This window comes from Chelmon rostratus, chromosome 10 (assembly GCF_017976325.1).
Source record: "Chelmon rostratus isolate fCheRos1 chromosome 10, fCheRos1.pri, whole genome shotgun sequence".
NCBI classification, from domain to species: domain Eukaryota; kingdom Metazoa; phylum Chordata; class Actinopteri; order Chaetodontiformes; family Chaetodontidae; genus Chelmon; species Chelmon rostratus.
In genome coordinates this window covers 10,804,534-10,914,164 of record NC_055667.1, presented here as the reverse complement: position 1 = coordinate 10,914,164, position 109,631 = coordinate 10,804,534, and the positions used below count along the sequence as shown (strand labels likewise).

General features: G+C 42.7%; 1 protein-coding gene across 5 annotated transcripts; it reads right to left on the bottom strand.

Annotated features, from left to right (window-relative positions):
- Window positions 1-12,995: 12,995 nt before the first annotated feature.
- On the bottom strand, window positions 12,996-87,226 carry casz1 (castor zinc finger 1). Of its 5 annotated transcripts, none has more exons than XM_041945545.1 (19): window positions 86,870-87,226; window positions 43,944-44,495; window positions 37,314-38,214; window positions 35,346-35,411; window positions 32,587-32,683; window positions 29,967-30,131; window positions 28,205-28,377; window positions 26,602-27,470; window positions 22,946-23,078; window positions 22,522-22,585; window positions 21,338-21,501; window positions 20,884-21,006; window positions 20,479-20,799; window positions 20,171-20,369; window positions 19,192-19,363; window positions 17,473-17,621; window positions 16,363-16,600; window positions 15,121-15,471; window positions 12,996-14,352 (listed from the first exon to the last, which is right to left on the bottom strand). In XM_041945545.1, exons 1-19 carry the CDS (start codon window positions 86,916-86,918, stop codon window positions 13,076-13,078), a joined length of 6,063 nt encoding a protein of 2,020 aa, XP_041801479.1. In that variant the 5' UTR covers window positions 86,919-87,226; the 3' UTR covers window positions 12,996-13,075. The 5 variants fall into 5 exon arrangements, with proteins under 5 accessions (XP_041801479.1, XP_041801480.1, XP_041801478.1 ...); XM_041945546.1 differs by having other exon boundaries at window positions 32,593-32,683; window positions 86,870-87,225; XM_041945544.1 differs by lacking the exon at window positions 86,870-87,226 and adding an exon at window positions 58,849-58,927.
- Between the last annotated feature and the right edge of the window lie 22,405 nt (window positions 87,227-109,631).

Below are 109,631 nucleotides of genomic sequence, written 5' to 3'. Positions count from 1 at the left end.
GCCGTAGACTCTTAGTCTTATGGGTAAAAATGGTTTTATTTCTACATAGGCTTTAAATTCACTGGGTCAGCAGGCCTGCACCTTTCTCTGACTGACGCTTTTCCACAGCAGTGTTTTCAGCTGTGAAAGTAAGAAGGCATGGGTCACCTCCACAAGCTCTCGGCGGCTGTCTCTCTAAAAGCAGCTTACCAGCTCTGAGCAGCCGCTGAACACTGGCTCCTTCCTGGTGAAAATGAGAACATTTGACAAGCCAAGGTCACCAGGGGGCTTTGCCTGTATAAGGCTTCAATCGCAGGGCCCAGCGAACACTGCAAAGTCATAAAGCACTTTGTCATCACTCGCTATATAAACTCTCAACAATCAAGTGGGATCACATTCCCTCCCTCCCACCCGCCCACTATGTGTGGCCTGTGTCACTTGATTTTTCTCCTGGCGCTGTTTCAAATCCAAATGGAGTCTGTGGATACTGGAAGGCTGTCATGTGGAAGGCTGTCGGGCCTCTTGAACCTGAAGGAAATCTTTACTCATCTTATTGGCAGGTAACGTAAGGCGCTGGTGAGGAGCGGTGAGGGAAAGCAGCGGCAGGCTGTAAAAAACAGGGAGGTCGGTACTGGCTGGCAGCATTTATGAATGGTCCAATAATGAGCCATCAGGAGCGTGGTGGCCATGAGAACACTAAGGGAGACAAGAGGTAGAAAAAACAAATGTCCTTGTCCTGCGCTGGTGGAAAGCAGCAACGCTGTTGTGAGGAGATTGGATTATCCAAGGGAAGGCCTGTCAGCCTGCTGAGGGACCGCGGCTGCAGGCGGCGCAGGGGCAACAGGTGCGCCGCTTGCCAGCGTTTGTGCAAATTAGACTAATCACAGGGCCCGACTGTGGAACACCTGAAGCATGCTAGTGGGCAGGCGGGCACGAGGAGGGGGTAATGGGGAAATGAGAAGAAAATAAAGGGGGATAGAGAGTGCAAGCACCGTCTTCTTCATGGCTTTTTGTATTCACAAAGGACCTCATGTTCCGTTCAAACAGCCTTTCAAGCCGGGAGAATATTTCTCACACAGCTTGTACATAAAGGTCGTGCTGAGACGCAGTTAAATGCTAACATGCTGATGTTTAGCAGGTATAATATTTATCATGTTCTTAGTTTAGCATGTTAGCATGCTAACACTTGCTAATTAGCGCTAAACACGAAGTGCATCTGAGGCCAGAGGGAATGTCAGCGGTTCTTCAGGGATTCTGTCACAGATGGCAGATATAAATTTTGACCTGATGGTGGCGCTACGTCAAGTCAGAGGATCAAAGTTATTACAGCTGATCCTGAGGGGGTGGTGAGCTAATGGACAAGATCAAATCCCACACAGCTACAACGCGAAGAAAACCAATGTATAAACATCTCAAGTACATACATTTCCATGAGAAAATGCAGCAAAAAGCAAAAGGTTTTCTATTCTAAAGAGTCCAGTTCAGACAGCTCAGTTTCTGATTGAAGATGCCACTCCAGAAACAAATAGGAGATTGTTTCAGCCAGGTCAGACACATACCAGACCAATGACACAACGTTGAGATAATAATCAGTCTTCACTTCTCCAAAGCTGCTAACAATGAATGAATTTCTCCTGGCAGAAGTTTCAGTTTCCAGTCAAACTTACTTTGTCTCTGATTGTATGCAGAATAAATTCATTTCTAATTGATTGTGTAGGTGACCATTCTCAGGTTTAAAAACGCAGAGCATTGACATAATAAATGAGCTGAAGACTCACCGGGCCGGGCCCTATAGCTCTGTAAATGTAGTTGCTGAATCACTGCCTCTTGTAGCTGCCCAGAGGCCGAACTTTCAGCCACCATGAGCCACATGTGAGAGTAAACGGGTGAAGCAGGATGGTCTATGAAAAACAGGAAGGCATCGACCTTGTCCTCCAAAATTGGCATGGATTGTCACTGCGAAATACAATCCACGTTTTCGTGCCCTCAGTGAGGAGGAGAGCGAGTAAAAAAAATAATCCCAAAATCCCTCAGTGGACACCCAATGTCTTGTTTTGGAGGGTCTGCGGTACTCAAAGAATTCTTTTGGTAACAGAAACCCGCAGTGAATGATGGACGTTTTCTATTATTAGCATCAGCAGAATCTTCCCAACCTTTGCTTCTTCCATGCTACAAATATCACATTGCTGATGTATTCCATATTAAATTACTGAGTTTTAACTGAGCGGGGCTGTGCAGTGTCTGTTATCAACAACCATAATGTGGAAGATTAGCACACACATGATGCCCACCTGTTGCCCAGCTCTGTTTTATGAAGGTCACAGCTGTGATACTGAAACCGGTCTTTTTAAAGGCGCCCGGGATGTTCATGGGGGTGGAGGGGGGCTGCTGGTGATAATGTAGAGTCATTCAGCATAAATAAAGCAGACTGTGACACTTTCATTTTAAGTGTATTGCAACAAATAGCCAGCCAGAGACGACACTAAACTCCTAAAACTTTAACCTATTCGTGTTTTCTGAAGACGCCACCACATGCTGTCAAATGTGTCACATTTCTGTGCAGCCCAAACTGTTTCAGGCCTGCCCTCATTCCCACCCAGCCGCTGTCGACCACATGAGAGCTGTGACATTAATCCTTCTGGTGATTTTCATCCCCCAAAGAAGGTCACGAGAACTCTTTCATTTTTACTGAAGCGATCTCTTGCATCATCACAACAAGGTAAGCTAATCAGTACGAAGCGTTTAAGCTTATGTCCAAGCCTGTGTCAGAGCAGGATATTATTAATTAACCACTGCTAATGTCTTTTGGCAATCATTCACCATCTGGCCAGTTAGTTGCTAAAGCTAAATGAGTTCCTGTAAACTGTGAGTTCAGCAGTGTTGATGTTTCTGCTCTGCACATTCAGGCTGAAATAGTGAAAGTTCAATTAGAAACTGCAACAAATGGAAAGTGCACTTGTATAATGGACCAAAGTGTATAAAAAAGATCATATTGCATCAAAAGTCTGCACATTTATTTAGTCATTTTATAGCTAATGACTAAGAAGCTTCAGACCTTAAGTTTATTTATATATTATCCAATGAGACAATGAATGTGATTCCTACAGAGCAGCAAATCGTTCATTTTCTTTTCAAATCAAGCAGTTTCTTCTCTTTGATGAGGCAGCGTCACAGCGTCGGCCTGTTCCCACGCATTTCAAAAATGTTCTGTTTTGCTTCCACATTTGTGACCGCTCCAAGTCAAAAGACAGAAATGAACTGAGTGACACTTCCCGCATCCTGTGACCATAAATTCTGCAGGTTTTTCGTGTAAATGAGACTCGATGTGCACGTGCACGGCGGCCTGGAGTACGAGGAATTTATTGGTGTGCGTGAGTCAAGCAGTAAGTACCGGCTTCCTCGTATGTGCAAACAGACAAACCACTTTAACCCGCTTCAGGAGAAAATCATCATTTTCTTCCACAGAAATTGCAGTTGAAAGGCTTTCACGGCATTAACATAAGAGTGAGTCATACGGCGCCGGTGCCAGAGTCAAATGGTTTTACAGCTCTGTCAAACGCTGTCCGTTGTGTGTTCCAGCCATCATCGCTGAGCAGAAACACCATGTTGGACCATTCCAGCTTATTGTCAGCCAATATGCCAGGCTTTTTCCCTGAAAGAAAACGATCCCATTCCCCTCGGACTCACGTCAAATTAAGCAAATTTACAGCTTAGCACTTAAGAATTCTGCGTTTGCCAAGAAAGCAGCGGCGGGCCTCACTTGCCAGTTAGCGGTGCCGCGCTGTGGCAATTGAAGTGGAATGAGAATCACTCTGGCTTCTGAGAGAGCGCCGGGCCATTAGATTTTTTTGCCCCAAGCGTTCTCCTTTTGGATAAGACTTATAAAGTGATGAAACACTCCCACTCCACTCCGCAGACCTCTGGTCCAATTCTGAAGCAAACTACTTGAAGGCTAATGGCCGTGTGGCGGCGAGCCAGCCCGGATCAACTGTTTTCTTCACTTGTTTCTGGTTGCTGTCTGCTACTAGTTGTTTGCTCTGCTGGCAAAGTCGTGTTTAACTCTGGGGATGACTAATCTACGGCAATGGGCAAACTTGAGGCAAAGTAAAACAAATAGAACACAATGTTTGGTATTTCTCAGTAAACATTTATGTAACAGGGTTGACAGGAGGCTCATTTTTCACAAGCTGTTTAAAGGGCCTCAACGCTAATCTTTCCACTGGATTCTGTTTGTGTTTGTAAGATGACAACTGTGTGTTTACCAAATAACATCTCCCGCGTAATGTTACACCCCCCCCCCCCCCCCCCCCCCCCCTTTGTGAAAGTGTGTTCACCTCAAGCAGAGCTCACAGGAATGCAGGAGCTGTATTCCTCCCAAACTCTGGCCGGTGACCGTGTTTCATTTTCAGCTCGACGGCCACATCTTAACTCAAGCTTTCACTCAGGATCAAACATCCATCAGCATTTAAAGCGAGCAGCCGTTCAATACCTGACGTATTGTCTCATCCGTGGGACTTCTCGTCAAGTGTGTTGAAATAATGAATTTTAATCTTCATCCAAAGGTCAAACTCCTAATCTGCAGCGTGTCTGCAGAACAGCTGTAGCCTCGACTCATTTTCACTGATTTTAAAGCTTCTTCCAAGATGCTGAACAACGCTTTATCAAGAAACATCACGTGGGTCACTGCCACGACGATTGAGCTCAGCAGTTTCCGGACAGTTCGCTCAGCGTCTCTTCTGTGTGAACTCAGTGGAGCTGAATCCAGTTTTTCTGGTTTTTGAAGTTAATAACCACACCGCTGTTGTTTGTTTTCACTAACTGACTGTTCCAGCAAAACTGTGAGAAGAATGCTTTGTTATCTTTGTGTCGTAAGAGGAAAAAAAAAAAAAAAAATGTGTTGAAAGACGAAGATTTCCAGATATGCCGCCGTCTAAAGAATGTGAGGTGTGTTTATGGAAAAAGGAAAAAAAAAGTTACCTTGCGAGAAAGAAAACACACAGGTGTTGCACAACAGAGGAATATATGATTCGCAGCCTGCTGAGCGTATACAGAAGGAGGCCTGCGCTTCCTGCAGCATAGGTTCTTAAAAGATAATTATACATTTGTACGTTAGGAGGAGGATGAAGTCAATACTCGTCTGACCAGCGGTTGCTATGTTGAAAAGCTTAACAACAACCTAGCTCTCTTGGTGTGGTTGGATTTAAATGTGGAAAATATAAAACGGATGGAAATCTCTCGTTTTTGCAGATCTTTGTAGACCAGCTTCGGTGTTTGATGTTCGAAACTATCTCATGTTACAACTCAGACTTTCCTACGAATGGTTTTAATAGCAATTCTTCCACAGGCATGGAAACTCTTATTTTGGTTACTGTTATGTTCTCAAAGTATTCTTCCCCCCCCAAGTTTGACTCTTAATATTTTCTGCGTTGTTGCTGAGTATTAATCCTTCCTGTAATAGCTGCTTCGCTCTTTGGGATCGTGACCACATGTGACAATGAAGCTGAAAGTCTGCTAACAGACTTGAGATCACCACACTTTGATCCCCGAACAAAGATGCCAGCGCCATCACAGAGCGCAGCCACACACGGTCAAGAGGAACGGCAGCATATCTAAACAGAGCCACATAAGGCAAAGCCGCATGTTCCTATGGCCCTGCATCCAATAAGGTCTTGTTAATGGTAAATTGGATGAGTGTGTGTCCAATTCTCCATTTCCTCTGAGGTGTCTCAGCAGCAACAGCTGCTACCAATGGCAAAGCCGCTTTTTTCACACAGCCCCCTTTTCTGCCGTGTGACTGAGTCCTTTCCAAAATAAGCCCATACGCATGCAAAAATAGATAAATGAACATCTATTGCAAAGGGCACCGGATTTAAAGAGAGGGGCAACTGTGGCAGAGTGCTGAAAGAGAGGAGGCAAACATCTCATCCAAAAACGGGAACTATAAATGGGCCAATGAAGCAGTAAAATGAGCAATGCAGCCATGTCAAATACGCGTGATACATGATACGCTGTATACCTGCGGGGCCCATAAACAACAGGCTGGACTGCGTCTGATGATAAAGGTGGCAGATCATTGGTTTTGTGTAAAAGGCTTTTCGACTTGTGGCCAGAGCCTCAGTTTCTGCGGTGCTGAGCTGGGCAGCCCCGGCGGCTCAGTTATAAAAACTTTTCCTGCCACATTTGGGGCAGAAATAATCTCACTGGATGAGTTAAACATCAGCTGGTGGAGCTAATAAGATCCCTGATTTACTGTCTAAATACGCTCCACAGTTCTCATGGCCGACGAGCAGAGAGTTGTTGTTGTATTCTTTCACTATTTCACGATCTTGCATATTTTGTGAGCTGGAGCAGAACTGATACTGATAGGCTAACTATATATCTATAACTATATTTATCTATAACTATATCATCTGATATATCCAATATGTCCGAAATTCATTCATTTATTCACATTTTTAAAGAAAGCTGACCAGTATGTACTAATCTGAACATTTACAGATAAAAATATTTACTTATTACCTCAGACACATTTTTAGGCTTTCTGTGCGGCAATTTCTTGTTACTTAGTTTGCGCCATTGCTTAAGTAAAGACAGCTGTATGGTTGCAGATTTGGTTGCATGAGGATTTAAATAATGTGAATTTACAATGTAAATTAGGGTTTGATCTCCTTGAGTAGCCTAATGGACCAGCTGACAAGAGGTGATGCATCAAAGTTAAAAGGCTGTGTGTGACTCTTAGAAAACCCTTGTTGTTAGTGACACCGGTGGCCGGTATGTGAACTGCGGGCATCATTCCGCTGCTCGTGCTCACACTCCATTTCTAACGTTCAGCGTTAGCGCTGCACACTGTTGGTGCTGTGGACGTCCCGAGTTGTTCACACAGGAATCAGTCCACAGGCTGTTAGAGGCCACCAAGAAAGTCACGGAAGGTCTCAGTTATTTTACAGCTAACCGTTCACAAATTGGCCATACAAAGCAATTAATACATGTGAATTGCTTGACATGTTGCATGTCAAAGACATGAACTGTCTTTACAAGCAAGAAACTGTGAATTGCCTTGACTCTGATTTGACATCAGACTTTTGTTCTGCTAGCTCTGGTTTTCATCAGACTTTTCTAAAAAGCTGAAGCAGGTTACTGAGGTTTCCTTTTCGTATTGTAGAAAAAAAGTAAAAGTAACTAGAGAAAAATGGGCTGCCTGTTCCACTTCACAGAGATGATACAACAATGATGTTGTTACCATTTAACAGTTCTAACGAGGCCTTAGCAGCAAGCAAGTGGCTGAGACTCGAGACATATGTTGATGAATGCTAATAAATCATTTGTGTTGTCTTGGTTAAAATAACACATTTTTCTATCAACACTTACAGCTGCAAATACACGTTTAGCATAAAAGGCATGCACAGAAAACCTCAGAAACATGTTTCAGACAGATGAAACATCGCGTTACAATAACTGCAAATTCTGTTGTCAAAACTGATAAACATTTTTTTTTTTTGGCCACTTGGGGGCAGCAGAAAGAGGCTGTAAACACAACACTAACATACTGTAATTTCACCTTTTAAGTTCCCCATTTACACAGAAAACACAGAGCAGCATTAGCCTTCATTATGCTAACATGGACAATATTCACTCTGCTGAGGGAAATGGCCGGCTTTTTAGCTGCTAAAAACTGATCAATGCTAAAATGCCGTGTAACGGCTGAGGGGAACTGCAGTCAGGAGGTAACTCACTTCACCCCTGCAAGTGACCCCTTTCACACACAGTACAGGTGTGATCTAGTCCAAGTTCTGCATTTCTTTTCATTTATATTCCCATTTTCTAGTCGGGTCTGAAAATCTGTGGCTCGACTCAGTCGATGGAGTGGTTTCTGCTTCAGGAACAATTTATCATCTAAACAAATAGTAAAAATCACGTGTGTCAGGAGGCATCAACAGGTGTGAGGGGGAGACGGGCGGATCAACAAACCAGTGAACAGTCTGTTTGTTTGAGAGGTGTGTACCTGGAGGCAGTATTTTCCCAGAGATGTGGACTAAAGTGAACTGTATTGTTGACATCACATATGACTGAAGCGCCTCTGTCTCAGGCCGTGACAAAGAGCGCTGTAGGTGCTCTGTCATGTTGGCAGCCGTCACACTAAGAAGTTCATACAGTCCAAGACTCAGCCAATCAGAGCCCACGTGCCCTGTCTGATTCCACTCATCTGGAGCAGCTTCGTTCATTTTTCATCACACCTGCATCCTCAAATATACGTTCACAGTGTAGTGATAATGACAACTAACATCATTTCCCGGTGGCTTCGTGTAGTGCCTATAGCTCCTGCAAAAGCCATATGTAACATTGTGTAGACCCGAACTTGCACATTGTTAGTTGTCCTCATAGGTCTGTAGCTAATGATATGATGATATTAAGGTACAGTATGTACTTTATTATTACAGTGTACATCTTCATGTCAACTCTCAACCCAGTATTGAGTATATATATCAATGTTTTTGCACATTACATATATAAATATAGGCTCTGTCATTTTTTTCACACGTGTATCACAAGTATCCTGATATGTTAAAATTGCATTTTTTCATGATTGTGATATATATCACATTCAGCTCTCTTGCTACTGACAACCTGTTTATTATCTTAAAATGTAATGTAAAATCTGTGTATTTTCATACGTTAATCTGTGCTTAAAATGTTGCAGAGTTTCTTGATTTTTGTGTATGAATGATGTTTAATTTGTCTTTATTTCGCCACATCCCTTTTACTCTTCATTGTAGCAGTGACAGACCATACACACAGGCATTATTATACTTTCATCTCATCTTATATGATCACACACTGTGGCACATTTTTCTCCCTGAGCTTTTCCAGCTCTCCCTCTCTGGCTATTACTGCAGGATTCGGGAAGAGGCAGGCGGTGAGTCCAGGGCGGGCAAATCTTCATAAATCCTTCCACAGTGGCTACCCTCTTCAGACTCCACTGTACAATATCTGTCTTCATCTAAGAGTGCACAGGCCCAGCCACCTGCTTTTCCTCTGTTCACCCCCTCCCCTCGCTTTGTGAACTTAATAAAAGCTGCCATTAAGCAGCGCTTCATCTGTTTGGGCCCTAATCTGCCTTATAGGCATCATGTGACCACATATGCAGTGCACACCTGTCGTGTGTGTTCCCAGACCCGACTGTTGCCTCTCCACACTGCTCACACTCAACCTGTTCCTGGCACATCAAGCGACCTCATGTCAGCCATGCATGCGTACCCACCACACTCACAATACGCAGAGGACTTGGAGGTGTTTTGTACAACAGTAGAAAGATGCGTCTGACTCTTCTTCGACATTCAAAAACACATCGACACTGAAAACAGGCCTAAAGTCATTCAGTAGGTTTTTATTTCACTGAGTGAAAAGCTCAATCTTTGCATAAGACATGCAGAAACAGAAGAAAAACATAAATATAGCACAATGAAGATGAACAGCACTGTTTCCAAGTGTAAATAAGCAATACGACAAGAACGAATAGTAGTGCTGAGGGCAACAAATTCAAGTCGACTTTTTTTTAAAAATTGCTTCATTGTCTACGTTTCATATAAAATTTCTCATGAATCTGAAGCCAAATTGAACGCTAACGGGAGATGGCTTTTAGTCCAAAAGTGCAATATATTTTACAAAGTCTAAAATGTTGCTCTGCGTATCCACTACGCTGCAGTAAGCAGGAGGCTTTCATATTACATTTCTCCAGCAGTGGAAATACATCTCAGTTTATTTCCCCACCACTTTTTTATACCATCCTTTTTACTCTGTTAATTAAAACAGTAAAATGATCTGTCGTTTCGGCAGCAGCCTATGCAAGATTTGGAGGTCGTTTCCGTCTGGTTTCTGTGTAATATAATTTTCATGTTTATTCTTTTTTTTCTGGTAGATTATATACAGGATGCCAGCTGGCTGACAGATGGTGATGCCTTTACCCGTGTTTTTTTCTTCTTTTTTTATTAAAAAAAAAACATCACAAGGAAGAGAAGGAGGAAGGACAGGAACAGCTGTAGACGAAGGGACAGACAGAACCAGCACACTGGCCACTGGGTGACATGAGGGAGTGGGAGGAGAACCCAGCACATGGCTCAAGGCAAAAAAAAAAGAAAGAAGAAAAGTGAACTAAAAAATAAATGTGCCCTGTTAACACTGAACAAGACACAGAGAGCCATCTTGTTAGCAGTCGCAAGCCTTTAAATCTCCCTAATGGTCCTCGGCCCTGATCTCGCTCTCACACCAGAATGTCAAGCGTGAACAGCGGGCGACCCCGGCAACAAATATTGTTGATTAATCCACCTGCGCGAATGCAGATGGTTTTTTTTTGTTTGTTTGTTTGTTTGTTTTCTTCAAATTCTGACAAAAAAAAGTGTCCTGGTTGGATTTATAGCGGAACAAAGCGGGGAAGAGACGCGCAAGGTCATGAAATATGAATCGAAGCTCTGAGCAGCTGGGACGGAGTCACAGGTCTGTGTTCTTACAGCCGTGGCCTATCTGTCTCTCTCAGGGGGAGACACACACACACACACACACACACACTTCAGTGGTGTCACTGACAGATACAAAAAGAGACAGAGAGGTCGCTGCTGTGACCTTTTGCCCTGCTGTCGTCCAGCAGCACCTTTCCCCTCCACATGTGACGCAACGCTGAAGCACTATCAAGCACTACATGTGTATTGTTAATAATTATAGTTTCTTTATTTTCAACTTTTTACAAACCTGCTATTTTACACCCTCTTTCTCTCTCTCACACACACACAGACACACACAAACTGAATTCGAGTGCACGATGCCTCCCAGCCCCTACAGTTATCTCAGCAAGTGATGAGAAAACAAAACAAATGTCGCCTCTGCGTCTCAGCAGAGTCCCAGGAGATGGTTCAGTCTGTGACCGAGGCGTGCCCACAGCAAAGTAGATAGAAACCAAGAAGTTCGATTAATGAGGACAAAAAAACCAAAAGCACACATATAGAAAAGTGACAATGAATAAAACGAGTAGTTAAATAAAACAGAAACATCGATGAATGAATTCAAATCAGTGTATTTTAGTTTGAGCTTCTGACATAGTTTGGAAAAAGAAAAATATATGTACTGCAAATGTCATAACGGAATCTGCCAATGCTACAGCATGAACCACTTTTTCCACAAATCTGGGGTAATTAAAAAAGGTCACGCACACAAGCAAACTATGATGAGGCTATTTGAATTTTTAACTTTTTATTATTCATTTCTCCTTTTAACGGTTTTCTTTTTAAAGGAAACTGTTCATCAAAGAGCATTTTGTTCATATATAGTTATTTTTTTACAGAGGAAAATACTGTACAACCTTTTTTTCTTCTCAAAACAATATCTGGAGGAATATCATCTACACACATTATTATTCCCTATATTATGATCATTTATTTCCAATGCCAAGCTCAGGAGATAACTCATGATCAGTGTGTCAACTTCTCGGTCGTATATATTCGCTCAGTATAAACCAGAGGGTGGCTTCGACAGATTTATAATTTAGTACTACAGTAAGTGAGCATTGCCATGAACTTCTTAAGAATTAATTTAAAATCACAGTCCGTATTAGTGTTTCTTATCAGGGCGCCGTTTTATCCTGGCGCACCAGTTTCCTTTTTTTTTTTTTTTTTTCAAACTGTCCAATCACAGAAGCAAAATAAAACCCAGTCTTTAAATAAATCACAGAACGACAGTTCTTTGTCACACTAACATCTATTTGTGCATTAAAGCAAAAGTGAACTAAAACAACATCTTTAAAGCAAATTCCCTGTTAAAAGATATATATCATATTTTTTTCAGACGGTAAAAATGAACCTAAAAAGTGCAATAACACCCTAAAAATTTCTCATTGGAAGGTCACATAAATATTAAATAAAAACCGTTACAAGAGGAGCTCAACCACAGCCATAGTGAATGGAAAACAAAATGCCGTTGAGACATTTTCGGTCTGTATATTTTCAACATAAAACACACCCTGACGCTTCCTCTGCCGTCCTCCTCGCTGCGTCGGAGTGACTCATCGTTTCCTCTGGTCAGTCCGACCGCCCCCCCTCAACCCGACTCGCCGGCCGTTAATCACCACCTCGCCTTGCTTACAGATCGATATGCTTCTGACTAACAACACAACAAAACGACATTGTAATGCAAAGATGCAAATGGTAACAAAAATATTTTTAAATATGCTTATGAGTTATCTATCATCATCGTAATCATCATGGTCAGCTAATATAAAAGTGCACTATCCACACACAAACTTGATTCCTCCGCAGGGGGGTTAAATTACAAGGGCTGAGCTTGGTTTTGGTGCTAGTCGAACATTTCTAGCAGAATGTCAGAGAACTGTTGAGACCGGCGGCCTGCTGGACGCCCGACTGCAGCTGAGACTGACCAAACATTTACTGGTCAATTCCACATGTCATTGAGAACAAAGAAAACATCTGAGAGAGGTGGGAACGAGCAAAGTGTAACTCCCCTTTCTCTCAGTGTCTCGTAATAATAATTAATAATAATAATAATAATAATATTAACACAGAAAAAAGATCAAATGTTTAGTGATTCACATCCCTTTTTTTCTGCGTATCCACGGCCCTGCAGTTCATGTCGCCTGAGCCAGCAATTTCCTTTTGTATATCATCGTTCACACACACACTTACATATATAGTTATATAGAGAGATTTGTTTTTGTTTTTCTAACGTTTTTGTTTATCCACACACAAAAAAGTGAAAAAAGAATTAAAAATAAATTAAAGTCAAACATGCACGCACACAAAAAGACTGATGTGTAGTAAAATGCTTTACATTGCTGCCCCGTGTGTAAACCAGGGCCTAATTCTGTGTGTCTCCGTTCATATTTTTTAATGCATAATTGAATTAATAATGTTGGTCATCTTGTAAACATCATAATAAATCATTTTGGGCCGTCATCTTCTCCACGCTGTTGTTTTTTGTTGTCATCTGAAGTCTCTAAACATGATAAATGAGGCCACTTTCATTTTGTTTGTTCAAAGTACACAGGGTTTTTCTTCACTTCCTACAGTCACTGTTAGTTCTTGTTTTTTTTTTTTCATGGACCAACGTCTTGCTTTTCCAGTTGGGAAGTATCAGTGTGGTTAACGGAAGCATCGAAACTCTCGCCATTGTCCTTTTCGCCATCAGGCTCTGCCGTGGAGTCGTCATTTGAGTCAGTGTTGAGATCCTCCTCTGCCTCCTCCTCTTCCTCCTCCTCCTCTTCCTCCTCCTCCTCCTCCGCGTGCGCCTCTTCCTCTGGCGACAGGTCATCTTCAGCCTCTCCGGATGTTCCCGTGGTGTCGTCCTGAGCTGCCGGCAGACCCAGCGGGGGTGCGGGGTTGTGGCCGGATCGTGCTACATCGTGCTGCATCTTCTTGCTGAGGTCCAGTGAGTCGCTGAGACCCAGGCCGACCGCGTTCTTCAGGAAGAACAGGGAGCTGCTGGTGTCGGTGCTCAGGTTGAGGGAGCTGTCCAGGCTGACGGAGGATGGAGGGTATGGGTGGTTGTACTCAGACACGATGCCGCCTGTTTGGTAGAGCATGGAGTGAGCGCTGCTGTTAATGGTGCGGGACAACCCGTGCAGGCCGCCAGGTGAGGAAGTAGACAGACCCATGGAGACCGGAGGGACCGCAGACACGCCTCCTCCCAGGTGGTGCACCCCTTCCTGTTTGGGCGACACAGACGGCAGCTCGCCCCGCTCCTGCTTCTCATGCTTTCTCTTGTGGGAGTCCATCTGGGACATGCCCACCACCGTGTGCTTGCACTCGGGGAAGGTGCAGTGGAAGTGTGAGCACTTGAGCTTATACTTGCAGTCGGGAATCTCACAATCAACACTGGAGCTGAACTGGCAGAAGCCGGCAGCGCTGATCACATCTTGCTTGCCGTGGTGCTTGCGATGGGCCGTCACCTTGGTGCTGTCGGTGCAGCGGAAGCCGCAGCGCAGACAGTGGAAGTGGGTGCTGTTGCCTGAAAACTGGCAGTCAGGGAAGTTGCAGCTGAGTGAGGATTTGAAGCGCTTGAAGTCGTCCAGGACCAGGTTGTCCACGCGGTCGTGGTGCTGCGCGTGCTTGTACATGTGGGTGCGGCCGCAGAACTTGTAGCCGCAGTTCTCACGTGTGCAGTGGTAGTGGGTCACCTTCAGAGAAAACTGGCAGCCCGAGTCCTTGCAGTTCTCGTAGAGGTCATAGCGCCGGAAGCCCTCCAGCATCATCCCCTCATCCAGCATCTTACGTGACGATGCGGTCTTGCGGCGCTTGCCGAACGGCGACATGTCCTCGATGATCCAGAAGCGCTTCTTTGAACCAGTGGCTGTGGGAATGGAGATGGTGTTGCCTGAAAGAAAGGAAGGAAGCACATTAAAGAATAATCAGTTGATTCACAAAGTAAAATCCACAAACTACAAGCAAATTACATTGCGAGGCCGCCCTAGTTGAAACTCTAATGTGCAACCTTACTCAGCGAGAAGTGGTTCACAGCTGAGTAAGCACAGAGAGCCACAAATTTTTTTATTCCTAATTCCCAGAATGATTAAAGGAGGGGGAAAATGATAGATTGACTTTGGAACATGACACTTTTACAGGGTGTCTCCAGCCTCCAAACAGAGGCAGAGCTGTGGGTCTTAACCAACCCTCTTATCTCCATGTTGTTTTATGAGGGGCACCCACCTTTTGCAACACCCTAGGGTCACTGCTAATGATGTGATCCCTGTTCTGCAAGACAGGAAGCAGTGGGCCTCGATAAAACTTGAGGCGTGATTAAAATAAGAGGCTGCTGATGCAGTCTTGTTAATGGAAGCTAAACAAGGCCCAGGCTTTATACTACAGGTGCCAAATTTACTGCTGTATCTCTAAATCCTAGCAAAACTAAAAGTGAAAACACACGGTGTGCGAGAAGTTATTATACACATTTGGTCTGTTACGGTACCCACTCAGTAAGCATGCACGTTTCATCAGTTCTACACAAATGTTGCATGCTGGAAAGCCCCTTTTCTTTTCTCGTCTTTCCACAACAATTGTGCAGAGAAAGGCTGGATCACACAGTTAAATGCTGCACAGGACTCAACTGACAGCTGCAGTGTTGGTTTGCGCCGGGGATAAGTACCTGCAGCATCCTGAACTATAGGGACGTCATTTTTAACCGGAGACGGAGTGGCAATGATGGGGCTGAAAGCTGGTGTGTTGGTTGGCATGACAACACTCCGAGTGGCTCCCAGAGAGGCGCTGAGCAGAGAGTATGACAGACAGGATGGAGAGAGGATGTATGGGAGTGAGGGGAGAGGAGGTCGGAGGAGAGCGGGAGAGAGGGATGGGGCCTGGGATTGGAGGCCAGGCTGAGGAGCTGAGGGAGGAGGTGGTGGTGGTGGGGGAGGAGGGGAAGAAGGAGGTGCATTGTGGGTAGCGCTAGTGTCAGCAGGGGTGGTAGGAGCAGAGGTGGTGGCGGGGTAGCCTTGTCCTGGAGAGACAGGTTGACCAGAGAGGGTGAAGGACAGACAAGAGGGGAAGAAACACACATACAAGGACACACACATGCACACACACACACACGCAAATACAAGGGCCAGATCACACACACACACACGCGCACACACACACACACACACACACACACACACACACACACAGAGAGGGATGGGAGGTAAAAAGGGAAAGATAAAAGATAAGAGAATGATACAAAATGAGGGCCATTCAAGACAAGTAACCCAAACACCAGCCAAAACAACAATGATGAGAGTAGTGGATCATATTGGCAACACATGGAGAAATGTGAAAATTACAGGCAGGCTCAGATTTAGAAAAAAGCAGAGGAGATCACATTTATTCAGTAAGTTTGAGGGAAAGGAGGTCGCTGCTCCTTTCCTGTCCTTTCTCCCACAATCCAACCCGCTAAAAGTGCTAAAGTAGACATAAAGCCACAGGGATGATCTCTGGCCAAAGGAAAATGTAATAAGCTACATACAGTGCAATAACTCAGACTACTGATGTACAAAATGGATGTTTTATGAGGATGACCAGGCAAACTGCAGAGGATCTTGACCACGACTCAGAACATAAGAATACAGCATTGTCATCAACCCCATAAAATATGACTGATGTGTCGTTATGCCATTGATTATAAGCCAAACTACTAAATCATGAAATACGTGATTGAAGAACGTACGAAATGACAAGTTGCTGGTTTTCTGGGTTAGGCAGCTGAGTGTGGACTGGGTGAAGCATGATGTGTGATGCTGAATGTAAGAAGAGAAAACCTTTCACCTAAACTTAATCAAAGTTCTCTAAGCTGACACTTAGAAAACGCTCAGTTTTTTTTTCCCTTTTTATTTTATTTTTTACATATTCTTACCTGATGGAGAGCCATCGTTGCCTACAGGTGTGCTGGTGCAGCTCCTGTCCTGGTTGGAGGACTCGGAGGAGAGGCCCAAGGGGCTGGCCCCGCCTCCCATGTAGTCCATGTAATCATCAGTCTCATCCATGATGGCGGAGGAGAAGCTGGAGTTGACACCAGACTGGTTGGCTACAGCCCCGGACATCATACCGGACGCATGCTGCATCTCATCTGCCCTCTGACCAACTGGCATCACCTGCGAAACAATAAATCTTCACTGAAGAGGAACGTTTGGCACAAACGTCTGAGAAAATAACGTGTCATTAATGCAGGTGTTGGCTCTTGGCGGACGACCAAGAATTTCTTCTGTATTCAAAAGCATTCTGAAGGAATGAAACCGACACTTCTGTCATATGAAGGCTTCAAAATGAAAAAAGAACAAACAAAACTAGAAAATCCACATGTCTAAATTCAGTACAGTACAGAGCCGAGGCTGGGAAACAGAGTACGCAAGTGTGAAAAATTGATCAAAAGAATGCCATGAGTGATTTGTCACTAACTGGTATGACAGCATATGAGTGGGGCACATATCTGGTGTAACAGAGCACAGAATGAACTCTTTTACCTGAATCTGACTCACAGAGCAGGAAGCACAATAGTGAGGTAAACCTCACTGTATTTGAGCTAAAATCATAATTAAAAAAAAATCTGAAAATGAAAATCTGTTCTCAAAAAAGACATTTTGCAGTGAAATGCTCAGCTCATTTGAATTTTTTTTCTCATTTTTCTTTTCAGTTTCTATAACCATACGGTTTCTCATCTTCTTGCAGCAGAAACCGCAACTAAAACATGATGTGTTTGTGGGACCACACAATTTTGGTGAAAATACACTTTAATTTTTTTTTCGGAGCAAAACCAAAATCGCTGAGCCTTAACAATGGGAAACTAAATCTATGCTGTGTAAATTCAGCCTCTCAGTGAAAGGGTGTGTGAGGCACTTGGCTTTGCTGGAATGTGTTTCAATAAACTTTTCAGCACCTGTTTTAGCTCACTGACGTGTTCCACACGTATTCTCAGATAATTACATTTTACAGCATGCGTCAGATGTCACCGTTTGTGTGTTCGTACCTGGGATGGGACTCTGTCAAAGTTCTTCCCCAGCATCCGCCTCATGTGTTTGCGTGCGTGTGAGGTCATCTGGTGCTTGAGCAGGAAGGAGAACTGGCAACCCTCGCGGATGCAGTGGAAGTGACTGTTGACTTGGTTATACTTGCAACCTGCAAAAAGAAAGCGGTGACAACTGTAAATTCTGCATTCGCAGATTAATCTATCTTTGGCTCGTTGAGAGGCGTCGGAGAACAACTCCTGCACTAAACGCAATATCATCAGTGAGACGGTGTTATGATTAGATCAAACGCAAAGTGAAATATTTTTAGGTTTTTTTAATTTCATGATATAGCTCTGACAAAAGAGGGATCGGGTTTCAAAGTGTTTCAGAGTGTACATGTAGGAGGAATATTAGATCACTCCAGTGTCACACTGAGCAAGTCAAGGCTTCTGTGCACTAAACCTGTGGAGCTCTTTTATTACACTGACATGCTTTATTCAATTAGGAATTTACATAAATAAATTCTCATTTTCTGTGGGCCAATAATGCACACACCCCTGCAAACCAAAGTAAATATACAATTATTACCATATTAAATTCATTTTTCAAAGTATCTCTATTGTCATTTTTCCTTTTGTTCTCCACTGTACTGCTGTCTGCTTCATATTCTTCTGTTCTTTTCTCGTGTTTTAACCGGTCTACCTCTAATTGCTTTATGATTTCAAATTAAATGAATGTTTCGTTTTGTGTCTGTTAATCAAATACCATTATATAAAAGCAGGCAGAAATAATTGAAAGAGTAACATGCTGGGCAGGTGCTAGCATGTCAGTAACCATGGCACCCAGTTTAAGAGCACAACACGTCTGTGTCATCAAATAGCTTTTGCACACACAGTGTTTTAAACACGCAAAGTTGAGCAAATAACAGTAACCCCCGTGACACGGAGGGCCTTTTGTGAGACAGAAACCAGGTAACATCATCAGCGGTGTTCAGTTTAATGTTGCTGCCATGGATACTGGCAACCCATCAATTCTTTATGACTGGAGTGCTACCGATGGTAATCCTTTCTGTTTTTTTCCCCAGCCCAAACAATACAGTTGGCAGATCAGGCTGGGGACAAAAAACAGCTGTTTAGGGCCTGTTTTTGTTTGCTTTTGTTTCTGCGCTCTGAAAAGCTTGTGTAACCGCCTGAAAAAAACAGATCACTTTTAATTCATTTCTGTGTGATGGCAGCGGTGGCTGTGAGGCGCAGCTTCAGAACACAAACAGGCTAAACCAGACAAGCCGGATAATTAACAAACACAAACCTAATTGCTCATTTCTGACAGGGGCAAAAGGAAGAAGAAAACAACCTGGATGTGATTGCCCCCTTTGACGTTATTGCTCATATAGTACAGGCAAGACTACCTTTGGGACTTGAGGTGCCATTGTGAATATGCAAAACACAGCAACAAAACCTATGAGGCAGACTTGTTTCATGCCTCTTAAACAACTCACAACGTACGACACTGTGTTTGCCAACACTGGTCTCTCTCCCTTTGTAAACACAGAGAATATCCTCTTGCAACATCCACTGAAAATCAATCTACATCTTTCTCAATTTAATACCTTTAATCCACACACCTCTCCCGGTGAAATATTATCAAAAGGTGCGGTGTTTAGACACGGAGGGCTTGAGATGTAGAGGCAAAGACAAAAAGGCAAAAACTTTAACAGGATCAGAAGTAATTTTTCTTACCCAGCCTGCCACACTCCTCCCTCTTGGTGAAATACTTGAAGCCATTGGCGGCACGGCGCTCTGCCTTCTCGTGCTTCTTGACGTGCCACGGCAGCTTGGTGGTGATGTTAGTGACAAAGTAGCAGCCGGGCCGCAGACAGTGATAGTGGCCCCTCATTCTGAACTCGCAGTGCTGCAGAAGAGGCACATCATTTCCAATTTCATGAGTCAAATGTGGTGAATGTTTGAAAGCCAAAGGAGTTGATTAATGTTATTTGATGTTTCTTTGTGTGCAAAGTTAAAGGAAGCACTACACGCAGTTTCTCTAAAAGCATAATCAACACCTCCCAGTCCCTCATTTTCTGGTCATTTCTGAGTATGATGACTTTTTTTGCCAGGCTGCCCACAAACACCCCTCCTTTCTAACATGTCTGTACACCACCATCTGTTTGTGAGGCTCAGATCCCTCAGGACTGGGCCAAATAAGATCTGCTCCGTTCAGGAGATGGAGACTACGGGGAGGAGGGGAGGGGAAGGAGGAGGAGGGGGGGGGGGGGGACTTTTTGTGAGAGGGGTGATTTTCGACACATTAATGAATTCATTTAAACGGTTTTCCAAATACGGGCTCATGAGAGCAGGCAGGGGCTGCCATTTAGGTTTCATTTGCGAAGCATTCCCCTGATTTTTGCCCTATTCCAGACAGCCTTGTTTACTGTGCAAGTGACAATGATTTATTGGGTAATATCAGCTAAATTGGCCTTTTCTGAGAGGAGAATGCGGCAGTCAAAATGACATCATTGACATATAAACAGGCATTACTGGGGTGAGTCGACTGTCTTTTTCAGCAGAGATGGAAGACGGGGAGCAGCGGTTGTGAAAGCCTTGAGTCAAATAACCTCAAACACTGGTCTAATAGATAGCATACTTCATGCTTAGAAAACTCTGGGAGATGACAGAAGGTGATTCAGCTCCTGGCTGAGTTATCAAGCCGCACACTCACCTGGTTGGGACAGAGACACTGGAGAGAGTAGTAGGAAAACTGGTCACGGATGTTGACCAGGTTGTTGTTGGGGTTGATGTGGTCCAAACAGTGGGACTCAGCCTTGCCAGACGTCTTGCACACGTACTTGCAATTCCCAAACAAGCAGTGGAAGTGGAACTTGTTTGAGTACTTACAGTCAGTAGCCAAACAAGGATCACTGGATGAATAAAAATGGAAAACACAGTTTAATCAACACTTGGCCTAAAGAGGAAAACAAACACATTGTAGTGTGATTTAAATAAGACACAAATAAATGTTTCTCCTACTTTTCCTGGAACTGCAAGAAACCAGGTTTGACTTGTGGCTTAGCATTCTCCAGGGAGGTGGTGGCCAGAGGAGAGTTGGCCGGCAGGTTGGGCATCGAGGCCGGCATCTGAGGGATGCTGCCGGTCAGCTGCTTCCAGGCCAGCAGGGAGGGAGGAGGGGAGCTGTAGCCACCAGAGGAAGTGAGGTGCGCCACATCCATGGAGGGATTGTTGGCCATAGAGACGGGAGCAGCAGGCTGCAGAGGGGCTCCCTCCCCGGAGTCCTTGCCCTCACCGAACTGAGGCTCTGACTTTACTTTCAAGGTGGCTCGGAGGTGGAAGCTGAAAAACAAGGTGGATGCTTATTTTTATGTTGATCAATAAAGCCAAAACCTAAAATGTGGATCATACCAGCGTGACACTCACTTAGCATGTTTTATGGCCCCATCCACAGTGCTGAAGAGTGCACCACAGTCCTCTACCAGGCAGTGAAAGTGCACTTTCTGAAGGAAGTCACACTGAGCCTCACAGAAGTCATCTACGTCAAACCTTAACATAGATAACGAAGACAGTCAATTTACTGGTTTCTCAACTGACAAACACTCAGAGGACGGCTGGATCAAGTCCTCATTTTACAGTAAGTGTCGTAGGTCTGTCGTACTGTAAGTCATTACAAATTCCTGCAAGACCGGATTCTTTAGGTTTTAGGGGATTTCCAATAATACAAGTATGTGAGGAATTGCATTTACAGAAAAAGGCCTTCTACTGTATGAACAGTACTTTTAAACACCCTGACTGTTTTCTCACTATCAAAATGAATGAGTCAAGTCTAAGTGAATCAAACTACAGTGACTCTCTGCACTTCCTGCCTGTTTTATACCTGCGGAGGTATGTCCTCCAGATCTCAGTGGGTTTTTCTGCCATGGGCCTCTTCAGGACCCTGTTCAGATACTGTGCTGCCTCTGAGGCTGTGCTGCTCTGGCCTGCCTCCAGCTCTGTCTTCAGGTTCATGGTGTTGAACAGGCCAGGGTTCACCTGTGACATCTACAAAACACACAGCACATAAACAACCAGCTGCTTGGTTAGCAGAGCATACGTAAGCTGGGCACCTGCATATGTTAGTGAGGTTCTGAGAGTTAGCACACACACACACACACAGACACACACCCACACACACACACACACAAATGTTTTGGCGAGGCAAAAAAGCACAGCCAGATTTATAAACATCCAGGCTTTTGCTTGAGTGCAGGCCAAGCGCGTTTGCCAAGCGTCCTCTGGGAGTAACTGTTAACCCTTTTATGTGATGTGGTGGCTTGAATCAAGCCCCTAAAAGCTGACATGACATGAGGAGCTGTTGGACAACAGGTCTTCAAGCTCCTCCACTGTCTGGGTTTAATGACTGCTTTGAGGAGAGCAACTCTGAAGTTAAGCTCTCCCGGGGAGAGGTGAAAAAAGATGACACGTGCGTCGCTGTGTGGAGGGGAAGCGCGGGGGGAGGGGGGTTTGATCAGTTGGTGAGGGTAGAAAAAATGGAGGCTGATCTGTCATTACACCATCAATGTAATGGAAACCACCCAACGCATTTGTACCAATCAAATAAGATGTATGATTAAGACAATGTCCATTTCAAACTACACAAAACCCCCCCACACATTTCCATTTCCATACGCTAACATTTAGCGTGGTAATAAATGAGGGCAGTGCCTTCCTGCTTTTTTTCCTCCTCTGACTTTTTAATCAAATAATTTACAAACTCTATAAATAAATGTAGAGCGAGGCGGGGGAAGAAAAAGTATAAAGGAGGAGAAAAAATGGACGGTGAGTTCAAAACAGCTCATCAAAAAACAAACATCTCTATATATCTGGCACGACACCCAGCTACTGCTTCATTATATTAATTTGTGAGAGGTGCAGTGAAAATTACACTGTATGAAAAATGGCTGGAAAATTTAAATGATACAAACTCATCTTATTAGCGGTGAAACATTAAAAAACAAACAGGCCCCTCCGTGTCCCGCTAATTTGTCTTTGGATGAAAGGCGTTTGATGGATGGATCTTACCTTATTCATAAGCGAGGATAAAAGAGATGTATTCCCTGGTACAGGGTGTCCATTTGATTCATTACTGGAACAAGGAAAATGAACAATGTTTAGTCAAGATTTGCATGAGAACAGTAAATATTACTATTTATCACACAAGGTGTGCCTGTATAATGAAGAAGAAAAATGCTGTCTTCTTAAGAAATAAGATCTACTGTGAGTTGCAGGGAAAATTGGAGTTGAAGGTTCATATAAACATCCTTCTCTCACAAAAACTAAGAAATATGTGTTGGGTTTTCTAATTGTATGCACAAGTATATCAATTTTTGATAAGAATGCCAAGAATATAGAAATCATCTATCAATCAGAGAAATCTTATTTCCTTGTTGATTTATTTCTGAATATATGAGATGAATTTACAACAACAATCAGGTACAATGTGTACCTGTGGTCTTTTTTGCTCAGGTCCAGGCTGTGCTCCTGCGTGGAGTCTTGGGAGGCCCCGGAGTTGGCGTCCACTGGCTCCTGCTTCACTTGAACCAGATTGAACTGGCTGGCTGAAGGCAGCTGCCCATTCCCTGAGGATCAGGCCAGAGACGCAGAGGAGAGAAGAGACAACAAAGTTATTGTTGGTCAGCATTATTACCCCATGATGAGATCCAATCTGACTTCTGTCCTGGCCCGAAAAGAATACTCCGAGTGATAATTATTGCGAAATTATGTCAGGCCGTCAAGCCTTTTAAATGGTGATTGAGAGGCGGGAGATATGAGGGAAAAAGACTCCTTTTTCTGCAGCACTTGTCACAACTCATTTGCCAGGCTGCCTCTTAACTGGTCATTAAGTGAGATGCTAATGCTGAGGGAAAGTGGCAGTCTCAGATTGGCCACCCCCCTCCCTTTCCACCTTCCCTGGCTCCTCGTTGGCCTGACAACGGACGGCAGCCAATGCCACTGAGCGTACCCACAAGGAACAGGGGTGCTATGTCGGTCAGATTGGAGATGACAGCCAATCGGATTGGTTCAAATAGCGTGACCTCTCGATCACATTCTCCTCCAAATAGGTATTCAGTGGATGCTGTGAGCGAGGACAGGAGTGCTGAAATGAAATAAATAAAGACCAGAAGATGACGTGGGGTAAAAATGCTGACAGGAAGGTGAATTCTGCCCCACCCCCGATCCCCAAGGGATTGAAATATTAATTTGTCCTGAGGCTACACAGAGAAAGCAGGGCTTTCGGTAGACAATAAGTGGTGTTTTATTTTTTAAGAGTAAATATGAGTGGGAGGGGTGACCCTGGTGCAGCCTCTCAGACACTGTAAGACTGGGGAGTACCAGCGGCCTGATTGGTTTGGTGAGGAATCTGTTGTTTAGGAAGTGGAGCTGGTGCTGAGGGATAGTGACAGGCAAGGTCATGGGCAACCAAGTGTGTGCCCTTGGCCCTCAGCCTGGTGAGGCCCCTCTTCTTTTTCTTGCTGGGGAGAAAACAAGCCCAGCCTACGTAAGGGGGAAACCGACCAGAGTTTCCCCCCTGCTACAAGATGACCCAGAGACATATCAGGCAGAATAGGAGTGGAAAAGCCAGTCTTGGGCCTTGTCAGCTGAAAGCTAGATGGAGATGGGGAAGTGTCAGTGTCAGTTCAGTCTGACAATGGCTGAGGTTGGAGGGGCTGGAGGTGGGGTCAGGGTGGGGCTAAAGGAAAACAGCAGTCAAACAATTTTGCGTTTGGTTTGAGGTCACTGAACGCTAACCAAGTCTCCGTCCAGTGCGCCACCCCTCCCCCCGACTGGATACGAGTACACCCAAAATTAACTAGCCAGACAGACCCTGCCTTGTCATTGACAATTAAATCAACACTCAGACCAAATGAGAACACATTATATGAAGAGCAGCCACTCACTATAGGATCATCAGCCAGATTAAAGCATTCCTTCACCATATCAGAGGAGAAGTTGACTGTTTAAGGTGGATTATAAACCATAAGTCTCTTATTCTGCTACACATCATGAAGTTATTTTTTTCTATTTACTTCCCAAAGAAGGAGAACAAATGAGTTTGACTCAAAGCAGCTTCTTTCTGGAAATTATCCAGGAATAATGTATCACCATGTAATTACTCTGGATAAGATACAGAGCTTGTGAGAGATCATTTGTACTGTGTGTCTAATTAGTAAACCCTTCAGATGCTTGAATCTCAGGGAAAAACACTTAGGGGTAAATTAGAGCAGAACATTAATAAAAAAAAAATACTGAGCGAATACTGAAAGCAGAAACAGGAAAAATGCACAATACCAGTACAGAGGTGAAGTTTCACAACCCCATGAAAAAATAAACACTGTGAAAAATAGCCATGAACACTGTGACTTTTCTCACACCTTTCTGACAGAGAAGCACAAACCACTTCCTCCCCATTTTAGCCCCAAATGTCCTGTTCACACATTTTATGAAGCAAATATGAGAAACAAAACTGCAGCTACCCCCTCCATCCTGCATGTGCACTGAGCTTTTATGATAAAGAGTCTGATTGAGCCAGAAGAGCTTATTTCAAGCCAGCTTTGTTATCCAGCAGAGAGATCTGAGATGCAGTCTCTCAGTGAGACAACGAGAGGGGTGGTGAAGGCACCATCTGTGGAGGCCCCACCCTCAGCGGGGGCCTTCCCAGTGTTCAGACTACCTGCTGGAAGCCCAGAGGTGGAGCTCAGCCTGACAGCCTGGGCTCAGCTCGGCTCCCCGGAGCAGCTGCCCCAGCTCTCTCACAGGGCCTGTCCTGCTCCAGGAACACCACCAGGAATTGTAATCCTTCCCAGTCCCAACATCCGGAGATGCTCCCCCTTGCAGCCCCATTTACAATCCGCACCCCACCTGCTCAGGCTCAGCACAGGAGGCCCCACTGCTACCGAATGCAAGACTGTGCTCTGCAGTACATTATAAATTTAATGCTTTAACTTCATTTTCATTTTCAGAAGCTTTGTTTAGAGCAATATGATAAACATAGACAAGGCAATTACCTCCAAAATTTATGTGAATTGTGTTTATGCTAAATAGATACTGACATGTTTTTGAGCGAACAGAAGGTTTCTAGAAATTCAAAAAGTGTGTCTTTGCTGATGCATGCAAGTGTGTCTGAGTTCTTGTATCAGTGAAAAAAAGCCTCTTTCTCAGCTCTGGTGCATTGAGTCATTTCTGCCTGAGTGATTTCTGTTTTTTTATCAGTTTGCATAGAGGATACGGAAAAAGAAAAAAAAAACAACAACATTTTTTTGTTCTCGCAATTTCTGAACTTAATTTCATTCCACCTCCATTTGCTTGGAACGGGCGCAGACACAGATAAGAGACCAATGATGAGGAAACATGTTCGACACAAGCCCCAGGAGCCCCCACTCCGAACATCATAAGAGACTTTTACAGGCTCTACTCTCCCCTGTCAGCGCATTTATCTCCAAATGGATTGTGGGTATCTAACAAACGATCAACACAATAACAAGCCCAGAGCAGAGGACCATGCCTCCGGTATGTCCCTTTAAGCCTGAAAGCAGCAGTTTTTCTGCCTTTCTCTCCACCGTGGGATAGTGATAGAAATGACCTCTGAGTGCACTTTCTCTTCTCTGGCTGTAGTGGAGTGAAGTCCACACACAGAAAAAAAAGGATGTGGCTTTTAGTATACAAGCAGCATATTCTCTTTGGACTTTGACATAGCTCAAAAGGTTATTGTTTGTCATATATTTTAATTATTCTGTCTCTAAATAGACTAACAAGCAAAGCTAACCTTTACAGTTGACTATCAATTTTTTCATTTTATTTTATAGAAGAGGAATTATTAACAAGGCTGTGTCATAAATTAATCTGTCCATTATTTTTAGATTAATCAATTCAAATTGCTTGTGTTGTCTGACCACCATTCCAGAACACAAAGATATTAAATTTCCCATAATATCAAACAAAGGAGAAAATTTGCACTTGAGTAGCTGATATATTTATTTGGTATATTACCTAAAAATTATTTGATTATTCAAATTGTTGATGATTTTCTTTGACACATTGTTTTCCAATATGCACGTATCCACACAAATGATGTAGATTGATGACAACTGTGAAGTGACTGACCTATGTCAGGGTTGTTGGAGGGCTTCAGGGCAGCAGCTGCCAGTCTGGCCATCATGGGTGATATCAGACCTTTGCTTGCTGAGATCTTCTCCATGATGGACGAAGTGGCAAAGGAGGTTGGGGTAGAGGCCATGGCTCCGTCTGCCCCCGCTGTGGAGCAACCTTGGGTCAGTGAGTCGGTGGGCATGGAGTGGGCCCCAGAAGATACGGCTGATATCAGGCTAGCGGCTGGCGGAGGTGGTTGGAGAGGCAGCCTGGGCATGAGGGGGAAGAATGGGTTGGAGGCGGCCAGAGCGCTGTTGGAAAGAGCAAGGGCCACCGGCATGTTGCTGGGCAGGGCCTGGGAGAGCAGGCTGGGCATACGCTGGCCCGCGCTGGACAGCGAGGGAGCAGGTTTGAGGGTGTGGCCCGCTGTTGAGGAGGAGGAGACAGCGGTGGTAGGCGTGGCCAACAGGTGCGATACAGTAGTGGACTGCTGGGTCGTAGGCGAGGCACTCAGGCTGGAGTTCTTGCTGCTGATGGCCGAGAAGTCCATCAGGTCATCGTTGCTCGATTCCTCTGGCTCATCCTTCGGCGCCAGGAATGTGGAAGAGAGGCCCATGACACCAGAGGAGCGGATGTGCCGGCGCTCGTGTTTGCGCTTGTGGGAGGTCATCTGGCTGGTGGAGGTAAAGGTGAAGCCGCAGCCTGAGCGGATGCAATGGAAGTGGTTGGTTGCTTTGCTGTACACGCAGCCCTCATACTTGCACTCCTCATACTTATAGAACTTCTTGAAGCCATCTTTGGCATAGGCATCATCCTTGATGTGGTAGCTCTTGTGCTTCTCTATGTCACACTTGTTCTTGAAAGTGAATGTGCAGCCTGGACGCCTGAAAAAAAAAGGAAAATAAAGGGGAAAACATAATTGGCTATGATGCTCTGTTACAAAGCCATCTCAGTACCTCTGTGCTGTTGGGTGCCATGGAGAGGGTCCACATGATTCAAATACTTCACAATGGAGGAATGATAACTGAGGCGGTTCAGTAACACAGCAGCAGCTCATTGACACGTTGCCACCTGCAACCTTTGCCAGAGGGATACAATCCAGGGAGGGAGTTTGAATCAACCATGTGATTCTGTATCTCTGTATCCATTGATAACAGTTGTGGTGCATGCCCTTCAAAATAAGAGCTTGATGCAAACTAATGCAATTTAATGCATTTCAATACAAGTGTATTTTAATTATCTACTATGTTCCAATATATATTGCTTTTTCTTTTTTCATCTATTTGTGACTCTTTGATGTCAAAAATAATAGAGGTGCAGGCAAAGAAACAGGCATTACTTGAGCCATTATTCGTGATTTCACTTGTCGTGTTATCATTTATCTATCTTTCAATAAGGAACGAAAAAAAGAATATAGTTCTTTTTTTCTGCTACTCATTTGTTTTTATGCAAGTTGCCATTATAGGACTCTGCAGCTACAGTAAGTGTTGTTTGAAATTAATCTTTAATATCATAAAAAAAAAGAAATGAAAATATAAGAATAATTTCATTTTATGCAGTATAATTAATGTAAAAATTTTCAAAGTAAAAAAAAAAATATCCCATTAGGCCTGTTTACCTGCAGTGGAAGTGTGTTGTCTTCTGGCCGTAGAATTGACACCCCACCGTGCCACAGTCCTCAGTGGCACGAAATCTCTGGAAGCCATCATTGATCAGCTGGGCATTCTTTTTATGGAAGTTTTCATGGGTCATGACATCTGAGGTGCTGGTGTACACCTTGCTGCAGCCCACCTGCAAAGCAGAGACAAAGCATGGTAATCGAAAAACAAATTCTGAGCCCACAGCAGTCATGAGAGTTTCAGTTCGCAAGAAAGTCTAACTCATAACGCAGGGCTTTAAAGAGATGTCATATACTGTACAAGCTATACTGACAGGAGCTCAGTGTGGTTAAAGAAAATGCTGGTGGCCTAGAAATGGGTGGAAGAAGGTTGTTTTCACACGTTCACAATTTGATTTGTGGTAATGTGCACCAGAGCAGTACAAGTTTCAAGTGAAACCTGTGAATTGGAAACAATCTTGTCAGTGACAATTGGAAAAAAGAAAAAAAGTGACTGAAACAAGCAGTGGTCACAGCAGGTAGCTGAAACTACAGTACCTTCCTGGCAAAGCTGCCTTTTAGAAAATGAAATTCATATTTGGAGGGTGATGATGCAGTCACCACAAACTTACTGTAACTCTGAGAACAAATTTCAAAGGTGGAGGGGGCAGAGGAAAGCAGACGGGAGAAAGATGACTGTCTTGGTCTTTAGTTTAAAATGTTATGGTACTCAGGAGACCTCAGAGCCAACAGAGGGGAAAAAAACAGGTAATGTTTGAATTAAAACCAGCAATTGTATATCATCCCTGGCACTTTTCACCGGTACAAACCGGGCAACTTCTCCATATTGAGTCAAACAATGAAAAAAATGCCACTCTGTTTTTTTTCCCCCTAAATCAAGGGAGCCGATGCCAACATCTGCAGGTTCTCAGGGACTGTTAAAACAAGGGCTGAAATGTCCTAATAACAATTACGCCGTTAGAGGGGTTTAAAAAAGAATATATCTCAAGCCATCCTCCGCTGTGCTGCTGCCCTGCCGGCATGAAAGCTCTCGGCACAATGACACATTGAAAATAAGCAGATGTAAAAAATTAAACAAATCCAGAAGGGGGAATAATCTTCAACTGGCTGCTTGGTACTAAAAGATGAAAAATGTGTAGTTTATATAAACATCTTACTGAATTTTATCCATGCCAATTAAGGAGTGAGAGAGCGAGGAGGTGGGGAAAGCACCAGCAGCCTCACATGTATTCACCCTTCTTTTAATTTTCTTTCACTCACTGTAGGACACGTTGCGTCAAACCGCTTTTTAAAGACGCTTTGGTGTAAATGAAAAAAGTTTGCAACTCTTTATGAGTGGCCTGATACCCCAGATCGGGGCATCATCGACTTCACACAATGCAACTCCTTTTTCACCTGTGCTATGTTATAAACTGACCTGAAATGATGTTATAGCTGCAAAAATGTTGCTTCAAGGCTCTTAATTGGAACAGAACCAGGGTCTAGGCTCTATATGGACTGGGTGTGATCTGGTTTACTGAAAACTACATTTGTTGGGTGGCTCTGGACTGTAAAGGGATTGACGAATTTATCCCCAAAATTATATTTCACATTTTTTTGCTGCATAAGTGGGTTTTTTGCAAGGGTAATGCTTAAATGTGTGGCTATATTTGCAGATATTTTACTTTTCCTTTGTGTGCACGCATGCCTGCTGTACGTGTTTGTGGGTTTATTGTGGGTATGTGTGTAGGTGGAGGAGGAGGTCTGGTTCTGTGTAGTGTACCTGCATGCAGTGGTAATGGGTGCTTTTTCCATTGAGGTGGCAGCCATGGTAGTAGACACTGCAGTCGTCCAGGGGGCTGAAGCGCATGAAGCCGTGCTGCAGGGAGTTGTCCCTCTTCTTGTGCATGTTGTAGTGCCTGATTACATCCTGCTTACTGGTAAACCTCTGCAAAAGGGGAGGGGGGGGGGGGGGGGGGGGGTGTACGGCAACAGGTTGGTGTTTATTTAAACCAGTCACAGAATCAGCAACAAGTCACTTTATCTCTGTGGAAGCAGCAGCTGCAACCTGCAGGAGCCAATTGGCAGTTAGGGAGGGCTGTTCACACTGCAATGGAGAGGGCCAGGATGCCTTTAAACATGACAGGTTCTGTGGTTATTGATTTACTTTCCATATCTCAAAGTTGTGTCCTATCCAAATGCAGCACCAAAGGCTCTGGGACTTTCTGAGCACAGCAGAAGCTTCCACATGGAACATGAAGTATGCTCCCCATACACCCACTGTCTCTGCATTTTGTTTTCCCTTCCACCAAAATGTATTTTTTTAATTAAGATGAATCAATTGACATGCAAGATCACAGTTCTGATGTTTCTAGCTCTGGAAAAATTATGTTCCATGCAGATGGTTTCTCAGACGTGCACAGGGGAAAACAGAAGACAAAAGAAACAAACAAACAAGCAAGCCAACCAAAAAACGTTTTCCCTTTCAATTCGCCGAGATATGATTCCATTTTTAATTAAAGCATTAACACTCGCTTTTAGTGAAGGCTTCGTCTGTAATGATGAGGAAATATGCAAAGAGACCTGCCTTCTAAAATTACAAAATAAATAAATAAATAAATAAAATCCCTCCCACACCCAGGAACAGGAAGGGAAAACAGAAAAGTCACTCCACAGAGACCTGCAGCAACCAAATCTGCTGTAATTGGGCTTAAGCTGATGTTACAGAAACTGTAACAGGAGAGGCGCAAATCAATGAGACAGTTCTGTCTTCAATCCATATTTATCTCCAGTTGAGGGAAAAACATCAGAAAGAACTATTCTAAAAAGCAACTAATTGCTGTACAAAGTAGGGTAATTGCTTTGTGTCATGTGTTCCACTCACGCACAAGTAAAAAGCTAAGATCTCACACAGCTGTTCATTCCCTTGCTCTTGGCCTGTTTCCCACTGCATATTTCTGAGATGTTTGACTCCTGTAGGAGCAAACACTTCATTAGGATTTTTAATCTGACTGATGAATGTTTTGGATTCATCACATTATAAATTATTTTCCTGAAAAAAAAGAGCTTATTTCTGGGCTTTGGGCTTTCTGGTACCTAATGGTTAATGATGACCGGAAGATAAGTTGAACTGCGGTCATGGTACATTCGATCCATCAAGCCGTCCAAAATAGGCCATGGAGAGAGCTGACTGGGAAAAAGATCTCATTTTCAGTTGAGTGGTGATGAAGGTTGGGAGCCACTTGCTACATTTATTTTAGGATTCCCACTAGTGTGGCAAGATGCACACTCTCCCTCATGTACAAGCCCATGAAAGGAGAATGTTAAGACTCAGCCAATCGCCCAGTGCCTGGCAGTGGGATAATATTCCAGGAGAGTGTGTCATGTAACATTTCATGAGTTATCGCTTTGAAAGGGGCTGCTCATCATTGCCTGCTTGTTTTTTTCAGGGTATTGACATCCCCGAGAGCTGGCTTCCTAAGCATATCTGTGTTTCCACGCAACGCAAAAGCAACAGAGAAATGTGGACCTGACCGTGGAAATTGCCATGATAACCTGAACTAACACTCTAAATAATGACATGAAATGATTTTCCTTTGTATTCCTCCAAGAATGTGTCCCATCAGACTATGAAGTGGGATTCATGCAGAAAATGAAAGCTTGGATCTGTAATGCTTTTCACCACATAAACAATATTTATCGAGCGGTAATCTCTCTTGATCAGGAGCAGACAAAGGAGATTACAGCTGAAGATGGCTTAATTCAGAAAATTGTTAGGAAAGGAAGGAAAACACACACAGCCCTAGCTGTGCATGGATTTTTGACATCTTTGACAAATCTTCCTGTGTTTGTCTAACTCTCTGAGGCCATATGCTTCAGCAAACACAAGGCCTGTATTATGATCTGCTCTGTGTTTTTTCTCTTTCCTGTGCCATACATGACAACTCCTGGGACCAGGACAAGACTAATAACGTGAAAGGGGATTAGAGGCAGGCCCCCAGTCAGTGGCAGATGTCTTTAGAAAAAAGTACACATAGATTATAAAAAGAGCCATATTTCAAGCATATTTACAATTAACCCTTGTGACGAAAGGCCAACTGTCAAAGACCAACTGTGCCTGGAAAGAAGCCTGCAAGCTGAACGGATGTAAACAGCCATTGTCTGTTGAGCAAACCAAAGGCCAAAAAAATTTTCATGAAAGTAGACTTTGGCTGGGTGTGACCGCTAAGAGATGACGCATTATACTGTTTGTCTATCCAAGGATCACCACGTCCCCTTTGCCCTGTCCTCAAGAAAAAGATGATTAGCTTTAAGTCACCTAACCTAACCTAAGTTTTCAGCATACAGGACAAAATGTAAAATGTGTATTTGGATGATGTTCAAAAAAGTGATAAAGTACTCACGCTCACCTGGTAGTTACACTCGGGGTCCATGCAGTGGTAATGCTCTCTGTACTGGTAGGCACAGTGCACATGTCCACAGTGCTGACTTCCAGAGAACCTGAAAACCAAGTTGCACGACACATTTCAACATTTTAACAGTCACACAGAGCAGTGAGTTAAACCGGCATCAAGACTGGGAACACATCTGCGCTTATCGCACAGAGAACAGTCACAGGGATGAAAAAGCTGAATGATAAAGCAGCTCGGGAAGATGTTGGCCTGATTCAAAAATAATCAAAAGCAATTCAAGAATGATTAGTGCAGAAATTATTTGAAATACCAGGAACGGCGCAAAATGAAACAGGTGAAGGAGTTTTCAAAGGCATTATGCTCGTTTCACCTTCAAAGTAACACAGCTCACACCTTCAAACTGACTTCTGCTTTCCACACTGCTGCAACAATTTACCCGTCTGTCACACCAATTTCAGCCAAATTAGCTCCATTTATTTCCAAAGCAGCCGTAAGAGACACTTATTACACAGAAACCCTTTCCGCCGACACGCATACACACGCTCACTCAAGGATCGGGAACCCCATGACTACTTTATTTCTCAACGCTGTGAAAACCCTTGTCAAATCAATGCACAGTTCTTTCAGGTTAACCACAGTTTTACTCTGTGAGGAAAAGGGTCAGGTATCCTGAGATGTAAGCGCAGCTCTGTCTTCTTGTCACCCCAAACCCTTTCAATCTCTCATCTGGAGTCCAAAAAACAGATTTTACTCTGGTGCTAGTTAAAAAAAGGCTTCTGCTTGCTACAGTACAGCCACTTTTACGGTGGTGATTATAAGCCTGACGATGATGACTGTTAAAATCCTCCAATTACCAGTGAAAACACACAAATAAACATTTGCACTGCTGCTGCCAAGAGCTCCATCTGCTAGTGCAGAGAAGAGGGGGAAAAGGGGGCTAAGTAATATTTTTTCCATCTCTCTTTCGGTTTTTTCCTTGTTAGGATTATCCCAGAGCTGCATTTACAGATCACTTTGCTGAGTTCATTAAGCTAATTGAACGGCATATCCACTACTCTTTTTAAGTTGGCTGTGTGAGTTTGTGTGTTTGTGTGTGTGTGTTTGGAAAATGGTGATGGGGTAGAGGGGGCTTTGGGAAGGTTTGATGGCTCTTTTAGAGAAGACAAAACCAGAAGCCGAACTATGCGTGTGCACACAATAAAGCCAACATATGTCCCAAGCATTAGTGTGTTGAATACTCTTCTTTCACATACGTACATACATACACACACACACGCACATTTACACTTACGAACACACAAAGCCCCCCCGTTCCCCTGAGACCATGGCCCACCCCTCTGCTCATTGCCCAGCTGTATCACTTTGCCTCTGGACAATTCCCACTTGCCGCGTCAGGGGGCCTAATGGGCCGCTGCTATTCAGCAGCAGATTAAATATTAATATCGCCACGATACAGAGATTGCAGCGCATCTCCAGTTACAATAGAGATACACAGATCAAAGTGCCGAGGCAATAGCGGGTGCATGAAAACATTTAAAGAGAGAAAACTGCAACTAAACAGCATGAGGGAAGCTCTTTAAAACAACAGACTATAGTGTGGTGAGGAGATGAGGAACTTTTTTCCTGTTTTCACAAGGGTTGAGTATGAACACGTTTACAAAGCTGGTTTTTACTTATATATGTAGTTATTAGTGTGCACTCATTAGCCGCAGCTCCAAAGAGGACCCTCCCCCACTTCTACCTCCCCTCTCGGTGCTACATTTGCCCTTTTTATGAGCCCTCCTTTTCCATTTTTTTCCTCCCTCCTCTTCTATCCTTTCTCTTTTTTTCCCTACCCCAACACGGAAATTGAAACTGTATCTGGGCTTATCTGCAGCCTCCCCGTGCATCAACTGCCGAGATGTTTAGACAAATTTTATGCATTATGCAGCGCAAATATCAAAACAGTTCTTGGCAGTGCCAGCAGAAGCCTCATTAAAAATTCCTTAATTAAATCTTCTTGCAAAATGTAATCAGTCCAAGGAAGGGGTTTTGTGTGTGTGTGTGTGTGTGTAGGAGAGGACGCGCGCATGTGTGTGTGTGTGTCTGTCAGTGCCAAGGCTTTGATTTGTGCCCTTCATGTTATGGCTTGGAGAAGTAATCATTAACGCCAAAGCCACTTTGGCTTTTCAAATGTTGTTTTTCTCTCTTTTTAAATGGAATAAACAAACAAGTGATAATCACCTTTCTAGTATCGGCTCAAAATGAATCCAGAATGGGGGACATTGTTCTGTGTCCATTGAAACGCAAGATACCTCCCCTCCCCTGATGTTTTTGTCTTTGTTTGATGTGAACCACTGACTTTTTAGATCAGTCGGCTCCTCGTGTGTTCAACAATAAACCGTTGAACTCAAGAAGAACCTAAGCTCATATCCTCTCTGTGTCAGTTAACAGCTTATACTACAGAGTTGCACAGAATTATGTTCTCCTCAATGTTTTAGTGTTATGCACACCATGAGTATTTATTCAAGCAGTTACAGTAAGCTACCATCAAACCATTTCCCTTTCATTACCCCTCATCCTTCTACTTCTCCTCAGCACATAAATTGCAGTCTTTTCTTAATCAATTTACTGCACACAGAACCTTCTCATGCCAGTCTACGGTGCAGTTACATCACTGAATAAAACACACCATCAGAGGATAAAAAAGGGTTCATCTCTGCTTTGGGTGTATTTTTTCATTGGTGTAACACATTGAGGGATTTGCATACCTGGCAATATATTTCTGGTAGAGGTTGATGTCATCGCTGGCGGGTTTATCTGGTGGCAGGCCATTCCTAATGCAACAGCAAACACAAAAGAGACAGGATTAATGGTGAGGTTGCCCTGCCTGTTGTTAATAAAAACAAACTGACACAATATTTACTTACAAGCCGCTCCCAAACTTTGGACTATCAATATACATTTTCTTGTGGCATAACAGCGTTTTCATGTGCCGTATGAATCAGGCATTGAAGGCGCACACTTTGATGCATGGTCTCCCAACCAATGAAAGGCAAAATGCAGGAGCAAAGGGACATTAATCTTTTATGGGGGTATTTTGGTGAGTGCTCATATGCAAAACTGGATAATGGGGATGTAGAAGAAAAGCTCTGAAAAGGTCTTTTCTGATAATCTCTAAGGGCCTTGGCTCTAATAGTGATGTCAAGTTGTCTCCAATCAGTCTGGACTCAAACAAAGATGGAAGACAACAGTGCAGCTTCAAATGCATATGGATCAAGCTAATCGACTTAGTGCTAGTTTCGACTCAATTAGTTTCAGTTCAAAATAGGAAATCAAGAGGAATTTATCATATTAGAAAGGCGTGCTGAGAAAGGCGGTGTGCTTTTTGTCACCTGTGATGTGAGTCCCTTCATGAAGCAGGTAGCAGTACTGCCTGTAGAATGACATAATGTCATAATACAGTCCTGGTTCTGCTTGCTCCCTTTCAGAAATGCCATTTAGCTCCATGTGAGCAGCTCCACACGGGGGATGACCTGAGGTTAATCTGGCCCAGAGGGGAGGATGCGCTGCCAGACATTCTCGCTAGCACCCCCTCTCCTCCCTGTATACAAGCACCAGACTGGGTCAGTTAGCCAAGCTTGCAGCTCCACTGAGCCCCAACCTGACAAAGGCCAAAGCCTGAGGGAGAGGTGCCTGAGGGCTCTTGAACAGTGTCTTTGATAGGTCTTGACTAACTAGAGACAAGGTCAAAACCAATCAAACAGACTCTGGGAGCTGTTTCCTACTGGTAGAGCACACGACTGTAGGCTAGCTCCCCAAACCCCTCGTTTGCTTCCTTTAAAGTGCACTCGTCAGGCAGTGTAGAGTCGGCCCCTGTGACTCGCCGGGAGGTTAGTCATGGCTCCAAAGTAATTAAAGGGAGAGTTGTTACACCCTAGCCAAACGAAAAAAGTCAGTCACTTTGCGATGACTGTGCTAAATCAGTCTCCACGGAGTGCTACAGCGAGTAAACACTTCATGTGCCTTCGCAACTCATCATGCCGTGGATCTATTGGGCGCTATGCGCTATTTCACACTACATTCCTGTTGGCTGCAGTGGAGGTAGCAATTACCTTTGCGTTAGGCTAACTGATTCACAGTAGCAGTTAAGTGTATGTGAGCTTCACATCAGCTCCAAGGTGTTCCACTGGAACTTTGGAGTATTTTCAATCCACCCGTAAACTTTAAAGTGGAATTTTAACGTCAAGTTATGGAATTTAATAGCTGTTTTTTATGTGCATGCATTGTCCTGGTGCAAATAACTAATTCAGTATCTCACATGACATTTTTGTCAATAAGCACAAATCTCAGTTATCAATATGAGACAGGATGAGAAGCAATGGGATGCATGCTGTCATTTCTTCCCTGGTCCTAGTCAAACATGTATCTATTCATACAGGCCACGTCCATTTCCAGCTTCTCCATTTTGAATTTTTGCGCAACATTTAGTCCACCACTCCACCTACAAACTGAGTCTGCAGCAAATGTAACAGACATTGAACTGCTAAACTTTTATGTAAAGTGACTTATTTATAACTTTGCACGATTCTTTATTGTACAAAACTCTAATATTCCTACAAAAGATTTAGATATTCTCAAAAAGAATCTCTCTATTTGTATTTTGATACAGATTAATAACTTGGCAGAGCCCTCTGAGTGCTTTCTAGTTTCATATTATGACATTTGAGAAGACTTACTTAACGGAGGACACAGTGCCTGTGGTGATGGAGTCAGTCTTGGAAAAGCTTGACTTTAGGTAGTCAGAGGCATTGAAGCTTATGTGCCCCGTCTGGTCCATTGTGAGCCCCGGGGCAATGCTGGCCCCAGCTGTGCCTACAGTGGGGACACCAGGAGCTCCCGGGTTTCCTGGTGCTGTAGCGAGGACATTGGGCATCAGCGAGGCCTCGGGATTTCCTGGCATTAGCTTCTGAATTGTTCTGATGTCATACTTCGAAGGGCGGCCCACTTTGCCAGTCTTAAAGGCGATGGCACCGCCCATGTCAGGGTTGCCTTCACCAGGCTTGAAGAGGTGCAGAAACTTGACGTTCTCCAAGTCGTACTTAGAGGGTCGCTTGTAAGCATTACCGTTCTGCTGCTGTAGACTCTCACCCATCTTCAGCTTCTGAATGAAGAAGTCATACTTGGAGGCTCGGGATGCCATGTTCTGGATGTGAGAGGGATTTGGTGGCTGAGACGTGCCCAGCTGAGGTCCTCCTTGTGGTTTGTGGTCCAGGCTGGAGGGGTAGATCTGTGCCTCGGCCCCTGGGAGGCATCCGGAGGTCTGGAGCATGGTAGTGCTCTTGTCTTGGGCCAGTTTTGAGTTGAGGTCGTCTGGTTTGGGTGGGGAAGCATGCATGGGCCAAGGTAAGGTCTCGCCGGCTTTTAGCTTGCGAATGTACTCTTCGTACTTGGAGAAGCGGGCACGCCGTGAGGCCTCCTCACTGCTGAGGGATGAGGGGTCTGAGGTAGCGGCTTTGAGCTTCTCAAAGCTGATCTTCTTGGTCAGCTCATCCCTTACCTGCTGGTCATCATAACCGAACATTCCCAAAAATTCATTCATGGTGTTGGCTGCATAGTCACGCAGGGCAGATGCTTCTCCTGTGCAGAGAAAAAGAATGGTGAGCTTGATTGTTTGTTTGCTGTTTTTCTTTTTAAAGCTGCTAACTGTGAAGTTGAAAACTTATTGAGTTTAGTAAACCTAGAGTCCCTCACTGATTACTGTGATTACGTTTTTTGACTTGCTAAAACAGTATATATTAGTATTTTCATTTGAAAATGAACCCAACTTGACTCATTGCTCTGAACAACTTAATCAGTGGCCAAATTCATGTCACTCAATCAATCCACCAACTACTCTCTTGCTTCACATTGACTGATGCTCGGTTGACGAATGTCACACTGTCCCAATGATTTGTAGCAAAAGTGCACAACACAGACTATATTTGACAATTTATTCATTTGTTTGGCATCAGACACACCTACAAATGTAGTAATCTGGCAAAGCAGCTTTGTGTTACACGTGGAGAATGTATTTTGTCAGGCCAAATAATGATGCACCTCAGCATTTTAGGCAAACACGCTGCTAGGTTGTGATAATGGAGGACTGCTAATCCACAAGAACTGCATCTATTACATTATGTTGTATCTATTTTTCTGAGCCATACATTTTTATAAAGATGTGATGCTGTTATTCTTGTTATTTCAAAACTGTAGTAAACATAACAACAGGAAAAGTGATTTTGCACTGCAAGCTACAACAGCATCTGTACGTGTGTCTGTGTACAGTATTCGTGTCTCTACAAATAAGCAGTCTGAAGCAATGCTCTTCCTGTTTGGTTGCACTCTAAGTCAGTCCTGCAGAATTTGCGGGTGACTGTAGCAAAGGATACACTGAACAAACAAACCTTTTCTGATTCTCTATGCATTATGTTATGCTATGATAATAAAAGTAATTCTCTAATTATAAATTAATTAAAGAATAACTTTTGAGTAAATAAATATTTTACATGTAAACGTGTGAAATCTCAGCATAGTAACCACATTAACACATTATATTTAAAGCTTTAGAAAACAATGCATTTATACAGCTTCTTGAAAATGAGTGACACTATTGGTGTTTTTTCCTGCACATGTTAACTTCACATGATGCTGAACGATCTGAAAATTACAGAATTACGACCACTATCTGCCGAGAAATTATGGCATGTTAAATGCAATTCATAAAATCCCCAATGAATCTTTGTGTAAGGTATCTGAAAATAAGATGATTATTGTGTCACCTTCAAGAGTGAAAAGAACGAATCCTTTCCTCCTTTCCTCTTTTTACACATTTGTGAACTGAAACATCACTTTCATTTTAAGAGTCCATTAAATTGGACAACTTCTCCAAGGACATGGGCGAAATATAGCCAATGTATAGTTTAATTGCATTATGTGGAGATTAATTCTGGCCCATTAACTTTCATCCAGGTTAGTGCAAGGGGTCAGAGAGTGGGGAAAAGGGAAAAATGATTTGGCCTGAAAGCAGTGGAGGGACAAAGTTCTGCATAATGAAGAGGAGCGTGGACAAAAAGGAAAAGGTACAGAGAAAGAGTGTGTGAGAGAGACACAAAGTTAAAAAGGGGAGAGGGAGGATTCATGAGGCAAATTTCCTTGAACAGTCGTGTTTGCTGATTGAACTCGATTCCAAAAATCTCCTGTTGTCTCAGTTTGCATGTTAGGCAGAATACTAGAGCACAGCCATGTTAGTAATGCAGCAGAGGAAAATTTCACCTGGGTCAAGTAGAAGCTTGGCCCTCTAAACTCTTCCTTGGCACAGTGACAGGACCAGGGTCCAAAACCTTTTTTTAAAAATTTGTTTTATTGCTTTTTATGATCACCAGAGCACAGATGGGCTGGCGAGAGGTAATACCACCTACTACCCGGGTAATTAATACACAAATATTTCTGCTCTTGTCTCAGATTTCTCAGTTATTGCTAAATCAGTCGCTGTGCCCTGCTTTTCACATCTCCTGTGCAGCATGTAAAATAATCCCTAAATTTCCATTCACTGTGTTTGGATTGCTCCTCTGCGCAGTGGATCAGTATGAAAGAGTATCTGGTGGATCGAAAGGGCATGAAAAATTTAAGAGAAATGGATCAGGTATTTGAGAGGAAATACCTGCATGTTTGCCACAGATCATTTGATCAAATCTTGCACGTTTTCACATGTACTGAAACCACAGAGTGACAGACTGCACATACAGACGGATCTGCTGCGGGCTACAGTGCGACTGACCTTATTCCATACTTAGGGTTTTATTTTTCCTTAAGTTGTTCAACTGATAATATGACAACAAAAGATGATTGGAAAGGCATCTGAACATGTCAATTTAAAATGTAATATGGCTGAACATCCTTCTGGCTTGATTTAGGTGTTGATAGCCTTAGTAGTTGGTTGGATCCTCCTGCTAATGTATTTATGAGAGCACCTCAGGTCGCAGTATATCATATAGCTCTAAAGTTAGGGCAGACCCACCCACACTAGAGTCAGAAAATGGAACTAAACTTTACTGAGTGAGGAATGATATTTAAAAAGAGTGAGGTAGAATAAACATCACTGGATAAGAATATTTAAAAATTTCCATGATCATTCTGATCACTAATATAAAAACTGTCACAGCTGATTCTGTCTTAGCTGTGAATAATTTCATGCTTATTGACTGTTGTTTTGCAGTAGTTATCTAACTGAAGAAAACATCTTTATTTTTTGTGGGTCACTTGGGTCAATAGCTAATTATTGCAGAGGGACTGGCGGTTTCTGTCATGGGAGCACCGGCGTGCCTTTTTTCATATTCTATTTGCCGAGGGTATTATCATCACCTTTTTCAAGTCTCTTTATTCATCAGCGGAGCCATGTGACAAGCTATCAATGAAAGGCAAATGATTGGACTTGAAAGGCTTATGACTGGGACTGACAGGAGATAACCTTTCTAAAACACCCTGTAAATGAGTTTTCTACTCGATCTGGCTGCCTCTTAATGATGCCATGTGACACCAAGTGGGAAACTATGTATGGGTGTATAGGTAAAGTGAGATTGGTCTGCAACTACCCACCCCCATCAAAACATAAATAAATAAACCTCTCTTTTTCATTTACTCCCATCGTTTTCTCTTGTGTTTGCTGATGCATCTGACATTTCCCTCTGCACTCTCTTCGGTGTCACTGGAAAATCTACAGAGAAGTGGTTCCTAATCTTGACACTTAGGCGAGCAAAATCCAACACACAACACGGACCCACCTTGTCTATATTTGAGGCAATTAGGCCACATTTTCCCTCCCAGATATGATAACAGATGGGCAATATATCTCCTTTTGGCTGACCAAACATGGCCATCAATGTGGCATAGCTTCTCTGCTCACAGGCCTGAGAGGCAGAGGTGTCGCTGATGATAAAAGTGCATGCTAGTGGCTATATATGGACTAATCTAGAGTTTGATTACCCTCTAAAGGGTGTCAGTTTTGAACCACGCATGCACAATGTAAATTATTCGGTTAACATGCAGTGTTCAGTCTTAGAAAGTTTAGAATAGTGGGATTATTTTATAATGTACAATCATTTAAATAGAGTTTCAAAAAGCACTTGGTGTTCATGTTAGTGAATTAGTATAAGTGTGTTTTGTTTAAATGAACAGTGGTATCCTAATAAAGAATTGCTTTGAATAAATGACATTATGTGCATTTGTTTGGACTAATTTGACACTCACAAAAGTGTACAGAGCTTCAAACTTCCTCGCTGTTTGGCTAGTTAATTAACAGGCAGTAAATAGAGAGGGCTTTGAAACAGCTTGAAATGAACAATAACCTTTTACAGTGAACCCAGAATTGCAAATGGAAGTCATGGTCAAGCCTGTTTGATCCATCGCTATGAGCATCTCTGTCATTGCTTTCATAGTTTTTATTCATTGGTTTTTCCATTGACTGGCTTATGAGGGCTCTAATGCGACATCTAAATTATCTAGGAAAAGTATTCTGGGGTTTTGCACTGATAGGAAATCCGCACGATGCCTCAATGTGAGGAGTTAAATGTTTTGAAGGTCGCAGTTTCTCTCATTGATCTTGCAATGTTTGTTAATTACATTGTCACTGATGTTGTGAGAGATAATTAAGCCACTATGTTTATATGCATAATTACGTGCACTCCGCATCAGCCTTTGAAAGACAGCGGCGAGAGAGAGAGGGGAAAAAAATGTTTTAATTGTGAGCTGAGCAGAAACATGGCAATATAGATGCCCTAGTTACAATCAACAAAGAGCAACTCTGAAAAAAAAAAAAACACTCTAAAGACAAGATTTGCAACTGATGCAGTATGCTCTCCCCGCAGTCTTCAAACACTCTGGCTTTGTTGTGAGATGTAAAGTAGTAAGAGAACCAGTGGAGGGAAAGGTGTAGGCCTGCTGCACAACAGTAATACATATTTACAGACAGTTTTTTTTTACGGCCACGAAATAAACACAAAATGACTAATTAAAACCACAAAGCCTTTTTCATTTGCCTCTGAAATGAAACCTGCTTCATTTTCTGAGAAGACCCTGCCCCCAATTCTGTATGTGGCCAGAGCTACTGCCGTGCAGTTACTGAAAACAAAACGAAAAAAGACAAAAAGAGCATGTGTACATGACTCTGAGGTAGATACCTAAACCTAGATGAAAGACCAAAAAACTGTTAAACTGAGGCGAGCATGCACAAAACAAAACTTGTTTTTGTACCGCAACAACCGGTCTCGCCTCCAAATTGCTGTTTTTTTTTCTTCTGGGTGTCTGTGAAAAGGGCTTTATCTATTCATATAACCGCGCTATGTTTTCTTTCCTTTTACTGGCTCTGTATTTTAACTTGTGTTATACAAAGGCCAGTCACTCCTATTGTGCATATGCGTCTAGTTTCAAGGGTCACAAAGCACATAACTGTAAAAGGTACTTTCTTAGAAGATTGTTCGTGCTGTTAACACATACTATTGCTACTTCAGAATGACTGTTGGAAGTCTCTGCCAGCTTTATCTATTGGATAATCAGTGAATTATACCAAGGGAACATCATGTCACAATTAAATAGGGGTTATTATGAGTCATTTACAAGAGCACATAGTATCAAGGAATATATTAAAGTATGTTCATGTCTGCTAACAATAAATACATGGTGTCACTGTTGTTTGTGAGAAGATAATAACATACTTAAGTGTGATATGGCATTGCAATATAACTTCCCTATTTCTGACTTTATCTGACATTTGATCTCTTGGATTTGACAACTGTGGAAAAAAACAAAAAACAAACTCCTCCACGGCAGACTACAACTCCATGTAATAGAGGAGCTTGAAGCAGTGGCTAAGTTTAGTGAGCTTAGGGAAAATCAAAGACTCAATATGTAATCCTGGGTGTAATATGAAGCTTAGCCTGGTCCTGCCATGCGCTCTTCGCCCGCAGCTGCTGGGAGAGTGCACAAACGGCCTTACGTTGTAAGCCTACTCCATTTACGAATTTCTTCGTACAGTTAACCACACACTGACAAGTTCCTGCTTTCCCCCCTAGCATGCCAGTTGAATCTGTCTTTAGGGTAATAATGTCACTGGCTATTCATAATGTAACTCTAGAGCATCTCTTTCCAATAATGGGCACACTTAAGCTTATGTGGATGTGGCAATGTCACCCACCCTCTATCTAGGCCTTTGCCCCGTAACACTATAGAGTGGAATGTTTTGAAGGGCAAAGGTAGTGTTGCTTTAAGACGTATGAAAAGGGTCAAATATAAATCACAGAATGGGGGGGGGGGGGCAGAGAGTAAAAATGTACCTGGAGAGGAGAAAGGTGGTTGGCGACTCTGGGGCTCGCTCGTTGGCATGTAGGTGTCATCTTTTGAAGGCTTGTCTTCAGCTTCTTTGTTGTCATGGAAACTGCCATCGTGAGACCCCGCCATGGGCTCAGCCTCCTCTTCGTCATCGCTGCAGCCTTTGGGCTGTACCATGTACACGCCTTCAGGAGGGCCGTCTTCGTCAGTGCTGACTTTGAGTTCATGCTCCTGTTCATCCTCAGGAGCTGGCGGCTCATCGCCATACTCACCGTTGACCCACCTCTCGATGGCCTCGCGTCTCTTCTGGTCCTCCTCTAGGCTCTGATTTAGGCTCAGGCTCTCGGGGAAGTTGGTCTCGTTGTCATCGTAGTGGGAACTGCCACGCTCACTGTTGTCTGCTACACTCTGGTCTCCCTCTGCATTTTGGGAGCTGCTGTCAAACACCACCTGGCGGCTCAGCTTGGCACAGATAGCATTGAGTTTTAGGCCACCTTTCCTTTTGGCGGCCATCTTGGATTTTCCTGAGGTCGTTTCAGTGCATAAGCTCCTTTCAGCTGATGGAAACAAGAACAAAAGCAAAAAAAAAAAATAAGATAAGTTAAAGTTGTTCAGTATGACGATCATCTGCATTACAGTTTAAGAAATATAACTGCACTTTTCATTCCATAAGCAGGTTTTTTTAAATGAGGGCAGGCATGCTTTCAGTATGACCAGAAACAAAGTTTGAACCAGCTTTTCCACGTCAGCAACTTGTAGTGATTTGAAACATCACAATGGAAAAACAACATCAAACAACAGTGACTACAGCTATTAATAACATCCAAAAGCACTTAACAATAACAGCACAAGACTGGAAGGACACGCAGAGATACTGTACATATCTTTCTAAGTCACACCTCTTCGGTCAGCTCAGAGTTTAACACAGTGGTGGAAAAAAAAAAGAGTAAAAAAAAAAAACACAGACGGCTGAAAATCGCTGGCAGATAGGTATCAGACCCCCTACCGTACTACAAGCAGCAAATACACGGCTACATAATCCTTCACATGACAGCGCCATAGAGACACTGTGAAATGTTATCTTCACTCTCACCTCAAGAGGCTGTGGTCCTGCCACTGAGAGGGGGGCTGCACAGCATTAAAGCTGTCAGTATGTGGAGTGAATACGCTGAGCACTTCTGGGCTTTTTGGAGCCATGTTCTCATGTTGGCTATTCAGTGGGATTAGACTCAATAACTGTTTCTGTAGAGGCTGCTGGTTTCACTTTATTAAAAGGAAAATTATAAGCCATGTTTATAAGCTCTTTCTACCCACTGCTGTCTTTTACCATGGATCCAGCCGAGACAGTAACATGGATACGTCAAACAAGAAATGTTGTAGTTGCTGTCTTTTACATATCTTTGTTTACCAAGACATACTGCACAGTCTCAACATTTTTTTTCCCCAGTGCGGCCTCTCTGAACAATAGAGCATGATAGAGTGTGCTTTGGGGCAGGAATGGGTGGCATTATTTCAACCCAAGTGGGGCTATCTTTATAACATGTCCTCTGATGAGGCAGGAACAGCTGCCTGTGGCATTCCATATCCAGAGCTGCCTTTTTAGGGCAGAAAATGCACTCTAGTACCTTTCACTTTATTTCCAGAGCCACCAAAGTTCACCTTCCAACAGCACTTTCCAGACTCAAAACCAAGGCCAGATCTTTATCAAGTTGTAAATAACTTATAAAAAGCAAGGAGGAGGTGACCGTGAGTAACACAGTATTTATGATATTAAAAAAAAAGCAGTAAAATCAACAGGGATCAGACAAGGAAGTTAACTTGTACTCTGTTTTTATTCGGCAGTGTGTAAAGCTTTGTCAGTTGAAGCTCTGTGAAAACAGTTAAACGGCACGCCACAGCAGAGATATTGCTTCTGGTGTGACGTTGTATTGAATCTTAACTCAGCCACAGTGTGGTTAAGATAATACACTTCACTGAGCTACGGACACACCATTTCAGCAGACAAAAATATGTGATATCAGAGGTAACAAAGTTCTATCTTAAAGACTCAATTCACTCTCTATAACAATGAGTACGAGCCTCTTCATTTTCCCTCAGCCATAAAGCCAAGCACAATCATGTGTGAGCCATTGCCAGCATTATGTAAATCACATCGGTGCAACATAAAATCCTGTTTTCATTTTCTTTTGCAAAGCTGTGGAATCATTAGAGGATATACAATTTGAAGGAGTTTACAGATCACCCCGTCGCCAGACAATGCACCCCGTGCTCCCCACACATGCTTTCCCAGTTACTGTATTTACATTGCGGGCTTCCTCTCTGAAACAATGACTTCAGGAATTATGTAGTTCTGAGTGGGCCGTATATCAGTGGCACATTACTGTACAATTTAGTGTTAGACAATTGCAGGCGGGGGTGAAAGGGTCACCTTTTAGACGACAGCAATTTTGAAAAAAAAAAAAAAAGGAATCAGCTGGAAAAACTATTAGGAAGTGGAAGACATAAATTTTCAAGATTTTTTTTTCAGAAATACTCTACAAAGGAAGATTGAGGTCATTTGGGTGTTGCAGTGGAGGTCATTTTTTCTGTTTACTGCATTCAGTATTTCATGCTTTAACTACCGATTTCCTTTGCATCGCAATCTCAAGCTCCTTGTAGGAAATGACCCCTACGCAGTTGTTTCTTTCCATTAGTGAGTATTTATGTATGATTTTCTGTTAACAATAAGGAGTGTGAGTGGAGGACTGCTACTGGTTGAGTATCTAAACAGGCCTGTAACTGAATTATCAGACGGCGTAAGCACATATTCAGTGTTTTCTTTTTAAAGGTAGGGCATGCTTTAAAACAAATCTAATATTGTGAGCTTCCCATGAGGAGGAACATGCTACGGTTCGATGGTTTATGGAAGCTGTCTAAACTATTATTTATGCTGAGGGTTTCTGTCCACAGCAGCTTTTTGCCATTGCTTACAATAGGGATTGCTATGGTAACACTAAGCTGTTTACCTCAAGTCGTTTGTGTGCATGATAGCGTACAATGAGATAAAATCTGTGGGGACCTACATGAAAGAACAACTTTTCCCTCTGGGACCAACTCCCCCACCTCCCTGAGAGTCCAGTAAGCATTCTGCCTTATTAATGAATATCAGAAAGAAAAACAACACTGTCACATGCATCGGACATTATTTACAGTCTGTTTTAGCCTGGTGTGCTAATTGTCAAGGAGGAGACACCTCAGTAAGCACTGGGAGTTGGAAAAAATAGACAGGTCTGAATGTGAACACAACAGCTGAAACTAATTTTTCCAACTGCTTATGTTAACTGTGACACTATTTTTACTGGAAACAGAGCAGGGCCACAAAGGAGCGCCATATACTGTCTGTATAAGGCCAAAACCTGAGGAAAAAGTCAAGAAACTATTTTGAATACATTTGGAAGAGGTCGGGCTCTTTTTCATCCTCAGTCAAAAATAAGTGCATCAAAGTTCTTTCGGGTCCTGTTTCTTGTCAGCACTGGATGACACAGCTTGTGTTCGAGTGTAGCCCTCCGCACTGACAAACTTACTCTTCCACAGCTCTAAACCCCACAGGTCTTGTTGGTTTTTGATGCAGAGTCTCTGTTTGTGTGCCAGAATGATATCATGCCCAATCAAGTGGTGTTTCAAATCCTAATAACGCTGTTGGAAGTGCATTATTTGTGTGAACGTGCACAGACTGCAATCAAGGCAGCAACGGGTAAAAGATGTGGGAGTTAACAATGGTTGTGAGTGGCAGGGTCACGGCTTTACCGCTTTCTGACATACAAGACGAGGCAGTTTATGTCCAAAACGCTTGTGTAATCATCTTATGGAAGATGTAAAATCACACATACAACATATAGAAAACTGAATAACTTGACTTTATTGTTCATTCAAAGCGCAGTGCTGCCCCATAAACACACAGACTCCCTGCAGCGTTGTCAGTTTGAATGGAGCGAGCACACAGGAGGGTCTGTATATAAGAGGGGTAGATATTACCTGTTTAAACTGAAGCTTATGTCTTCACCTAATCAAACACAGGTACAGGGCTTGTTGTAGATTCCTGCTGAGTTCCAACATGACTGACACAGGGACAAACCCCCTGCAATATCAGGAGTTAATTAATACAAACAGGGTCTAGGAGATGTCTGCTTAGCTCTGGATTATTTTACAATATGCAACCGAGAGTTGCAGTAGCTCTTTAAAAAAGCCCAGTTATAACTTTATGAACCTTTGGCAGATTAATCGACAAGGCTGCAGCTCCCTGTGTGTAGCTCAGTGAACCTTTTGTGTCTCTGGCTCTCAAGGGAGATGTACGTGTGAGAGACTGTGTGTGCATGTGTGTTTCAGGGAAATCACTGAGCCACACAGGCAAACATACACAGACACACTTGAAAATTACCATGTTTTTATTTTTGTAAATTTACAGCTTGCAGGAAGAGAATGTTTTCTTCTTCTCCCTCTCCCCCTGCATGGTAGAGAGGCTGCGGCAGCCGCAAGGAAGTCAAGCGGAAAGCCACTGATGGACAACTTCGCCACGACACCCAGACCCCAGCATCTGGCCCCTCTCTCATTTTTATTACACAAGAATAACAATAAGCAGGTCGCCGACCCCGCCGTGAGATTTTGCCACAGTTTTCCAACAGTCGGTGCAGCCGATGCTGAGAAATTTCCATTTTTCCGCATGCATATTTAATTGAGTTTTGTCCCAGTGGTGCGGAAATGATTTGTTTTTTGCTCTCTGTTCACTTGACTCCTCTTCGGAGTCGCTAACCCTGATTAAGACGTTCCCGTTAATTTCCCAGCGCACACCTTTTTTTTGTGCATTAATGGTTCTGATCGTCTAATTAAAACTTCTCAGCTCGGCTGCTGATCACCGCTCGTTGTGCCTCTGACCTGAAGTTTTAATTGCCGCATCAGAAGCGATAATAATAATTTTGAGGTTCTGATGATTAAAAACAATGCCACTGCCAACTAGTTGATAGATGGGGGTTTCGGGGTGGGTACATCTGAGGAGAAGTTTATGTAGAGAAGGGATTTAGAAAGCAGGCTGTAAAGGCGGGTATACACTTCCGAGGAGCAAGAAGGGTGGAGGGAGACTATTGTAGCTGATCACTGAGGGGAAGGGGGTAGCAGAGCATATGGAAATCTCCCAGCACTTCTGTCCCTCAGAGTCTTTTGGAGAAAACAGGTTTGGCTGGGACTGGGACTTAGCTTTCCCCACCTCAAATCTAAATCTGCCACTAACTGATCCACTTTGGAGCTCTACTCACTTGGCAGGTTTACCAGGTTGGGGAAGAGAGAGAACAAGAGATAGAGAGAGCATGTGAGAAAGAACGATAAAGGCACATAAAAGATGACGACAGTTCAATACCCTCTGCTTATTTTCATAAAAAGATAATAGCACAGTAGGTGCAGTACAAAAGGCACATTGTTCATAAAGTGACTGCATGGAAAAAAGGAACCTCAGGTGACTGTTGTCTCTGTCATAAAACATGATACTGATGAGATACATACGATACGTAGATTACTGTTAAAAGAGGAGAAGTGAGTTGTTTGCGATCTTCTTTTCCACTGTTCTTTCACACTGTACTTTACAAATCACACAAGCTATAGTAATGACAGGAAATGATTCAGGCATGAAGAGAGAGAGACCAGCACCAATCTGTCACATTTTGTTCTTTTTTTAACCACTGTATTTCACATAGATTTTTTAGGTTCCACTACTGGATCAATGTGTTGCTGTAACACACTGTACACGCAGGCATGCAAGCATGCACATACAGTACATGCACGCATGCACGCACGCACACGCACACGCACATAGAATCAGAAGGTGCCTGTCTTCTCTTCCCTGCCCCCTACCCTCCCCCTGTCCCTCTCTCTCACAAATGTATTTTATTATTAATCAGTTGGTTGCACATCTGCCTGCTTGTTGTTTTTTTTTCTCTATCAATAAAGCACTTATTGCTTTTAGTCTAGAATGTGACCTTGCAGACTGTGTGCTGTCTTTCTGGGGGTGCTGACCTTGAAGGACCCGTTTGGACTATTACACTGCAGCTCAGTCCACAGGCTGTTATCAAACACAAGCCCTCAGCCAAGTGCCACGCTCCCGTCACACCGCCACAAAACACAAAGAAGACGCTGCAGGACAAAGGCAGACACAAGCGGCCCCAGTAACACACACACTGACTACACAGGACAATGGCTGAAGAAAACAATGTATATTTCAAGTGCGGACGGAAGAGGAAAGACGTTGAACTTGAGGGCAATCAGGCAGGGAAGTTGAAATCTAAGGACAAACACGCCCTTCAGCCTCATCACAAACAGGGTAATTATTGTGTTTTCCAGAACAGAGGACAAGCAGCCTAAAATGGTCTTAGGGAGAAAAAAAAAAACAATCTGACATGAGTGACAAGAGCCATTCTGACAGCTACGTACCAAAACAGCCAACTTTTATTGAGTTTGCTGCTTAGGGTAATTCATGGGACACACGGCTAACTTGTTAAATTTGTACATCAAATCTGGACTCACAGCTGGCACCAGATGACAACTTAATTTGTGAGTGTTTGTAGTTCGGGGAGCAGAAGCTTTGCTTTAAAAAATACACAATCGCATACAGTCCCATGCTTTCATAGACTGAAACAAGGAGAATTCATTCCTGCAGCTTTGTTTTGAAGCTCAGCTCAAATGTTCAGTTTCAAGACACGAGGAGTGCAATTTGATAAGCCAACCGCCACGGTAAATGAGCAGACGACCCTGTGTCCCTCCCTCATGGTTGCTGCGCTTGGTGCGGCAGCAAGGCAGTGTGGGTAGTACAGTGGAGAAGGGGCTCAGTGGTGTACCTCTCAAGGGCCCTTGAGCTAATATCTGTACAGATTAACTGCTTCAGTTGTATTTTGGTCACGGGGATCTCTCTTCGCCTTTGTGGCTTGTTGGGAGGGAGAGGGGGAGATGTGTGCGAGTGTGTGCATTGTTCTCATACAGTATGTGTGTGTCAGTTACACGCTTTCTTCTATGTGAACGGCCTGTTCGCCTAAGAGGTCAGGAGCCGCCAGACTGGTGTGTATCACTCCATGTCATTTTCTTTGGGGCCATATTTAATTTACCAGAATCTGGAGCCATGCTGCTGTGTAAGTCATCCCCATCCTCTTACCATCACCTAACCCTTCTATGTCTCCACAGGACACACTCACACTCACACTGACACACACGCACACACACACACACACACACACACACACAGTGTCAATCCTCCGGGGTAAACTCAGCACACGCCGCTCCATTAGTTATCAATTAAGTCTGGAAATCTCCACCTGGCTTACACACACAGACGAAGCCGACACACATGCGTAGCACCCCTCTCAACAGGAAGTTAAGGAGAGCGTGCCTTATTTGACTATGAGTGTGGATGAGAGAGTGTGTTTGTGTGTCCGTGCGGGTGGCACTTTTGTCCATGAGGTTAACCTTGATATGAGGCCCTGTCAGGCCAGATAATGTCAATCAATGACAAGCCCTCACAGATAACCCCTAATGTGAAGCCTAAAAAGCAAAGCTGTTTAGATCTTTAGACATGCCCCCTTTCACCAGCATATGAATTGCATTACAAGGAAATGAGCTGTGGCATTTCTTTAATAAGACTCTTAAGACATTTTGACAGCATATAAGGCACTCTGCCGCTAAAAAAAAAAATTAAATAAAGCCCCCGCTGACAAAGCCTCCTCACACAAGGTAGCGTTCTGATGGGCAGATCCAAGTCCCTGTTAAGTGGAGGAGAGGAAAAGACATATAGGGAGGGGGGAAAGAGGAAAAAGAAGGGTGGACCTTTCCCTTCTTTTTTCTCAAGCTCCTGGGGACTTCTTAATTGATTTCCAAGGTTACGTTTCAAATTTGTTTTTCAGACACGGGGGCCTTATGAATGAGAGAGCAACTCAATGTTTTTCAAGCAATTTCCCTAAATTCAGCCCGGTTTGGAATGTTCGCATCAGATCTCGCTGACCTCCTTTCCCCTCCCGCTCCTCCTTCTCCTCCCTTTGCTCTTTTTCTCCTTTCGCTCCCCTTGAAAAGAGAGAAGGAGGTGACATTTACCAAAAAAAAAACACGTATTTCCAGACAGGATGCCTGCGCTGACAACATCGATCCCTGGCTACCATTAAAAAATTTGCTCTGCCTGACAGACTTTTCCTCTTTTGGACTTCATAAGCAGCAGAATGAATCACAGGTGCCCGTTAAAATGTCATCCTGGGCAGGTTCTCTACCTGTCCAAAATGGCCCGTGGCTCAGTAAAAACTGGAGGCTTTTTCAAACGCTTAGTTTTTATGACACTTTCAATGTTCAATGTATTCTTCTTATGAAGCACTATTAAATTTTGATCAAAACACATCTCTTTGTAGGGCTAGGAGAGGAAGTGATGAGAATGCGTCTTCCTGCTCCTGGGATTTGCATTTTTTAGACCCTGTGGCTGTAACTCTGCTGCCAGAACTTTAGTTTTACTTTTCTGATAAGCAGGATGACAGTGACAATAGGGTTGCAATGATAATATGATATTGTAGTGTATGTGTGATCTTGTGTGGGTGTACAATATACTGTAAACACATCCGTTAAGTGGCTATAACCAGTATTGTGTGTGTGTGTGTGTGTGTTGCAGGCCTGTTTGCAGGGCATTGTGCTCTGTGCTCTCCTTCTGCTCCTTTCTTTCTTGTGGCTGTAGGTCACGTCATTTGCTCTGAGAAGCACACTGCCAAATACGTACACTGGCATTTCTACACACTCAGGAAAAGCAGATCCACAGTGAGGATAAACACATGACTGCGTCAGTGACAGCACTAAAACAGTGTGCTTTACCAAAAAGTTCAATGTGAAGTGGAGGCGGAACTAAACGTGGCAGATTTCACCTAAAACAGGAACATTCTTGTTTCTGGGAGTTCAGTAGACGGAGGAATGTGCCGTGACTGAATTTGAAGGTGTGATAAAACAACACTCGCAATGAGGGAGGAAAAAAAAAAGAAAGAAAAAATGACTGTGAAACGATGAAACAAGCAAAGCCGCTTTACAGGAAAAAAGAATGGTGTCTATTTTGGGTCTCAGTATACAAAAGGAAGTGCTGCTAGTTGACTCAAACAAATAAATTTGCTTTTGATAAAACCACAGCAACTACTTTTGCATTCTACACCAAACCCACTTTGTTTCCTGCATCTTTATCTTCATGACTTGCCACATTTGTGAGAAGCCACTCACTAAATTGTCGAGCACAAACAACTGAAGGTTTTCAAACGCTGCAGCGTTCGCTGCTTAAAATGTAATTTTATTTGAAAAGTGACAGGTTAAAGGAAAGCCTCAGAAGTGAACATGGAGTGCTTGCCAATTTGTGCTGTATCCAGCTGCCCGTTTTACATTTCTCCAACATTAATATTCCTCTTATTATTATTTTAAAGTGAAAACGGATACTCTGTTGAAGTGCAAATCTGATGAATTACGGGAGCAGATTGCTGCTATTAATTATTAAAACCTATTTTATAAATATTCAGGTCTGTCATGCATCTAATAATGAACGCTTTAGAGGAGGTTACTTCCCGTGCGCATCCTAATGTGTCAGAAATATCACTTTTAATCACGCTCGTGTCAGCGAGTGCTGGGTTTGAACCTGCCGAAAAAATCTTCCAAATCAAGGAAACTCAGCTGGCCCACTACTGTGCTCATCACAGCTCTTCCGTTCCTGCTGTTTCGCATGATCCAGGTTCTTCTCGTGCCCCGTCTAAAGAGGTGGTGAACACCTCTCAGCTCCCCGCTGCATTCTTACTGTGGTAATTTGAATGGAGAATAATGCATCGGCAGCACTCTACCCTTCTGGACACACCTAGTCCCCGCGCTACTGCTGCCATATGCTGTGTTGATACATATTCATAACACTTTCTCGTGTGTTGAGTGTTGGTGTGCAATGAGGCTTAAATGAGTGTCTCACAACTTCAAATGGGAAGAGGAAAAAAGAAAAGAAAAAGCCGGGCACAAAGGAAGTTGGACTGCTCTTCCCCTTTTTCCGCTTTCCTCTTTTCTTCCTCCCTCTTCTAAAGCAAGACGACAAGTTCGGGTGCTGATAGGTGATGCCAGCGCTTCTGTAAGGATGAGCGAGAGGCTGTGGAGTTTCACGATCGTCTTCAAGAAGCGGCAACTGTCAGCATGCTTGGATAAACAGTGCTGTCAGGTGGGCCGGATGGTCCCACCGGTCGGGCGAGAGTCAGTGTCTCTGTACCACGACCCCCGTTCACCCTGGGCATACACACAACCAGATAGAGACACACACACCCACACACACCCACACACACATTGTGAAGCACTCTAAGATTAACGCTGTCAGAGCTACAATGATACCCCTTCATTATCTGCACACGGGGCCTCCTTCGTGCGCTTGCTTGCCTCACTGTCCTCTCCACTGCTTCTCTATGGAGGTAGTAATTACTAAAGCTAAGATTTCTTATTGCTCTCTATGCCTCCAACTACCCTCCACTTCCCTTATTTTTTTCTCTTCTTGCAGCGCAGTTTCAAGTGCCTTGCCAGCCTTTTGCCAACTGGTGACACAGCTGAAGGTATGCCAATGTTGATGGCAGCGCCAGCGTGACTCACAGTGTATGTGTGAGTGCTGTATTATGAGATTATTTGGTGCCCAGCTGATGTGCAATAAAGGCACAGTGTGGTACCCCAGATTTAGATCAGTCCTCCGAGTCAAACACTCATTGTGGTACAACAGAGAAATGCATGATGCACCACTGCAGTATCTGTTGTACTATACATTGTTGGTTTCGCATGCTGGGATCAGAGAGATGCTCCCTCTTGCATGGCATTTTTCATTACCAACAATGCTCCTAGTCTTTGGCTTTCTTCTCCCTCTCCCACTGGAACTATGGCTTTATCAAAGGTGATAGCTTGCTCAGGCGCATTTACTCAAACGTCTTCTTCAGCCGGCCATTTCCCAAGCCGCTCTCGGGTAAACGTCACTCATAAAAACAGGGGAAGATTTGATGGTGAGATCAAAAAGAAAGGAAGGACAGCAAGGAGAGCGGGGAGATGAGGGGAAAAAGAGAAACGATACCCTCCTCCCCCATCTGACACCAGCGAGTGCTGAGGGTAATTCCTCCGAGCAGGGCCTGTGTTTTCAGACGCAAATACAACAAAACGCCGGGTGCTGCCATGAGACATCAAAATGGGCGATTTTGACTTCAGAGGGTCTTCAGATGCTTGAGGAGTTGAGAGAACAGAAGGTACCAGCAGGCTGTTAACAACCAATACGGGAACCACGCCAGAAAGACTGTCTCCTCCCAAAATGCCAATCGGCACCAGATCAGCAAAGGCTTCCACCATACTGTAATGCCCCACCTGAGCACTTTCATCTGCGCAAAGTGAAATGGCTTTAAAGTTTATTAGCTGCTGCATCTGGTAATATCTGTTCTATTGGAAATACAAGCTGAAAGTAAAAATTCCACAGGTAGGTGCCGTAAAGGCAGAAAGACAAAAAACAAACCACACGCAAAGACTTTTCTAAGGAGTCTGAAGACTTCAACAGGTGCGTTGAAAGCAGGAGTTTTATGTAATTTGCCTTACAGAGAGATTTTCATCAGCAAATCAAAGACTTGCTTCGTTCTTTAGAGACCTGAGTTGTGTTGTGACATGCCGAGTTGGATGTCCGCATTTTCTCCGGTGTTGTTCTCGCTCATTCTTGGAGCATTAGGCTCACTCTAAATAGCCTCAAGGAGATTAGGCTGGCTCATATTCAAATGCACATTTCTTCTAAAACCCACTCCACGAGTGGGCCAAGGAGATCAGTGCAGGAGCCTGGTGAGACGGTAGTCAGAGAAGATTCTGTCATGTATAAATCAGGTGAGAGGAGGAAAAGAGACAGAGAGGAAGAGTGGGAGAGAAAGGCAGAGGTAAAAGACAAACAAGTGTTGGCTCTGCTATATGAGTTTAGTTAGCTAGAGAGTTAGTGCGTGAGTTATGGCTAGCGAAGGGCTGAGGGACGCTGTATTTATGAGGGGACTGAGTGAGTGTTAAATCCCTGGTAAGAAATAAAGTCGTCCCTGAGCGAACAGGGGAAACATTTCACTCAGTCTAAGAGGTGCCTTGAAAAAAAATGAAAGCCATCCCTCTTCCAGGGGAAGCACTATTCCGTATTCCCCAAAATTGCTTTATTCCTTAAAAATGCTATAGATCACCTCCAAGTGGATTGAATCTCATATTTGAATAGAGAGGAGGATTCTCCATGTGCATAATATCAAGGGAGTTCATGAGCCAAGGAAAGGGAAAGAATCTGATTCTTCTAAAATTGCATGCGGATTTTCTGAGGGATCTTTGGCTAAGGAGGGCTGCCAAAACACACAGTGCACTTGTTGCAGTGCAAGGGTTCATCCAAGAGAAGTTTTCCACTGTGGTTTACCCAGGAAAAAGTCACTTTTTTCAATTCAAATACTTGAATCTAAATGATTCTAAATATCAGTCCACCCATCAATCTATCTAAATGCACATATATTTCCTTTAAATTCATTTTTCCTAGCAAACAACTTGCAATGTTGAATGAAGTCAAGAAACAAGTCAGAGACAAAGGAAGGCGCATGGCCAACAGTAAAGGAAAATCTTCACACTGCACTTCAACTCTAACTCAGACCGCTCTCCAAACCCTGCAGTGGTAATAACAATTATTACTTAAAAAGGCTATATTTTTGCATTAACTTAAAAGGCTATATCTTTTTCTTCCCTTCCAGCCTGTGCGGCCTCACTTACCCTAAGTATCTTCATAAATCACCAGTTACTGTTAACATGTACTCCACAATTCAGTCATCAATCTCCTACCAGGTCAGAGTGAAAACAGAGGGGGAAATGTCTGCTTAGTAAAATGTCTCTCTCGTGAATGCTGCTACCACCACCCACTACTCACTCTCTCTCTCTTTGCCACACACACACACACACACACACACACACACACACACACACACACACACACACACACACACACAGAGTCACACACACACAATGCATGTAGAGCAGTAGCGCAGACACACACCAGTTAAATAACAAACACACGCGCCCGGCACACAGCAACCAGAGCAGTCCTATGGGACACGGGAGCGGTTGCCAGATCGCCACGGTAACGCAAGCCAAATTCAATTCTGACTTCACCTTTCACTCAGGAAGCTGGTTCCATTTGTTATAAAAACAAATAAACAGCAAGCGTGAAGTTCGAGCTGGCCAACTTCTGCCTCATCTTTCTTTCTTTCTCTTTTTTTTCCTGTGGGCCTCAACAAGAAATATCAGGCCCAGGCTGTAGCTGTAGGCTGTTTGAGAGACTGACACCCACAGGGCCGCATGTAAATCTGTGTTTATGTTCACAGACACAGTATTTATTTAACCAAAAGGAGAAAATCTAATTGTACACGAGGAGGATTATTCCTCTCAGAACCGTGTCTCCACGCAGGAGAAAAGGACTCTTTAGCCTTTGTTCAACAGACACTGTTTACATCAGCAGAGTGGAAAATCCCTCCGATGACAAACCTCTCCATCACAACATCTGTATCTAAACAGCCAAATCAATCTCAACCAACACCGCAAATTACCTCATGTCGCATCCGAAAACATCTGCTCTTTACATTAGAGCAGAGGGATTTTAGGTGCTTTTTAATAATTCTATTTTTAGAATGCAGACCGGTGTTATACACATCACATTTTCTTTCCCTTTAAGGTCAAATAAAGTGCATTTGTGTCGCCTGTGATCGTTCTGACAGGCTGAAATGGCTTCAAAATAAATACAAGTATTTACTATAGAGTTAAGTAATGTGTAGTTAGTGGCTGGATAAAGTATTTAGATCCCTTACTTACGTAAAAGTAGCAACACCCAATTTAAAAATACTCAATCACAAGTAAAAGCTCAACTTTTAAAATAAAAAAACAAACAAAAAGAAAACTTTAAATGTACAGAATTATCAGATAAAGTATCGAAAGTCATGCTGCTCATAACAAACTGCCCATTCAGAGTGTTACATTATTATGGTATTATTGTGCTTGATTTATACGCGAGCGACATTTTAGTGTTGTAGCTGGTTGAGTTGTAGCTCATTTAAAACTCCTTTTCATACTGCTGGGTAGTTTAATCTGAACCAGTGCATTACATTTTATAAGATGAGCTTATCTTTTCTTTGAAAAATATAAATCTGTTAAATCACTGGAGTAAAAACTACATTTTCTTCCCCCATTTCCCTGAAATGTAGTGGAGTTTAAATATAAAGTAATAAACTGTATAGCAAAAGTAACTCAAAATTGTACAGCGCAGTATTCCAATAAATGTACTTAGTTACTTTCCACCACTGAGTGTCATAAACATAACTGTAAAATATATAAGTGGAACTGAGGAGTGCTATAAAGCACAGCACAAAAAGTCAACAACAGAACTTTTGAGGAAGCAGCACACCATTAAAACTAATTAAACACACCACTGACATCCAGTGCACTATAAGTACAAATATGCATCTGTAATTAAAAACTACAATTTTTTTCTAGAAAGCAAATATTACACCTGCTCTGTTTCCTCACTCTCACTCTCTCTCTCTCTCTCTCTCTCTCACACACACACACACACACACACACACTCTTTGACACCACCCACCACATTACTACACATGCGTGCCTGACTCATGCCAACTGCAACTAGTAGCAGACCCGTTCACCTCGAGGTAGCACTCAACTCCTCTGTGTGTGTGTGTGTGTGTGCGTGCGTGTGTGTGTGTGTGTGTGTGTGTGTGTGTGTGTGTGTGTGCAAGGGGGGAGGGACAAGGAGGGATAGAGAGAGAGAGAGAGAGAGAGAGAGAGAGAGAGAGAGAGAGAGGGCGAGAGGAAGGTGTGTGTGAGTCTTACCTGGCAGCAGACCGCCCTCTGCGCTCTGTCTCACCTCTCCCTCCTGCCCTGGAAGAATTCTCTCCACAAAGCAAGGCATTTTCTCCTCAACTGCTCTCTGCCAAGGCTCTGCTCTCTCTCTCTCTCTCACTCTCCCTCCCTCTCTCCTTCTCACTCTTTTCCTCTTTCCCACTCTGTCCTCCTCTCTCGCTGTCTATCTCTCCTCCCTCCTTACCCTCCCCCTTTCTCCTTCTCTCTCCACTCCCTCTCCCCCCTCCTTCCTTCTCTGAGCACAGATGTCGAGGCTGTGCGAGTTTACCCACTTTACCAGTAGGGGTCCTTCATCGCCCTTCTCCACCCCACAGCCACATGGGGGAACAAACACACACACACACACACACCCACACACACACACACACGGGCCCCAGGAAGAGGGAGCCACTTAACGGGCGCCCTCCTGTCACTGCTACAATGAGAGCCCTGTGCTGAGCAGCACGGCTGTATGAGCAGCGTGTGTGTGTGTGTGTGTGTGTGTGTGTGTGCAAGAGAGACAGGTGTGAAGTGGGTGGTGTGCACAGGGAGCTGGCCCTCGGCCCTTTCCAGCCCTGTTCGGCTAGGCTCGGTCCTGGCTCCTGGCCCCTGAAGTGTAGTACAGTAGTGTCACACACACACACACACACACACACAAACAAGTATATGAGCACACAGATTGACTTACAGTGGGTCCCTCAGAGCCAGCGAGGGAGAGGGAGCGAGAGAAAGACTGTGGGTATGCACAAGCATACACACAGAACAACTGCCGCTGTTTGCCACTGCTGCTGGTGACAGTGATAACATGTGCTTCGTGCCCTATGTGTGTGTGTGTCAGTGTGCGTGTGCATGCACACACAAACACACGCATCCATACACAAACACAGGGCGGATGACTATCGGCTCTCGTATTTCAGGTCTGCTCGATCCGTTTCATTTATAAAAAAAACAAACAGTTTTCATTGACACTGGCATGTTAGATTTGAAGGCTCTTAGCTAGTGTACAGTGGGGAATTTCTAGTTTCTCTCCTACTTGTGGGGCACTTTTCACATTGCAATAACAGTACGGGAGAATATTAGCTGTCCCTGCTGAAGAATGGCAGATCTCTGTTTGCCTTTGATAAAGGCAGATTCCCCTGAGTAAAAGAAAGAAAGATCTAACTATCAGATTCTCAATAAGCCTGTAATTATCGTCTCTGTGCACATCATGTTAACAACTAAATTAAAGACGGAAAATGTAAGAATTGGACTGAAAGCATTGTTTAAAAGGAGAAAGAGGAGTGTGAGGACAACAGAGTTCACACACCTTAATTGTGTAATAAGCAACAAACTAATTCTAGGAAAGAGAAAGGATTAAGATTAACACTATGTGGAACTTGATCCCATTTTTTTTTTTTTATCAAATATTGCTTAACTTTTATGATGCTTTATATTGCAGGAAAGCAGTGATCCTGATCAGGATCCTATGCTATTAAAATATCAGAACAGTAATTATCAGGTCAAGCTTTGTGCAAGGACTTGTTTTTCCCTTTATTGCCGCCTGGAACAGGATAAGGGTATCTGCACTCAAGACGTGATATCCCGGACCTGCTGTTGGTATCATTTGAACAAAGGGTGGATCACCTTTATTTGAGTTAAACAAAGCCTTATAATGACACAAAAATCGTAGTCACGACTTGACAGAGAAGGCTCCAACGCCCAACCAGCCTGCCTTCAAAACGTTGACAAAGAGTAATAAAGAAAATAGGATGTTCAAAGAGCAGGACACGGATGTTGAATAAAGCCGCCAGAAAGTGTACATACTAAAAGTCGTGATAAGCTAATGAGGGCAACAGAGCTGTTCTTTTGGTTTTGACTCTTATCACTGTTTGCATCAGTAGCAAATCTCCCTTGACAACAAGACTGAAATCAAATACAGGTTTTTAGACAGATGACGGAAAGTCATTTGTATTTACAGGAAATAAGAACGATGCACTCAATCATTATTCCCTTGCTGTGCTAACTAGAACGCAGCCCCTGTATTCGATGTTGGAGGAGCAGCACAAGGACAAGTAAAACATACCTTAAATAGACTACAAATGAAGTCACTTAACACCCACTCGCTTCCCTCGCCACCCCCTGCTCTGTCTGTCTTCAACAGAAAAAGCCTGTGTTTGACTGTCTCCCTCTCAGGTTCATAGTTGTCTTTTGCTTTTTAAACAGGCACCTCGCTTGTCACAGTGCAGGAACGGGCGCATTCCCCTTAAATGGCTCCTTTTGACAACTGATCTGTAAATACAGCCGGATCTGCAACTTCCCCCTTTCTCTCGCTGCACTTTCTCCCTTCTTGTCGTTGCTCTCCCTCCCTCTGCCCAAACTCCTGCCAGACCCCCCCCCCCCCAACACACACACACACACACACACACACAACATGAAGGTCTCACCATGACCCCCCCCCCCCCCCCCCCCCCCCCCCACCCCCCACCCCTGACAATCTCATGGACACCCGCACACACAGACCGAAACACAACCATACACACACATTTACCCCCACATCCCCCTCCCAACTTCCCCAACTCCATTCCCCCTGCCTCTATAAAAACACAAATATGCCATAACTCAGGCTGTGCTGCCACATAGCCTCCATCTTGCCCTGTACCGGGGAGGGGGAGGCCTCTCAGGAAGGTCACCAACAAATGGTTTTCCGATTCACTGCCCCTGAAATAATTTTGTGTATTAAAACCTGAATCTGCACTTTCTGGCCTGAAAGCTTTTCTAATTATTCCGGTGTCCTTGGGACAGACACAGATCCTTCACACGCCGGGGGAAACAAGCTATAGAGCAACCACTACAGCCACAAACACCCCTCCACCTCCCTTCCCTCTATCCCTCCATCTCCCCACCTCCTCTCTCCTCTGCTCTGCTTTCCTCTCCTCTCCCCGCTTTACAGCCACCCCCCTCCCCAATCTGTTTTCAAAGCGTGTCTGTCCTTTATTAAATTGTTTTCTTTTCCACATTATCAGTTGCCATGGAGACCTCATCTCTCGGATTATTTGAATTTCATTATATCTATTGATTTGGGAGCATTTCATCTTTTTTATTGTTTTTCTGTCAATTTTCGAAACGAATAACCATCTAATTTGCGTCAGCGCTGATTACGTTCGTCCCTCAATAGAGGTCGGCAGCTGCGCCGGGGAAACAAATCAATGGAAAAACATCATAAAACTCGAAAGTACAATCAACCAGGATATGGGTGACATTCCGTGGTTGCTGAAACGAAGTCATCAAAAAATATATACTTTTTTTTCCTGCGCCTCTGCATGTGTGGGGGTGTAGTGAGGAGGACACATATGTGTCTGGGCAGATATATTACTATATTTCAGCAGATAATATACTATGGTAAATTTCCATACTGATAACAGCCCCTCCCTGCCTGACCAAAACAAAAAAAATGCTTACTGTATCTAAATAATTTATGCAATTTTAGCATTTATATATAAATTTTTTAATAAGCTGCTTGGAGCAAAGTGGCCATTAACAAAACACACAGCTGTCCAATGGGCTAAGCCCAGCAGATCAATTGCGCGTTTTTATGACATGATAAAATGCTTTTAAAGCAATTTACACAAATATGGAAAAAATGACTTCATGGACTTCATTTATTCATAAGGACGTATTAGAAAAAAAAAGTCTTACAAAAGCCAGACAGGAGAGATCGTCCCGGTCCTAACTAGAACGGACTTGCTGCCCTCTCCACAAGGACATAAAGTTTCATTACTGATGCACGCAGTCAAAGGCAATTTAGCAAACACAGTGTGCAAAAGAAAACATCAGCATATTGCAAGTGTTCCTGTATTAGGCGGACCTTGCATGTTGTTTTCCAATTTTGATTCATTTTTGTGGGGGCAGGGTGTGGGGGTGATAGATTTTTTTTCTCCCCCTGCCCAGTGTCACCCTGACCCAAAGCCAAGGGGAGGTAGCCTCAGTGACAGGGACGTGTGCTTTCTGGCCCACAAAACCAAGCCAAACCATGTGCCAGACAATGGGGCCTTGCAGGAGGACAATGTGTACACACACCTTCAGCTGTACAGTGATATATAGCACATGACACCCAGACTCATTCTGTGAGAAAACAGGCCCACAAATATTTCAGTGGATCTGATCATTTAGCATCTTAGTGCAGACGCACACACATATACACATTATGCACAGGGGTATGGATGGAGGGGGGAGGGCAGGCAGGGCCATTTGGAGGCTAATCTTGTTTCAAAGCATCCTCTCTTCATGTGCCGACAATGTGCCTGAGCCACTCTACAAAACGCTGCTGCTGTTGCTGCTGCTGAAGGCCCCATGTTTGCAACACATGTCAACATTTGACAAAGCATTACTTTTCCCCCCAACAATATTCTACTGCTCAGGCCTCTGAAATGAGGGCGCTAACAAATGAGCTTTTTATGTTTATTTGTGTGTGGGTGTGTCAGAGGGGGGAGAAAGTGATATCTCATTTTCTAAGGCACCAGTTCTCACTCCGAAAGAGAGCGAGAAGGGAGAAAGAGAGAGAGTCAAAGAGAGGAAGAGAGAAAAGAAAGAAAGGCTGGATGTTTTGGAGTCACGATTCTTCTCCTGATTGCCCTAGCTGTCTCAGTTGTGCAAAACATGACCCTCCCCTCCCTCAGCCACGACAGAAACACGGGCGACTGGATAAACACTATTTTATGCAGTGACTAGATGAATCGTCAGACAGTAATTACAGTCTTCCTCTCGCACCAACAAAACTCTACTGTACAGGCTCTTTCTTTGACACCAAACTGCAGTAGCACGTACTATAAAACTGCAGGTGTGTGACATGTTTGTCAATGCCTCTCCCAACTAGATAAATATAAATATTAGACCCTGTGACAACAGTGAAGTGCTCTCTGCCGCTTTCAGCGATGTGTTAATAATCTGTGGCTGAAAGAGGACTTGTTGTGTGGACGGACGATGTTATCATGTGCAGTCAAACGTTGCAGGGGCTGGCTTTGTAGAGAAAGTTTGGTGATTTTTTCTGCTACCCTAGCAGTTTGTGCTTTCCTCTCCTCGATGTAACAAAAATAACACGGTTGTGTCCCAAACCAAACATTCCCACACAGTGGCTGGTAGTCGCTCGGTGTCTGACACCAGCCTGCCCAGCGCAGGCAACTCAGTCCTGACGCCTGTTCAAAAGAGATCCAAACTTGATGTGCTGACAAATTTGCTCAGCAAAGGAGTTATTTTGTTCATTTGGTGTTGATGTGCATTGAAATGTCACAAATGGAGATCAATGCTACATCAGCTATGAGTCGGAGATGAGAGCAGTGAAACACGCTCACACACTCTTTCTCTTACTCTACACTGATTCATCCGGTCAGGCCGAGCCCCAAACGTGGTGCAGTAAACTATGCTGTCAATGTCCGAGCTCTAAAAAGCACAATTACAGAGGACCTCGACTGAATAATTTAAAGAGCATAATTATTGACCTCTATCCGAATTCCTCTGAAAGGTACATTAAGATATAGAAAAGCGCTGGAGGTGGAAGTGGAACTGAGGGAGTGTGTCTCCCCAGGCCTCCCTAATGCACTCTCCTGCTGTACTCTAACTTCCTGTGGACCCCTAATGTGCCCGCTGCTCGCTGGCCTGATGAAGACTACGGTTAATGAGGCCCCTGTTTCTGAAATGAAGTATCTCTGAAACCATCAACATGCATTACTATCAAGCCACCACCCCCACGCCAAACCGCACGTATATACACAAACACACACCACCACACCACCGTCCCAAACCAACATACACACACATACACATAGACCACCAGCCCTTAAACCCCCCACAACCCCCTCCACCTTTTAGTACCACCACGGGTTCTGGTAGGCTGGACCAGTCTGGGGGAAGGGTGGAAGTGGGGAGGGTTTTTTCTTTTCCTTTTTTTTGGAGGTGGGGGGTGTTTGAGGGTTAACTGTCCCTCAGGGGGCTATCAGTGAACTGGGCAGCCGTCACTGCTGGTGTCCCTGGTTCTCAATTGACAACCAGCCTCTGACAGATTAGCAGCTAGTCAAGAGGAATCTATGGCCCCGGACACAATTAAAATAATCACTTTTCTCAAATTTGTAGCTGTATGTATGTGGTCGTGAGTGCGACTGGATTTGAATAAGGCTTTAGAGGAGTGTGTATGTGTGTCTGTGTATGCGTGCGTGTGTGTGTGTGCATTGGGGGGTCGTTGAGAGCTGGCAGCAGGCTTGGGGGAGGATATAGCGAGATGAGGCCTTTTTAATTAAAAGAAAATATTTGTGTTTGCATACTATCGCGGTTGGAACCTGGGACAATTCAGAGAATTCTGGTTGTTTAATGGCTCACTCTTTAAAGTAATTTGAGGTTTTTCAGATCCTCTTTGCATACATGCATTTTTAAAATTTCAATTAGGCAATACATTTTTTTAAGTAAGATTCAGAAGTTGCATGTTTTGGGTTTGTGTTACTGATGTTTTTTGTGTTTTTTTAATAACATTAACATAGTATAAACATATTCCTTTAGGATGGACTTATTTATCAACAGAAAGGTGCTCCTGTCTCTGCTGTATGTCAACCAGGAAGGATAGAGGGCACTGAAATAATTAGGCGACTTCTGCAACATCCTGAATGCCAAGGACAGGTGGATTAAAGTATTAAAACAATCGCATTTCAGTCTTGAAATAGTCCTGTGCACGACTCAGCACCATGCGCATCCGTTCAAGTTCAGCTGCCAGCTCCATAACGCCACAGGAGAGGGATAGAAAAAAAGCCCAATCCCATTAGCTATGTACATGCATCTCAGCAGACCTGCTAGAAACGTGAGCAAATCTCAGAGATGATTATCCCCCAAAGCTCTCAAATGATAATACATAATCGAACAGTACAGAAGATTTCTCTGAAATCTCACAGCCAGCGAGAACTAATTTGTGTTTTCCCATTTGTGTTAGAATCTGGTGCTTTCCAAATGAAAAAAGAAAGAGACTGCTGCAATCAGTCGCCTCTGCACCCGAGGAGACACTTAACTGCTGTCCTCCAATTACAGGCCCGAGAACGGAGCTCCCTACATTAGGAGAAGGAAATTACTTAAGACAAAGGTTAAGACACAAGTTCACATTTGATTCTATTTACAGTGCAAAATTATTAAGAAAGCAAACTGCTTCGTCGCGCCGCTTCACTCAAACATTTGGGTGAACGATCTTCAATTTAACCAGGGGTGTTTAACATAACTCTGTGCTTCAATCAGAGAAAATATAAAAAAAGCTTATTCTTCTGCACAATTTGCTGTGAGTGTGAAGAATTAAACTACAGTCACTTTCTACTGATGTTGGGAAAGAAAAAGGGTTAAGGTTGCTGTTTAAATTCTTTTAAAACTCCATTAGTGAGCTCATTACTATCATGGGGTTTTATCTTATCAGGGACTGAAACGCTTTCTTTAGAGATAACGGATGTATTTCATCAGCATCCACTGGCCAGCTCTCTAAATTGAAGCATCCACTTACATAGATGTCTGTGAATAAAAAAAATATTTGAATCAGACAAAAAAAAAGTTCTGTTTCTAAAAAATAAGTGATGATGTGCAATGCTTTTAATTCAATTTTGTGTACATAGAATACAGGTTACACAAGCAGTGGAAAGACCCTCTTTTCTTACAACTGACAATAATTAAGGTGAGCTGTTAAATGAAATCTAAGCCTCTAAGCCCACCTCCTGCCATCTGTGGCTCCAATATTAGAGCTCGGGGAGGTTCTTTCTTTCGCCTTCTTGAGGGAACAGCGGAGAAATAAGTGCCGTCTATACTACGAGTCAGAGTACCACGGTCAACCTGCTTGCCGTGGAGGTGGAGTGAACAGTCTGTGACAGAAAACAAACAGGAAGCCGAAAGAGAGAGAGAGAGAGAGAGAGAGAGAGAGAGAAACCTGTGCCCTTCAGTCTCCCCCAGTAAAGACGCTCTTAACCAGGTCTGACAGCTGACAGCTCCTTGGCAATTGGGGTCAGTTAAAGGAAAAGTAGCTCAAGTTTTGTTGGGGCTTTGGCTTCAGAGATGTTCAGGAGCCACTGCCCACCGCAGCATCAAAGGGGATTATAGGGACAGGGCCATCTGTTGCCAGAATAAGCGTGAGCCCTTTTATGTCTCTGCCTGTATGGCTGGGTGAGTGTGTGTGTGTGTTTGTCAGCGTGTTTGTGTTTGTTTGAGAAAGACAGCGAGAGAGCAAGACACAGAATCCCTCATGTCTCTGTACTTCTAACTTAAAGGGCAGCAGAGGAGAGGGGTGCGGCCTACACTAGGGCAGACAACTGGTTTTAATCTGGGTTGGGGGCACTAAAGGTTAAAATCAGGTCAGACAGGGCATCACCATCACATGGTGGAGTCCCTTAAAGGTTGAATACGCCAGTCAGGTATGAGTGTGACGATGATAAGTAAGCTCACATGATCTTTACCAAAGTTAGGATCCACGGATTGTATTTCTGTTCAACACTGGTTTACTAAAACAGCATCTTACTCTAATCGCAAATAGTGTGTCTTTTGTCATCCAGGCAAAACACAGAACTTCTTTCTGTTGTGGGTTTATTGGAACACAGTGCCAACCTTGTTCCCCCTTCACCTCTCTAATTTGTTTTGGGTCCTGTTCCTGGCCTCCGCCTGGGAATGTTTTCACGTCGATAGTCTGCTACCTTTTAGCTGAGCCGCCCAGTGCTTGACCTACTGCCGACACTTATTTTCAGCACTCTAATTGTCGTTTAATCACATATCAACCTGTCACTTAAAGACCCCCTTTTTTTCAAGGGGGAACATTTGCATATGTTGTAAAACTAATTCCTATCGAAAGCTCCAGTGGCTGTGAAAGCGGGCGCTCTGTCTCTCTTTTACTTTCACACCCGTGTAGACACAGTTAAGCACAAGAGAGAGAAGGAGAGAGTAAAACACACACATGCACACACGCAGAAAAGTCTACTGTATCTCACCTTAAGAGACAAAAACACACATAGGCAGACGCCATACCTGATATTCTCGATTCAGGTGGTTTTATCACATTTGTTAACAGTGTGTGGTGACACGTAACGTGTTAGAATAGGGACAGCGACAAGAGTGATTCAGAGCGCACGTACTCGTGCGAGCCAAAACGAAGGTGACAGTGAATGTATAGTGTTATAAAGGAATCAATTAGAGTTAATACTGTATCACTCTTTCAAACGTTACATTCATTTGTTCACACTTAGATAAAGGTACTGCAAAACAGGTTGTGCCGGGTTTACTTGGAAGACTATGCAACATTTACATTATCACCCTCATACATCGAGGAGCCATGTTCCGCTTGAGTGGTGGCGGCAAAGCAGAGGGGGGAGTGAGAATCATGTTTTTCGGGCCCAAGGAATGCCAGTCCTCAGGAGATCTCCCCCTCTAATTACAGAGTGGGGGAAAAAAAAGCTCTTTGTTCCACCTTTTATTACATTAATTGATAAAACGGAGCTTGGGTGGAGACGTCTTATGGGGGGGGGTATAAGACGGGATGGGGCTGGGGGTGAATTGAGGGGGATCCTTTGGGCAGATGAAGGTGGGCGAGAGGCTTTTGGAGCTGAGGTCCTATTTTCAGAGGACTCCTAATCCCGTTAGGGGCCCCGATGGTGGCACAACCACGGCGCTCTGCTTTCCCACAGCCACCGGTGGCTGCAGAGTTGAGGAGGGGAATGGTAGCAGCGGGGCGGACGATGGTGTGGAGGGTGAGAGTCCCGGCAGCGTTGTCTGGGCCCAGGCCTTAATTAACTGTCTCTTCAGGGGGTCCTGAGGGCCACACTGAGACCCTATGTCACAAACGCCAGAAAGCAATGGGAAGCTTTAAGAGGAAGTGGCATCTCACCCACTGTGGAATCGCAGGAAACCCCATGGATCTTTAATATGGACCCCATACAGCTCAAAGCCATATAGATGTCGCAGGACATTAGCAGGGCTATTTTATGACTGGTTATTAGTTTAGCACAAATTGCACAGGTGCTTGATATTTTATACTATACAGCCATTCAATTAGAAACTAAATATGAAAGTCTGAAATACCAAAGGAAAAATATTCTGAAATCAGCATTTACTTTTAACATGACAAGTAAAAAGGACAATAAGTTCCATTTCTATTTGTGCAGGATTGGCCAATCTTATTTGTCAGTGGTTAAGTAGCTGTAACAGGCTTTGTCAGGGCTGTAATCTGCTTCTGCTCGTTTAGGCTACCTGCAGACAACAGAGGCTGGGAAGTGTTGGTACAGTAGCCAAACGGAGTCAGAATATGTTACAGAGGCAATTAAACATGTTGGTGTGTGCGTACACACACACACAACAGTGTCAGAGGTGCTAAGCCGGGCCAAACACGCCTCATTGAAATGTCCATCTTAAAGCCACCCAAGTTCCTCATCTCCCCCGCCCTGCGACAACCAAGATGCTTCAAGACTGTCAAAAGCATTTTCCACAAAGCTGAGGAGAGGGCAAAGAAAAAAAGGACCTGCCACTGTCACATGCATGCTTGCGCGTGCACACACGCTTGCGAGGCTGTCAGGTAAATTAGATCTGAAAGCTGACAATTTCTGACCATATTTCCTTGATTATTTCGAACAAATGCACACCAGCCGCTCTAAGGAGATTAAAGTGACATAAAAGTCCCGAGTGGGAGGAGGGAGGGCAGAGAATCCAGGTCACCCCCATTTGTCCCCCTGCCTGACAGCAGCTATATCGCTATCCAATCCAATAAAAGTCCCCCCCTCCTTTTGCTTTAATTAATTTTACAGCTAGCTTGCTTAATTACTTTCAATCAAAATCCTCTTGCCATCACAAAATTAGAAATGGTTCAACTCCATTAGTCTAAATTCTTCATTTACATACACAAAGACTGTCAGCTCTTGCTAAGCAAACGGCCTCCTGCTTGATGAGATTGTTTTTTTTCACACACTCTATCACTCTCTCGCTCACACACAAGCATGCGACTGTGGTGTTAATTTTTTTGAAAGGAGAAAAGTAGCATAAAATTATTTGATCCCTTTACTTAAGACATTCTCTCCCTAATCAGGGCTCAGGTAAGCTGTGGCGCACATCATCCAAGGTAATGGAGAGTAGAGTGTGCACCTACAACTGTCGAAATTCATTACATCCACAACTCTGTGTCAAAAGAAAACTGCCCACCTTAAACAATGCAGCACTTACAATACACTGCGTATAATGAAGCTAACTAGTTTTTCCTCTGGATTAGCTGTTATTTCCAAAGCAATAGACAAGGTGCAGATTACCCGGTGACACATACATAAATCTGCCTCCTTTGTGGCAGGGTGTCAGTAGACTGTGGAAACTAGCGACGCACCAACGCCGGTTGGCTGCTGTGAGCAAACCAACGGGACTTTTCAGAGGGTTGAGGGCCCATGCCCTGCCGCCTGATCACTTCAACTTGGCACACAGACATCCTCTCCATCACACACACTGCCTAAGGCCTACACATCATCAAGAATTAAGGACATGCAGATAGGGTTTGTGCACTGACCAAAGTGAAAACCCAGGCACACAAGCACACCACTGCATGTGCATGCACACCCACACATACACTTCACACACACTACTAGTGCCATAATTAGGTCTTGCGATGGAGGCATTAAACTGGCATAATGCACTCACTGCTGCAGTGTACTATCACAAAATATATCGACACTAAACCTACATGCTCATCAGTGACACCCTCCTATTGCTTTTATTTCTTTATTCGCATGCAAGCTACTCATCAGGCCCAGTGCAAAACTGCACAACACAACAGCCTTTGATCTGCTGTGTTCAGATCATCTTACAGGTGCTGGCCTTTTATAAAGGTGGAGTTGTGGGGGGGAAAACACCTCGAAAGAGGTAAGGAGGGCTTGTATTTATGAACATTGTGTCACTGTCTGGAAACACTTATAATATAATCCCCAACAAGTGACCATGAGATGGTGGCAGGAAACAAAAAAGGGGCAACCCTTATGGGTTGCAAGGCTGAATACAATGCAGGTCTGACCTGGCCCCTTTACTCTGCGTCTGCAATCACCGGTTTCCCTTGCCCTCTTTAACCAGTCCCCATTAACACTGTTAATTATCCAAATCCATCATTCTTGGGGTAAATGAAGACTGCCTCTTTAATTCAATTTAATAGGATCATTTTCCAACTCACGTTCACTTTAGCCCCAGCTGCCCGCCCACTTGTCCCCCACTGTGTCTCCCCCACTGTATATTCACTCCCTTGGCTGTATCCTCTATGGTCCAGCTCTCTCCCATTGGTCCAAGGGGAGGGTGATGAGGGCTAAGGCTTGATGGCAGCGATGGGCTGACACACTGTTGATCTCCCCTGTCTTGTCTTGGCTCGGCTGGTGGCGAGCAGCAGTTCTGGGTTCCCAGTCTGCTGTGCACACTGCCTGCCTGCCTGCCGCACACACACGCACACAGACACACACACACACACACAGGCTCACAGTACCAGCCATGCTCACCGGGGCTTAGCTAATCCTGTCACATCAGGCCACGTTGGCTGAGTTGAGGCCTTTAGAAGCAACCCCCCCCAACCACCACCGCCATGTACCTCCACACTTTGCCACCACTCCTTCACTGACTCCTCTCACTCACTCACTTTCTCTCTCTCTCTTACTCCTTTGTTCATTTCACAAGGTCATGGGTGGCCAACTACAGCACGTGAGTGGTGAGATGGGACAGCTGACGAATCCCTGTGTGTTCCAGCCGTGCAAGCAGACCTTATCTTATGGCTAACGTGCAACACAAGCAAATGCTGTGATATGGAATAAATCATAAATAAATAAAACATGATTGTGCATTTATTGCAACTTTATAACTTCTCTTTTGCAAAGTTACATTTAAGTCGCAACGTGACCATTTATCAAACATAATTTTCTCTATTTTCTCTCTTTCAGAGACCATTTTACTTGATTGCTGTTACTGTAAGAGGCTGGCATGCATGTCAACCGCTATGAAGGCATACCACTAAAATGTGTTTATAAAATATACAGGTGTCATTTTGTCTTTACTTGCCTGAAGTATGTCATAGTGGTATCAGTGTCAAAACACATTTTCCATGCAGCATTGCCTGGGTGTGGAAACTGGACACTCCTGCCCTTTAATCTGACTTTCAAGCTATAAAAGCACAGCTATATCAAGACTGACTTAGGCTGTTTTATATGCCTTCTACGATTTTCCTTACACAGGACTTTCCGTGCTGAGGCCAGTGAGATTCTTCCAGAAGTTCAACTACAATTGCAAATCACAGAAAAATTGAATACAAGAAAATAGAAACTTAATTCCAAATGATTAAATATTTTTAATACAAACAGCCGCGAGCACACAGTATTGTGTTACAATGTTGTTCTTAAATTCTCTGAAGAATCTGCTAAATACTGGCTTTCCTTATCCCATTATTCAGTGTGAGGGTTAATTTGGCCCCATTTCCACAGTGCACCCCCTCCCATCCCCCACGACTAAACACACTCAAACCCACACATACACAAACATACAAACGCACACAGTGTTCCCTTTAAATTTTTTCCCAGACTTTCTTTGTTGAGCCATTTGAGACAGACTCTGGGAGAGTTTCAAATGATTTTAGCCATGATTTAATTTGGTTTGTTAAAGGGTGATGTCAGCACAATGGGAGACGAGCCTCTAAATCCACTACATTCACCCAAAATGCCCAGATGAGATAATCGTTGGTGACGTCTACGAAAACACTTATTATATTTGCCCATCGCCTGGCTGAAGCTGTTAAAACTCATCAGCGTTATTCCCATTTTTTTTCTCTGGGAAAGAGAAAAAAAAAATTAGCTCAACTTATAGTCAAAACTGTCACCCCTTTTAAAGAGACAGTGCTACATTGTTGTGGCTGTGGATAGAGTTTTATAAATGGAAAAAGACAGGGCAGAGGGCTATCGGGTGTCTATTCAATACTCATTTCGTTTGCACCCAATACTAATTAAATAAAACACGCACAACTTTTTAATTGGTTTTGCAGAGATCAACAGTTTCAAGGAAGTTGAAAAAGTATAGTGTCTACTGTAGTTGTATATGCACATTCATCATTAGTAAGCATTAATAACAGTCATTCTAGAAACTGTGAATGAGCACTGCTTGTCCCTTGACTTGTCCACACAATTCGAAAGGGCTTGGGCCTGACAAGGCAGCAAAGGAGATAAGAAATGGATCAACGTGAGCCTTTCTCATAGCTTAATTTATTTTAAATCCAAGCCCTATTTACACACTGCGCACCGGCAGGGCTTGTCAGCTCCAACTAGCATTGAGATATTTAAAACCATTAATGCTGAACAGCGGCAGGCTGAACGTGTATGACACAAGCCGTCGCCGTGTGAAACAAAGCCAGATCTGTAACTGCCACAGCTCCCACTTTTGAACACAGCAAGGCTACAAAAATGGTAACCATGCACTTAAACAATATGTATAATGATACAACTGCCAGACCTTTTTACATGTGAGAGAAAAAGGTTTTAAAAAAAACTAAACAAGCCTACAATGAGCGAGAGAAGAAAAGGAGTGCTCTATTTCTCATCTAGTGAATGCACAAGCCAGGTTCAGTGTATCTTTAGCACAGGGGCTAGCCCCATAGAGGCAGGGGTCAGGATATGAAACACACAGGCTATCCGCCTCCCGACAGGATATCCTCGTGGATCAGCAGCGGTAGCCATGTTGACCCGCCCCGTTATTAAAGAGGCTAATCTGTTCAACATGTCAATGTTAGCACTTTTAGCTGCGATTAATAAAAGAAGACCCCAAGAGTGCTGTGTGTGCTTTTTCAGTGCCCCAGGTTGTTTTCATTTGGTTTGTATTTTTAGTGGTTTTCACTGTTTGGTAATTCAACAGTCCTTTTTTCTCCTATTAGCATAAACAGTGTAAATTATTAACTTTGTTAAAAGAATTATAATCAACCCTGAATCCTAAGCTCTGTAGTAGCTTTGTGTGTTTTTCCCTTTCTGCCACTGGCAAAGAGGCACTATGGCAATGCAGATATCATTAAAGCAAATGTAACTTTATATTTTATAGATAGGGAACAATATGCTTGTGATGCCTGACTTTGTGGCCATTTATGTGATGCTTAAAATGTATGGCCCAGTGGCTTTCACAGGCTGGTAGTAATAGAACTGCTCTCTAACAGACTTGCTTTCTAAGTGCCTGGTGCTGTGTCTTAATTTGTAATCTAGTCAAACCAATTGTCCGCTAGCTAAAAAGGTCACAGAGACAATAGACTACACAGCCTCCCGCAATGTAGAGAAAGCCCAGGGTGTCTTTTGTAGCTTTTTAACCAAAGATGTAATTAAGACACCTTCATCTTCAGGGGTGAGAAGGGCACCAACAAGAGTCTGCTGGAAACACAAGAGGAACTTCACATTACTGGAAACAGAAGTGAGACGCACACTAAGAGAGAACATTTGGTTAGAGGTGAAAAGCACCTGTCTCCGCAACAAAATGTCACCACGGAGGACATTTTTACCACCTCGTGCAGTCGGCATGTGATTTTATACATTGTGACCAACGAGTGCGGTGAAGAAAGCTTGTTGGGAAAAACTGAGTGATGCAAAGCAACACAGGAGAGGCAGAGGGGGGGACTTAAAGGACGTGATTTATCTGGGCTTGATTGCGTGTTAATCGAGGTTACGTGTATTAAGTGGAATCTAATTGGAACAGACACTGGCAGTCTGACAGATCGACATGATGCAGATGGATTGAGGGGGGGAGAAAGGGGGAGTGAGGGAGACAGGGAAAGGAAGAGGGACTGGGAGAGAGAAGGGTAGTGCAGTCGAGGAAAGGCAGAGCAGAGGCAAATGAAATGCATCTTTTTGCTACTTTACATTAAAATAAAACCACCAAAGCTTTTTAAGCTGTTGAATAAGAAGAAAGAAGACGCTGCCGTTAGGCTCGTCTCACGTGCGTCTCATGATTGGCGGCTGATGAGACATGTAACCCTTCTAGAGGAGGACACACACGGGCGAGATTGTGAGTGACAGGGCACAGCACTGGAGTTTGCCCTCCCCTTCCAGTTGCCACAAACATTCATTTCTTCTTTATTGGAAATGAAGGGGGAAAAAAAAAACACCCCTCCAAAAACACACGAGGTAAAGAGGCCGAGTGACAGCTGCAGGAAAATTCTCACCTCGACGAGGGGACGAGCAAGTGTTCGACCAGTCCTTCTGACTCTCTGCCCCTCCTGACAGGCGACAACTGTTTCGAAGGCCCTCTCCTCTCCCCAAATCTGAGGCATTTAGCTAGTGGACTGAATGACCCTTTTCAAATGTTACCAGAGTAACAGACCGTAAAAGATGACCACCTGTTAAGGCCAAGCAACTGCTAACTCATAACTAATATACCGCAGACTCTATGGACAAATAAGGAGAACGCAGTTTGTGGAAAAGGTTCACAGAACAGAAATTAAGATTTGAAGTAGAGGATATGGTGTTGCATGGACTTAATTTCTGTTGCAGCATTGCTCTGAATTGGTCAGTGTGGCTATAATTGGTAACGGGGGGATACAAAGTGTGAGTGACATGAACGGCCTCAGAGCAGCGAATAGCCCAGGAGCAAAAATGACTGTCACAGTGCCATTATCTAAATCTGGGTTAAAAATACAGTGGTTCCTGACGAAAGGGTCACTTCCACTGATAGCTGGCCAAAATGAAGGGAAGCAAGAGCAAATGAACGTTCAAAGGTACTAGAAAATGACTCATAGAATGTGTACAGAGAGCAGAGGGGAGAAGGAGAGAGAAACAGAGAAAGAAGTAAAAAGACAAAGAGAGGAACTGTGGGCATAATTTAGAGGCAGTTTGCAGGATACCACAGCACTCGAAACTTCACTCATCAACGCAAAATGCCCAAATTGTTCCCGACATGATCCCGTCACAGCGCAGAGACAGAGGAGTTGCTTCGGTCATCCGCTGATTTGATCCATTATGACTGTTACACTAATGGCATTAATAAGGGCAAAATTGCTATTTTGAAACGCAGAATTTTCATCCTCTTCATTTGGCTAACCTTATCGCCTTTCTCCTCTTCCTACATGAAAGCCCACCGCGGGTGTGCATGTGTGTGGGCGTATTCGAGTGTGTCTGGGCCCCCACCATGTAATGGCTATAAGGTCATCTCTATTTTCCAGGCTTGGTGTACAATGTCGTCGGATTGCAACATTTTTCACGGTTTAAAAACAACAACATGAGCTTTGAAATTTGACTCCCTGCTATTTTTGATAGATTGGTTACAACGTTGTGCTCACCAGCTGGCCCTGATAAAACACCCCAACCTCATTTAACACTGCCTCAACAAATTTTCATCAAAACCTTTTGTATATTCTTTCAGCTTTAAAAACTAAAACATACACTCAAAATAAAATGGACAACATTGTGTTACACTGAATACATTAAAAAGAGAAGTTGTTTAAGTGTATTACATATATGTGTCCCTGGCCTGTTTTTTTTAATGTACACTGAACTCAGTGTATCACAGTGAATGTGTCTGCATGTTTCCAGTGCATTTGTACTCAATGCGAGTATATGTGTGTATGTTCAGCCCTCATCAGCCTCTAACATTGAGAGGAATGACACTCTGTGATCAAGGACATGAATTGCTCATTGATTTTTAGGGGCCAGCTTAACTATCCATTCCAATTGATTTTTAGCTTTGCTGGGTGTGCGAGTTATGGCAGTTTTAATGTATCATCTGTATGTGTACTCATCACCCACTGAAACGGGATTTACAACAGTGTGTGGAAAATGCATATACAATACCGTGTGCAAATGTGAGCCACGGACTTCCCTTTTGTTCTTTTTCCATTATACATCCCATGAAGTGGAAACCACAAAAGCTCTCGTGTCTTACAATAAGTGGAAAAAAACAACCTTTAAAATGCTTTTTTATATATACCTTAGCCATTATCTGCCTCTGAACTTGGTAAATGTTCTATAGCATTGTTGGTTTTTTTTTTATCTTGAGACATTTATGGAAAATAAAACCAAAAGTGTGTGAATGAACTGTGACACCCCCAATGTTAACCAGTGTTGCTTACAGCATGTATTTCAGCTTACAGTATTTCGTAGCCATGTAAACCAGAAAAGAGTAGAAATTTCAAGAGGGTTCAGTGCCTCATGCAGCACAAACAGTCATACCACAGCTCTGCCAGAAACAATCGCCATGGGGAAAAAAAAGCACATAAGTTTGACACTCTTTCAAGCCCTTTCAGTTGTATGAGATACACCAAACAGTCATCTTTTTACATTTAGGAGGATACTGCCATCATACCTCATATTACCCATCAATTAACAATTCATACAAACTATTAATAATCAATGGTTTGATGATGTAAGAGACAAAGTCAGAGCAATGTGATCCAAAAGGCGGTCTAAAGTCATCTGTCAGGTAGAAAGTCATTAAAATAGGGGCTCGTTTTCCTGTGCCAAGCTTAGGTTTCACTGAGGCAGGGATACATTTCTATTCTTCAGCAAAAGGCTGTGCTCTCATATGATATCATCTCCTTCAGAACATTACTCTCAATGGCTTGTCTTTTTTGTCTTTTGTGCTTTTCTCCAATTTAAATGGTCCTTTTTTCCACATGGTTTGGGTGAAGCGGTCCTCTATGTGAGGTAACTGCCTTTTGTTCAGTGAAAAGGGCTGCATAAAGCACACTTTACTCCATCCTTAAAAAAAACAAGTCTGCTTAATTAATGTTTTACAAGTGCTGCTGTATTCTTAGAAAAAAAAAGAGCCTCTATCAAAGCCGGCAGGTTCAGATTACGTACGCTAATTGAAATTCTGAATTTCTAAGCCAACTTCTTTTTTTCCCTGCTCCCGCTCTTTCTCCCTGCGCACACAATAAAGCCTAGCGTTTTGTAGTCCACAAATGACATCAAATCATCTAAGTAATATGGGCTTTTCTTTTTTTCCTGTATTCTCATGTTCTGCTAGTGGGTTCATGAGACAGCTTAATAAAGCAGTAAATGCTTGGGGAAGCCTGAGACCCTACTGTGTGTGTGTGTGTGCGTGTACGTGTGCAGGCACGTCTGTGCATATGTGCACACGCATGCTCTCGTGTTTTACCTCCACCAGGGACCTCAAAGCAGAAGGCAAAGCCTGGTTCCACACTCGTGCAGATTTTCCCAAAGAATTAAGCAAGAATAAAGCCAATGAACAAAAGAGAATGACTAATACCTAAACCAAAGCCAAAACTAAGACACTTATCTCATGGGTTGACACTGATCGAGTCCATATTAATGCAGCCTGAGCTAAATGAATACAGCATAATTTACAGGTTATACATATGCCGGGGGAAGGCAGGTTGTGTGAACAGCTGCAGGTGTGGAAGCGCGAGGCTGAGGCCGAGTTTGGACAACCATCACAGACAGCGATCAGCACAATAGAGAAAACACAGGTTTCTACGCACTGATGGCAATGATCTGAGATGTAGTGGGAGATTGGATCAACTAGGATATGGAACAAAATCTTTTTAGCTCAGCTCATAGTCTGCACATACACACTTGTTTGTTTTCTCGGGGAAGGTTTCAACCTTTCCTACCGTCATTACTTATCTGGCAAGGTAGCTGTAGCGGGCAATTACATAAATTACAGAGTTTAAAAAAATGTCATCCTTGATAACCTTTGTTCTGAGTTAATCATTGCAAGGAAAGAAAACTGCTTCTCTTCTCTTCTCTTTTATATTTACCCAAACTCCCTCCTTTCAACGGGGTATTATTTTATTGGCTTGTTTTGCAAGCATTATAACTTTGCATTCTTCTCCCAAGGTCAGTTTCTAGTGTGCCACGAGGAGTATTTACACATGGGGCTTTTCAGGTCAGTTCCATTGTATTTACATCAAATAATTTTTGATAAGGGATGTAAAAGACCTATAAACCCAACATCATAAACGGGAGGTGTAGTTGAAATAAGGACAAAAGATCAACGGCTGAATTTTTCCTTATCTTAGACACGTTGATATTTTTGAGTCAACTCTTTTGACACCCCCCCCCCCCTTCTCCCCCCGCACAGAGCTGAGTAGAAGCGTGGACTTGTTAGATTTAGTCCAATGGCTTCCCAGTGTGGCCAGCAAGCGAGCTCTTGTTTCATAGAGAAGTACCTCCCCTGTTATCTCCCTAGCACTATAATCACTTAACAAAGACGTGGGCATTTGCACAAATTAAAACATCAATAATGCATAAGTGCTTTTCAGTTTTGAGCTGCAGTGTCCCTGTATTGGGATGAAATACCCCCTCTACCAGTGGAAAAACTGTGCTCGCCATCTTCTGTCCCACAAATGACTTCAAGAAGCCAGGCCCTGCTTTGAGCAACAACCCCCCTTCTCCTAAAGTTGAGGCTAAAGCTGTGGTGAACATTTGGGATCTGCTTTGGTAACGGGACAAAATGGCTGGGCTGAGTGGGATGCGGAAGTTGTTTTAAAGCAAGAGGCGGTAAGTGGTGGTGGTGCATCAATGCAAACAGGCAACACCCTTGAGTGGCGCAGCGTGGCATCCTTCCATAAACAACACCACCGCCGTGTCCCCGACATTTATGATTTGTGGTCAGAATGGCAACACAGGCCTGATTCCAACCAAGTCTGCATGTTTGCCCTATCGTTACATGGCTAAATCTGCCCAACCTAGTCTCTTATTTTCCCAGATGAAAACACCAGACGTTTCATATGGTTGTCAGAGAGCTCTGCTTAAAACAAGTCATATGAGAACATTACACTTGGACAAGGAAGGGAAGGGCGGGGGCATCATGGGAAAGAAACTTAGTGACACTTGTGAAACCAGGATGCTGTTCAGGCTACTGTTTAATTTGAGAAAAAAAAACCCTGCTTTATATTTATTACTGCAGTTGCGAATATGAACTGTGTTGAGCTGACTATGGAGGTTGGAGGAGTTAAGTATTATTATTGGAATAGTAAATCCATGACCAGTACTGTTCCAACACCAATAGAGGACAAGCCATCCTATACAGATGGCCTCAAGGACAATTAGCAGTAATGATTGGTTGCCACATAAATGAGGGAAATTCTATTTGCTACTGCACTTGCTGATGATCACAGACCAAATGCCTATGACAATAATATGGATGGCTGCTTTAAACTTGAACGTTACTTGGAAATTCGGCCTAAATGTACAGAACACTGGAAAAGAACATTTCTAAAGTATTCGTCTCATTATTTAAGGAATACAAAACAAGGAAAGGTAGAACCTCAACTCTTACACAACCACCACATTATCACGCAGAATAAAGAGATGAGACAAATAGCAGAGTGATCTAAAATATTATCTCTTCAATCATATCCTTTTCCCCAGATATCTTCATTTCCCCCTCCCTTCTCTGTCAGTTAGTCTGGCAAACAATCCCCTTGTTAGCAAACTGTTAAGACAGCCGCTTGGTACACAAATTGCGCTCGACCAAGCGAATTTGTTTTGCAAGGGTGACCTGTTTAATCATCTCATTTTCTTTGGCGGACATTTATTCATCTGGTTTCCACGGTTACAGAGAACATTAAGGGGCTACAGTAATAAGGCTGGAGAGTCAAACAGGTAATAAAAAAATTAACGCCATTTTCCAGCAGCCGAGGACAGTGGGTGAAATGAATCAAGGGAGAGGGGAGAGAAGCAGCGGGGGGAGCAGGGGGAGGGGGGTGTGTGTGGGGGGGCCCCTCCAATATTGTCCAAACAATAAGCCTTAGCGGTTATTTTACTCTGTAGATCAGGTGGTGCTGTTATGGACATGACACTTTGGGCACAGAGCAGGAGAGATAAAGCTTTTAAAGTGGCCCTGCTCCTTTTTTATTGTCATTTAGCGATTACATATCAGAACAATTAAAAGTTAGCCTGAGATATCTATTAACTTTGCTCTTTTTTTATTTCTCTTGTACTTCAGAAGGAAGACAATTTGCTCTCATGGCAATGCAACGTGTCAATAACATGCAAGGGACAACATGACATTTAGATGCCCCGGTGAGAAATGTTTCGTCGCCCTCCCAAGTTGAATCATGTTTTCTAATATTGCCTTTTGAACAACTGAGCACCAGCAGAAGAAAAACAAAGGCAAATAATGTCTGAGCACATAGAGTGTGTCTCTCTCAAACTATTAGAAACATTGACCTGCAAACCAATCGAGAGGGTCCAACTTCTTGCCAAATATAGAAAATTCCAGCACAATGGGGGAACAGGTGCTGAGGGCCCATAGAAAGTGACGAAGCCAAAGAGCTGGGTTGCTGCTGAATGCCAAATAAGGCAGTGAGACACGTTGCACCAAGTCACAAAACAACGCACCGTTATGGGATTTTTGAAGTCTGACGACCGTCATCGATTCTCCCTCAGACTGTCTTCTACACAATACCTACGCAATGTTCAGAACCACATTCAGAGCTGTTTTCCACTTTAATAATAGCCGAACATGAGAAAACAGGCAACAAATTTTATGCATTACTCATTTCTCCACTCCTTCCAAAAGTATTTCTAATTGACAGCAGGGCTTTGGCACTCCTGAATATATGCACAAACGTTCTCAACCTAACCCTTAATCATTTAAATCGTCTGGTTTAACCTGTATTTGGGTATTTTATGACTCTGCCAACACCTGTCCCCCACCCTTGTGAAAAACAAACGAAATTGAATTCTTTCTTTGTTTGCTGTCGTGCTACTTGTATATACATTGTTCCGGGGGTGGCTCCGGTGTGACTGAGGTCGGAGAGGGAAGCACAACTGATGGCAGACGACGTCTCTCAGGAGAGGGAGGGAAAAAGAGATGTCAGCCGAGCCGGCCTCTCGCACACTCTCACACACACAAACACACACACACACACACACACACACACAGCAGTGTAGGATACACACTATAACATCAAACACACAGCGCTCACGTGTCAGAAGGAGCGCTCTCCCCTTCTCACCCCTGACTGAGGCAGGAGCCCGGAGAAACAAACTCCCGTCAAACACGCGGGGTGAAATCCCCAGAAGGGGGATACAGAATGGACAGCAGCGAGGGAAGAAAAAGGCTAAGCTGTGGCTACGGGACTGCCAACTGTTCTGCTAACAGCCTCTTAACAGGTGTGGGCTCTAGAACCATGTAATCCTATCAAGTTACCGAGTTAAAAAAAAAAAAAGAAAGAAAAAAGAAAGAAAGAAATCCAGCAAACTGCGAACTCCTGGGCGCTTCCCCTCTCTCCCCCTCTCTTCTCTATCTTTCTCCCTCTCATTCCGTCTCTGTTGGCAGTGACAGAAATGAACAGCTGGGCTTCAGATTTATCATGTACAGACAGTAATTATTGCTGCTGCTGCCTGCTACTGACCCAAGTGAATAGAATGTCACATGAGAAAACACACGGCAGAAGGGGGACCTGAAGTCGAGGGGTGCCGGGTTGGGGACCGTGTGGGAGATGTGTGTGTGACACCGAAGAGAGAGGAGGGCAGTGTTTAAACGTCACTACGTTCCTGTTTGCAGTCAATTACGGGCGAGGACAGGGGTATTGGCTCTGTAACTCGGCCGAGCAAACATTTTCTCGCTCACAGTGGAGGTGACAGAAAAAAATGTGGTTCCGTGTTTGTTTGTGTCGATTTTTTTCCTTTCCTCCTATGAAAAATAAAGCCAGCGACAGTACAGCAGGCACTAAATTACTGTCAACGAAAAGGTGGCAGAGAACTGAAACTTAAAGATGTGCTCAGCACTAAACGCGAAGTGAGAAGACAGATTCGTTTCAACACCTACTCCTCTCATCCTTTACATTTTCGCCTTACATGTATGATTAACTAAACTCAGCAACAATTATTGATTAATAAAAAACAAGCCACTGATGTTGGACCACACAGTGTTTCCGTCATTATATCAACCCAGCGTGACCCCACCTGCTGTATTTGTTCCAGAGATAAGAGGGTCAGGAGATATACTATCAATTTATTACCCGTGTCAATCACTGTCTTTGTCATTAAGCAGTTAACCCTGCATCTGCTGCTTCCTTTGTCTGTACACACTCGGTCGTACGAAAGTTGTGGTCTGTCACATTCCATACCCACTAACCTACGTACGGACTGGTTCACACCTTAAAGACCCCCTGCCACATTTAAAAGGATTAGTCACCACATTTTGTGCCGGCTTAATCTCTCTTTCAGCTGGCCTAATAAGTGTGCTTCGATAAGCGAAGCATGCAAATTCATTCATGGCCAGTGGAGACCATGCTTTCAGACGAACGCGCCAAAGTCTTCCACTCTGCTAATTACCTCTTCATTTTCCCCTTTTCCCCTCTTATATAGCATATCAACGACTACAGATTATTCTTCTCCCTTACTTTGCATGAAATTATAATTTCATATGTAAGATTAGGAAATGGAGTCAGGGAAAAAAAAAGTTACCAGAAGCTTCTGTTCTTGACTCTGCACAGAAGAATACATGACACGGCATATTCAGCGGTGAGATTAAAAGCAGGATTTCTTTTCGGCTGGTTGCGCTGAGACAAATGAGTTAAACACATTTTTTTCCCAGAAAATAATACATGATAAAACTTTTTTTTTTCCTAATTAATGATACAATTTATAATTCATTATCATAATCCTTTTTAAGATAGTATAATTAAAAAGGATATTTCACCGTTTTCATTTCCCTTATTTTTAGTAGTGCAGTTTAACAAACACGCATTATCTGTGATAATAAAAACTTGGCCTGTTATATTTTAGATAATAAGGGCAATGAAGACCCAAGGTGCAACCTGTTTATCATTCTGGAATATTTCTTCACCGAGTATTAATTAGGCCATTACTCCAGATTGGTGACGGGGAGCTTTGAGGTTTTAATTAGGTGCTGGCCACTGCATGAGTGCACAGGACTGAAGAAAGGGGGTGGTGATGCCACTTGCCTTGCTCCTGGCCCATATCAAGTAGCCCTGAACACTTTGGCTACTGCGGCAAGATGCATGGCAGCCCACGTGCATCTGGAGTTTATTTGATCGTTTGATCTCTAATGTTTCCTCTTTCTACCGGTTAAAAAAAAAAGGCCAGTTGGTGTGATTTGGATATTAAAAGACGGGGGTTAAGGTAATTATGGCGTTGGGTGGCTTGTGTCTGATGACTGGGCACATGCTCAATCAGGACTCAGCTGTCCCTCTCTTTCTGTCTACCCCCCCTTACACATACACGCACACACAAACACACACACTCTCTCTCTCTCTCTCACACACACACACACACACACACACACACACACGCACCTCCCTCCCCTTGTCTGCTGTCTATGTTCCCCCATCTCTCCCCCTGCCACTCTGCTAAAACCAGGCATAACACACACAGCCTCGCGTAACATCAATCAAATACTGAGAGCGGACCATAAAACTACACAAACATATACGCTGCCGTTAACTACTGTACTTGACACTTATTTAATAGTTCTTATACCACGTAGGTGTAAAATCAGAAAAATAAATTTAAAAACAGGAAGGGAATTAATTTAGGAGACAGGAGAATTGAAAGAAAGAATCGATTGGTGAGGTACTGTTTCAAGGACAAAATAAAAAAATCTCTATTTTTGACATTTTTCACAAAACTAAATATAACAAAATAAAACATGAATATAGCCATTTTTCTTGACACACTTAATTTACACAAACCCAAAAAGAGTTATGTAAATTGTGACAGTATATTCCATTGCATATCTAGGAGAACAAAAATCCTATATTTGGTATCATTTGAAAACAGCATTTAAAAAACAAACGCTGAGAATGTGAGTGTTTTTCCCCGGTTGACAAGGCGATACTAATCACCTCGTTGCTGAGAAGCACTCTTCCCTGACAGGGCTCCTTAGAATACAAGGATCCCCCAGGAGAAATCGGCATGAAAGAGGTTAAAGACAATGACTCGCATTTTTTTCCTCCAAATGTCTCCCTGTTAAATTTATTTCAAAACTCTGTTAATCTGCTGTACACAACATTCCCATTAGCATAGCCCAGCCCCCTAATAAAAATTCCGGCTAGTTTAATTAAAAAATGTAAATTTACTGTCATCCAAGGAGCAGCAGAAATAGGAGTGCAACAGCATATTTTATTGCTTAAGACATCAAATTGATTCAGGTTATTGCTAAATTGTGATAAAAGGTTATTGAGGGCCTCCAGAACTGGGCTTGTTTTTCTCCCCCTTTTCGTCCTGGTTTTGTGGAGGGCCGTAAAAGATGGAGAGGGCCACAAAGGGTTAATGAGACAACTCAGTGAGGGAGAAGGCAATCAACATTATGACTCATATGAGGGTAGAAAAACATTTTCCGAGCTGACGAAAAGTTTGAAATTAGGGTGTGTCACAATAACAGTTGTACTTGTTTGTTGTTATTTCAAACTATAATACAGGACACCTTAAATAACCAGACATAATAACCGAGCCCTCATGTATGTCTGAAACCCTGTGGTCACAGTGGTCTGCTATCAGAGTTTTACTTCATAAGAATCATCATCTTTAGATTGTCTTTTATTTTTCAAGAGCACAAAAACCGAGACAGTTTCAAGCGTGCTGAACGGCAAGATTAGACAGCAAGAACAAACAAATAATTGCTGGGAGGACAGAAAAATTAACTCAAAGAGTATATAAATGGCAACTAAAGATATTAAAAACAACAGCCTGGGGCAAAACCTGCTCGAATGAAGTTTGAATTGCAGATTTTTTTTTCTAAAAATATAAAAAGACAAAAACAAAGAATAATTCTGTATATAAATATTTTTTTGCGCATCATGTCTGTAATTTAAAACACTTTGATGCCATTTACAAAGTAACAGCCTGCTCAAAGATATCCCCACAAGCTTTGCTAAATATTTATATACTGTGAGAGTTTAAAATAACGCGTTTCAAAAATAGGGCAGATAAGATTTATCAAAGTCTCCAAAAAGTTAGAGTTTAGTTAGTGAGTGGTAATATTTATGTATGGGGCAAATGATGAAATACAGAGGCACACACACGTATATGTTAAGACACTACTCAGTGCATGCAAACAGAGAACACACACGTACATACAGTACACGCCAAACAGAAAGAACTAGATGTGAACGTGAAATAGGTCTTATTTTAAAACACACACACAAAACCCCTCGTTAAAGTGGCGAGGAGACTGAGGCTCTTAAGTATAAGGTGTAATCCAGTTACAACAGGACAAGTTTACCCTCCCAAAAGTACACACTGAATGACTGTTGTTAACCTGACAGTTACAGGTCTGATACAATTTGAAGTAATCTGCCCCACAGGTGCATTTGCACAGAATTGTTGATCAATGAGAACAATCTTGTTAAATATTTTAAACAAATATCGCTTTTTTTCTAGAATTTGGTCTAACATGTATTGTATTTGATTTATCACAATGTTTACTTTCTAACGTGACATACACCAATGTACTGAACACACGCCAATTAGAAGTACCTGGAAAAGTGTTCGTACTACTCCTGCTCCCTCTACATGTGTGACAACATAAGCAACACAACAGTTTGTTTGCTTTGTCCCCTTGGCAACAAACCCTTAGGCCATTCAATGCACCCTAATGGCATTGCCAGTGCCTCTGTGGGTAAAACCAGTACCTGTATTTCTACACTACCAAATGCTGGCTTATTCAAAAACATGTAATTAAATGAAAGAACTAAACAAGCAGGAAAACACGTATGAAGAAAAAAAAAAAAAGAAGCCTGTTGTGCTGGTCTCATATCCTACAAGAGAAATGCACTCTGACAAGAGAAAATGAAACTGGCTTTGTGAACTTTCTTCACATGTGTGCTGCATGTAACACAGCGTCATGAGTCGCGAGCTAGAGAAATGGCAATCACATTTGATATTGCAGTCACCTTTGGGCACTGTCAAAGAGCTATAAATAAGGGTGTCGCAACACTTGGGTATACGTACGGACTGGCACATAGTTTAATCATGAACAACTTCCCCCTTCAGTATATTTAGTCAGAGATAAAGGCACACCTTTAACTGTCAGCTAATAAAACATATCTGGCAAAAAAGAAAAGAAGAAGAGTACTCACCATATTCAGGGAAGTCGAAGTTAAATCCTCTCAGACATGTAACTTTCATAATATTACTCAACTCTGTTAGAAAGTCATTCGAATGTTGGTTGGTGGAGGGGGAACGAGAGCAGAAAAGTAGCTAGATTAAAAAAAAGGCTTCCTTCAATCATGCACTAAACTCCTTGACATGTAATCTGTCAATAGTTTGTTGCTGAGATAATGCCGGCTGCCACGAGCGGATTTGATTGGCAGCTTACGGCCTGGCCCCTCCTTCCCGTGGTTTGACGGGGGGTAGGTGAAAGAATATGGAGCCTCCCCCTTCTCTGCTCTCTCTCTCTCTCTGCCGCTCACTGTGTCGCTCTCTCTCTCTCTGCCTCTCGTGCGCTGCCTCTCTCTCTCACTCTCTGCTTTGCCCCCATACACACTCACACGCACAGACCAAGCTGTTGGTGATGTTGTCTGAATAGGCTGATAGGAAATTATGGCAGAGGAACCGGAGCAGTTTTTTTTCTCCCTCCCTCAGTGGGCTGGCCTTTTCCATCTTTGTGGTCTTCTAGCCTTTCAACTCTCTTGGGGTGGAGCCTCCACTGCCTCTATTCAAATGAGGGGAGCACAACACTTTAAAAAAAAGGCTTTTTAAGGTGAAGAGATTACATGTTTATTAAATTATATTCTACAATGTGACTACCTGTAAAAGCTTCTTTTTAAACACCAAGACTTCACTGTTGCTTTACATAAAGTATGACTGCAGTCAATAAAAAGATATTTTGACAATTTTGTATGCGATTCCCCTAACTATTAAATCATCACTGAATGTCACACATTAAAGGGACACAGACATATCAAGCACATTTCAAACTGCATTGAATAAGCATGCTTGTCCTCTTACTGTAGTGTCTTGCCTGAAGCATCGAGAGTTTTTATGATATTTGACAGAAATATTAATCCAACACTTTAGCTTGAAGCAAAAAACTCTCACTTCTCTCACAAAACAGAGACCCTCTCTATTTCAGTGCCGTGTAGTACACTTTCTTTGCTTCTTTCCCTCTGAGCACACGCTTTCTCCTTCCCTCCCTGTGATAAGCTATCAGTTTTCATTGTAATTTCAGGTGAAATGATAAACGACAGCCGTTACCAGGTGACAATGAATACTTTATAAGACGAACCCCTTATTTGCCTGGCAGTTTCTTCCGCAGTGGCATGCAAAGTGCCTCTGGACCATTTGTACATAATGCCCATACACTGTAAACATGGCCCTAGGTCAAGAATGTGGAATCTACGAAGTGACACAAAATGACAAAACGTCTAAACTTTGAAAGGCCACTGGATATTCCTGTTTTCCACAGCAGTTTTATTCTGAAGAAAGGTGGTGTATAAGTAACATTTACTGGTTCTAGAAAAGAGGAAATGAACAACTTTATGGCTGTGAACCATAATGCAATGATAAATAGTCCTGGCTTCAGTTCCTGAGAGCTGTCAGCAAAGTCCAAAGTATGTACATAAAACAGGTTTTGGTTGATTTTGAAATTATGATGACTCACCGCGGTTAATAACAGGAAAAAAAAAAGAAAAACACCTTTGTCTCCTCCTTCCTAGCCCACATAAAGGAAAATGCCCTTAAAAGAGTTTCTATCAAAAGGTTCCACCCTTGATCTAACATTGTTCTGTAAATACTACTTCAGTTTTTGTTAGCCATGATAAAGAATCTTTACAGGACCTGATTTGGCAACCAGACTTCTTTTTTTTCTGTTGCAAAGGTGTTGGATAAAATCTTTTGTCAAATATCAGTTCTGTTCTTCATCAATCACATACTATACAAACAAACATATTTTGTTTGGTGGCTTAGTGAGACTAAGGTCTGACGCCCATGTGGATCATTACCGAACCAACTTTGGGCTAAATATGCCCTGACCACAGTGGTAACATGTTTATAGATCTCTGTTGTTCACTGTGATATTGTGACAAAAAGAAAGAAATATTGTCAAAAATGCAAAAACATAACGGTGACTAAAATGTACTCAGATCACTGTGCTTCAGCATTTTAAAAGTGGTGAGCTCCCGGGAGCAGCATAATATCAACCACACTGTGATGAGAGACGGTGCATGTAAAAACTCTGAGATGAACATTTCTGGCAGTTTTAAATGATTATGGCTGTAAATGAGATATAAAAAGAAATAAAGAAACAAATAATAAAGAAATAAGATACAAAAAACATCTGACTAGCTGTAACACTGTGATTCTTTGCCTCACATAGGTGCAGCATACAACCACGAGTCCAAAAAAGTTGGGACGCTGTATAAAACATAAATTAAACAGAATGTGACCATTTGCTGATCCCCTTTACCTCATCAACAACATTGATTTTTGTAAATATCTGCTTTTTCTGAATTTGATGTCAGCAACATGCTTCAAACATGTTGGGACAGGAGCGACAACAGTATGCGAAAGTTGTGGAACGCTTCAAAAACACCTGTTTGGAACATTCCACAGGTAAACAGGTTCTTTGGTAACAGGTGAGAGCATCGTGACCTGGTATGAAAGTGGCATCCTCGAAAGGCTCAGTCATTCACAAGCGAGGATGGAGCGAGGTCCACCACTGTGTGAACACATGATTGTATAAATGATGTACACTGTGCACAACTGTTGTCAGTAAACACAGTTTTTTTGCAAATGACTGCATTCTGTTTTTATTACATTTTAGACCGCGTCCCAAGTTTTGTGGAATCGGGGTTCTATCAATAAGAAATTAATAAATAAACTTCTACAGTATCTAAACTTGATATTGGGGAAGTTTCAGTTTGCAGGGTGAATTCTATTCATGTCCACAGGAGGGAGGGTTTGTCGTCCATGCATTACAGCCCTCTGGCCCTCGAGCTGCCATCTTTGGGGGAGAAACCATTACTTTTCAAAAGGAGCTGTGGGGCTTTTCGTTTGATGTGGTCTGAGGGTATTGTATGGTGCATGCGGGAGAATGTTGAGGGCAAGGTGGAGTGTGTATGCGTGTGAGAGTGTGTGTGCACGCTGCCGTGCATGTGACATGGCAGGGGTACATCAGTCAAAGGGCCGCCGGGCCAGACGTTTGGCTGCCCCTGACAGTGCACTCCAGGAGGGGCTGGTCTGGTGAAGGGCCCTCTCCGAGTCCTCCATTCCCCAGGACAAAAGCTAGGGCCCAGTTGATAGATGTGAATTCAGTGGCTTTTGTGCCCAAAGCCCAGAGACATGCCGAGTGAGAAATCTGACCTTTGCCGAGAGTCAGATTGTGTTTTTGAACCCCTCTTGCTGTCTCTGGCAGTTCGGGGCAAAGAGTGAGTGAGCGAATGAGCGGCAAAGGAGTGGGTGCAAGTTGGCGTGGGGTGGAGGTCTGTCCGAACTGGTGGAGTGTACAGGTGGGGGGTTACACAGGAGGAGAGGCATGAGGCACTTCTACTGCATCTAACACAACAAATTAAAATAGTTTGTGTTTTACAGCAGACACTGGATCAAGTTTATTCTTGATATTCACTGTCATGTTGTTGTCAAATTGGCAGGAAATTGAATGTGTAAAAGCTTAATTCTGAAGCAGGGGCTTTTAAAGTGGGATTCAACAAGAGTTCACCCCAGTGTTATTCGAGGTTGTCTGTGATGTGAGATATTATTCCCTCTCACGTCTGTTTATATTGCATTATATATTTATTTTTAAGCAGAGAAGGTGCTGAATATTAAACTTACACACAAACGCAGCCAGAACAATGATGATGGCTATACACCACTTCTTGATGATCATCATTTGCATTACTCTTGACAATGATTCCTCAGAATCTCATTTGATTTTCATAATTGCTGCATAGCTGTATAGACAGCTATATACATAAACTGTGAAAATTAGGGAAAAATCTCATTATAGGTACACACTTGAAAGAAATTAACATATAGCTTGTATGAGGTATACGGTATATTTGTACATCAACAAGCTGCAATGTCTTTCCTTTATTTGTGCACTGTTTACGATATTACATGAATTATGATATATCATGTTGCTTGGCGGCAGTGTGCTGAGAGCAGAGATTTTGTAGATAGAATAGGCCTATGTTTTTGAGTCATACATTTTTCTTGACACTGCTTTCATCCCCCGGCCGTAATCATCATATCTCCCCCATTGCTCTCCCGGATGCAGACATCCATAATGCAATCTTCCTAATTTTGATCCCTCGCAATCTGGTTTTTAAAAGGGAGGGGAAAAAAGGGACATATTTCTGAAGGCTTGCTCCGTAATCATTTTAGACAGATAGCCTTTCCCATCGCAGATGAGCAAATATTTGTAAACCAGCTATCTAATGGAAAATTAGAGTGAAATTAGAGTGAAATTCATGACAGTGAAATCCGATTATCTGTAATTCTATTATGCCATCTTAGCCCACACAGCATATTTTTGTAGAGTTTTTTCCATAAATACCTATGCCAGGGGTCCTGCTAATCAAATAAAATTGAAATTCATCTTCCCATTAAATTCAATTAGCTGCAATTTCTAAAGCCTAACAAAGATTTTAATTACTAAATTATAAAATTCTCCCTAGCCAAACTGGGGAGAGAAAAAGCGCATACCCTGCTTCTGAAAAACAAACCCATGAAAGGAAATTGTTGATCAAAAAAGATATCCAGGGGAAAATAACATTAGGGAGAGCACTGGGGCCTTTATTCAGCGAGTCTGGGTGGGGAGTGACGTGTGCCAAGCGCTAGGCTCCTGGGCCAGAGGAAATGAACTTAGCTGAGGTTCTCTCTGTCTCTAAATGTCTGCCCTCAGAGTTATTATGGTGTAATTGACTAATTGACACCTTAATTTCATTTATGGGGCTCCTGTGTTCATAAAGCAACCTCTGGGTGGGGCAGTGGTCTTGAGCGGAAGCAAGGAAGTCAACATCCAGGACAACAGGTAGGGCCTTAGGCCTTCGGTTCTGTCCTCGGCAGATGACGATTATGCATTTGATAATGAAATAGTCAGGAAGAACATACTGACTTAGCAGAGGCTTAAGGAGCATCTTACTCATATGTTTAAATCCCTCTGATGAATGCTGATGGGTAATAATCATGCATGTCCGGCCTTACAATCTGGCACTGCAGACAAATGACCTCCTCCAGGGTCAAAGGGGTTTATTTTTGGCAAGTAAGGTTCTTATGCTCTCAAATGAGTATTCAAGCAATGTTTTTGGCTTATTCAACTTCACAGGTGACCGTGGGCGAATACTGTATTATTGTATGCCGGCTCTGTTTCATCTAAGAGTGTAACTATTGCTACTAACGTTTCGCAGAGGGCACACTGCTAATAGGACAGCTCTGGGGTCTCAGGTCAGCCACCAGGTCCATTTCCCAGCCACCCCCTGCTCCTCACCAGTGGGCCAATAAAATAACAGCTCAGCACCCTCTGCAGACTACAAAGCTCCATCTGAAAAGGCACCTGCTGCTGTTTTTCACTTTAGCCCCTTTGGCAGCTCACTCTGTCTGTTTAAAGGACACGTAGTAGAGAAAGACTGACTGGGAAATGATGAATTATTTAAGTATGATGTCTAATTGTTTCAAGGCAGACATCTTGTTTCTGGAAGGTAAAGGCTTGGGGGTGGGTGTGGGTGTACATGTGGGGGGAGGAATCTTTGTGAAGAGGTCTGTCTACTGTGTAATGCAGGCAGTCTCGTACTTGAAGTGGCTGGGTAAATATGACCAAACTGAAACTTTAATCTGCTTTTTCCACACCCAAGCTGGCTGGGTATTAAAGATAATCTTTTTTGTGTGTCATATGGTGCGAGATATAGATGGAGCTAATTTTTTAGAGACAAATCTGATATTTGTCAACTGGTTGAAAAAAACCAGGGGATTTTCTGCTAATCCTCCCTTGGATGTGAAGGCGCGTTAACAGCAAAATGCAGATGGTGTTCTGTGCACGGAGAGTACCCAGCACTCAGCGCAGTGCATACGGAAAGGCGCAGCTAGCCTCGTTAGGGCTCAACGCAACCTGCAGATAGCGAACTCCTCTCCACATTCAATTAGCAAGTCACTTGTGAAAGCAGAGGTGTATTAGTTTATTCCAAAGCGCAAACTTTGCAAAATACATTTCTTGGTTGTTTCTCTTTACTTTTTGTTTCCTTGCTGACATAACATCCTTACTTCTAGGCTGTGTTCATCAAATATTCAGTTGCAACTCAATTCCAATAAGGAAAAGAAAACAAATTATAAATAAAATGGAGGCATAAATCTTTCAGGATCCTAATTCTAACTTTCCCTTGGAGTGTTTCTGTCTTTATTTTGTCACATTAAGCAGTTTTGCTTTCCGTTCCCACTGCTAGGCGTGGCTGATTTTACACTGGTGGAAAGAGCCCTTTATTCTTCTGCTCTCTTGTTTTGGAACACTGCATTTTGTGGTGTCACTTCTTTTATGCACAATTATCACTTGTGTAACTTCTGGTTTTGTTTTTATGAGGGACAGAACAATAAAACCTATGTGATGTTCTTTTTTTGGTTGCAGTGGGACTGTTGTAAGCATGCACTTCACCCTCTCAAGTATAGCTATACTATGACTACAACCAATTGCCACAGTGATGCAAAGCTGTCCTGACTGCTTTATCTTACCCAGTATTTTGGGAAGAATTTTCTGCTGGTCATTTTAGCACCAGAATGCAACATGGCAGAGTACTTTGGATGCATTCCTAAACTGCCTTGTAGCTCTGCATTACATTTGACATTGTATTGATAGTCAGTGTGTGGCCTTTCACAGACATCAGGTCAAATACATTTAGTACCACATCCCAGCTTCAAAAAGACTAAACAACTCAGAAAACATACATGAGAGGAATATGTGGTGTGTGCATTGAAACACAGTTGACTGTATTATTGTGCAGATGGGCTTAAGGGTGTGTACTTCTAAACCAATTATTGAATATATAGCTACTAAGGTTGACAGTATGGGACAGAGCAGATTAATGTCAAGAGGACAGGGAAGACGCTGACAGCATAAAAACCCAGAATAGGTGCAGAGGGACAAACCGTAAGACCTGCATACTCCAGATAAACTGAACTTATTTGCCTTCACTTACACTCTCACAATATCCCACATAATCACTTTAATGTTACCAACAATGGTTGTTTCTGTGATTTCTATAGGTTCCATAACAAGAATACAACAAGCATTTAAAGCAGAAAACATCAAACCATGTATTAACTCATTTTCTTAATATAAAAATAGAATACCAAAAATCACTCAAAGACTCAAATCAACTGTTCTCTATTAAGGACTACTAGGCTACAATTAATTGTGGGAATTTTATCAAACTGTAGTGTGTCCTTTTCTACATTTAAGTGGTAGTAGCAGTAAGAAATACTCTGACATGCAACAGGCGAGGAAGCTATACTAGCCTGCAGTGTGTGCATTTGTTTTGCACAAGATAGAGCTGACTTCTATTGATTGTCCTGCTATAGAAATACAAAAATATATTCACTATGAAATTCAGCATTTTTGTAACCTTCAACAATGCTTGTCATTCGCTTGTAAAATAAATATATAAATATACACCAGGAGGAAGAGAAGGGGGGGAAAAAAATCGCTAAAGCTCTTTTGCTGTAATTGGCTGAATAGCAAGGGCAGCAGAAAATTTACAGGCAGACAACAGTGTGAAGGGGACTCGGTCACAGTGCAAAACTAAGCCCTCAGCACCAGCAAGGGAGTAAGCAAGCCAGAGCAGCAAGCAAGCGTCTAGGTGCCTGTCTGGCATATCTTAACCAGCATGAGGCACTTGTCTCTCCCTAGCTCTGGCGGTAAGCTGCAGATCACAGTCCATTTTCTGGACAAGTTAAGTAAATAACCCAAGCAAGCATGCATAAGACAGTGACAGGGAAAGAGAAATCCCCCAAAGTCACAGTGGTGACACTCTACTAAATCCAATCAAACTGAGGAGGGAGAGGGAGAGAGACAGAGAGAGGGAAGGAGGGAGGAAGATATCCTCTTTGCTGCCTGTGTGTGTGTCCAACAGCATTGATGCAATAACACCTCATTCAGTGTTTAGCCCTTCTCAAAGGACAGGCAGGGATAACACTTTAAACCCTGTGGCTTTATCTCCTGCAGATTTTCCATAAAATGCCAAGCCAGGGAGCCGGGGCCATGTGACTACCATGTAGGTCAGGGCAGATGGGGGGTAGAAAGTGTGGGAGGTGAAGGGAGAGAGACAGAGTGGGGGAGGATGGGAGTTTTCTAATGGTACTGTTGAAAATAGCAAGCAGTAACCAGATTAGATCAATTAAGATTCTGTCTGTATCTGTTGCTGTGCAAGACTGAGAATTCAAACGTAAAGACACACACATAGCTGTCAAAAAAGTGTCACATCCACAATGATCACTTATGGTTAAATGTGAAGTTTTTGTGACTGAGCAAAGTTAAAGTATGTCAGTCTGATTCTTTTTGCACTGCAGCTTCTGGAAATTGGTGCCACATTTTACACATACTGCATTGGGTATATTGGGTTTGTTTTTTGACTTATCCTCAGACCCTTGAATCATTTTAATAATCATTTAATATTTAAGAAGACGTGCAACAGAAATGCAACAGGGTGAATGCATTCATATGTTGGCTCGGTCAGCTAATGCCAAGAAATGGGATCAAAGTGCAAGTTAAGCAAATACGGCGTCTAAAAACTAGGCTGATGCTCTCTGCATCCAAGGCCCTGAGTAAGATATATCCACCGTCAGTTCTGATATGGCGACGTGCTCTGAGGATCCTCCAACTACACAGCTAACACCATGTGTTACAACATGGTAAAGCAGATGTACGCCCAACTGTCACATTCTTTCAGTGGGCACAAATTTCCTCCTGGGGCAGTTGAGCAGCATGAAGCTGTTTTACAGTCAGCCATGTTTTGAGTTTGAAAAGTCTTGATTAACTCAAAATATCTACAACTTTCTTCTTCTACGATAATAATTAGACAGCCTTGTGTAACCTGGGATCTGAGCTATATATCAGAAATCTGCAACTTATCAATGGTAAAGTATATTTCTGTGCAACCAGGCCATGACAATGGAAATTAATAGTGATCAATGAACATGACTACATCTGTTATGTAACCTCTGCATACATCTCAACCTACCTTTCACAACTTTGGCAAAACACTTAATTTACAGGTAAATCCTGACCTCATCGTAAAAGTCCGCAAATTCAGTGCACTTCACATCTAGCCTCCAGATCTTGGTTTCTATGAAAGCATTTTCTGGTGAGCTGGTTGATCATTATCCCTGACATTTTCAGAGTACTGAGATATGTCAATATTCTGAAGCTCAATGGGCTTGTATAATTGAACTAAGAGCCCTTAGTTTCCATATTCTGAGGGCACAGCTTCCCAGTGGAATACCAGTGATGCTTGATGGAATACAAAAGATGGACAGGATTAGGCTTTGTGCTGTTGACTGACCTTGACCTATATTTTGACCCACAGCCTCACTCAATCACATGATTCTGTTTTGATCAATAAAACTCAGGTGAATGTGCTAAAAGATGCACCCAAATGGTGACTGTGCCCCATCTCAATATCTACATTTTTCTATTAGTGCTGAGCACCACTGGCTAGCTTTGTTTAACCTGGCCTCAATCAAACTCAAAGCCACTATCCCTGTGAAAATAGTATTGATTAAACCTAGCATCTATCCATGCATAAGAGCTTGTTTCAATTGATTTTTCCTCTTTGAGCTGAAAAATATAATAGAGTTGATATGAATTACAGGGTGTTTCGCTAAAATTCATCAACACAACCCAGATAATACTTGCTGTTTCCAGGGAAACATGCTGACAGTCTTTGTCTGTTTTTCATCAATCAATTACTTTAATGCACTTTAATGCTCATGTTTACAGAGAAACACACGACAGTCTGTACCAGTCACCAATACTGTAAATAGGTGGTTTATAGCAGAAAACATACAGCATATGGGGCTAATTCCACTGCAAATAAACTATATGTTAGCTTTTCACTGCAGGGATAAGAAAGCTAGCATGCCACATTATACATGTTGGTGTCTAAATGCAGATTATTCTCATGATACTACATTTTGGACCATGACATCATATCATGTGTGGTGGCCTTTTTTGATTTAATATGACGAATACATAAAAGTAATACTAAAATAATAAGCTATAGAAAAAATCTACAAGTTGTTCAGTAAAAGTTGCAGCCCACTCCAAACTATCCCAGTTGTCACGTTATACTCAAAGATTTGCAGTCTCTAATTCCCAAGCTCAAGGCTGATCAGCGTTATTCTAGTGACAGTACCCCTAAAGCCTCTTGACATTAAGCCTTTATAAGACAGTTATGGGTGTTACATTGGTCTTGCAACATAAACTACTTTTTATGCCTTTACTATCACGTTTAAATAAAATAGCTACAGCAACAGATTAAATTCAATAGGCCAATAGGCTACCTCCTCCTTGTTAACAGGCTATTATTCTACTGTTATCCTTGGACTGTCTTCTGTAGGTTTTAGGCTTGAGGCCTTAATATTATTGACAGAGGTGCAGTGATATGAAATAATAGACTAGTTATGCTTGTTTCACTGTTCCTGTCTAAATCTCCATTCATACTATTCTAGGCCAATAAGACAGATGATAACAAACCAATCTGAGCGGACTAGCACAAAATAATTCTCAGGCAAATACTGTTAAGAGAAGAGGGAAAATCAACCAAAACAGGCAACTGTAAAGCAGGTACAGAGATTTAAGAATGTGCCATGGTAAATCAAGGGCTTACCTTGCCACTGAAGCTTGTCTATGCTCACCCCTGAACTTAAAACTATCTCCAGTTAAAAATACCAAAAAATACTTCCTAAAGAAGTTATCATTGTGAGCTGCAACTTATGCATGTTTGCCCTAAAATTTTATATCAATTCCAAAAGAAAAAAGCAAAAAGTATGACAATACTTAATAGTAAGTTAATAATAACAATAAGGATAGGAATCAAGATATCAAGCAGACATACTAATCAGTGCACTTAAATTGTTGCAATATAAAACTAGACAGACTACATGAGAAACATGTAGTGTAGTCAAACTCTGTTACAGATTGCAGTAAACAAAGTACAATAGGTAAAGAAAAAATGTCTATAGTACAGAAAGTGCAGAAGTACAGGGTGTAATTACACCATTTTTAATAGTTTATGATAAGAAGTTGCATGATATCTGCAGTACTGTTAGTGATGAGGTTGGATAACCAGGAACACTGTATATCAAAATAAATAATCACTTTATACCATATCTATGAAGAATACTTTATGGTCGGTGTGTGTTATTTTTAGTCACACCAGCCATGGCAGGCATGGCAACCTCAGTTTGTTGGTCATTCTACTACATCTAGCATCAACTTGTCTGGTGAAATATCGTAACATCTTCTGGATGGATTCTGGATGGATTGGCACAAGATTCTGCAAAGATGTTCATGGTTCCCAGAGGATGAATCCCCTGACTTTTCCTTTAGCACCACCATGAAGTTGACTTGTGGTTTTGAGTAAAATATCTCAACAATATTTGATGGTTTGCCATTAAATTGGTACACACATTTTTGCCCCCTTCAGGATGAATCGGAATAACTTCAGTGACGCCCAATCTTTCATCTAGCACCATCATCACGTTGAAATTTGAATTTCCAATACTTTGGTTTATGACCAAATACCAAAACTATTAACATTACTATTAGCCTCAGCTATACTTGTGTGTGATTAATGCTAATTAGCAAAAGTAAGCATGCTAACACACTATACTAGCTTCTCCCATTTTTAGGAATAGCAGGCATCATTTATCCCAAGGTTGGCAATACTTGAGAAGTTTATTGCTTTCTAAATAGAAACTTGATGGCAGTGGTGCTGGCAGTTTCGCTACTCCCCTCAAATGTCAGTGTTCATTGGAGAAAGATTGGTGCGGTATCGCATGATTGTTACTACACTAATGACTTGTAGTGGGTTGGTTAAGGCACTTGGGATCTTAAAAGGGACAGCATTTACCTTCATTTGCATTGCATCCTCCCAGTAAAGCTCTATGCTGTTGGGAGAAACAGCAAAGAGATTTAATGCTAGCTCAAAAGAGCATATAGCTGACACAAAAGGTGGGATAATCCATCCAAGTCATGTGGTAAGAATAACGCAGTAGTGTCATAATTTAACTTATCTTCCAAATGCTCCTAATACTTTCTCAGACAGCCAGCAAAGCAAACTCATTTCAGCCGTTTATATTTGCAACCTAATTTTTTCCATTGCTACCAAAAGCTCATGGCCATAGGTAATGAGAGGAACATGGATCAACTAGTCAAGAGAACAACACTGCATCATCTGTCAATTAATGTCATGCTACATTCTACCCACTAGAACTCCTTTGGTTCCAGGGCCAGTGCTGAGCCCAGCTATAATTAGGCAGTACTGCTAGTTCTGGCCACATGACAATAACCCGAGTCTGTGGGCAAGCACAGGTGGTTATGTTACAGACATGAACAGAAATCTTACAGCTTTCTCCAAGAATATGGGCTGGTCAATATCGCTGTATTCATAACTGGTCCAACATCATGAAATCATTTTTCGAATCAAAATATGTAAAAAACATATAAGACTGGCCATGTACAGTTGGTGTTTGTATAACAGTCTTTTACAGGTCAATCATTTTCATCAAGATGAGAAATTTTAACATTGTTTCACAACTCATTAAAAGCAGCTCTCCCGACTTCTTTACTAGAAAAAAACAATACTTCAGTTATTGACAAAGTTTCTTAAAGCTCAACAGTCCTACCCTATCCAGGTCTTTGGACTGAAAATAATATGATGCTCCATCTTTCAAAGATGTACTTTTCCTAAAGCATTGTTGATTGCCCTGTGTCCATTACTTGGAAGGATTATGATAATATTCCACATTGTGCTCGGCGTGATGCACAGGAAATTCAATACTCAAAAGGTTAATGCAATCAATTAGGATGACAAAGGAGTAAAGTAAAACCCTCCTGCTCGTGGAAAAAAGAGACAGGAGAAGAGAGGGGGAGAAAAGGTATTGAAAGCTTGAATGGATCCACAGAGAGAAAAGAGGCACTTGAAACGACAGAAAAAAGGCATTTATTCAGCGTGTATCGTCCAAGGCCAGCCAAATGAAACACACACAAAGTGTACACACAAAGAAAGAAAAAATAGCTCTTAGATAGTGAATTGCATCATTCAGCACTCAACCAGTTGTAATTGAACAATACAGGAGCAATATTTTTGTTTGAAGGTAATCAGATACCTCAGCCAAGGAAAAAGTGCCCAGTACTAGAGGCTTGAACATCGATTCATAATTCTCATAATGTTCTATGGACTTTTCCTCCGTTCCGAGACAAGTTTTGTCTCAGCACTCCATTCCCATGTGCATTGTTGCATGGGCTGAATATTAACAGCACGACAATTGTGTATGGGAGCGATATCTTTTGTTATTTAGATAGATGTTACAATGCTATACAACACAAAGGAGTCTCATCATTGCAGATAAATGGATAAACTTGGATGGCGGTATTGAGCTCTACAACCATTGTAATAATCCATTTTACCTTTTCAGGCTCAGTCTGTCAAAATGGTGATGTATTAATCACATTTCAGCAATCCTCCGTGGCTAATGATAATGTTATGAGAGTCTGGGTGGCAATATTTCGCTAACGTCTGCAACGCCTATTTTCTGCCGATAAGTTGTGCAAGGAGAAAAGCCTAAAACCTTGTAATCCACTTAGGTAAGGCAGTAGACTTACCTACTTCTGCAAACACACAACCTCATAAATCTACTACCTTCACATTGTTAAAGACTGTCGAGCTTGAAAAAATACAGCAGGTCCTCCACTTTGTTTGTAACAAATGAAGACAAGTTTCACATTTCAAACCATTACACAAGTCAAAGAACTGTGCATGCACATGCCCTAACAGATACTCTGTATCTGTCCTTAAGTCTCATTCAAACTTGTAGGAGCAAATAACCTCAAAATACACAACCTCAGTACAGTCTCCAAACTTGATATGTAATTAGAAATAGAAAAAGCTTTACGCAACGTTGTTTAAAAAACATCATCAGCAAGTAAGCTATTTGGCATGTTGTTCCTGAGTGGAGTGTTATAAATTAGAGCAAAGCAACAAAGACAGGATTAAACTTAAAACATTGATTTTCTGCCAAGTATTGTGAACTACAGCCTTTTTATTCTACATTTACAAACTTCCATTCATCTCTACTATGAACAAATAAAGAGGTATGAGGACAACAAGCACAAAAGGCAGGGTTAGGCGGTAACCAGGGCTTTATGTTTTGTCCATAAGAATTCCACTTTTTTCAGGGGCACAACTGCTGTAATTTGACCTACATCACATTTTTCTGTTTGGGCATTTTTTGGGTCCGGCAGCCACGTCACAGAAACAATGGACCAAAATGGGCTTTGAAGTCAGCCCTGAATGAAAACGGAGGGGCTGACACATGAAATGCCCTCACAGCTGGGCTGCCCCCAGTCAAAAGAAAAACAAATACTTTGAATGAGAGGGGGACACGCCGCTCCTGTCTGAGCTTCCTAAGGCCCTGAGCCACCATCGGGAGGTGGGCTTTCACGATATGCCCGTAATGATGGATGGATTGGGAGGAAAGTCTATTCACATGGAGATGTTACATCATAAATATTTACACAGGGCTGCCGTTTCCATGTAGCCTTTGCTTGTTTTGACACACAGGAAAAATTTAAAGGACAAAAAGTAAAGGAGAGAGAAAAGTGTGGAAAATGAGAAGGTGGCTACGCATTTTTATCATTATACCATACTGAATGATACAATAAGACTAAATTGAGTTTCATGAGTTGTTGCTCTTTTTTTCAGTGAGACAAATAATCTTTCCTACGGCAAACTGTGGGCTTTATTTACCTTTATCCATGACTGAATGAACTCCTGTTTATTAGAGAATCATTGCCCTCCTACACACAAACCCTGAAATGCCAACAAGTCACTAAGTGAGAAAGTGGGAATTTCAATTATAAATCATTCTCCAAACCAATTTCCTTGAATTCCACAAACTAGACACAGAAAAGAACCTTAACAGAGTGAAACTACTAAACACACATTATACACTCATTTTTAGCAAAGCACCACTTAACTTTCATTGAGACCAAAGAGAAGCAAAAGGGAGACACCACTGTTGCTGGTAGGCAGCCCTACAAATTTCTGCTCAGTGAGCTCAATTAAAAGCCTTGAAGCCCCCCGAGATTGTCCCTGGAACCAATGAAAACAAATTTGGCAGTTTAATTTTCTTCCCACTGTCGAAGAGAGGGACTCTGCTCTGGGAGTGTTGTCTAGCCTAAGTCTGTGGGAGCCAAACGGAGAGGGGGGGGGGGGGGCATGCCAGCCCCATGTTAGAGGCAGTTGGCCTTTATGATTAGGTGCATTAACATATATCAAAAGCCAATTAAACTAACTGTACTCAGTTATGATGTGGTTATATTGTTAGACAAGGAGAAACCCAAGTTATTCTGTGCAGTCTGCACCACAGTTGACTTACTTCACTTCGCTTCATGGGACTTCCAAAGCAACCTGTTTAAAGATGTTTTTGTGTGTGTATCCATCCATGCATCCCGCTGTGAGGAGAACTTATTGGGGGGTGGGAGGGGGGTTCTGCTGCTGCACAGAATCAGACCTGCAGCTGCTGTTAGTTATTGTATCTATGTGGAAATCTGTGGATAGTGTCATCATCATGTTGTAGGGAGGGTACTCTGGGCATGTATCAGGGGCTCTGATTGATGCAAGGAGTGTGTCTTCTCTCTGGTGTGTGAGTGACACCACCAGAAACAAAGGAGTGTGGTGTAGCCCTCTGCCTCAATTCACGGCCATGCCACCCCCCAGTGATAGTAAGGGTCTCTGGATTGACATGAGACAGCCCACGGTGTCACTTCTGAATGTTTAGATCCCTCTTGACTAGGAGGCCAGGGGCAAGGGCTGTTGTATGCATCCTCATGACAGACTACCACATCAGCATTGTGCTCATACCAGCTAACATCATTAGCACAGAAGGTTTCATCTCAGGGAGAGGGAAAAAAAAGCAACCCAGTTTCTTCAAGTCACAAGTCATTAGCGTCCTCTCGAGAGTCAAATTGTACAGAGGCAGATTTTTTATCAGCAACAAAAGGTTTTATACTCTTGTTAATTTGGTGGATGTCATCCGTACTTAGATGTCTGTGTCTAATGTCTGTTACAGTAATAAATGCCATATAGTGGAAAAATTATATTATTTTGTCAAGATGACAATGTGGGATGTTGCCACAACAAGATCTAGACATAAAGCAGGCATAAAAGAATATCAAATTATAATTAACGGAACAGCGTAACAGATACAGATAACAGAATATGACATACATGCTGGCACACTTATGAGAAACCGTGGTGCTAAAATACATTTATTTATTATTGCCAGTGAAAAGCTTTTTACGATTCCCAATTTCCCACATCATTTGGGTTGTTCTGTGTTCATTCATGTACTTTTGTATTCTAAGTACTCAGCTAAACCACTGCTCAACAACTGTTAATGTCTGGAAACTGATAAAATGACATTTCTTATATGTCAAAGTTTTGAGTTGTTGCAGCCTGGCAGGGTTTCTAATACTGTACAAAGTGTTAGGGGTGCATTTTATACTGTATAGATCCCTCATAGCAAGAGAGAGAGAGAGAGAAAGAGCGAGGGAGAGAGTGAGAACGAGAAGCCCTCTTTGGAAAACAGATACATCAGTGTGCCTGTATAGTGTACGACATTGCTGTGAGTTAATCAGTTGGAAAATAAAACGGTGGGATTCTAATAAGTCATTTGTCAATTTTTACAACCCCCAGACACATTGATCCATGGGGATTAATGAAGATGCCTGATATTGTTGTAGATATGAACAGGGGAGATGGTGGGGACAGTAATCAGTCATGTTGGGGATTTGTCCTACCTCGTTTTCTCTTCCTGGGGAGTCACTCCATACAGGGGCTCACTTCATCTGAGGAGGAGAGCGAAGGAGAAACATTAAAAACCGAGACACTGATTATTCCGATGTATATGAATGCGCACTTGTGTTCTCGAGAAATCCATACATTTACCCAACTCATCTCATCTACGGTGGTTGACATAATGTAACAAGCTTCCAGATGATGCAAAAGGAAAATGTGTGCTTTTCTTCACTCCTGTCCTTTTGACAAAACAGTATAAAAGTGCACAGATATCCAGGCCCCATGTCACAGCTAGGGGAAATGGTTTGGTGAGGGAAGCCAGGGAAGCTACAGTTTATAAAGCCAATTGAAGCATGGAGCAGTTAACTATGTCCATGCATATTTCAGCAGTTTGTCAGTAATAATTTACTTATAGGCAGTAATTTTAAAATCAGGGATGGGTGGAAGTAAGTAGTAACATCAAAGGGCACAAAACAACAAATTTTCCCATGAAGTCTCAATGGAAAGAATTGCATGACAAGAATGAAAATGTGTCTGATTCAAGCTTAGCTAAACTACAGAACTAAAGGGTCGACTATATATGTCTTTCTTTAATATGCAGAAAAGCGCAGTGTCTTATATGACATCCATTAACCCAGACACAGAGTTACTGTACTTCAGGACAGAAACTGACTTTGGCAGAACCAGTTGAGTCACTCTTAAATCCTCTCAAAAGTTTCCTAACCTTGAGAGCCCGTGCATCCCCGAAAAAGTAATAATAATTCTAACCTGATCTTCCTACTTATTTTATATCTCCCCTCAGCAACCTAACTTCTTCTCGGCAACAGTGCAGTTATTAATTCATGAGGCACTAATTAGTTCTTTGTTTAATTTTGTGTTAAACAGACTGACCGGAATGATAACGACTCGCGCTGTAGCGCTTCGGTCCCATGCCACTCCTGTTTGCTACAACAAGGGAGCATCGTGCGACTAGCATGATGAACCCAATTCCCTTCTAAGTTGCACTTCATTAAGTCAAAATGTGACAAGGAGCTTAGAGGAAGAACTGGCAGATCTGATCATACATAACAATGCAGGCCCAGTAAGTTTGAGGGAGGTGGGGGGGTGCTGGTGCAGGGGGGTGGTGTGGGGGGTGGGGTGTAGTGGATTCCAGCATGCATGTTGATAATTTTCTATTTTTAACCCTTGGGGGCCGTCTTTCATTTTCCTTTAATTGTTTTTGTTCAGAGCTGCAGTGTCCTCTTTTTAAATTGCAGCTCCTATCAACTCCCCTGATCAACCCCCTGTGCAACATTGCAGGCAGACAAGTAAACAACAGGGTTGCCCTTTTCCATGATGTAGTGCAGATGCTCCAGTAAAACCAGTGACACTTTTATCACGGCACAAACACACATATATGCACTTATTCAAAAGGAATAGTTGCACGACATGTAAGAGTTGCAGCAATGACGATCAAAATGAACTTGTCAATAATGTTTTTGGCCTTGTAAGTAGAAAAACCTGCTGAGTGAAAACAAAGGTAACTGCTCAAATGTTCTTAACGTACGAATGCCATCCATGAAATCCATGAGACTCTCAAAGATTTGAGAGCTGATGCCAATTTTTCTGGTTGGAGGCTTATAATTAATTGTCTCCAAAAAGTTCATTGCTGTCTTAAGTAACCACTTCCTTACATACTCAGGTAAGGCACGACAGCAAATACTTTCACTTGACACAATGCCTGAATGTGAAGAGAAGCCCTGCACAGAGTAGGTAAAGCCCTCAATAATCTACAATCATTGACTTTGTACATGTGGCAGATAGCACTTTGGTTTGCAAACTGGGGAATTTTTTTCCACAGCAAATCATCAGCTGACAAGCTCCGCTAAGATGTTTAGCCTCTCCAAGTATCTTCCCACTAGCTGAGGATATGATAAAATCAAAAAGCAGACAAGTAATTACACTGTATAATAGGCAAGATTGGCATTTTCAAAATCATTTTCATGTGGATGGAAATGACATTGCATAGACTATTCTGTATTCACTGGTGCAGATAAATAAACAAGGCATGGAGAAGAAGGGGGGCATACAGAACGCACAGTACAATGGCAAGCAGGTCAGTAATTAGAAACTCTGTTTGCACAGTAATAATTTTAATATATTCATCAGGAAACAGAGCATGCCTAGCATGATAAAATCCCATCAAGGAACATATCCCGACTGCCTTAACCTTTTAAACAGGCTGCCAGCACATTGCTAAGAACCCGAAAGAACTAAATAAATAAATAAATTCATACATACACCGAAGTTATAATGACATGCAGCTACATCCATCCCTGTATTTTGAAATCTCAACATTACCAGTTGGCATTGTAACATGACAGGGATATGCAACCCTTTTCTTATGCTTAAATTCTCAAATCAGTACCTGCAGCTAAATGTGCTTCTGGAGCTTTTGACCTCCTATGAGTGTGAGCAGGTTAAAGCCCTCCAACACTGAAACACGTTCAGCTCTGATTGCGTGAGTGTAAAGAGAACACATGTGTGTAACCTTGTTTGTTATTGAAGCTGGCAGTGATGATGCTATGGAAATTATTGCAAATTGCTTAAAGGACTCCTGACACGCAAAAACCTTGACCTCACCATGCCATTTCCCAAAGACAGAGGAATGCGTAACTGTTAGAGGAATTCAAGGTGCAGCACAAACGTAATCACTATGAGCAACATTTTCACAGAAGTGAAAATAGCTCAAAGCAATTCATGTGTGAAATATATTGCTGCATGCATGCATGCATGTTTTAATGTAATAAACATGCAAACCAGACCCGCATACAGCAAAGTTCTTTTAAACTTAAAGTTCGTAAACAAGCTAAGCTGACAGATCACACCGTAGTGTCTCAATTATTACAAATTTAAATAACAGGAACACACAAACAGGCACTCAGCTGAACAGAACAGTTTAAAATAATAACCCTCTTTGCCGTAATGACTGCCAATCTATTGTCTAAGTTTCCTGGTTTCATTTCCCACACATAAACTCAGAAACTTACAAGTTTACGTGACCTCATTCTACATGAAACAACCTCTAATTACATGAAGTGGAAGCCGCAACAAGAATACACTTCTCACTGAATAGGTCTGTACTTTGTGTCTTCTAGTCTGTATTTCGGTTTGACTTTTTGAACACACTGCAGAGTGAGAAACTTACTATTTACTCATGCATATTTGACAGCACCTAGTAGGCCCCTTTTTATGCTGTCACTTCTGGCTCCTATTCTTCCTTTCCCCTAGGAGAGGACAGAGTCGGGGGCTTGAGGGCAGCTACCTCCACAGTCCCGCTGTCCCCTCCTCGCCTAATTTTTGTTGTCCAGCCCTTTGAAACCTCAATCTCATGCAGAACCAAAGAATGGTGATCCATGTGCAACAAGTGCCAGTGCCATGGAAACCCCCGTTTTCCCCCCAAAATATTCCTTTTTATCCCTTTTGAAGACCTGTCACCAGGCAGAGCAGGCATCACATGACCCCAGGCCGAGCCATGACAAAGCCTATTTTCTGCCTGCTTCTTGATTGATTAAAAAAGACTTTTTAGTAAAACCATGTTAAAGGACACAAAAAGTGACACACAGAAGAAAGGGCCCTCGGGGATGGCCCAATCAGACGGTTTCTCCGGTAATAACGCACAGAAAAAGGAACAATATCATAATCGCCACAAAGGAAGGATCAGGGCAAGCGTGAAACTTGACAACAATGGTGATTACGGTAATGATAGAGAACAGTTTACGATTTAGAAAGTACTGTAGGTTACAGTACATCAAACTACACATGGTAGAATTGTATTAATTTGCATCAAGTGTGTGATTTGCCCCGATCCTCACACTGGAGTTTTAATTTAAACACATATCCTCACTGTAAAACTTCTCCAGTGTGTTGCTGGATATTTTGTTGATCATTAAAAATCAGGTGAATCTAAATATACTGACTTCTGTTCTGATTAACAACTCGCTGGTCAGACGATTCAAATAGCAGCACATTATTTCAGCATATTCACACTATAGCGTACCCCCGGATTATTACAAATGCTTTTTGCATTATGTTCCGCCACACTTGAGGAAAATTATACATGTAGCACTGTGGTTCATGTGTGATATGGGATCAATATTCTTTGCATCAGACATTTTACTCCGCCAGTTGACCTAAGTGACAGACCATTTAAAACAGAGAGAGACTGGCTCAGCCGCTCTGCACGGCAACAAAGGCAGACCACATTATTAATTTATCTCAAAAGCACAGGTCGATATGAGAGGCCTATTGCTTACATGTTTTCTTTTTGTTGGCATTTTTTGTGTCATATACAGTGGCTTAAATATCTGGTCTCTTTCTGTGATTTCACAGTTGAACTGTGAGTGTCAAGCAGGATAGAAATTAGTTCTGTTGCGTCAAAATTGTTGCTCTATCAAGTAACGTTTTATTGTAGTAAAACAAACAGATACTTCCACCACCATTGGAGAGAGAGAAAGCTGCTTCTGTCTCTTTGTTTCTGTGTGGAGATGTGGAGGACATATTTACCAAGACGGTAGGGAGGGGTGGGGGGTGTAGAGAGGAGGAGCGGCATTAGAAGCGTCCACACATGAGCAATTAGTATTCCAGATCCTGATGGTTCTAAACACAAAAAGGCCTCACCAAATCCCCACGGCGGAGGTGTCAGACGGAAAATGACGAAAATCTGCTCCTTGACAGGGAGTCATTTATATTTTAGCTTCGTTCCATTATCTTAACGAATCCATCATCAGCCAATGCAATATTAACAGCAGAAAATCAACTCATTAGATCCAGGGGGATTTAATCAAGATTGCAATCATGTATGCGGTTCCTGGAGAGTTGGCTTCTTCTTTTTTTTTTCTTTTTGGTCCTTTCCACGTAATTGCCGCATCTCAGATCTTAATAAATTATTCTCGATCTGAGATTGATGCCTTTTTTTCCTTGCCTCTCACGCCATGCACTCACTGTCTCTAACTATAATATTTACCATAAACATTATTATGTCATGGGCACACAGTTTAAAATGGCCTTTAGCTAACTCGCAGAAGTAATTGGCTTCTCCATTTCTCTCTCGTTTCCTTGCTAATTGCCAAGTGATATTGCTAACACTTCCCTGAGAAAGAAAGAAAAGACCTCTTTTGCACAAGCTGGGATATGTTGCTAGGATTTTCCAACCTTTATATGTGAATGTAGAAAGAATTTCCTGTGTTTGATACTGCTTAACAAGACAAGCAAGCAGATGAAAGAACATTCCACTTTTGATATGTAAAACTTCATGTGAATCCCCGGCATCAGAGAGAAAATAGAAAGAGCTCAAATTTCAGGTGGGGATATTTTAGTCTCGATTCTCAGAAAAACGCTGAGAAGAAAAGGAGCTGCAGCAGATAGATAACTGCCAGTAATATATCATTTGCGAAAGTTAAATCTGGATGTTTTATCAGACAAGAGAAGAGAGGCTCTGTCCTGTCCTGAAAACTGTTTATAGTGACTTGTGTCTGCCTTACCACAGATACTTAACTTTTATTATTAACACTTAATTTGCTGTAACTAAATATAACAACAGTTGTTATCTGTATAAACTTTAGACATCATAATTCCTTCATTGTTTCAAAGAGAAACACGTTTCATTGTGTGCATACCTGCTCATTTCAACATGCTCATACCTATCAGCATCACACATGTGAGATTTAGATAGAAGCCAAAGATTTAAGTTTATTTTATTTTGTCATAGTCTTTCATGACAATGGCATACACTGAATCATATCATATCTCTTCTAAACCTGAAAAAGGTACTAAGAATGGTCATGTTTAACTACAT

Excerpts from the sequence above, each read along its gene's own strand:
- casz1 (XM_041945544.1), bottom strand. The coding sequence starts at position 58,927 with ATGCCTTGCTTTGTGGAGAGAATTCTTCCAGGGCAGGAGGGAGAGGTG. Across the intron at positions 38,215-43,943 it reads ACCACCTTTCTCCTCTCCAG|GAGAAGCATCTGCCCTGCGT; the intron begins GTACATTTTTAC and ends TTCTCTGCACAG. Across the intron at positions 30,132-32,586 it reads AGTGTAACTACCAGGTGAGC|AGGTTTACCAGTAAGCAGGA; the intron begins GTGAGTACTTTA and ends CCCCTTTTGCAG.